The sequence below is a fragment of the Aethalodelphis obliquidens genome, unplaced genomic scaffold (genome assembly GCF_003676395.1).
Source record: "Aethalodelphis obliquidens isolate GAN/ISIS:26980383/991018 unplaced genomic scaffold, ASM367639v1 scaffold70, whole genome shotgun sequence".
In the NCBI taxonomy this organism is placed as follows: domain Eukaryota; kingdom Metazoa; phylum Chordata; class Mammalia; order Artiodactyla; family Delphinidae; genus Aethalodelphis; species Aethalodelphis obliquidens.
Window position 1 is genome coordinate 6,956,041 of NW_020838014.1, and position 144,179 is coordinate 7,100,219.

The 144,179-nt window shown below is 44.3% G+C and overlaps 1 protein-coding gene across 1 annotated transcript; it reads right to left on the reverse strand.

The window, feature by feature from the left end:
* Positions 1 to 3,052: 3,052 nt before the first annotated feature.
* Positions 3,053 to 104,444, reverse strand: TBX15 (T-box transcription factor 15). Its single transcript, XM_027091027.1, has 8 exons — positions 103,760 to 104,444; positions 45,544 to 45,757; positions 40,249 to 40,350; positions 38,524 to 38,695; positions 37,239 to 37,406; positions 28,339 to 28,403; positions 14,814 to 14,911; positions 3,053 to 5,565 (listed from the first exon to the last, which is right to left on the reverse strand). Exons 1-8 carry the CDS (start codon positions 103,962 to 103,964, stop codon positions 4,781 to 4,783), a joined length of 1,809 nt encoding a protein of 602 aa, XP_026946828.1. The 5' UTR covers positions 103,965 to 104,444; the 3' UTR covers positions 3,053 to 4,780.
* Positions 104,445 to 144,179: the final 39,735 nt, after the last annotated feature.

Here is a 144,179-nt window from a genome sequence, read left to right on the forward strand (position 1 = left end):
GCCCCTAAATGGCCCTGGTCCCAGAAAGTCAGCAGCAGGGCTTTAGTAAATAAGTATCAGTGCTACAAAGCCTTTGGAAAGACAAAAATGCCTGGCTTCAGCTAATGCAAAACTAGCAGAGCACGTCTTCTTGTCACAAGCTGGAGTAAGCAAATTCTAAGATAAGGTCTTCCTTTGCACTAACTCAAATGTCACCCACTTAGAGTAGCCCTCTTAGAAAACCCTGTCTAGATGAGCCTCATTCCCCAATCACTATCATCCTATTATTTTTAATTTCCTCAAAATGATGTTTGCAGTCTGAAATTATATTCTTCATTTGTTTGCTATGTCACTCACACCAGACCATGAGCTCTTTGAAAGCAGGAGCGAGTTTAATTGTTCATTTCTATGCCTTCATGTCAAGGGAGGGCAGTGACTGATAGGCATTAAATAAGTATTTATTGAATTGAATGAATGAAGCCGGTCACAGTCATGGCCCTCTCAGGAAATCAAATCTCCAGTTGACAATCATAAGCAGAAAAGCTTTGTGAAAATGTGTCTTTGTGACTGGTTTTCCTTGAGAGGACAACTCTCCTTTAGCTTATTGAATGCAAATTGGTACAGCAGAGCTTCTCTGAAATCCTAAGTACCTACCAATGAATCAAATATGTGTCATCAGACAAACAGCTCTGCCCTTCCATCTCAGCCCTCAAAACTTCCACTAATGATACAACATTTCATAGAAGAGGGTATTAGTCTGTAGGCTGCAAGAAGCTTCCGAATACCTCCAATTTTATTAAATTGCCAGGTTTCAATTGAGATGCTATCATTTTCCCTCCAGAACTTATTTATTGTATTGACTTTTAAAATGTTATTTCATTCTTAACCTGTCATTCCTAACTTCCATAAAAATTCTGAGCATCCTTCAAATCTCAGTCAAGTTCTACCTCCCCAGTGAAAACACTCCCAACTTCACCTTCCTACACTGAATAACTTCTTTGAATTTTCAGAGCGTTTTATATCATTTGCCTCACATGCGCATGACTGCCTAAAAAGTGAAGTCTTTTAAAGCCAAAACTATGACATGTATTTTTAAAAACCCCCTATTATGTGTAATGGATGCTGCCAAGCTAGTTTCTAAAGTAAATTTTCATTAATGTGTCACAGAACGCTATGTGAAGAACAATAAGTCTTTGATAATGTGGGTCCCATTAATTTGGACTGAATTCGGCCACGTAACCATTTTGCACTATCCTTGAAAAGTGGGTTTGGCCAACAAATTCAACAGTAAGAATGACTATGTATTAGGATTCATATTGGGGCCTTGAGGATCAAAGGGGAACAAGACAGCCTTTCCTCAAAAACATGAGCATCTTAACTCAAAGAAGAATAATCTTTCAATAGCCCTTCGTATGCGATCGTTGTGCCAATTGAAATAAAATTTCACCGTTTCATTAAAGATAATTGGGTAGAGTATATTCTTGACAATTCTTTATCCAGTTTGTGTTAAAATAAATATTTTTATTACTTTCTCAGTTGCAGGTAGAAATGTATGCTACAATTCAAACGTAACCAACTTAGATTGTTCTAATTCATCCAAATTATAGAAATTACCTATACTTAAAACTCTTAAATGATTATTGCTCTTTAATAGGAAATAATAAATAAAATAAGAAATTATTATTCTTACTGTTAAATGAAAATATGGAGGTTCTGTGTTGAGTTTGCTGCTCAACGTATCATGCTTATCTATTACCTAAAACCTCAAACACTGGTAGACCAGTGAACAATATTTGGTATGCTGCTAAGTCAGTAAGAATAACAATAAGCTTCATATGTAGTTGGTCTCGGTCTACCGTTATGAAGCGAAGTGTTGACTGCAAGTTGGTCTCGGTCTACCGTCATGAAGCGAAGTGTTGACTGCAAGGTTTTCAAATAGCAGTGTCGTTTTAAGTTTTGAGATGTCACCCAGAGAGTTTACAATCCATGAAGATACTCGATCAGCTACTGTCCCGGCTATTTTAGCAACAATCTGATGGCTAATGGAATTAACTGGCATGTCACTCTTTGAAGTTATTCATAAAACCAAAGCAATGACTAAAGTTTTTACTTTCCCAACCCAAGTATGGTGGTCCAGCAGCCTCACCCTCCCCAAATCAAGCCCTGGTGAAATGGGTCAGTGGGCTTCCAGTGTCACTGTCCACTGGGAAACAGTCTGAGGCAGGTGTGAGAGCAGGAGATTTTAAGTCCTGGCTCTGCTGCTTCCCAGCCACGTTTATGTATAGACAGGTCCCAGGTTTTATAACCCTAGTCTCCCATTTGCAAAACAATACGTCCTGCCTAACCACCGTGAAAATGCTTACAAATGGAATAGCCCTGGGCACTTTATTAGTCTCTTATATAAATCGTCATTTGATGCATGATAACTCAAAATCACTCCTCCTGCGCTGGGTGGCACATTCAGGGGGGAGAGTATATATTTATGATTAAACATCCTAATCTGAGGTCCTAACCCAGCCTCAGAGACACTTTTGCCCCAATTCCTTAGAATTCTTTCTTGATGGTCCGCGGGCGTCCTGAGACTGCTGCGGCTCCAGCAGAAAGGCATAATGTCAAATTACCAGCTCAATCACTTGCTACCTGAGGGCCTTGGTCCATTACTTTACCTTTTAAAGTTGGTTTCCAAATCTATAAAAAATAAAAATAATACCTACCGCAGAATTGTGGGAGGATTCACGTAAGACACATGGTATGATATCTGGCACTTAGCGACGATGAGGATTGCTATTAGACTCACAGGTTTTTGCAGCTAACATGAAAGTGGGTATCCCACTAGAGTCACACCTGGTTTCAAGTCCTAGTTCCCTCTCTGACTGGCTGTGTGGACCTGGATAATTCACTCAGTCCCTCTGGAGCTTAGTAACTAATCATAACATGAGGACGATAATATATACTTCATGTGTTCTGAATAAAGATCATGTTACATAGTAGAGATGAGAGTGCTGTGCTTATTGTAAAGCACAATGTAAAGGCATCGGCTGCTGCTTGCTTTTTCCATATGAACGAACACACAGAAAACAATTGCAAAGATTTTATTTAGCGGCTTTCTGTGCTTGGCACTTAGAAACAGAGTTCCGTGCATAAGGGCAAATTTTTATACACCTTTTCTTCATACATATTTTACATACCCTTTTTATTGCCCCCTTTTTTAATATTCATAATACTGGATTCCCCACTAGGCACATAAATACATTTATCTACAACACCTCAAAACCAAAACTCTTAATAATATCTGTATTCTTTTACTTGGTATTATTTGCATTTCCACACCACTTAAAAAGTTTAGCTTGTACCAAACTTCACTTGTTTTCTTATCATTAAAGGATTTGAAGGGGAAGGGAAAGATGAAGGGAAAAAATCCAAAACTTCAAAATTGCAATGAACTATTTGATTAAAAAAAAAATGGCGATCTAAGGGCAGGTCGAAGGATGTAGAAGACCCATCTGCAATTCTCTGGAACATGACAGGACTCCTCCTGCCACAGGGGTGATGGGCAGGTGATCCAGGTCAGGCGTCTGGACCTGGCATTCGGAAGGCCAGACCTCCATTTGTCACCTCTGTTCTTGGTATCATCTGTCGGGATTATAAAACCCTTCCTTCCTCACACTCCTTCTACTTCCTTTCCCCTGCCAGGCTGCATGCTCTGGAATCGGCACTTCCTGTGTGGCGCCCCTCTCTTCTGGATCACAATGGTCAGAACTGTGGCATGAAGATGCATTCCTTGCCCCGGTGCTTCTCACCAGTGCTCTGACCATGCAGTGTCCCAGAGAGGTTTACTCCTCAATGACTTCATGGTTCCTTCCATAACCTGTGGGGGAGAGGGGGAGAAACAAACCCAAACCACATTTCCTCGGTGAATTAAAACTCTCATCGTTGCTCTCACTTCATCATTCAGTCTTGCTCTCCACCTCTCTCTTGGTCTCTGTTCGTTCTTCTTTCTCTCTCTCTCTCTCTCTCTGTCATCTGCTCTTACTCCCCTTTTCACAGGCACCACTGGGAACATCAATGACTGCACACCAACTGAAGAGAGCCAATGTTCAAAAGCAATCTTTCTCGGGAAGCCCGGTCCAGTTGTAGTACTGATGTCTTTCCACCCTCACTGACCGGAAGGGGTTCCAGGATACACGGTTCATTCCAGAAACAGGGTAAGCTGCAGAGGAGCAACGCTGGCAGCTACTGCTGGCCCAGTCCATCTACTGTTGTACCTAGACACATTTTTGGTGAAAGCACCCATGCTGGGCTTCCCTCCACAGAGTTCACCCAGTTCTGAGTCCGTGTGCATGTATGTTTGTGTATGGATGAGTTTGTGTATGAATATATATGTATGTGTGTATGCATGCATGCACATATGATGTGTGTATGTATGTATGTATAGACCTGTATTCGTGTGTGGGTAATTTTCATGACTGCTACATGCTAGCATCTCCCTTAACATTATTATAAAATGATTATTCAGTTTCTTCAAAGGCCACTCTGGGGAGACGATGCTTTATAAAACTAAGATTTGGGAAGGCAAGAGAATGGCCACTGAGTTAGAGATGATTCCACCACAAGTATCCTTCAGTGGCTTAAATGTCTCTTGTTCTTGGGTATGTGCTTTCCTCCTCCAGTAAAAAAATAATAATAATAATAATACACAGTTCCTGTTTTTCAAAGGCGTTGGGCTCCCAAAGAGAAGGATCTGCCCATGGAGACTCTGGGGCCTTGGCTGCTGTAGGCTCGGTGGTGCTAGGACTGGCCACTAGACCATGTGAACGGACATCTGGGAGGAAGAGCCTGGGACGGCCCCATACTGCCGGCCATCACAGGTGTTAGTCGCCTGCTGATTATTGGCTGAGGGGCTAATCATGTGCATGCCATGCTCCATCCCCGTAGGCAGGTACTGCCTCTCTCCAAAGGCCCCATTGGAAGGAGAAGAACAGAGTAAAGTGCTTTGAGAGGTGCTCAGTTTTTCTGGGCTTGCAGCTAGCCTTGGGGAAGTGGGGAAATTGTATCCATATAGATTATAAGGGTTGTGGAGAGAGAAGGCATTGTAGGAGCTCTGCTGCATGTGGCTGCCCCCAAACATGTGTGGTGATGAGGAGCTGGACGCTGCATTGCCTGCCTGCATGACATACTGAAACTGGGAAGTGGGGAAGGACCCCAGCTGGCCACCGTAGGCATCCATCTTGCTGTTGCTAGGCAACGAGGAAGGAGTAGGTATTCCTGAGATCAGGGATGGAGTCCTCTGGGGCATGAAGGTTTCGGAGGGCTGAGGGGCTGAAGCAGTGCCACTCTGGAGCCTGTTGTAGCCACTGTCACTCAGCCCTGGGTAGCTCTGCAAGGCAGCCATGTTGCTTCGGGCACATGGTGGGTAATCAGAGAGGTTTAGGTTACACAGCTGGCTCTCTCGGCAGCCCACGTTGAAAGTGTTGGGGGCCAGATGAAATGTTGGAGGAGAACAGGATGGAGATAAAAGATGAGAAGAAGCTGAAGGGGATGGTGTCCCAGTGCTGGAGGTGGTTGGGGAAGTGCCTGTGCTGCCTCCTGAAAAATAAAACATAAAGACCGTTGAGACATGAGAATCACCTGAAGGGCTTGTTAAAACACAGATCGCTGATTCTACCCCAGAGTTTCGAATTCTGTAGGTCTGGGACAGGGCCCGAGAATCTGCAACAAGTTCTCAGATGATACTGAGGCTGCTGGTCCAAGGACCACTCTTTGGCTAGAGGATGTCCAGGTCCCTTTTATCTCCTAAAATACCTGAATTTGTATTTGAGAGAGTTGTTCTAATAACCTGGGGATATTAAAACTGGGTTGGTGGCCGATGCACCAACAGACAAAGGGCCAGTTTAACCCAGTCTACTTCAAATGTGTTCTCAGGTAACTTAAGAAGGTCAAAAATGACCTTCCCAAGCCTCCCCTTTACTGGGCTGGGGAGCAGCAGTGCTGCACCCACTTCCTGTCTCATCTACTGGAAGGTGAAGGCAGTGGTGAGTGTCAGGGTTACTGGACCTTTCATGTGAATTCCAGAATGGGCAGCTACTTTGTCTTCCATAGGGAATCTCCCATGATGGAATTTCTCTATCAGGGCAAGGTCGGGACTTTCCCAGAATCGTTGAGCGCTGTGATTCTCAAGGAGCATCTTATCCTTTGGGTCACCCACAACTCATGCAGGGGGTCCTAGAACATGAGCTGCTATACAAGGGGAAAGGAACTTTTAAGTAGAAGGGAGCAGGAATAAGGTTTTTAACAGTGAGAAAAAATGTGAATAAAATCATCAGGATTCCAGAAATATAGGGATACAAAGAAACCATCCACAGTGTACCAGGGAGGAAGGTCCAGGTGTGCAAGCTGAGAGGCAGATACCTCAAAGAGAAACCCAAAGCTAATTTTTAGCACAGGAAAAAAAAAAACAAAAAGCCTTAGCCTACCTCCACAGATATTGTAGCAGTTTTGGCTGTAGAAATACAAACTTAGCTCTTGGTAATGGTTTTTTTCAGAGTTAAAGTTTTCACAAAGCCCAACCAATATCATCTCTTGCTTGGTCAAAAGAATTTCCCCAATGAACTTCCAAGGTAGAACTGGATTTAGATCTAAACAGCTCCTGATTTCAGAATCATTTCAGGAAATTCTCCTTCTCTGTTTCTTGTTTATATCTTAAATTCCCTTAAGAGAAGTAAAAAGATTTTTATTCCACAAATTGAGATATGGCCAACATTGTAAATGCCGTTGGAGAAGTAAGCCAGCACTGACCATGGAAGGAAGGGCATCAAGCCTGATTCTAGGTTCTCTGGCCTCCAGCCAGCTCCTGACCACAGGCAAGGCGGGCTACGTCTTAAATCTCCTCATCTGTGAAACAAGGGCTCCAACTGATAGGATTCAGTTTCTGTCCTTCTCAGAGTTTATGTCTGAGGATTAATTTCCGCTAACGTGTGAATGGCCAGTAACAAGTACTTTCCGAGGAATCATTTAAGCACCAGGAAGTTCTTGAAGGGGAAAGCTAAGAAGGATGATGGAAAACACACTTCTTGTTTTTGTACCCCTGAACAGCCTAGCCTACGGGGACTTAACGCGAAGCTCAGGGGTTCATTTTCTGCCAGCGCGGGGCTCCTCTCTGAGGCGTCCTACACGTTTTCTCCCTCTTCCACCCTAAATGCCAGGCACGTCAGTGAAATAAGTGCTACGGCACAAATAGAGAAACTCAACTCCAGCTGTAAAGAGATTTGTGTTTTATGGGATGTGTATCTAGTCTCCTCTCTTTGAAAGTCCGTCCTTGCCCTCCCAGATCTGGTGTTTATGTGGTCCTGGAGGAGACCCCCTGTTCAGCACGCTGTACCGTCCCGTGATAGGTATGCTCCATCAGGCCCGAGCCCTAGCCCTGCAGCAGGAAGTGCAAGATGGAGCAGATGACTTTTTACAACCCTAAATGGTTTTCTCGGATGGCCCAAGATGGAACGAATGGTACTGATTTAAGGCCTCAATTGGTTTCACTAGAAAAAAATAAGACGGGAACTATTAACAAGTTACAGGGATTTCTGCTGAGCAGATGAGAGGCACATGTTAAAAAGTTTGTAGTCAGCTTGCTTTGGCTTTCAAATGACACTCACTGGAAATGAGACTTGGTAGCCTGCTGAGCTTCAGGGGGAGAGAGTGCCCATACGAGCTAGTGTTTGAAGAGGGAGAGCAAGCCTGCCCAGGAGAAGGTCACGTGGCTTCCATTCCCTTTGAAGAAGTGCTCTTGTGCACGTAAAATACTCAGTACAGATAACAGCCATTTTTCAAAGTCCACACAGAGAGAGAAACTATGGCACTCGTTTATGCAGAGAAGCAAACCGAGATACTGAGAAGTCTTTACTCTCTTACGATCTAACAGCTTGTCAGCTGTTAAACAAGATTGGGCGTGCCGGCCAAGTGCTAAATAAGCAGAAGGAGGCAGGCTGCCCTCCCTGTGCATTTCAACACAGCTGCGTAGAGGCCTCTCGTCCTAGAAGAGCCAGGGCCGAGCGGGAGGCCAGGCCACTCTGATACAGAGGGGTCAGAGCTGCCTCTCAAAGGAAAGCAGGCCTTCCTTTCCTGCGTGGCCTTCTCTTCTTTCCCTTATTCCCCTCTGTGCTCACTGGGTCCGGAAGGCTCTACGAGTCTGGATTTAAACTTCATTAAATGGATGAATGTGGACTACAGAGTCAGACAAGCCCAGTACTAATCCCAGCTGTCTTACTGATACGGAAGCTTAGCAAGTGAGCCTCTCCATTTAAATGGAATTTTGAATATTGACCTTGTAAGCATGTATTGAGAATCAGATGAAATAATACAGATTACAAAGTGCACACGGGCATAAAAATGTGTTTCCTTTTCTTTTCTCTTCTATCAGTGAAGAAGAAGTGAAGGAAGGGGAAAGGCATCTTAGGGCATTTGGGTCCTAATGGGGATGGCTGTGGGGTGTTGGCCTCTGTCCACGGAGATGAGCATCTCAGCCTCTCCACACTCTGGGCAGCATCATGTCACAGCCAACTGCCTGGATGTAACAGGCTACAGGAGCCTTCAGAACTGTGAATGATGGAGAACTGGACACCCACCGGGCCCATATCCCCAAGGCTAATCCAACACTGTTTCCTCTCCAAACTATCGGCCCCTGCCCCCTCACTCCCCACCTGGGATGGAAATCAGATGCCCCATGTCTCCACCTCTTCTCAGATCAGATCAAGCAAAGTGGAGTTGAACACAGACAGGTAGGTTGGTGTCTTCCCCACTATCCTCAGAGGTCTTAATCCACATCTGAGAGGTGACTAAAATGTAATGCTCTAAGTAGCTGAAAACCCTCTGGCCTCTCAGGACCCATCCTCCACCACCGCACTTCCCTGCATCCTATTTTACCCATGGCCCAAAGTGAGAAGGTAACCGAAATTCGTACTCAACATTAACTTGCTCCAATATCCAAAGCTAACAGTCAAAGTGACCAAAAGGAATACATGTTTAGCAGCGATTCCATACAAGGGCAATAACCTAGAATAGACTTGTGTACCATGAAGACAAATTAAATGTGACCATGAAAATCCTGAATACCAAACCTGCTGACTTTTGCATCTTTAGATTGATCACTTCCAGACTGTAACATGGAGGCTTTCACGTACAGTTCCCTTTTGGGTTTATTTTGTTGTGCTTTCCGCCCCCTCACCAAAAAAAAAAAAAAAATCGAAACACAGTGAAACACAACCCCATCTGGGCTAGCGAAGAGTAAATCTCCGTGTAATTGCTCGGTGTCACGAACCGCACTCTTCTGTCATAGAACTTGATGGCATCTGTCCCTGAGGAGTGCTGATTCACTGTGTGTCCTTGAGTAGCCTTCTTCAAGGCTTTCAAACAGGTAAGAGGTAAGACGTCAGCACCCTATGGACCGATCCCAGGGAATAAACCCAGAGGCCATAAAGTTTAATGATCAGAACCCAGTTCATCCCAACTAAGGAATTCCCCTTCGTTGAAATAAGTGCCCTTCTCAAAATGCAAATCTGAAACATTATAGTGCTAATGGGAATTGCGTGCTTTCAATCCTAGAGAGATTCCTAGTGCATCCTTCTCCGTAAAATTTAAAGATATGCATAGATCCAAACCTCTTCCCTTTAGAATAGCTTTTAATATATTCACCCGTTCTCATTTTTCACATGGGTTCTCTGGGTTCTGAGTCTCTCTGCTTTTTCAATGGCCCTATTTCACACCTATCACATTCCCTAGGTGGAATACCCCCCACTTTTTCACTTTCCATTAACTTGCTTGTTTTCTCTGCTACTTGTTTTACTGCCTTCCCTGCTGCGGTTTACATCTGTTGTTATTGTCATTTAGAACTAATCTGCCTCTCTCCTGGCAACAGTACCATTTTCCCACTGAGAGACACCCCCTTTCCCACTCTTACCCCTTCACCTGTACCTCCAGGGAAGGCACGTGACGCACGCCTGGACAATCTAAGCATCCCCACACCCTGCCACAGTAATTAATTCAATGGTATCCCAATTAGAGTCAGTGAGATTTTGCTGGAAATCTTGAGAGAGAGGCACATGACCCTTGCCGTCTGATTTAAGCCTAAAAAGATGCAGGTGCCAGGGATGCTGGTAGCTATGTCACCACCCTGGGGAGCCCGAGAATGAAGTCAGGTGAGAGATGATAATGGCTTGGAGTCGGGTGGTAGCAAGGGAGACTAGAGACGTGGGCAGAATCAAGAACCTGGTAAAGGTTGGATATGGTGGGTAAGGAGGGAGGCAACCGTCTAAGGTGATTAATGGATAGTGGCGTCCTTCCCCCAGGAGAGGGCGCCAAGTCTGTGAGGTAAATCATGGACTCCATTTTGGACGCGTTGAGCATAAGGGACTTCGGGCCCAAATAGAATATATAACCAATAACCATTTGCCTTAATAGACTGAATTGAGATACTCTCCCCTCCTTGTCAAGACCGCCTCACAGGCATTATTCCTTGTCTCAGGGATAAACGATATCAGCATAAGTTGGCTACCTTTGAAACATTATAATGATCACACAGTAGTTCAAAGACTCCATTCCCAATCTTTTCACTACTATGAATTTGCTCAGTATTTGCTATCTTTCACTGACCAACCTCTAATTAACACAAATCAAACTGATGAAAATCCCAACACCAACAGAGACCTTCAGGATCCTAATTTTTAACTGCCTGACAAACATTAAAAGACGCAAAGGTGTTGAAATCTAGTGACGTCTACCACCAGTTGAGAAGGGAGGCCTTCTGTAAATGGCAGGTCTCCTTCTATCCACAGATGGAGACGTGTGATCCGCTTTGGTGTTCTGGTCCAGGATGGCTCCTTTTCTCACAACAGTTGTCAGATCACTTGGAAATGCCACCCACAAAAACTCTCTCAGTTTTGGTTATGCAAATAGCTCCATTGTATGTGTGTATATATATATATCATCAGAACAACCTCACAGCAACATCAGGATATCATCAGAACAACAGGATTGAACTTGGCTCTTATTTCTTTTTACGTCTTCGTCTGTGTCACCTCACTCCACTTCTGCCAACATAACTTACTTGTTTAGCTCATTTTGTCCTGCCACAAGGAGTGTTCAGGAAAAAGCCATTCCTGAAATATAATTCCTATCTCCAGACTCTCCGACAGTATAAACTCCTTGCTGATTCTAAATGAAGATGTCTGAAAATAAAACCATACCCTTGACTTCATACAAATGAAATACGGACCTACTATTTAGAGTTCACAGTCAAGTTGCTGACACTAAGCCATCAATTGGATGAGTGAGCTAATTGTGTGTGTGTGTGTGTGTGTGTGTGTGTGTGTGTGTTAAGTAAAAAGGAAGAAGGTGTGGTGGAAAGGAAAGTGCCCAGTAAGGCAGGAGATCCACTTTGGAGTTCTCAACTTAGTTCTGTCACCACTTAACTGCAGACATGTTACTAGGCTGCTCTATGCCTCAGTTTACTTTTGTGTTAAAGGCAGAGGATAATGAATCCCACGCATTCTTCTCCATCAGAAGGATGCTTTATAGAGCATCCATTCAATATGTTTTTGAAAATAGAAGGATTTGGACTTTTTTAAAACCATGGCTAATTCACCTAAGCACATTCCTTGAAATTTTATCAACAGATGGGTCTCAATGAAAGAGAAATTACAATGACAGCAAGGGCAAGAGGGGAAAAGCACCCTGAACTTCACTCAAGCAGAATGGCTGATCCAGTGTCCAGTAGCAATAACAGCACAAAACTGTCCCAAGGCCACGTGTTTGACATCCAGATATTCATGTGCTTGAAGCAATGAGGTAATGTGGACACCTGGGTGGGTTGGTCACTTTGGATCTTCGGTTTCGTGGCAACACTGCCAATACTCTCTTCACCAAAAGGGAGTTACTACAAAATCAGTCTGCCACTGAAGCTTCCACTAGACGCTCACCACTCTTTACGTCTTCTAAGACACAAAACAGTTCGACACAGATGGCTGTGTCTCTTTTCTTCATTTTATGACTGATACTGTCCAGAGTTACTGGAACGCTCAGTTTTTAAAGGAAGAGGGAATGGGTATTGTTACTTTTACATCCTTTGCTAACGTCAAGAAACCAAGCCACATATTTTTTAATAATGAGAATCTGGATCAAGTTCAGTGTATAGTTCAAAAATGTATTCCAATTAAACTATTTAATAGAGTCTTGGCTTTTCCTCTAGCCCCATTTCACCACCATATGTATCCAATAATTCCACACTCCTTTCCCCCCATCAGCATAAAAAGGGACTCAGTGAATAAGAGTGACATTTTGGTCTGAAAGTTCAGTGTCTCTTAAACCATTGTTTCCCACATGTCAATAATAAGTCTTCAGATCAATAAATTTTCAATAGAAGCACCATGAAACCTGCTATGATGTACCCCTTAGCAACGCAGGCTCCCCTGCAGCTTCCCCAGGCATGCACCTGCCCAGTGGGTCCACATGCTGGTGAAATGCAGGTAACCATCCACAACTATCACTCCACATCTGTATCCATGCACATTTCAGGTGGCTGTGCTCCAAGATTTAATCAGATAGTGACCCTGCCTACCTGAGCCACAGTGCCACCAAGTGACCTCATTCATTGTTCATTAAGTACTTCCTGGGTTCCGGGCCCTGGAGTAGATTTTGGGGACACAGCAGTGAACACAATGTCGCCACCAATGCTTGCTCTCAGGAACTGGCAATATCCCTGCCCACCGTCTCGTACCAGCCTCTGTGATACAAACTCCTGCTTAGCTAGAGCTTGGAAAGCCAACACATCAAGCAAAGGCAGATGAGCAAGAAGCCACCTCAGAAATAAATAGGGTCAAGTAAGTGTCTTTGCATGACACGTTTTCATTTATAAAGCATGTTTATATATTAAATATATTAAATGCATTTACAAATGCATATATTGGGGCTTCCCTGGTGGCGCAGTGGTTGAGAGTCCGCCTGCCGATGCAGGGGACACGGGTTCGTGCCCCGGTCCGGGAGGATCCCACATGCCGCGGAGCAGCTGGGCCCGTGAGCCATGGCCGCTGAGCCTGCGCGTCCGGAGCCTGAGCTCCGCAGCGGGAGAGGCCACAACAGTGAGAGGCCCGCGTACCGCAAAAAAAAAAAAAATAATAATAAATGCATATATTAAATAAAGCATGTTATATATTAAATTTTTCACAAAAAAGAATTATCCCTCTTTGGGGTGAAGAAATGGACTCAAGAGTAGAAGTAACTCGCCAAGGGTATATAGAGGGTTAGTGGCCATCAAAGACGAAGGCCCAGATTTCCTGACTTCCATAAACCTCTGCCCTCTTAAGGGCCACGAGGGCATCAAAGCCACAGTGACACCCTGAATACATATGGACCCTGCTTCTATGACAGCATTATGAGGAGCAAGTCGCTTCATACGAAGGGCTTCCATTTCTCCTCCACTTATTAAAAAAAGAGATGGAAATTCTGGATCACTTGCCTCCCCGGATCCCTGTGAAGATGTATGGTCTAATCATGTTTTGAATAATTATTCATCAGAACAGCAATAGTTCCTGTCCCTGGTGCATTTTCTTCTCAGTTACATGAGGGGAATGAAGACAGTGATGATGTTGATGATGACAATGACAGTTAGCATGTACTGAGGGCTTACTGTGTTTTTAAATGCATTATCTCATTTAATCCTCACAAGAATTTTATTATATCCTCCCACTATACAGATGAGAAAACTAAATGTCAGAAAGGATGAGGGACTTGGCCAAGGTCACCAAGAGCCTAACCCAAGTTGCCTCACTCCAGAGCCGCTGCTTTTAATCACCATCTCCATCTTAAAACCTGAGGGAGTTCAGTAATTTAGGTTACAAAACCTAATTTAGTGTGCAAACTGCTAGAACCTCCCTGAGAAGGGAATATAATATAATGTGTTATCAAGTCCCAGAAGGGGCTCCTACATCACAAAGCCCCAAATTCAAAAACTAGGACCCTATTAATGGCAATCATTTGACAGAACAGAAGGAGCTCCATCTGTAATTTTGATCCCTGTCACTTTGGGGCAAGAGGAGGGTGGAGAGGAAAACTCACAAAGTGTCTGACATTTTGGGAAGCTTTCACTTGGGTACCCAGGTGCATGGGTGCTGTGCCTTGGGAGAGCCAGTGGTTAGACTGAGAAAAGGAGTTGAAATCCGCCCATGAGCCATCTGTACACACGGCCACAGGCTTCCCAACCTGAGCTGCAAGAGAAGGGAGATTAGAAACTGGATGAAAAGCACAGAGCGATGGAAGGAAAAAGTCCACTTCGCCCGTGCACTTGAGATGGGTGTGGCTCCACGTCAGCAAAAAAGGAGAGAGCACAAGTTACAAGATTCAGAGGGGCTTGCGGCAGCTCCCTCCCCACTGTCAGACCTGAGCGACTTATCCCCATTGTCGGGAGCTACGTTGTTTCTCATCTACAAACTAGAATAAGAAAACCGATGAGGCTGCCATGAGTAATAGATGAAATTATTATGAAGATCTCCAAATCCCAAGGGCTACATGAACGCTTAGTGATAGAAATAATCATTTCACCACCATTACGTAACCTTGCTTTTGGGAAGGGAGAGAGAATTTGGGGTGCCAGGTGAAACACTGCCTCTGAAACCTGCTTATTTGCACAAGTGGTGCTGCCTTGGTTATTTACGGAGCTACCTAGTTCTCTTCATTCCAGGAGAGTCGGCGTAACTCGTGGCTTGGCTTGGGGCCAGATGTGCTATATTCAGTTCGGCTCCCATTCCCTCCCCAGCGCTGCCTCTAAGCAGAGGCCTTGCCCAGGGCTTTACCTTGCTGCTTCTGCATGGTGGTGAAATCTTCAAAGGTGAGCGTGCGCACAGGGGGTCTCCAGAATGCGTAAGTCTCCATGATGGCTTCCAGTCCGGTTCTACACAGAGAAAAGCCAGCAAAGGAAGTTGTAAATAATCCCAAGAAATGCATGGACTTTTAAAAAAAAAATCCTTAAGTGGTTTGTCTGAGAAGCGGTATATGCATAGGCACTGAGAGATACCACCACCAGGGTAAATTAGTCTGGAAGAGCACAGGTACAGATGTCGCTGGATTGCAAGAAAAAGAAGAAATTAACCCAATTCAGATTATCTGCAAGCAAGTCAGAGCTATGATGGAATTTCACTTCAACCTTTCTTCAGAGAAGGTTTGGTCTGCTTGAAAAAAAATGTTAAGTGTGTCAAAGGTCAAGGTCACTGGTAGCATGAATAGAGTTGAGCAGAGAGTCGCACTGACCCTTTCTCTAGCACAGGATGATGTGATCATCATTACCACAACACATTGACACAGCCTGTCCCAGAGTCAACTCCACCACCGGGTATGTGGAGTCCATGAAACTGTCATATTGCTGCGCCTTGAAAGGCTTCTTAAATCCTCTTAAACAGAGACAAGCACCGTAATAGAAATAGGAGAGGTAAGCACTCAAATATACTTGAGTTTCTGCTGCAACAAGAAATACCTACCTGAGGGCACAAAGAGGGTTTGGACCCAGAAACTAGACCTCAAACAAAAAGACCAATACATTTCTGTAAATGTTTATCTGTATTTCGTAATATAATAACCAAACTGGTCTTTGAGAGTCATGTACTTGGGACTTTAGGAAACATCCCGTATTTTACCCATGTATTACTTTAAGGCTTCTGTTTCATTGACACTAGAAATCCCATTAATTCAACTATGTGCACACTGCCTACTTTATCCTTCAATAAATTCTCTCTATCATATATATGTATATATATATATGAGATGTTGACGAACAGTGTTTTAACATAATTATCCAGGCTATCTGGATTATCTTAGACATATTCTTGCTGATACTCGGTATCCTCAAAACAGAATATTGGCTGGTGCCTTGTTTGAAGCTTTGAACACAGCTTCTGATTATTGCCTCCTCTTTAAAACTAACTGCTTCACTTCTAGCTAAGTGGAAAGAGGGGAAGTTAGGGTGGAGGAAGGTAGGAGAAGGAGGGTGGAGAAGAGTAGGTGGCATAAGTCCTTTCATTGCAAAGTTGCTGGAAAGTAACATGGTGTCCCTTCCTGGAAAAGACAAGCTTTCCCTCTTGAGATGAAACTTATGCTGCCTGTTCTTCTCCCTAGGTAATATATTTCCAGCATTCTCCTCAGTCTGGCACAGCAAGAATACAGTGAGAAGCTTTACTTTAAGTGAGAACAAATAGCCCTTCCTTATAAATGACTATAAGGTCCCCTGAGGTTCTTCTGTGATGAGCTGCTGATACACTGATTGGCTCTTTGTGTTGGAAAATTTCCCCTCTGAACTGGCCTTACTTGCACAGTTAACTTTCTAAAGTCTCCCCTGGAATCTTGGAGGCTTTAAATACACCAATGTTGGCAAATTAAACTCTGTATTTTTAGAAGAGGTTGAGAGGAGAGGGTGTTGCATGGTGTTTATTAGCTGTTAATCTGTTAAAAGTAGGAATAGAAGACATTTCCACATAGTCACCCTGCATTAACGCTGAATGCAGTACATGAAACTACTTGTGGGAAGAAAGAGTCCAGGCAATTAGGGAGCTCAGAATAATAAGGGGATAGGCAGATAAAGCCATGCTGAGCCTTGATGGATATAAAAAATAGATAGGCCAGGCTTAGATCTTACTGCCCTGTTTTGGAATGTTGGGGGCTCACCAGAACATCTTAGGATTCCCTTTAATGGCACGGGAGGCTCACTGCAAATGGCAAGGTCTCTATTGTTCCACCTCCTATTCCATTCTTTCCAGCAACATGTACCAGTGATGAGGACAAAATATTAGCTCAAGGACAAAGAACAGTCCTTTCTCATTTCATAATAAAGTGATAGAAGACTGTGAGGTAGCTATAATACACCGATATACTTCCGATGTTATATTTATTAAGGGAATAAAAAATCAATGTTGATTTTATTTTCATAACAGGCAAAAAGACTATGGCAAAGGTATTAATAATTTTATTTAAGTAGTCAACGCTGTATAGGATAGCGACCGTTTATCCAAATCTAATGATACCATCTTAGATGGAGAGTTATCCAGCCTCTGTTTGAGTATTTCCCAAGGAAAATATTTTGTTTGGGGACAGATCTGTTAGAAAGTTTTCTTTGACCTTGTGCTGAAGTATCTGAGGTAACTATTTCCCTCTGGTTCCATTACCAATGGGTAAATGGTAAGAGTGCCAAACACTTTCCACATCCTCATCAGGAAGACCTTCCTTAACTGTTAAGAACACAATGTGTGACACACCACATATGGACACACCCATGGTCCATCCAGTCCAGGTGTCTTCACAAGAAGGGTCTTTTTGGTGACGAAGTTGGGTGAGGGAGATGACTACCAAAATCTAATGGCTAAGTCCACACATTCCTTACCACACTTTACCAATCTGTTGTGGATCTATCTCTCATAGATTCATCCTGGACCTTACTGAATCTATTTATATATTCAGGGTGGATCTCTTTTTTAGGAAATTAATCCTATTTGTTTACTATATGCCACATCTTATTTGTCCTCAAACTCCATTAAGCTTCCTTGGATAGATCTAATTGTTCAGTAGTACTAATTCTATTTATCAGGATTTGGTGGAGTGCCACAGCAAGACAAGTATTAGCTAATTCACTCTCCACCAGGTTTTCCACCTCCCAGTACTTAGCACAATGCCTATTACCTGACAAGGCTTCAATTGATAGGCATTAAATTAATAAATAAAGGAATTATTTGTATTACTATTTTTATTTATTTAATATTTATTACTATTTTTATTACTGAGTCACAATTTCCTGAACTTTAACCAGCAATCATTTTTTCTAAGCCTAAATCTTAGGAAAACAATTTGATATCAAATCAAGAATCTGAAGACAGAGAGAGTCCTCTAAAACTGGTGACTTGGGAATTGCTTCTACGTATAGCTGTTTGTGCCTTTCTTGACTCAGGTCCCAGAGAGGTTTCAGTTTTCCTTTGGTTTCTTCTTTTCTGGTCATGGAATTTCTGACCTTCAACAGAGTCTGAGTTCCCTAGCAGAGGACAGTCATTTATACTCTCATCTTCTCTTATAAGAATCCTTGCCAACCACCTGTTGACATCTTCAGCCACTTGGATGTCTATTCAAAGTTTATACTGAGCAACACGTTGTTTACTTATTCATCATCATTGTATCCCAGTTTTATAAAACTTTATCTCAAGGTTCTTAAAAGTGAATTCATTGTCTAACAGATTAAAAAAAAGTGGTGTTAGGTAACCACATGTCATTAACATATTCCACATGGTGGGCCTCTCCGGGTCTGCTGAACACCAGAGACCTGATGTCATCTCTTAAGTTTCCAATCAAAGATGATCAAATTGGCAAGTGTCCCCCTCTTGCTTACTTTTCCCTGTTTGCTCCAGTGACAACAGAGACCATATCCAAACCCCCTTTGTTAAGTCATTTGGCTGTAATCACCTCTCTGATTTCCAGGTCTCTTCTCTTTAGACTTTTCAGTCTGCTCACTGGCCAAACCAACAGAATGTACTGAAGAGGAGAGAGAAAAGGAAGGAGAGGAAGCAAGCCAAAGAGGTCTTTTGCAAATTGATGATGCCTCGAGATCAACTGATTTGGAAAAATAGCCAAAGTGCAAAGAAATATTCTTCCAACCTTCTCATTCAAAAAAAAAAAAAAAAAAAAGCTGGGACCATCCTTTTGAAGTTCAGCAAACATACGATAATTATAACAGTTACAACTACATTCATGAACCTGTTAGGTAACACACCAATGCATAGTTTCTGCTTTTTATTTCTCTTGAGATAGAAAATTATTTTTTATGTTTCTTTCATTTATTTTCTTTGTAATTCTGACATCTGACTCTCTTTGCTGGTGATACCGTTAACAACAGGAACCTACGCTAGGGATTGATAAGATCACTGGTTATCTCTCAATAGAAGACAGTCAAGGACTAAAGGAAGTCTACTGAGATGGGGTCTTGAAGTCACATAGGGGTTATCCAATCAGGAAAACAATTATGTGCTAGGTTCAAGAGATATAAAGGCAAAAAAGACACAGGGTGTTTACCCTTAAGGAGAATCCTGCTCAACAAAAAGATAACAACATGTAAATGACTAATTTCTGAACTGTGTGATAGATGCTACACTGGAGATGCGTAGACAATGCCATGAGGCACTGAGCAAGATGTACTGAATATACCTGGAAAACTCAAGGGGGATTCCATAAAAGGCCAGTTGTTTAAGGTTAATGCTACAGGGCACTCAGTAGTTTTCCACACAGACAAGAGGCAGAAAGAGCTTTCTTAGTAGAGTTAATAGTATATGCAAAGACGTGGAGGTATGGAAGAGAAGCCATGTTCTAGGAACTGAAAATAGTTCAGGGTGACTGGAGCTCCAGGTGTGAGATGGGGGCCGAGGGTGGGGGGAGGCAGGCGGACACCATGGGTATTTATTCCATGTGAGGCGCTTGGATTTTATCCCATGGGCGATACTATGCCCCTGAACTCCTATTCTTTCTCCTCCTGTTCCAACATTTGAAAAGACACAAAACCAGAATATACTGTTCTTTCAAATCTAATCACCATGTGTCAACTTTCTAATCCTTTTCCTTAGACTGTCGTTGGTCCACTGAGGTTAGGTCAAACCTTCCACACATCCCTCTCCTTCACTGGATCTGGAATTCGCTCCTATCTTTAGATTCCTCAGGGTTTTTATTGTCCAGAGATATTCTTAAAGACCTCCCAGTGGAGGTCTGCAAACTGGCAAAAGAGCCATCAATTCAAAACTTGGCTTTAGATGTACAATAAATATATATACCTGATGAACTGGATGTCACTATGTGCTTTACAATGGTTTGGACGAACACGTGTCCAATGGACAGATGACTGGAGTTGAGTTAAAATTGTTCCCTGCCCAGTGATTCCCAACTTGGGAACCCTGTCCCCACTTGGAGTCTGAATAGGTAGCGATGGTGGTCCATAAGGAGTTTTCGCTGCCTCAAGAAGTACGATAAAAATCCTTGATAACACAAAGCAGGCTGCCTAAAACATTAAGTTTCTTTGCATTTGACTGGCATGGTCTCACTTTAACTCAGTAATACTAAATCACACAAGGGGCAGATTAGCATAGTGGTTAAGAGCACAAGGTCAGGAGCCAGACTGCCTGGGTTCCAACTGCAACCCTGCCGCTTACTAGTGCAGTGTTGCCTAGTTGTATAACCCTTTCACGCCTAAAGTCTCCCTACCTGTAAAATGGGGATAATGATATTATCCCCTCCTAATTGTAACTTAATAAATACATATTGATTAAAGACAAAATATTTCAAAGCAAGAGAGAAAATACAATGAAAGCGTGAGGACCATTGGTCTAACTCAAGTAAAAGAAATCCCGCCATCTGCTCAGATTGTGATCTGTAACACGAGAAAACACTTTTCCTTCACTGGGATTCAAAGCTGTGTCAGCCCCCTGGCTCTGGATTGAATGTGGAAGGACCTCTACGTTACCTAATTTCATTTCTCATTCTCTCCTCTAAAAACAAAAAAACGTGTCCCTCAAGCCTCTTTAGGCCTCATTATCTTGCAGATATTTCAGATTCCAATATGTTAGCCATTAAACAGACGTCTATCTGTTAGATGACACCATCCCTGGGCAAGAGCCATAGATAATAAAACAACTGCCAACTTTCTCTGGCAAACCCACATGGCCAAGAGGACAATGGTGGAAAAGATTCATGACAGAGGAGGGAGAACAAATAACAAGGCAGAGAAAAATGTTAAATACTGGTTGAAAGACCGTAAGCCAGGGGACATGAAAAACAACTAATGCCTGGATGAATAGGAGGAGTCTGGCAGGATGCTGCTGCCGGAGTCCAGTATGGAGACAGCTACCTTGAACTGCAGATGCGGCAAGGCCTGCAGGGGAGTCCAGCACTGATTACTTCCATAGATCTGCCGAATAGCACCCATGCCAGGGATAACAAGAGTATACACAGTCTACAGGGGCTAGTGAGACTGCCAGGAATGAGCAGGATGAGATTGGCTGGAAAAATACAGCCAATGGCTCTAGGGAGAACAAATGAAAATAGAGAAATTGAAAGTGAGAGAGATAGTTGGAAAGTTGTGCTGGTTGAAGGAAAGCGAGTGGTCAGCTCCTTGGCTCTAAGCTTGCCTTCGGGAGTGACAGGGAAATGGAGGTGGACAAGGGCAAGCTATGCCTATCAGAGGAGTGAGACCTCATTCTCTGGATGTTGTCACTGGCTGGCTTTGCAAATTCTAAGAGCTAATACCTCACTGTACTCAGTTTTACCGTCAGGAAATGGGAAACGCTTTACCGATACCGATCAACTCAGAGGTAAAAATAGAAAACTTGGACCACAGATACTAAATGAAATCATTCTTACTATTATTTGTATACGTATGATTTGATGCCTAGAAATAAATTTACAAGGTTGAACTATATGAAACTGCTAATATCTTACTGTTTTTGACCTACAACTAAGGAAATTTTGTATGTTCAGCTTAATAGCTAGATAAGGGTGTAGACAAGATTTGAGACACTTAGTTATACTAGAGAAATCTACCAACAGATTGATACTAGAGACCCACCCTGTACCTTGACTCCCAGAGAAAAGCTGTTTCTTTTGGATCTAAGCAAGGATGATCTGGCCCTGGGGCTAATCTTTTTTCCTCTCCCCTCCTGTTAACTTTCAGCACTCTAATTCCTCATCTCACAGTCCTCTTTCTGTCTGCATACTTGTCTTTGTGGGGTGTTGTGAGGAGGGGCTGGACCTTGACAGGAGTTCCCATCGTGCCAAGGAGGTGGCTCTTCACTCTGTGAACATGGCCTTGGGACAGCAGCTGCTTAAGAGGAGGCATCACAAACAAATCTTTACTCCCAAATACTTTCCCCACAACCAGTAGAGAGTCCTTCCTTTGGGTTAAGTCTTAGCCTCGTTAAGCATCCTCTTCCAGCAAGTAAATACATCCATTCCTGTGAGGCACCGAATGGCTCCATTTTTAGGTCACCATCCCCCGACACATGTAAGGGACACTAGGCACTGGAAAGACTGTCACCAGCCACATTCCCAGCAAACAGCAGTGCTTGCTGGAAACACTCTGAGAATTAGCTCAGACTCAGTGCCTCCTACACTTCAAGCTGCAGGCCCTATTGTTTTTTTAGTGAGGGGCAACCTATTAAAACTACTTTCCCATGTAAACCAACCTCCCCATAATACAGGGCCTGCCACTGGCCCTTTCTGACAGTCCCTGCCTTGAGGAACTTGAGTGTCCTTGTTCAAGCCTCCAGGGGAGAACTCCACAGAGACAAAGACACCCTCCAAAAAAGCTGCAGCAACTCCCTGGACTACAGAAGGGCCACTCCAAGGCGGAAACTGTCATGCAGCCATAGCAGTGGCTCCTGGAGCACCAGGCCAGTAAGGAGCATCTGGAGGAAACCATGTCACCTGGGACAATCCCCCTTGCAGTTGTTTTAGATACTATGGAAGCTGGAAGTACAGGTAAATCCCAAGGTCAAGACAGGATGAAGGTTGCTGACAGAGGAGAACCCAGGGTCACAGAGTCCACGGCACCTCTAAAACAAGTTCATAGAACCTTCACTCCACTTGACAGGTCATAACTTTAATCCTCCCCTCTTTATGTCTGTGTTTGCTTCGGAGGAAGCCGCTGGGAATTATATAAAAGTTCCCAAGCTTACTCGGGCTTTCGGTAAAATCTTGGCAGCCACTGCCCACAGGGACAAAGTTTTCACTTTAGTTGTGGGCTGAGACCCACAGAGTCGTCTTTCCTTATGCTCCTCTGTCTATCCGCTTTCAAGTGCAAGGTCTCTGCAGTGGCAATTCTCCCTCTAGCTGAGCACAGTGGGCCCCCAGGCACGTGGACAGATAGACATCCCGAGGCTGCTTCTCAACCATGAGACTCAGTGCAGAGACGACTGCTTCTCTTCAGCCTCATGCCCTTCGTCTTCTCTTTGTAAAGAACTGAACCATTGGGGTGGCCATCACCAAAAATGTAATTTGACCTCTCAGTTTGCTACTGAGTGACCTTTCTCAACCAAACCTCACTCTGCTTGGGCTCATCCTCTGCGAGCCCTTCTTTCCTGAGGCTCATGCCTCTGGAACTTGCTGGGTGTCTTCCTTCTCCGGGGAGCCAGGCAGCACAGACATGCACCCACTGTGCAGAGCCAGCTCAGATGGCCCGAAGGGTGTGCATATCTAATCTACAGTTAAGCTAAATCAGTGTCTTCCAGCAGCAGTCCATCTCAGATTTGAATCAAAATTGCCCTTAATCTTTCAAACAAAGACTATTTATAGATTCACTCTTTCTTCCTTTCTCGGTTAGTATCTAAAACTAGCTCCCCACTCTTTCTCTACCTGACTCACCCTTAGTTGGGGTAAGGCTTTCTCACTCCCGAGGTCCTGGTTTTTAACTTCTCTGCCACTCGTCAACTCTGTTCAATGTTTTGTAACTAAATGAATGATTATTATTTTACTTTATATACCTGGCACTACAGGAAAAGAAATCTAAGAACAGGAAGCTGAAAAAGGTAGAGTTCTTTCTTCAAAGGTCTTCATTCTAGCAGGGGCCAGACAGAACCCAGGAACACAGACCACATGACAAAACTTATTGTCAGGCCGAGGGAATCTATTTTCCCCCAGGAACAAGAAGGTGTTACTGTCTCCTCCTTATAGGAGGAATCTCCCACAGGTAATGCTGGATATCGCACCATGGGGCTAGGCCTGTTAAAGGTAAATATATATTGACCCTTTCACCCAAAGCTATATTTGGGCCACATAATTTCTGAGAAGTCTAGAAGGAAGAACAATTTAGACATAAACAATTTCCCTCCCATTGCAGAGACAATGCCTGGAAGCAAAATCTGTCAGTGTTTCCACGCCAAAAGAACCATATGTCTACTACTCTTCTCCATAACATGAACATACACACACACACACACACACACACACACACACACACACACACTTTGGTGGAGACTTCTAATGAGGGACACAATTACATGGGAATGAAAAGTAACAGCTCCATAAGTAAAGGCTGAAGGGTGGTGACCTTCTCACACTGCAGCGTGAGAATGACATTTCTTAAAGAATCAGGAGGAACTATGATGGGCTCCGATGACGGTGATAATCACAGAGCTGACACAGTGAACTCACTAGGACTCCTGTTGGGGTTCTGCATGGCCCAATGGATATCATCCCTTGTCCTCATTTGAACTCAGAATAAATTTCCAAGAAAGACCTAGGAGACTGATGTAGTAGAGACCAAAATACCAGTTTTATTATTGATAAAAAGTGTCTGGAGACTATAACATAGGTGTGAAGGCTGAAGGAGTGAGCTAGAACTCCCTGAAATAAACTGACTTCCCAGAGCTGCAGGCCTCCTCTGCTGGGCTTACCACACAGTGGGAAGAGCCCAGATGGTACACTTTCTGCAGACAAGCGGGTCCTAAAGAGTTCCAGACTCAGCAGTCACATCAGTCACCTTGGTTCCCACTGAGGGGAAGGAGAAAGTGATGGGGCTAGAAGCCAGGAATACTTCTCATGGATATCTCTTTTCATTCAAATAAGAATGGGGACTAAGTGTCCTGGCCACAGCTGCCTCAAGTTCTTCTCGACACTCAGAGGGCACTGTTGTGAACCCAGCCAGCTTCTGATTGCCCTGCAGTGAGAGGCTTGCAGGATGAGAGAGACTCATGAGAGGCATTTCAAGAGAGTGCAGTGGGCGGCTGTGTCCTCCCCAGCTTTCCTCTCACACTCCCTTCTGGGGCCTCGGGATCGCACTGGCATGGATTGAGATCGACAAACCTGAACGTGTTTTGGTTTGAGGTTTGGCAATTTCTGTAACTCCAAAGTATTCCACAAATGTTTTGTGTTCTACAAAACCAAAAAATATTGGCCAAGCACTTTCCCCCCCTAATTTTTAAGCTCATGTGTTTTTCAAGGAAATGTAATCCGTATGTTTGGGGTACATTTCTATGCAACTCATCAAACCATGCTCGTCTGTACGAGTCATTTGATGTCTAAAATGCATGGGGAAAATCACAGATTGATGAGAAGCACTGTGTTAGCACAAGCAGGGCCAGCGACGGGGCACTGGTGGGCACTGCTGGGAAGGCGGTGAACTAACTGGATTCTGGTTTTGGCACAGGCCACCTCTTCCCAAAGATTTATAAATAATCCCCTATATCCTCAGCCATCAATTTTCGCATCTGCAAAATGGCATTAATAATTCTTGCCCTCATCCTTCAGGCAGCTAGTGAGAGTTAAAGTGTGATTATCAGGTAATTTTGAGCTTTTTAAAGAGAAAATATAAGGGCTTCGATACTTGTCCCAACAAGTTGATTTTAGTCTAGCTTCCCAGAGTGCTGGAGGATGAAATGGCTTCTACCTTCCCTAATTCATCCTTGTCCCTTCATGACACAGGTGACTTCAGTCTCCTCATATCACAGTTTCACCTGCTAGGGACGTTCAGCCTGACTTCCTGTCCTTGACTATGGAACCCTTTTTTGGGATATAGGAAGTAAATGACACAGTCATGGGGAAGAGTCTACACACACAGAGAATATAGGTTGATTTACGTGGAAAAGAGAAGGTTCTGGCTACTTGAGTAGGATCTTTAAGTGGATGAAGGGGGGTTAGAGAAAGAGCTCTATTCTCGATATCTGTTGAAGATAAAATAAGTCAAGTTTAAACTGTTAGCATGATAAAGCACAAAGTACACAGACTCTGACATCAGATGGACTTGGGTTTTCATCCCTTCTTCAATTTACTGTGTGACACTAGGAAAGCTGCTTAAACTCTCGGAGCCTGTTTCCTCATTTGTAAAATACAGGTTGCTTTAAAGATCAGAAAGAATGTAAGTAAAAGGTCTGGAACACAGTAAGTGTTCAATCACAAATAACTTCTATAATTACTGATATTACTTAAAACAGCCTGCAGATTTAATAGGACATAATGAAGAATTTCCATGCGATCAGAAATAAATAAATAAGGCACTGACATGGGCTAATGAAGATGCATAGTTTTGCTTTCCTGGAGTTCTTACAAAGAAGAGCAGCCCACCAGGCAGGACAGGCAAGTAACTGTCTGTCCTGAGCAGTAAGAGATTCACCAGCCTTAAGGCAGACACAGGCCAGGGCCAAATGATGTGTCAAGGTCCTTTCTAGCCCAGTGAGAGGACAGAAGAACCTTGGGACTTTAACTGAGCTGTCATCACAATTTCCTAACCAGAGACAAATGCTTCAAGACACAAGGTCTTAATCTCAAGATTAAAGCGTGGCTCCAATTCCCAGCGCAAGCTCTAATGCTGGTCAATACAGCCAGTCTATTCCAATTTTCTGTTCTAAGTCATGCCTCTGAAAAACAAGGAATCCAATGGGATGACAAAGCAAAGAAAAAAGAGACAAAAAGAAAGCAGTCTTTGGAGTGCCAAGAATAAAATAAACAAATACTAAATGCCACTGGAGATGCAGAAGGAAAGAAAAAGAAAGTAGTTGGGTAACTAAAGTCAGTAGGGTTGGTCTCTGGAGACAGATGGTGACGTCTAGAGTGGAAATTCTTAACTTTTGGTCACAGACATTTTTGAAAATTTGAAGAAAGCTGTAAACCTCTCCCCAGAAAAATGCACATGGCTCATCCACACACACGTTTCCTTTCAATATCTGGGAACTCACAGAACTCCTGAAATGCATGCGTGGACCCCAAGCTAAAGATCTTAAACACCCTAGAGGCTTCTTTATGAAAGGCCAGCTTCTATTTGAGCTCCTTATCACTAACAAGTTCCTCAATAAGCCCAGAAGGCAGAGCCCTGAAAAGGAGGCAACAGGAAATGGCTCACAGGCATGTTTTGTGACCTGGACATGGAATAGAAACTAATTGGGAGGAAGAGGACTGTCTATCTGAAATGGAAGGAATAAGTATTGGCTTCTTCATTGGCTAAATTTTGAAAACAAAGGCCTCTTATTTTAAACAAAGAGTCATTAACTGGAAAGCATTCAGCCTGGAGTCCATATGCCTGAGGCTATACAACTAACCAGTTGCTTGACCTAGAAAATATTACTCAATTTTGTCATCTTCAAACCAGAAGTTCAAGTGAATTTTACTTAATAGATGTGACCTTAAAAAATTCTGAGGAAAATGAAATTTTAAAGAAATCTAAGTGTATTTTAAATATGATAAAAGTTTCATAAAAAGTGCTTTCATAATTCATTTTGTAAAGAAAATGATCACTACACACATCTGATTTTTAGCATAAACTAGGTTCTAATATAATGTGCTACACAGTTCACGAGGTGATTCTAAATATAATATTAGATAGTTTATCTGAAAACTCTTGAAGAGAAAATAGCAAAGATAAATCCTGACAAACTGTGTCATTCAGATGTAAAAAAAAGGCCCCCATATTAGGAAAATGTCTGAACATTAAAGTAAATAGTTATTGCAAGGTCTACACACTTACAGGACACATGTGTCATATTTGCTGTTTCAGTATAGTTCATATAAAATGAAATTTTCTGATTGAATAATCTTCGATGTATCTGCATTCCCTGCCAATTTCAGCTCTCTCCTAACTCTCTGTGAATAACAGATTTTAATTTTATATATGAAGAAAGAGACAGGAAGGATTTAGACAGAAGCAGAGTTAACCAGAAAAATACCACAGTCCCTAAGGCTCTTTACAACAGGCACAAATAGTCCTACAAACGTCACCAATTCCTAAGAGTTCCACAGTATAACAACCTAATCATAACGATGATGCTGGGTCATCAAGAAAGAGTGTTCTATAAACTCTCTTTACTAAAGCAGAAAACATCTAGTAGAGTTTGGAAACATTTCCTAGGAGAAAAATGGTCAATTTTTAAACGAAGTTTTAGCTCTTACAGGGAATACTTTTCTGAAAAATTTTATTTGTCCACAATTCCTTTTTCCTGATAATGAAAAATAAAGGAGCTATTACTATAGTTGCTGTAGCCACCTATAGACACTTATCAGAAAAAGTTGCAATCTTTTAATGACAATAAATCACTGTCAAATTTGTTTTAAGTGACTAAATTACCAAGTAGGATGCAGGGAGAAAAACACCATGAGGGATTCAATCTGATGATTTACAGTGTGTTAACAAAGAATTTGGAGAGTTCAACCTTTGGGGGCAGCTTTTTGATTCTTGGATTCATTTCTCTTTACCTGCGGCAGCACAGTTGCCTAGCATGCAAACGTTCTCCAAAAAACCAGAGCCAGAAGCCACCAATGGGGCTTGGAGAAAAGAATGTCATATAGAAAAGAAAGGTCAGTGAGTCTCTTGCCCACTTTGCTCACCTGTTTCTTCCAGAATCTCTGAATCCTTTAGCAAAAGGGTTTCTGTCAATTTTTAATCTGGTGATCTGGAAACAAACAAAAAGAGCATGAATTGTATTTATATTAACTGACTTCTTTTTTGGTTGCTCCTAGAACGTTAGTAAAAATCACTCTGTTAACAACAGCTGTTGTTTTTATTTCGTTTCCTCTTAGTGTGAGATTTAGATTGAAGTTGATACAGGACTTGGTCCTGGCACACAGACGTCTGACCCATCGGACCCACATCTCCCTAAAAACCAAGGTTTTCCCAGTATGCGACTCTGTAAACTCTCTTCTGCTCACCATCCTTGCCCCAAAATGGTGATAAATCACTTGCCCAGACAAGCAAAGGTATCAAAACGGAAAATTGGACAGTGGTCAGATCCATAGTGCCTGACACACAGGAGACAGTTGAAACATGCTTGTTGAATGAATGAGTAAATGAATGAGTGAGCAAGTGAGTGAAGAACGAATGAATGGGTTCAGTCAATCCAATCAGTGCAATCAGGTCACCAGACAACATGCCTCAGCCTGAAAGAACCAAATAGTTGACTGCGTTTCCCATTTCACTTAAGTTGTGCCTTTCTTGCCGCTAGGGGTTGTTCATTTGATGACCTAAAATGGTCTTGTAAAAAACACAAAAAAGTAGCTGGACTTTTGTCAAGGTTGCATCCAAAGAAAAATCTACAAATGTGGGACGGGATGGGGCAGGACACAGTGCAACTCACCCAGTCTCCAAGTCCCACAAGCCAATCAGAAGAAACAAAGAAGCAGCTTCATAAGGCTAAGCAAATCCAGTGCAAACAGTTGTATGACCTGGGTTGGATGGGTCCTTAGTAGACATCTGGTTCGACCTCCACTCAGTGCAAGAGTCCCTCTCTATTGCATCCTATCTTAGTCCCCTCCCACTCTGCAACCGTATATATTACCCTCTCGCCTCCAGACTAGAATGGCCTGACCAACGAATTCCATCTGCGCTCTTGTGTTTCCGCCTTTAGCCTTTGTCATGGAAGGCATTTGGATACCTTCTGTCTGAACCTGATGTTAATGACTCGCTACATTCAAGCGATAGAGACTTAGAGGTGGGGGTTAAGGAGCTCAGGAAAGGAGGAAAGTCACTCTCAATAGAAGGTAATTCTGAAAAGAAGGGGATCTCATTTTCAAGACCCTCTTCCCATTTCTGATCACTGTAGAATTTATCACTAGGATGGCTGAAGTTGTTTCTTGTGTTGCAAATCTTTCCAAGTCCCTCTTCTGTCTCACTTCGTCAGAGTGGAATTTCCTAAAGCCACATTCTAAAGGTCTTTAAAACGCAATGTGAGATTCTGACAGACTCTGACTTGAAAGTACCAAAGTTTTTCTTTCCCCCTAAACGTCCTTTGCCTCTAGAGTGGCACACTAATAATGCAGTACTCATAATGAAGCAAAAGCAATTTTACATCTATTTTATAGACCAGAGCAGGAGCCTGAAGCGTTGGCTTTCTAAAGTCTGGCGTCTGCCCTGTGAATATTGTATTGAGTTTAAAGACTGTCACTGCTTTTCTGTTGTTGACTTAAAATCAGTTCTTTCTTCCTCCATAATCCCCAGCAATAAACCACACACCATATTTTCTTTTCAAGTTGGGGTTATAATGTTTTATTTTCTCCTTCGAGTTGGCTTATCCTGTCTGACTCATTTATGATAGGGGTTTCTGATATATGATTGTGCTGCTATGTTTTGGGGGCACAGACCCCTGTAAATATAACGACCTTCTATTTCACGGTCCTGGGAGAAATGGTTGAAAACCAGTTCCCCAGAGCTCCCTGTATCACGGGCCAAGGAGTCTGCATGGAGATTTAATAGACAAATGACACCAAATGTTAGGAAACACAACACCTCTCTACTTGTTTCAAAGCTTTTATTGTGGGATTTGGACCGCTTTATGAAGAGTGTGATCGTGCTACTCATTATTCATTTATTATCAAGTGCCTTTTGTGTGCAAAGCAATGTGACAGGTAGCACAGGTGACAGCGTGGCAGACAGTCAGTATACGGCTGTGTATCATCCCCCCCAAGAAATTTATAATTGAGGAGAAAAAAGAAGACATACATATTAATAACTACAATGTAAAACAGAAAGTGATAAGGCTTGCAATAAAGGTAAAGTGCCCCAAGAGCTTAGAGGAAGCAGTAATTGCTCCGAGCTGAAAGGCTCTGGGGTTCCACTTTAGTGGAAGCACGTGAGCCAAGCTGGGAAGGATGCATAGGATTTTCATGAAAACTGCAAAAAGGGGAGAAAGGAACAAGGGAAGCATTTCAGAAAAAAGGTCCTATGTAAGCCATAGAATTGAAGTGGGAAGGAATGAAGCATTTTTGAGAAACACTGAAGATTCCAATTTGACCAGAGCACAGGGTACAGGAAGAGAAGCAGTGAGAAAGAAAGCTGAGATGCTGGCCTGAGGCCACATCATGAAAAGCCTTTACTACCCTGCAGACATTTAGATACCTTATAGGTAGAAGAGAGCAATTCTAGCTATCCAAACCAAATTCTGATCCCAGTTAATACTTGTGCTGACAACTTTAGGTTGTATCTACAAATAGCAAGGGTAACAGTGAGAGTATTTTGGAGGAATAAATCAATGTATTCACAACCTCAATAATCCTTAGTTTCTAATAGTCCCATGGTTTCCATATCAAGAAACTCCTGGTAGACTCAGTATAGAAAGGGATGCAAATGACAGCTTGCTGTCCTACAGGAGACAAGGATGTTGCATAAGGTGAATTCTCATCAGGTAGAAAAAGAAGTAAAAATCCTCCCCTTCCACTCCAGTGGAACATGAGAAGAGAGGAGAGAGACAGAAGAGAAGCAATCAGTTAGACTTACATGTGCCTTAGCTTTCTACTCAAACCAAAATCCAAGGGCGGTGGGGGAGACTCAGAGGAACACGGGCAGGGTCACCTCCATACACACAAGGGGGTGGCTGCACCAGTATAAGTGCTGTAGGAAGAGGCCTGAGTTAGGATCCCCAAGCCTTCCATGGCCCTTCGGCAGTGGGTCAGGGACTCAGAGGTCCTCACATGCCATGACAGGGAAGGCAGGGCGACCCCGACACAGAGGTGCTACAGTCCAGACAGGAGTCAAACAGAGGCCCTGGATGAGAACTGAGGTGAGGCTGAGTCATTCAGGGAGGCCCAGGAGGTCCAACTGAAGCAAGAACACAAAAGCACAAGGTCAGCAGTCTCCTGCCAGTAAAACAAATCAACACAAGGAACCCCAGGACCAGCCCAGACCTGACCCCACCCAGCAGAGGCCAGTGAGGCCCAGAGAACAGCACAGGGGTCCACAAGCAACCACAGTGAGGGCTCAGAAACCTCACTGCCTCCACCCCTGCCCATGCACCGTACATCTAGAGGCCGTCTGGAGGAGGAGGCGAGGCCCATTTGAATAGTTAATTTTCAACCCTCCCCTCAATTATATTTATCAACTAGGCTCAAATATGGCGGTCGATCTCCACCTCGTCACCTTAGACCAGGTCAGTGTCGTATTTTGACTAAACTACTCTAAATACTCTTCAAACTGATCTCCCTTCTCCCACTCTTTTCCCTGTCCAATCTCTTCATTCAGCAACCAAAGCGATCTTGGTTAACGCACCATAGTTGGACGATGTCCTTCCTTCAGTGCCTACCACTGTGCTCAGAATTCAATCCAAACTCCTTGCCTGGCCTTGCGGGGCCAGCATGCCCTGACCCCTGCCTATCTCTCCATCCCCGCCCACCCTCCCCTGACTCTGGTCCCCAGGCTCCAGGCAACCTGAGCTGCTCTCAGTGCTGGCATGTGCCAAGCTCTTTTGCTGCTCAGATTCCTCACGTGCACTCTACCTCCAGACTGAAATGCTCTCTTCTGTACTCTTCATATAGCTGACTCCTCATTCTAAGTCTGAATCTAAATGTTATCTCCTGAGAGGCATCTTCCTTGACCCATCCCTCCAAAATAGGATATTTCTGCCACTCTCTTTAACTACACCCTCTTTAATTCCATCTTTACTCTTAACCCAGTTGGTAATTATACATTTATTTTGTTGTTTACGTATTTACTATGTGTCTCTCCCCCTAGACTACAACTAGGAACCCTGTCTATTTGATATACCATTTTATGAAACAGAACCGAATATGACATGCTATTCATGCTCAATGAATATTTGTTCAGTGAATGCATGGAGTGAGGGAGTAAATGAATGAATGAGGATGCGGGAAACAGAAATCACCAGTCCCAAAGCCATCACAAGCCTTAGAGGATACAAATCAAACAACTCCCCCAATCCCATTTGCTTTCACTGTAGGCATTACAGACAAAAGTCTTGAATATCTTTCCAGTCAGAACAAGGTCTATTAGTAACTTCCATCGTAGCTAAAGCTATGCCACAGCAGTCATGCTCAAACTTGGTCTGATGATAATGAGGCAACATGGAAAATACAGAGGCTGTGGAAGCATTTTTCTTCCCTGATTTTCTTTCCATAACCTTATACTGATGTGTATAGTCTGAGTTATTGAAGACTATGGGATATAAGGGGGTAATTACTGGCTTGCCACCATTCATTTCAATCATTTTCCCTCACTATTTTGCCTAGTAACATAGAGGCAGTTAATAAATGAGGTATACCTCACCGTGCACAGTGCAGACAGAAATAGCACAACCTACAAAGAAAATGAAACCTGAATATTCTCAGTATAATTTTACAGGACCAAGGCTCAAAGAGACTTCCCTTATTAACACTCTTATTTTTTTTTACCATATTGCTTGAAAAGCATTCCATCAGGATAAAAAAAAATTTTAAGCCAACATAAAAAAAAAATTCTGCACTGATTTGATTGGAAAGTTAGAGCAAAACTGGCTCAATAGTTCAGGATCTAATGAGTGGCTCAGAAATCCTATTGAATTTGCTTATACAACCCTGGCTGTGGTTTCAGACTTCCTATGTAGTTCATGTAGCCAATTCTCATCAAGAAATAAGACTGTATTACCTGAGGAGAACATGGCTGTGTCATTTTGAAATCTAGTTTCCTGTTTGGAAAAAAGAAAAACAAATCAAGGTTCAGCAGTCTTTTTCCCTTAGAAAAGACAAAGACTCTGCAATGGAAATTTCCTGCTAATTCCATGAGGACATATTGGCGTCCCCTTCTTCCAAGGAAAAGCATTAAGTGTAGGATCACCTTTATTCCCACTTCTACCACCTCGTTCTCCATGATGAGAGTCTGGGCATGGTGTACTTTCCTCTCTGCGATAAGCCTGCCAAGTTGGCACTCCAAGAGCAAATAATAGTAATAATAACTTCAGTATGCTAGTGGCCCTGGGAGTCTATGCATCAGTCAGCAAGGGTGAGAAGGAATGGGAAGGGGGGAAAGAAAAGCATAATCTATTTCATGAAAATAGAAACTCTTTCTTCACACTTCACTCCTACTTATATCCAAGGAAGCAGAACCACGGATACATAAGGAAACTGGTAGTAGAGGTATGCTGGCTAATTATTCAGTCATTTTCCAAGCATGTAGTCGGTACTATGCATAGACTATAAATATCTTAGAATTATGGAAATGGAAGGGTCCTTCCTCCTCATTAGTGGTTTGTGGGCTTCAAAATGTCATAGGCCAATTCTACTCCCCTCCCCTTCCAACATGTGAAGGATCAACAATGGCATTACAATTTTTTATTCTACCAGATAAAGAGAATTAACAGCTCTCTATTATCTCCTGCCATCATTATTCCATAAAATAAATGAGATTTTAGTAACAAACTGAAGCCCAGAAAGAGAAAATAGCTTGCTCAGAGTGACACAGGTAGCTAGTGGAGAATTTAGGACCAAAACCCAGGTCTCCAAATGCCTAACCCATTGCTATCTGTGGAACAGGACACTGCCTTTCCTTAGGAAGGCTAGGCAACAGTTCATTTCAGTTCCGTTCCCTCCATTGTCCTTCCTGACTTGTGCTCCTCCGAACAAGTCCCTGAGAGCAATGAGGATCTATCGCTGACTCTTCTCTCTTTCCTTTCTCATAGAGTTCCTAACCCTTCCCTTTAAAAAAAAAATGAAGTAAACAACTTTGCTTTAAAATATTATTTGTTCTCAATCTAGAAGGTTGAAGGAAATAAAAACACAGTAATCACTGAATATAGCTCACAAAAGAGAACAGTTTATGCTACCCAGCATCTTCATGACAAGTCTGAAAATTATTGTTAGGTAACAGATCTGACTTACAGGATGCAGACCTCAAGATTCCTGGGGGAGAGACCTGAGGTTAGTTTGCTTTATTAGAAGGCACTGTATCCTATTAAATCATATCTACGCAGCTAAAGGGAATGTTAAACAATCACACTTGATTTACCCAGGGACTGGAGGCTTGTTAAACAGGCAAAAGCTGTTATCTAGATTTTAAAATGGGCAGAATTGAGAATGACTCATCTATTTTGAATGTCAGCACATCATGAATTCACTAACGTGACATGAGAACAGAGAGATCAAGGTAGTTACCTATTGAATATAATACCTTCGAGAGCCCATGTAGCTCCTCCAATTCCCAAGAATCTACTTTCTTCTTAATGAGCAATTTATTCTTTAAAATTGCCTCTATTCCCCACTAGCCTTCATGCCTGTGCAGGTGCAGGTATTTAGCAATGTAGGCTGACTACTGACAATTTGATGCCAGGTTTGTGTCAGTTCCCTCGTCTAGTCCTTAAAATTCTATGAGGCCAGGACATTTTCAGACCAGGAAACACAAGTTGAAAGGGGTTAAGAAACTTGCTCAAGGTCACACAATTCACCAGCGAAAAGGTCAGAAACCAAACTAGATATGCCTACTACCAAGTCCCATGATCTTAGTCATGGCATCCTACCCCCACCAAACCACCACTGCCCCACTCAAGTCCAAATATAGACAAAATATTTATATGAATGGAATGTACTCAGGTGCAGGAACACTGTGAAATAATGCAGAGGAAGTGAAAGGGATTTCAGGTACCCATGTTTGGTCTTCACAGTGAGCTGTAGGTTTTTAGTTTTAGCTTGGGTTATACTGACCCTTCTTGGCCTCTAGAACCGATCTCAGTGAGGCAGTAGAATGGTCATTTATCAGTGTTCTAGTTTGCTCTACCAACTACATTCTAGAGTCATATTTATTGCCACATCTGTCTGTCTTCATGAGAAAGTAATGATAAAAATGGCGGCTGGGGTAGTCTTGGAAAAAATCAAAACAATTTTCCAAAGAACTTAGACTTATATTCCCCCTTTTCTGTAACACAGTTAATCCCAGAGTTCCAGTTGCTCAAAAGCCATGTCTATATTGCTGCTCTGTCTAGCATCAGAGCTTAAAACATCTTGATTATTAAAGTTTTCTGTAAGGACTCTCCACGGTCTCTGCAATTTTACTATCTGAAGAGTTCGAGAGAGCTTAATAATTTTAAAATAGCGTCCATGGCAAACTAAAGCTCTTCTTCTACTTTAGATCAAATGCGGCATCTAAAAGGAAAGTCCAAAGTTGGGAACACTTTACAGCTGCTGAGAAAGCCCAGCAACCGTAGAGCACTTAACATTTATTGGACTAAAGGGTTGTTGTATATCAAATTCCCCTGAAGGTAGAAAGCATCTAAGGAATTTTATCAGGACGTGCCATGAAAGATAGAAAAATTCTTTCTACTGTATACGAACTAAAGATTGTATCACTCACCTTCATCTGCCTGTTACATACTAAGCCCTTGATAAATATTTAGTAAATCAATGTTTTTCCTCATTGCTTTCTTTGTCAGAGCACAGTATCCATTATAAAAGGTATTAAGTACGATAGTATACGTCCATTTTGCTCCAAGCAGGCCCAAAATAAAAGTAAGAAGACTTTCAAACTAAATAAACAAGCAAAAACTCTGTTTTAGAAAAGAATTCACTGCAGGATCCTACGAATTAGACAATTTACCAAAATAGGAAATACAATCTAACTTACAAAAATGAGATTCACATACAACTTTCAGAGAACTGCATGAAGTGAGATCACTTGTGAATCCAACCAGTCACCCTCCTCAGAAAAAGAACATTGTTTAGAAATGCCCACAGTAATTCCAGACTTGGCCTCTCTCTTCCCCTCACCCACTCACTGTCTAAGTAGTGTCTCAATGTCAGAAAAAGCATCAGTTCTTCCACAAAAACTTCCCTCATTCCCCAAACCAAAACAGAAAAACAAACAAAAAACTGTGTCCACATCTCTGTTAAGTTATTCCACTGTATTATCATTATGTATTTATGTGTCTTTCACTCCACTAAAACTCTTCTTTTCTTAGGGAGAAATGCCTTAATCTGCTAAGCTTAGAATATCGTAAATTCTCAATAAACATTAATGGAATGAATGAATATATTACTAACATAAAAACATACACATCTTAGGGTGTGGCTGGCGAGCACATGGAGGCCAATTTAGTCTGAAAGTGTAAATGGAAGCAGTGGGTCTGACATAGAGTTTGAGAGGCTTGATGACTTTGATGTAGCCTGATGGACGGCTCCACGGAGAGGATAAGAGGGAAGGAATGAATCAAACCTCAGGAATTTCAAGTGATGAGGAACATTTGCCAGGATGTAGTAGAGATCATGAAACATGGGTACAAGTACAGAGAGACATGAAAATGACTTAGGAGGTTTGGTCCTCCTGGTCAAAGATCTTGCCTCTGATCTAAATCTAGACTCTGACAGCTGCTACTAGGCATTACCCCCTTGTCATCACCAGTGCCGCGTGTGCGCCGCCAGCCTGGTGTCTCTCATTCCAGCATTTCAGTGCCATGCAGAAGGACTAAGCACTTCTTACAAAAGGATGAGTAAACTCCTTTAAAAGCGGCTGCAGCAGGAGACTCTCCAAGGCAGCCTCTTACCTGCTGGTTCTGATAGGCTGTGACTGTGGTAAACACGGTCTCAGGAAAGTTGAATGTTTTCACTCCATCCCCAACAGGAACGGCTTTGGTGGGTGAAAGGTCGCTGCTGAAATCCTTGCGAATCACATGAACCCGAGGCTGGTATTTGTGCATAGAGTGAAGAATGATCTGAAATGAGAAGGGGAAACATTACTCCAGCGTTGTCTCTAAGGTCCCTACATCTTTTCCAGCTCTCATGCAAACAAAATTACAGGATAAAAGCGTTACAGGAAGAGCACAGTTTAGAGGTGGGATGTATGGGAAACTGGAAATCAGTGTACTTTCCCATGGCTGGAAGGACTAAGTGATCGGATAGCATCACATCACATGAAACCATGTAGCAAATATCCCAATCATAGGGGGCGAGTGCAATATGTTTGCTTTAATTGGATAAATACTGAATGAATTGGTTCCAGTACCAGCAGACATCACTCCACTAAAAGGTCTCAGAACCTCTGCCATGTGACAGTTGTTCCCTCCTGCTTCAAATTTTCAGCACGAGTTCATCTGTCTTTAAATTCTACAAGCTATTATTTGCACTTTGTTATTGATTTTACGGACATTCTCTCATGTCATGTCAGAGTTAAGGGTATATGCGTCTTCTCTCTTCCTTGGAAAATTATCATGTCCCTAAAGATAGGAGCCATGGTTTTAGCTTCTTTCATCTCCCCATATCATCCAGTATGGATCCCGGCATTCAGGGAAAATTCAGTATGTGTTTTACTGCCAAAAATAAATTAATAACATCAGTTGCACCAATTATACCTGGCAAGCCTTACAACCTATTCTTCTCTTATAAATTCATAAATTTCTTGACCAATCAGCCAGAACTGTCCCCCAACAGTTTCCCTGAGTTTACTGCCCTGTGAGTTATTCTATTAAATACTGTGATTTATTCACCATTTTAAAATGTGTCCTCTGTTTCTGTCGCTGAATTCTCCTGACTTGACTGTGAGTTCCTGGAGTACAAGAGTTCTGTCTGATAAACACAACCTGACTTACGGCAGATGTTTGCTAAATGTTAGATTTGTAATAAATGTAATTTCACAAAAGGAAAAAAAGACTTTTATGCTTACTTACTTAAAATGACTCAAAGATTCATTTGAGATTCTCAAAATCTCAAATGAATTTAAGAATCTCAAAAATATTCTTATTTTACATGTTTGAAAAAAGCCTGGGGCTAGTCATTTCTAGAGCAAAAAAGGGGGAAGAGGGAGGAAGAGGAAGATGGGATTATTTGACTCACATGTCCTTGATCATCCAATTCATTGTTGGTCAGCTTGAGTTTGTCGAAACTGACCACCTGTCTCATCCAAGTATCTCCAGAAGCTAGAGAATCAGGGTGTATATAAACTCTTGGGGGCACAGGGGAATCAGCATTGCCAGCCACCATCCACTTGGAGCTGTGATACACATATCTGAGACAGAGAGGGAGAGAGGAGAACTCAGACACAGATGCAGAGACGGAATAGAGGCCCAGGAAACAATTAGGGACAGGAGGGAGGAGACACAAAGAGATGAGAAGAATGGAGTAGGATGGATTAAACAGAGAATACAGAGGAGAAAGGGAGAAGGGTGGATAACCAGGGAATATGAAATAGAGATGGAAATGGAAAACAAGATGGGTGGGGGAGGGCAGGAAAGTGTTGTAGTTAATGATCAAAGCTGCAGCTCTCACAAGGAAAACATTCTCACAGTCCTTTTTCTTTCTTCTTCCTCTCCTTGCCTTGCACCCCTGTGTGCACACAGGCATCCTGAACCCACGTGTTTAGCTATGGAAAAGGTATTTTACTGCAACCTTTCACCTTTCAAATGCAAACCATATAATCCATTGGCCACTTGTTCAGGATTTGGTTCCTTATTAAAAACATCTTCCATATTGTCCTATAAAACACAGCCATGTGCAGAGACCCTCCAAGCCTCTCACTTGTTAACCATTTCCTAGCTAAGAGTCTGAATTTAGAAGCATTTCAATGAAAACCTAGTTTTGAACATCATCATCTTCCACATTATTTTCCCACAAAGTCACTGGAAATGAGACTAGGTTAATCAAAGTCTTCCCAATAAGTGGGAAGACTTAGCAGTGTTTCTGGGAATGGCTGCACTAAGGCAGAGACCTCCATTTTCATTGAAATGGAGGATGTTTTTAAAGAAAAGAGCATCTCCCCTCCTAAGTCCTACATCAAGACCACTTCTTTCTTAGCCAGCTCACCCTCTAAGATACAAGTAATGGTCTTCTCTATTCACCTCTCACCTCCAAATTCATGGGCTCAGGGCCAAGTTCTGAAATATCTCAAAAATGAGCCATGACTCACTGATTTGATTGAGAGCTCAGGAGATCAATTAAGCCACAACTCGTTTCAGACAAGAACTATGTGTAAGGCACATGGAGACTATGTTGGCTTTTAATGGCTTTGAAGGAAAGTTATTTAACAAACTTGTTCACAACCCATTTTAATGAACAAAAATTCCCCTTAACTAGATGTTCTTCTTGAGGTCTTACCCAATTCTCCCATTCTTCCCCTCCATCATCCACAGGATAATCCCTCAGATATATGATTGAAGGTACTGTACTAATCCACTTCTCCTCCCATTTTCCAAAATAAATCATCTCAACTCACTTAGTATTTCACAAACCAAATCATTCAATATGTTAATCACTTTCAGTGTTAAGTGAGTTCGTTTTAGACTTAAGATCCATTTGACTTTTGCTGCTCTGGCAGACCTTATCCCACTCTTTAGAGAGATGTAAGGAGGATTCCAAACCAAACCATTACTGGTCTAACTTCCTACCTCTAGTGACTACCTCCTGTCTGGTGTTCTGCCACAGGCCATTGGCATGTCCTCCATCCTTGTTCCTTATCCAGTACATTGTACGGTGCACTGTTAAAATGCTTCATCTAATGAGTTTATAGAACCATCCTGGGATACTGGTGATGCCCACAGTTCCACATCTCAGAGTCATCCTTACCTGTATCTTTTATTGTCCACAGGTACAATGTCCATTGCTATGTAGTACTGCTGGTGTGGATCCAGGCCAGTGATCTTCACTCTCATGGCAGGAAACATCCTCCTGTGGATGGGAATAATGTAGGAAGCTCAGCAGTCAGAGGGGGAGAAGTAGCAAGAGTAAAAGCTTGATGAGTCTCTTAATAGGAACGCTAAGCACACAAAGTCCCATATCCTCTAATTCTCAAAGTTGGCTGTTTTTTTTCACTTTGGAAATTATCACTGTCAAATATGCTGAGGATTTACATTGCTGAAATAGCACCTCTTCTTAACTTAAATTGAACTGTTTGATTATTCATACACTTAAAGACCTCATACCATAACTTGTTTTATAGTATTAGTTAATCTTTAACGTGAGATAGATGGATAGACGAGAGAGATACATAGATAGAATGTGTGTATATACATTTCCTATTAGACTATAACATTCTTAAATATACTTATACTCTTATACTTAATATACTTGAATAACTTATATTCTTCTTATTCCCCAAGTAGCTTGTCACAGTTGATTGTATTAATCATGAAATATTTTCTGATTGAGTCTATTTGAAAATGACCACTCTAAAAATAATATCTCAAGAAAAGAGGAAAAAAAGGAACGTGCTACCAGTTCCCAAATGAAGGACCACCAAAGTCTTTTTATTTTTATGCATAAAACTGTAGAAAAATTTCTGCAATTTCTCAGGCTGTCAACGTGTCTGTCAGAGGAAGGACACCGCAGAATAGGGAGCAAATACCAAATGAATTCTAGTGGCCTCTGGGCAATACCTTGTTTCTACCACAATGGCTTGTTAAACTTGCCAAAGCAAGCGAGTCCAGGATATGACACTTTACAACTACTCTCATAATTGAAGAGGAGAAGAGGGAGCAGCCCCACAGAGGTATTGAGTTTCAAGGAGACTAAAACAAAATTCACCATTCTTCTTTAACCGTAAGAAAGAAGAAAAACATCAGACTGTTTTGCATGTCGTGAATTTAGGAACCAGACATAAGAAGTGCTTGGTTCGAAAATTTGGATTGCCCTGAATGTGCTCTAGAGTACTTGTACACAAAATGCTGCATTAAGCTTAACCATCTGGGGCCAGTTAGTTGAGCTGGGCAGAGCACGGTGCTAATGAGGTCAAGGTCACAGGCTTGATTCACATATGGCCTAATTGGCTTTGCTCCATTTCACGGCCATAGACCATACCCTGACCCCAGACAGCCATCTTGCAAGTGTGCACTGGTTGTTTACATGACAGGCTTTCTGTGCTAGTCACACACTCTACTACTCAACAGAAACAACTCAAAAAGCAAATATCCTCTGGCAATAGGTTGGTGACATCATAATCATATTTGGGGGGAAAGCACAGAGGGACCACAGACCTTCAACAGGGATGATGGCTAATTCTTAAATATTTGCAAAGAATAATATATTACCAATTCTTTCCCACTTTATAACTTTTCAGAAGCTTCTATTGGTATATCATTGTAGATTTTCTTTCTCTACCCTCACAAGCTTAATTAGAAAGCCTTATATTTTATTTTATTTTAAATGTATTTATTTATTTATTTTTGGCTGCATTGGGTCTTTGTTGCTGGGCATGGGCTTTCTCTAGTTGGTGCGAGTGGGGGCTACGCCTCATTTGCGGTGCGCAAGCTTCTCATGGCAGTGTCTTCTCTTGCTGCAGTTGCAGAGCACGGGCTCTAGGGCATGCAGGCTTCAGTAGTTGCAGCACATGGGCTCAGTAGCTGTGGCTCGCCGGCTCCAGAGCACAGGCTCAGTAGTTGCGGCGCACGGGCTTAGTTGCTCTGCCGCATGTGGGATCTTCCTGGACCAGGGATTGAACCTGTGTCCCCTGCATTGGCAGGCGGATTCTTAACCACTGTGCCACCAGGGAAGTCCCAAAAGCCTTATATTTTAGTCTTATGGTTGGCTAATGAAATTTGATGGTGGGTTGCTCATAATGACTAAATCTAACATTCACTATAGGTGAGGCACTTTGACTCACATGAACTCTTTCCAAAAACTTAGGAACCTTGGTCTATACATGTATATATAGATCATTAATTCCCGACTTAATAACAATGATTTATGATTGCCCTGTATATATAAATATTTGGAGAGCATCTTGCCCGGGATGGAAAGTCCTCTCCCTTGTTATCTGAGATACGAAAATGTGGTTCCTCTCAGCCATGTAAAGAGGCTGCATTACATTGAAAGAGATAAATTTATTTTCTTGATGACTTTAAAAAAAGGGGTTAAGATGTTTTTAAAGTCAATACCTGTTTTGTCTGAAACACTTATATGACCTTCAGTAGAGAAGCTACCTGTCTCTTTTCAGAACTCAGGTTCTAAAATGAATGAGCTGTGTGGCTCTGGATAAGCCATTTAACCTCACCATCTATAAAACAGAGGAAAGGAACTAACTAATCCTTAAGGTGACCTTTTGCTTTAACATTCTCTGACAATTCTTAAAATCTGACCAAAGTTGCTCTTTCTTTTTGTCAGTGTTTTAGCACAGAATATCAGGTAATGTCATAACATCCTAGAGAAAAATTAACCTTTCATATTCATAAAATGAGATGTGTTTGGTTTTAATTTTATGCCTAAATTTAGGCCAATTCTTTTGACTTCCAAACCCGTTTATCCCTACAAACACCACTGTCCATGGTGCTGATCATGCAGGTTTTGTTGGTGCATTCAAAGATTGAGGGCTCTGTAGACTACAGTAGTTCTGAATCAACGGGATTATACTTTGGGATGTGAGAAGAAGTAGGTGGTGACTAAGATCTTCTGAGAGGGAAAAAGAACAGAGAGTCATACATAACTAACAGTAACTAAGAAAATGGAAATTGGGGCTTCCCTGGTGGCGCAGTGGTTGAGAGTCCGCCTGCCGATGCAGGGGACACGGGTTCGTGCCCCGGTCCGGGAAGATCCCACATGCCACGGAGCGGCTGGGCCCATGAGCCATGGCCGCTGAGCCTGCGCGTCCGGAGCCTGTGCTCCACAACGGAAGAGACCACAACAGTGAGAGGCCCACGTACCACAAAAAAAAAAAAAAAAAAAGAAAGAAAGAAAATGGAAATTGGAGTTAAAACTGAAAAAGACACTACATAGGAAGAAAAATGAAGTGAAAAGGAAAGAATCAACTTGGAGGATGGGGAGGGAATGAAAAAAATTCACAGAAGAGGAAGACTTCTTTGCATGTTTCTGAGTGGTTCTGGAATTACTTGAGCAGAGTTACTGGTAGCAACAGCAACGGCTGAGGCACTCCAATATGGAAGCAATGAATGTAGTTTCTAAACCTAAATAAAGGGATATGATTAAAGAACAAACTGTATGTCTGTGCTGGGAATCTCCGGATATATTCAGGTATCAACATGAATTTGTGAAGGCAGAGATATGGAAAAGTAAACATTGCAGAAAATCATGAAATGAGGTCACAGGAGAATTGTCAAGGAGGTGCTCAGGTAAACTGAATTCACTGAAGTGCAGGGAACAAGGGAATGATATCAGGAACAAAAGTGACTGAAATACACAGACATAATAGTAGTAAGTAAAGATCCAAAATAAAAACTGGAAAATCTTACAGACAAAAAAAGTCATATTTCCCCTCTCACCAAACCAATGCCCTTGCCAAAAACTAAGAAAAAGAGTAAACACTTTTTTCTTGAATTGCTGTTTCTTTCCAAGTCATATCTCAAAATGTAGACTCAAGATGTAGACTGAAACACAAGCAACAAAAAGAGATGGTTTTTGAAAGTGATTCTGGATAAACAACAAGGTCCTACTGTATAGCACAGGGAACTATACTCACTATCCTGTGATAAACCGTAATGAAAAAGAATATAAAAAATAATGTGTATATGTGTGTGTGTGTGTGTATAACTGAATTACTTTGCTGTACAGCAGAAATTAACACAACATTGTAAATCAACTATACTTCAATTTTAAAAACAAGAAATTCCGAAAAGTAATTTTGAAAGTAATTCTGCTTCAAAATTGCTCCTCCTAAGAAGCTTTTTAATGGTTTTATTCTCTAATAAAACTTAAAGAAGGAAGAGGGTTTACCGAGGAGGATGAAAATGAATAAGACTTCAGGTTCATTTTAAGCTCACCTTTTTGTGATATATTATTGTATTGAGAGGTTTCTCTATATGCATTCAAGTGAACTAGACCCAACCAAACTATGCTTTTACTTTAAACGTCTATGTGCATGAAGACAGCTTATGATCAATGAGGTGAGTCTTTTTGGTCTCTGTGATGTGAGACAGTGGGTTGACTTTGTAAATATGAAAGCACTATAATTATTTTAATTTCAGTGAACTATTCCTATATACTAATAAACTCAGTCCAAATTTATTTTGATTTAAATCATTTTCATTTTAAATCCAAGGGGCGAAAGCTATAACCATTTCTTAACAGTGCAGACTTACAAACAGTTGAGACAATTGTTTTGGAGCCAAACAGATTTGGGTAGAATTCTGGAGCTGCCCTTTACTACTTGTGTGGCCTTAGTCAAGTTAATTAACCTCTTCCAGCTTTTGCATCCTCATCCATATACGGAATTATCACATCCTACCTCATAGGATTCCTGTGAAGTTTAAATAATGAAATACATGTTGAATATCCAGCACAAAACAGATACCTAACCATGAAAAATTTAAAGATACCAATAAAGGAGTAGCTTAATTAACAGTGTTTATTTCAAGAGACGCTGTGTTTTTAAAACTTTTATCATCCTACATAAATCATTTTGCAAGAGTTTCCACCAGGTCCCATTAAAGTAATCACATTTCAAGCCAACTATAAAACACAATGGATCAATCCTCAGGGCTCCAAAAATGCACCAAGCCCAAATTTTACCAAAAACAAAATTCTTACAAAAATACCTGGCTGATTTAAATGCCTTAGAAGATGCAAGCTTTTTCTCTTGAAAACATTGGTTGGTGAAGTAACACTTACTTTGGAAATCTATTGTTTGACTGTTATGCACCATGGATCTCCAGTATTAGCTGGAATACATTTGCAGGCAGAAAATGTTTGTGAGGGTAGAGGCGATTTAGGTTTGAGTGGTCCTTGGAGGAAAATAGCAAAATCACAGTAAACACAAGAAAAGCACTTTATCAAGACATCCAGATGCTGAAAAGTGAGTGTGAGTTGCTTTGGCTGCACCAATGCACCACAAATAAGTGAAAAGAAAAATGTAACAGCTCCTACATTTGTTTTCCTGTTCTTCGAACGTGGCTCTGCAAAGGAACTTGTCCTTACCTGCCTGCTTTGGTGATGATCATCTCGGTTCCAATGTCATGGAACCTCTTCCAGAGGTCAGCACACTGCAGCTCCACCTGAATCTCCTCCATGGAAGACATGGCAGCAGGCACAGGGCCTGCAGCACCAGGGCCCAGGTCAGCGTGAGTGTCAAAGGAGCAGGAAGACCGCTCAGTGATCACCTCAGAGTCTGAACCAGTGCTCTGCTCGGAATCTGCAAAATAAACAGTCAAGACTTAGGTGAGAAACTGCTGAGCTCCCACCACACCCCTGGCCCTAAAAGATGGAGGCAGGGTAGGGAGCACGATGGGGTGGGGAGAGGGGTGAACAAAAGGAGACTTAAAGCTGGGAAGCTCCAGAGCACAGCACTCAGCGTATTTTATTATTTTTTCTTTATGGTTTGTTTTTGTGATTTATGACCTTCTTTCAGGTTTCGTGTTTCCAACATGACATCTGGCATTTTAGTAAGTTTTAGCAACAGCTGAAGAAAATTGGTCCACAATAGGCAACATAAAGAGTACTAATGTCACCATGTTGAAGGGAATGAAGCCAAACTGGAGCAACAAAATAGACAAATGCCAAATTTTAAAAATAATAATCATCACAGACTATAGCTGCAAATCTAGATTAGACCATTTAACTTGGGGTAAAAGATTCAATGCTAACAACAATGTGTTCTTTAATTCCATACCACTCAGCATCACTGTCCTTCAGTCAGTTATTTTTAAACACAGTGAGTTTTCCTCCATTTATATATCCTGGTCATCAAAAGTAATGAAAAGCTACTTGGGATCTTTAGAAACACTTTGTTGTATACTTGAGTAAATGGCTTTTCCTAAGTCTAATCAGGCCATTTTGGATGAAAAAAAAAAAAGTCTGTTGTGAGGCAAGGATGTAAGCATATGGAAAAAGTTACCCAAGAAGGTGGTTGAAACAAAGGGAATAAATGAGTTTAGGAGACATCTTGATTGGTTTCTGAAGTATGGGCAGAGGGGAGGGTTGATCCAAACAGGAAGGTAGGATTGAGAGCAACCAAATAAAAAGCTGGCATGCTGGGCCAGATGGTCCTTTCCTCTTTCGTCTTCTGTTCTCATGAAGAGGGGGCTGGTGGGGGGGGGGAGAGGCAGGGGGGATGTAGACCGATGGAGAAACCTAGAGTCAGATCTACTAGAGAATTTTCTGTAATTTTTCAGATTTTTTACTTTTAGAGGCCCTATGCCAAGAACTTTATCTCCTAATATTTTCCAAACTTGGATGAGTTAGTACAGTTTCCTTATGTCACACGATTTGCAAGCCAAGCCTAAGAACCTATTTCTCTAACTCACCCTTAACATCTAGGATTCCGATTGCTTCCCCCATAATTAAATACATACATAAAGAAAGGTTGAAAACAACGATGTCTTACTCTGACAACTGGCTTTTCAATGCTGTCAAAGGTCAGGACCTCTTGGGTACCAGTCCTTGACACTAGCAGGATGGAAGGAGGCTGGGACAGAAAGCCATATCATCTTGCTGCCATCCTCACTAACTGGAACAGGTTTCTAGGCCTGTGAACAACCCCTCTCATGACACCTTTAATTTTCTTTTCTTCTAGCCCTAGTGTGCTCCTCTCTCAAACCCGGGCAGCATCACTGCTGAAGACATTCAGTACACTGCAGAAGTGAACCAAGCTCCTAAATAACACGGAAGTCTCTGCCCCAAATCTTTAGTTTATCCACGATCACTGGTCCAGTCACCATCTTCATCAAAAACATTAAAAAGTTATATGACAAGATACTACATGTCTAAGCATATCATTTTATATCTTGGACTAAACTGGAGCTAATATTTGTCTCCTTCAAGTACAGAAAAGTGGAGCTGCTTTTCTAAGGTGAGAGCTGTTGAGTGACAATCAGGCTCTATCCCAGCCTGATGCTATCTGCTTTTCGGTAGCAGAGCCATGATATCCTCACACATTCTCCAAACACAGTAATCTGATCCCTTGAGACATGGATTCCCAAATCCCATTTTTTTTCTGCGATATGCCAAGAGCTCCTCACTTATCACTAAAATTGTGAATTTTTCAAGAACTTCTTGAAGCAAGATTTTTAAAAAATAGTCTTGTCCTACCTTTGGAAGCAAAGTGTTATGAAATCTCCTTACCATAAAGTGCTACGGTTATGAAACAGTTGTAAATAGGCAGGGCCCAGCAAAAATTCTGGACATATAATTTCTCCATTGTGTGTTTAGGAAGGGGGAAAGGAAAGATATCACTGCACTAAGTGATAATATTTTTAAGGTAGACAACTTGAGGTTAGGATTGGAATGGGAACTGTGGCTGGAGATTTAGGAAGAGACTGCTCTTAACTCTCTATGTCATCTGGAATAAAACAGGTATTCAGGGCTTCCCTGGTGGCGCTGTGGTTGAGAGTCCGCCTGCCTATTTTGCCGGGTTTGTGCCCCGGTCCGGGAAGATCCCACATGCCGCGGAGCGGCTGGGCCCGTGAGCCATGGCCGCTGAGCCTGCGCGTCCGGAGCCTGTGCTCCGCAGCGGGAGAGGCAACAACAGTGTGAGGCCTGCGTACCGCAAACAAACAAACAAACAAACAGGTACTCAAAATGTAACATTAAATGGATTGATGAATAAGCTTGGACAAGTCACTTAGCCACAATGGACCTATTTCTTCATAGTACAATTAAAAGGATTGAACTGAATACTCTTATAATCTCTTCCACCTCCAATGGCTTAAAGAATGTAAGACTCCTTCCTAATGCAATTTTCAGTGATAACCCAGGTGACCTCAATCAGAAGCTCAAAAATTTTTTTCTTCTACTTAAAAACTTTTATTTAGGAAAAAGTCCAAAATACATGTAAATAAGTCAAAAGAGAGAATCCTTTTCAAAGATCATTATACAAATTGCTTAATTGGGACTTTAGTTCTACGTAACTCAATGGCCAATCATGTGTAATATAGATTGTTAGCTGTTCATGTTTTTTTTTTAGGTAAAACACCAAAACCATGATTTGTGAAAGAAGAAATTGATAAGTTGGAGTTTAAAAAACTGTAGAAGCATCAAATTTAAAACCGTCTGGGAAAGACAAGTTAAATGAGAAAAAAGACTGAGAGCTCAAATTCACATTATCATAGGAGTTAAAGAATTGAGTTAGTATTCTGTTTACAGTTTCAATCAAACCCATCAATAAGCACCTATCAGCATGTGGCCCTATATGAGATACCATTCAGATAATTTGAAACAGAATCCAGACCTTGGGAAATTTCCCAGTTAGTGTTGATTAATTATGCATCTACTGAGTGCTTACTATGTGCCCGGCACTGTGCTGGATTCTGGGAAATATCAAAGCACACAATGGGGCTCCTCTTAAAGGTATTTACAGTACAAGTGGAAACTGGGAGCATTCACAAATAATCAGAAACCAAGACAAACACTACCATGCAGTTTTCCACACCATGACATACTTTCCTGTATGTCTCATAGGAATTCAGAAAACAGAGGGATCTGAGAGGGCTGGAACATTCCTGGGGAACCCATGGTTACTAATAAAGAAACGGACAAGATGTGGAGGCATAGGCAGTATTTTCCCATGAAGAGGATTTTCAGAGACAGTGATTTGTTTCCCTGGAAATACTCTGTGCTCCTCTACTCTCACTCCCTCACAAAATAGGGTCCAAGTGACTTTTATATACAGAATGCAGGCACCAGCCCTCATTCTCAGTCACATGAATGTATCATGTAATTTTCCATTCTTGATTGTTTCTTAACTTCCATAGGTTGGAAACAAAATTAGTATTATATTTTATATAGTTTGTTTTGAACCCCTAGAGTAATGAGGGTTACCTGTGATATAAATTACTCTACAATATCCTTCAAATAGTAATCTCAGAGTCCACGTCAACAGCCTAGGTAAAAATAAAGTTTAATTCTTTGTAAAATATATTTCTAAATCATAGTTATATAAAGTATTTCGGCTAACCAGATCAATTATTTCAGCTATTAATCAGAATGTATAATCAAGTTACCTAAGTCATAAATGTAAGAAATGCATACAGAGCGGGTGGGTTAGTTCAATCAGATCAGGTCATCCATTCAGAAATATAATCAGTCTTTTGAAGATCAGAAAACACCTCTGTGTTTTCAAGGTTTTTTCATTCTTGGCAATTTGTGACTTCCTGCCTTCAAAAAATAACCACTAGGAACTCATTTGAATGATCTGGAAAGATTTCTTGGCCATCAGACGTCTCTTGTGAGTAGTATTTTAACAAGGAACGTTTTAGTAAGTCAGAACATAAATGATAAAGTTATACATAACTAAGGAAGTTAAAGAAGAAAACTTTGGGAACCTGCGCTAAGCCAGTTACAAGTCACTGGAGAATATCATGTGACTGACTCATAGGGTCAAACTAACATATCTATTACCATCCAAAAAAAAAATCTCTAAGAAAGAGAATCTAACCATCCGTTCGTTGTGTCACTCATTTTCTATCTCTGACCTATTTCATATTGAGAAAATGGATATGGTTAACGCTAAGTTCCCAGAGAAAGTTGAGTTTAGCTTAGAGAGAATTTCAGTTCTCAACTCATACAAAATAGTAGCAATAATAAAATAGTTTCTTAATTTATATTTTACATATTATCTAATATATCCTTCCATTGGATGAGCTAGACATGGCCTATATTTTTATGTCCATTTTGTGGATGAGGAAACTGAGACTAAGAAAAATTGAAAACCACATGGCCCACAAAGTAGGTCTTCTGCCTCCTGAATCAACAATCAGGGCTCCCCAAGATCCTACTACATTCATCCCTGGCCAAAGCAGTCAGCAATTCTGTAAGACCCTTCAACTGTTTGGGCCATCCTTACAACTGAAATAGCTTAACATGTTTGATCTTGGCCAAGTCGCATAACTATTCTGGTCCCTATTTTCCTTGATCTTTATAGCACGGCACACGCACATTTAATTAGGGCCACTATAAAGTCTCTTTTAGGTTTAATGTTTAACGGATGGATTCGTAGTACAGCTTAAAGACCACCAAGTCTAACAGCAGGAACCCAACCACGATAAGCTGATTTGGTTGACATGTATAGAAAAAGCCTGAGTTATGTGTTCTCTGACTTCATTTCCACATTAGGGGACTTCCCTGGTGGTCCAGTGGGTAGGACTCCACGCTCCCAATGCAGGGGGCCTGGGTTCGATCCCTATTCAGGGAACTAGATCCCCCATGCATGCCTCACCTAAGAGTCCGCATGCTACAACTAAAAGATCCCACATGCCGCCACTAAAGGATCCCGCCTGCTGCAACTAAGACCCGGCACACCAAAATAAATAATTTTTTTTAAATTAGACGTTATTAGAACATATTTCACAGTCTGCCAGGTGATTTTCATCTCCACCTAACTAATAATTTTAAGGAATCATTTTTTACTACAGGTAACAAGGCACATTTACTTTTAGGGCTCTGCTACCCACCAAGAGTGGGGTCTTGGAAAGTCACCTCATTTCACCAAGCCTCAGTTTCCTTATCTTTAGTATTTCCTTATTTTACTATTAGGGTCAAGGAAAAGATACCTTCCTTCTCAAAAATTACATTTATATCTGTATGATGAAGACAGAATCTAAAGGTTCTGCTGATAACAATGTTAGTGACTTTGGACAGTGAGACGACTATAAGCTCACAACAACTATCCCAACCAAACAGTTAAGTGCTTACCTATTGAGCACTTACTGGCACTCTGCTAAGACCTTACATACATACCATCATTTAATAGAACAACTCTAAGAGTTATTATTATTATCTCCATTTCAAATATTATTTACAGCCAAATCCTAATTGCATCGGTTCTACCTCCTAAGGATTGCAGGCATATGAAATTATATTTAATGCCTTTTTTTTAAGAAGATGTTGGGGGTAGGAGTTTATTAATTAATTTATTTATCTTTGCTGTGTTGGGTCTTCGTTTCTGTGCCAGGGCTTTCTCCAGTTGCGGCGAGCGGGGGCCACTCTTCATCGTGGTGCGCGGGCCTCTCACTATCGCGGCCTCCCTTGTTGCGGAGCACAGGCTCCAGACGCGCAGGCTCAGCAGTTGTGGCTCACAGGCCCAGTTGCTCCGCGGCATGTGGGATCCTCCCAGACCAGGGCTCGAACCCATGTCCCCTGCATTAGCAGGCAGATTCTCAAGCACTGGGCCACCAGGGAAGCCCTTTAATTCCATTTTTATTCCACCAAACATTTCTGCTTTGTATAGACCAAGTTGTGTATTCATGTAGGAAGACAGACAAAACAGGTTCTTGCTCTGAAGGAGCTCACAATCTGGTAGGAAGGATACAGAAACTGTTAAAGAAGATGGACTGTGATAGGTGCTCCGGCAGATGTATAGGAGCAAAGCGCTACCAGGAGCTTTGAAGAGCAAACAAGCCAATGGACAAGAGGATCGAGAAGACGTCATGAGGTGACATTTGAGAGTGGGCTTGAAATCTATATGCGCTTTATATGAGTTTAATATGAGCAAGCAAAGAAACTATGGGGACAGAATCTCAGGTACTGGGAATAGCATAAGTAAGAACTTGTCATTCTTAGAAAATTACAAGCACACAGATATGGCCAGAGCTTAAAATACATAAGGGAAGAGGGGAGGGGAGATAAGAGATAAGTTGGAAAATCAGGTTCAACGCAATTATACAACAACTTATTTAACATTTAGTATGTGCCAATCACTTTTCTAGATTCTTGAGACATCATCAGGGAAAAAACAAAAATCCCTGGCCACGTGGAGTTTATATTTTAGGAGAAATGTGTGTGTCATAATATGGAGTTTAGACTTTATTTTCTTTATACCAAAGTTTTCTTTTAAATGTAGGTGATGATGGTTCGGTCTTCCCTTCTAGACTATGAATTCCATAAACTGAGTTTCATGCTTTGCCACATCTCCTGAACAAATGATACACGATAGCCTGGTTTCAATGTGGAAGATGGGTGGTAGAAGACTACTGCAGAGTCAGATAAGAGACGTTGAATTTTCTGAGATTAGATGCACAAGCCACTTCCATGAGACTGGACCTCAGCTGTCATATTTTACCCAAGGGAGAAGATAGCTTGAAACAATTAAAAGAGAAAGACCCAAACCAGATGATAATCAAACAATCGTTCTTGTTTTTGTTTCTGCCAATAACTGGGACATGACTACATTGAGTGATGCCCCCTAACTGATACTAGCAGGGCAACCACTCCTTGGCCTACTTCTTAAGTCCCAAAGTCTCTAAAACCAAGACCCACCCACAGTCATCTCAGGGCTCCCATTCACACCATAGGAGACATCAGAAGCTATAACCCAGGTAGCACTCTCTGTACCAGGCTCAAGTAAATTCTTATTCCCAGAGGACCTCTGCAGTGGAAATTGGTTCTGGGACATCAGATTTTATCAGATAGCTTAGCAAAATCTGGTGATGAAACTTTTCATAGAGTAATTCTAAATACAGCAGAAGCAGAGCATTTGGCACTGACCTGAGTACGCACTGAGCCCACATTTGATACCCAGTCCAGAGCTTCAAGGGAATGAACTATAACCCAGGTTGGATTAAACTAAAATTATGATGATAGCAAACACTCAAATGAGCCTGTTAGATGACTTTAGTAATGGAATGAAGTCTCTGAGCCCTCCATGCCCTCCAAGTTCTATTTGGGAAAAAGGGGGGTGGTAACCTGAAGCCTGCAATTCCCATGCCAATAATCCAATTAGGGAGACTGAGAGCACATATCCTTCAGCTGCCTAAAGCACTCTCCACCTGACAACCAGCACCTCTCTCACTGACATACAGACCACAGGCAAGGACCCAACGTCATCCCTGAGATCTAAGCCTTTTAAAGGGGCTTTGCAAAGAAGTGGCAGCAGTCATTTCTACATCTATTTCTTGTTGATCAAACCAAGGCTCAACGTCATTAAAGGTTCAGCCTCTAGTGCTCCAGGTTGCTTTGAAGGTGGAAGCAAACCAAAGAAGAGAAATAACAGGCACTACACTAAATAGTCTATATACATTTATATTTAAGCCTCATGCAATTTTCACAGAAAACCCTATGAAGTAGGCATTATTGCTGCCCCTTTATAAGGGAGAAAGCTGAGGTCTGGCAGATGAAAAAGCTTTTCTCACATTATATAACTAGGAGGTGTCAGAGTGGGATTTGACTTAGTCTGACACTAGAGGTGATGCTCTTTCCACCATCAACTGTTGCCCAGGTTTTAGAACTAGACCTGCACAGTTCTGTGCTTCCCACTCTGAACGTGGAAATGCAGAGCTCACGTTCAGGCTGCTCGGTCAGAAGATAGCTCTATGGAAACTAAAACATCATCAGTTATTTGGGGAAAACAGAAAATTCAAAGCCAGGTCAGATGGGAATTTACCTTTCGCAGTAGCAGAGCAGTTATGTTCAGGAATATTTTAGGTCTCTTCACTAACTTAACATTATTTAACAAGTAAGAACAAATGTAAAAGGCCCTCTTTTGTTGTATTTCACTTCCTGTTCCCAGCGCCCCCCACGTAAAAGATACAAATGTGACAGAGAGATCACTGAAGATCACTGTCAGCGTCAAATCACTCTTTTGCTTTAGCCTAGAGCATAAGAAAAATAATGTTAGAAAGTACTTGGAAGATGTCTGGACTTTGAGAAGTGTGTAATGACAGCATTGAGAGACAACAAAAGGCAGCTGAAGTAGTTCCTACTTGTACATAATTTGGTTTACACAGGCTTAAGTCAGAGTTCAGGGCACAGAAGTGTTTGATAGTATTAAATATATATCTGTACTTGAGGAGAAATCAACTGATAATTATATATATGAAAGCACTTTATAAACAGTAAAGTGCCAAATTAGCAGATAAGATTATATGCCAATGATCAAGGTAGTCGGGAAGGCCAAGAAAAAATAAGGACAAATATGGGTCCTGGATTTTCTAGAACAATCCTAATTTCAAATATTTTGTTTCATCCTCCCCATAAAATTAAAAGTTTTGAGACCAACTTTTGGTTCAGAAAACATTCTTGATGAAAGCACAGAAAATGCATAAATGGAATAGTCAAAAATTGGTCAGAAGCCACGTGGCAATATTCAAATCTCAATACCTCTTGCCCCAGAGGTCCTCCAAAAGTTGATCCTGATGGACTGGGTGGTCTTCAAGATTTACCAGGCAATTTTAGGCCAGTAGCTGTCAACACAAGCCCCTTCACAAGGCTCCTGGCATTTTTTCTGAGTGAATTGACACATTAGCTCATTCCTGAGCCAGTGCTTATTTGCTCTTTGCAACCACAGCTACTCCCAACCTCCCACCCCCACCCCCATCATCACAGCAGCTACTACCGTTAACACCGTCAGATGTTTGCCACAGTGGTCTTTTAATTTCCATGATGTGAAAAGGAGGCCTTCCCCCAAAGGCCCTGGAAGAACTTGCCTTATATCGTGTTAGGATATTCTCACTGAGCACCAATAAATAAATAAACCCATGCTAATATGCTAAAGGGGAAGAACTAAGCAGCCAGTTTCCAAGCAACAAGTGTAATTTAACTATGACTTCAGGAGACAGTGCCCTTGGAGGTGGCAATGTCAAACATGTAAGTAGGATAGACATTCGAGTACAGCCAGGAACATGCAATACCCTTCAAATTATGCTCAGGATACCACCAGCTACACTGAGTTTAAAATCTCCCCAACCACTTTGTTATAAAGCAGAAACTAACACACCATTGTAAAGCAATTACACTCCAATAAAAACGTTAAAAATAAATAAATAAAATAAAATCTCCCCTACCTATCAAGCCAAACATAAAGAACCATCTGTCTGATGAATAAAAGAGCTAAATGGCTGGCAAATATAACAACTTCTCCAGTAATTTTCTGAATTCATCCATTCAATCAATTATTTATTTTTTCAACAAATACTAGTTGATTATCTAGCCTGAGCCTGGCAATGTGTTAGGTAATGTGAGGGGCACAAAATTAAATAAGATACATTCCTACATCCTCAGGAACTTACAAAATCACTTAGGAGACAGGACAGGTTAATAAATAATCTAATAAAAGTAGAAGAGTCAAAATCCAGCATGGCATAGAGCGTGCTGAGGGACTGTAATTCAAAAGACCAAGTTCTAAAGTTCATCTCTTCTTTTTCCAACTGTCTAATCTCGAACAAGTCACTTAACCTCTTTGAGCCTTAGTTTTATCATTTGCAAAATGAGGATATCATTAGTACCTACTTTGTGAAATGTTTATGAATCACTAACAAAGTGTGTGTCTGTGTGTTTACGTAAATACTTTATCAGTAGTAAAAGGGATATATGAATGCTAATTTTCATGTATTATCTAAAAGGAGTATCAACAAAATGCTATGGGGGTTTAGAGGTGAGAAGAACTTCTTCCCGCCCGGTGGTCTTTTCTGGACCTAATGGAGAGATGTGTGCAAGATGAAAAGGAAGAGATGGGGAAGGAGGAGAAAGATCTTCCAGGAAAAGGGAATTTTATGGCAGAGGCACAGGAGTAAAGTCTACCAAGCAGGTCTAGAGAACAGCAAGTAATTGAGACCACATCTGTGTGATTCCTCTTGTATTCTCAGCACCTGGGACAGTGTCTGGCACCTATCATGCACTCAATAAAATGTTGGTTTTGTTGACTAAATGAATGAATGAATGAATAAAACGCTGTATGTTTAGCAAAGCAAGAGAAGAAACGTGGCCAGAGAAGAAGGCTGGAGCCACATCAAGAATCTTGAATGCTATTCTTCTGATCCTCTTCAGGAGACCACTATATCCCTAGTAATGGGGTGTTTTAATTGAACGCCATGTTCCCAACAAAATCCCAACAGGGTCACCTCTACACATAACCTAAGCTATTGGAATCCCACTAGCTTTTCCTTCCATGACCGTGAGTTGGCAAGGTCTAACCCGAAATCTTTCAGGGGCATCAAATGAATTCAGTGACTTTGGTCACTTCTGTGAGTAGCAGTCACAGTCTATCATCTAGAAAATTCTCAATATTAACTCTGCTTCACATGAACCTAAGAAGAAAAGGTGCCTGTGATCACAAGGGTAAAATGAGGAAAGGAGCAAGCCCTTCTACAAGTGCTGGAACTGGTGATGCTTGTGTGTGTGTGTGTGTGTGTGTGTGTGTGTGTGACCTGGCAGGGGATGGGGTGCAGAGATGCCTTCTCCTTCAGGAACAGGATGACTCCTGCACACAGAGCTTCTGCACCCTATAGACCCCCACATAGCAAGCGTCCCTGCTATCTGCAATGAAGTGGGGTTTCCAGAGGAGCTGCCAGGAGGGGGAAAGAGCACGGTCCTTCTTTAGAATCATACAGACCCAGCTTTATGACTTTGGGCAAGTGATTTAACCTGCCTGAGCCAATTTTCTCAATAAAACAGATATGCCCATGGCTCTCAGTAAAGCCCCGGGCACACAGTAGGAGTATATTAAATGTTAGTTCTGTCCATAATTTGGAAAGGGAGGTGGCCACAGGGTTGGATCTTTTCCCAATCACTTGCCAATCCACATTTGAGAGGGAGAAAGAAGGTTTGTGTTCTTTCAAAAGGAGAAAAGCAAATCCTAACAAAGAAAATTTTAAATGTAGAATGGGAAAATATCACATAATGAAGAAAATAATTCAGGGCCTGAAGCAAAATTATCAGAATTGAATATGTTAGAAGGAGAAATTGTGGAAAGGCAGAAGGAGGGAAAAGCAAAGGAGTAGTAAAAATGCCAGCTAAGAAAGCCTGTTTTTGTGTAGGTCTACTCCAGGTTCATGATGGCTGCCATACTAGTTGAGAAGGAAAATGACTAGAATCTGAAAGAAGAGAAACAGGTTAGACCACTGAGAAAAGATGTACGCTGGATCTTCAGTTAGGAAATGGGGCCCCGAGAGCAAATTCTAGCCTTCAACAGAGAAGCAGAGAGATCAACCTTGGCTGAAGAAGCAGTCCAAGGGCATTGCTCCACAAGAGGTGGGAAAGACAGAAAAGAGCTGGGGGGCTGCAGGGTCCCCTGACTCCAAATTGACAACCTTGTCAAGAGCTCTCACCCTCTGGCTCAGGCTAAGGAAAATATACATTGAGGAGACAGAAAAGATCTAGTGCCTAAGGGAGTCTCCCAAGAGCCTCAAGGTGAGACCTGAGAGTTGTGCATTATAACCTATTTGACAGCTGAGATTACTGAGACTTAGTCAAGGTAACACGCCCAGTGCCACTCACCCAGAAGCATCAGAGAGAAGAAAAGGATCCAGGTCCTTCTTACCCCAAAGCTTGAATTAACCACCATCCACTCCACCTTCAGAAACCCTAAAATAAAATGCTTTAACAACAGAAATGAATCTACTTTTGGGGCAGGGGGCAAGCATTAAGAGTTAAACAAACACTCTGGATTAATTGTATTCATAGCAGTGTCTGTGTACTTACAATACACCATCCCCTGCTTAAGATGCTTGCCAACCTCAGAAACTTACCCTCATATCCCAAGTCCCCAGACTCCTCCAGGAAAAGTCCACCTGCCAGGTGTCTCTCCTGCCTTCTTTTTTTCCTACAAAGCCCTCCCCGGAGGAGAGTGAGTTGTCAAAGGAGTCTCACCTGATGGGAATTTTGGTGATAGCCAAGAGAGTGGAGCAGGGTAAAACACAGCCTAACACTGTCTTCTATGTAAAAGTCGATTTGGGAATCCCGGAGTCAATATTCCTACCTCCATTCCTGACTCCTCGAACCGTCTTGACCAGGTCACTTAATTCCATTCATTCCTCAGCCAACACCTTGGCCATAGCATGCCTCTGTTTCTCCCCAGGCCTACCTACCTTGAACAGTCCCAATGACCTTTGAAGAAAGAGTGTCCTCCAAGTGTGCTAGCAATTCAGAAATGGACAGCTTCTAAAATAGCTGGTATGTTGTTGGGTGTTGGTTGCCTTCTGAAGGAGTGGTGGTGTCGCAGAGGCAGCAGGATTTCCTTGCCAAAGTTGCTCCCACCCTGCTCCCCGTGAGGCTCTGCACTGCCTCTCCCAATCCCAGCCCATGAAGAGTTCAAGCCCAGGGGCCGCAGCATTTAAGCACTGTCAGAGTTCCCACTCCAGTCCTCACAGTGGTGCCAGTTCAGCATCTGTCATGATGACCCAGCCTGAACCGTATTTAGAAGTTCTGGACATGGCACCATGTCCTGGCCCATCTCAGAGTGACAGGAGATTTCCTGAGCACCTGGGCCTGTGATTCAAGGGCTCCTCCTCCCAGGGAATGGGGGTCAGAAGGACTTTCCTAACGGTCTGTTTCCTCCTCGGGAGGGGACCCATCTGTTGGAGAGTCGATCTCCATCAATATTATTATACAATGTTATTTTTTAAAAAATACATACTTTTTATAAAGCCTGTAAGACATGGCAGAGGAAAAAGAGAAAAGCAGTCAGAAAATGGGTTTAGTGCTCTGTTCACGGACTACTCTTACAAAGATAAATTTCCCTGGAATTACATCCTGGGAGTGCTCAGAATCTAGCAGATACTGCCAGTGAATAGAAAGGGCTAGCCTAGGACTCGGCCTCTAGGGACAGTGCGTAATAATTCACATCATCTTCTTGACAGGCTCTATGCCAGTCCTGAAAGTAGCCTACTGGAGTCCAAAAAAATTTATAAGTGATCCCTGGTTAGCGGTTAACAAAATAAAATTTAATTTATTTACAGTTTAACATAATCTCCGCCAGGCAGGAAGACTGATAATTAAATAACACTAATCGGGTGGGCTTTGAGGGTTACTACACACAGAGTGGGTGTGGGTCCTCAACTCTGCTAGACCACAGGAGAGAGAAAGGCTTTTTCCCAATTGACCCTCAACTCTCTGCCCCAGTGTCCCTGACCAGAGTCCCATGGAGATACCCTGTCATTTAAAAGGCATCAGTGTTTGTGGCCTCTCCTCATTTCTGGGCAAGGACCCAACATTCAGAGAATGTGGTTTTAGGATCAGGGCATCTAATCCATTCAAGGATTATTTTTCCCCCCTACTGCTCAAATGGGTGTGTTAATCATCACCTCCCTTTGTTCTGTAATAAATTCAGCCCTGGCTAATTCCAAGCCTCTATGCATCACTAAAGTTTAAAGATGGCGTTTTGACAGGTCAGATATTTAGAATCAATAGACCACCAACCAGTCAAAAATCTTAAGTAGCTTTAAGAACATGTGGAAGTAATTTTTTCCAAGAATTCACAAGTTTGGAGGATGAGATCTTATTGATGGTGTGTGGGCTGTTGTAGATATTAAAGTATTACTTTATATACCATATTCTACGTGTAATCAAAATTGATTTACAGTGAAGGCAGATTTTCCTTATTATACCAAATATTACACATTATCAGATATAAATTACAATGGAATGCACGCTATATAGCATCTTTAAAAGAAACCAATAAAAGACTGAGATAAAATTATAAGTGAATGTGCAATGATCACACATGTAAAATACAAATGTCATAGGCTAGGGAATTTCATAGAAATCAGAATATTTTGTGTGACACTGGCTATAGACCTACATTTTAATTACAATCATCTCAATTGCATGCAGTGAATCTGTTTGTAAAGGAAAAATTATTTCATAAAGTGTTAATTTCTAATTTTTTTACTTTTTAAGAGAAATATTGATTTTAATTCAACATAAGGTAAGTTCTAGTCATCTGTCATCTTTCAGCCTAAAAATTAGCAAAATTGTTGAAACAAGGCACAATTTTCCCCGTACTTGCTACATGGCTCCAGTTATGAAATATATATATATATATATGAACATTTTAAAACAAAAATAGAAGTCTGAGGGTTTTTTTAAGTGTATAAAACTCCCACAAAACCTATCAGCACTGTTTCTTATTCTACAAAGTAGCACCAGTAAGAAGAGTAAAGGGTGTTAAAAACCGTTATGACAGCATTTCTGAAATTAGGGATACATGTCTAATTTTTTAAATGAAGAGGTTATTAACCTGAAGTCAATGGATGGGTTTTGGGGGTTTATAGGTGACCTAAAATTATAAGTTAAATTTGTAGAAGCTTTCATTTTTCTGGGAAGAGGATGTCTGGTATTCATGGAATTCTCAAAGGAATCTATGACTTTAAAAGGACAAGGACCACTGGTTTAATAGGATTCCTTCAAGTGGGAAAATTGTCTATGTTCCAAGCTCTCTTCTGCTGTAATGTAAAGCATTTCCCCTTAGCTGGATATTTCCAATGGGAGAAATATTCAAAAGAATATGACACGGAATACTAGTGGCGCATCCTAAGAGAAATATATTCTTTGTCTCCCTTACGAAGACAAAGCGGTTTCATTTTCTGGGACTGTTAAATGGTCATATGGGACCGCCCCAACTTTCTCTGTATGGGCCCTTATTTCCTATCTGTCTTTATTTTAGCCACATATACATGCATGTGTAATTTTTTTACTGTAATTCCTAACACATCATTTTGGGAAGTAGGGAGATTAGAAATTATCTTTAAGTGAACGAAAATGGGGCTTTTCCTTTAGCCTGGCTACTTCTATTCTTTCGTACTCTCTCAGTGTCCTTCTCCCCGCCCCTCAGAAAAACCTCAGTGGCGCAAGAATCCTGGGGTCCCCAGGCTGTTTCTCCTGCTGTGTGCCAAAGCCGAGCAAGCTTGCTGCTGTGGGACACACGGTCCAGTCCCCACACCAGGGGTGTGCTCTCAATCCATGGTCTCCAAACCTCAGAAGAAATCTTCCTCTCCCTCCACATCCCCCACCCCTGCCCTGTGTCCTCTAGGGCAGCACCTGCTTCTGGCCCTGGAGCCAAGAGGCAGCTCCTCAGGGAAAGCTGGACGAGGTGAGTAGCTGACGCTGTCCTCAGCAGGACTGCCAAGGCTTTCCTAAAGGCCACGGCAACCAAGCCTGCCTGCGAGAACATTTTGATGAGCTCAGTTTGTTTGCTACCGCGAACCTCCTTGCCCTCACTGTCTATTTTTACCATGTTGTGACGCTGAAGACTCTGCTGTCATTAAAGCGAATGATAAATAGAGTAAACTGTCCATTATCTATTGTTCTATGGTGAAAGAAACCCCGGATTCAGAATCAGAAGGCAGGAGCTTGAGTCCTGGTTCTGACCTTGACGTGGCCTTGAGGACGCCACTGAACCCTGCTGAGTCTCAGTTGAAGCGTCCGTGGAAAGTGGTTACGGAATCCTACGGCTTACCCAACTCCGTCAGTCCTCAGCAGGATAAAATAATGCAGATGAAAGCACTTTGTAAACTACAAAGTGACTTAGAAAAAGTGATCAGTACTACATTTAATCAATCAACTCATTCACAGAGATTTCTCCCTGTGCGTTAAACACATGCTAAATCCTCACTTATCTTATAGAGCCATTAAAGATAGGAAACAGACTCAGAAGCAGAGCAGTGACATGAGAAGACCTGGATTCCCTCCTCTCATCCGTCTACACCTCCCCCGTGTTGCGCCCTTAATGTACTCTTACTGAGCAACTACTGCCTTGTCTTTAAAATGTAGCTGATAATCCCTAGCTCCTGTGAGGCAAAGATGTAGACAAAATGACCTCCCAGCATCTCATTCCATGACCTATGACTCCGCTAGATGTGACCAAAGTCAAAGGGTGCCTAGTGGTAGAGCTGGAACGAGCACCCAGGTCTGCTGACCCATGGACCCCATCATATCCTTGCTGCCATGTCCTCTGAACCATAGCACCTGCTCATCTCCCAAGTGATGACTCTGCAATATGACAAGATCCCGAATTATCAACGAGAAATCACAGTACAGTTAGATGCTAAGTACATCTTACTATAGTCTGATCCCCTGTTAATCAAAGTATGTTGCATCTTTTCACCGATCAAGCAAAATAGCCCACCCTCTAGTGAGGCAAGCAGATTCCTTCTTTAAATGATCATTTATACTCCATTCCAGGAGATCAGCTCTATCACGTACCCCTTTATATGGAGGTCATGAGGCTGTAGGATAGTTACTATAGCCATACTGCTTTAATCATTACCAGTGACAGGAGGTTTTGTTCAATCCAATGGCGAAATGTCTTGTCCATAGGCCCATGGAATTCCCAGACCTGCATCAAAGCTGGCCTTCTGCTCCCTTCGTGTGAAATGAAGGCCAGTCCCAATGAAACCTCAGGTTTTCCATAAAGTTACTCAGCTTCTCCAGGGTCCATCATTCCTGTCTCTTTTCTCTCCAAGCCTCAGAGTAGCTCTTCTCTCAAAGCCTGCCTCACTTCTTTGCCCCACAGAGTCACTGTTGTGGCAGGACTCAACAATGTCTACAACCTTCTTTAAACTCTGCAAGGAAATGCTTAATGAAGGATCCTGTCTTGATTCTCATTTCTTTTTTCTTTTTTTTTCTTTTTTTTTTTTTGCGGTATGCGGGCCTCTCACTGTTGTGGCCTCTCCCGTTGCGGAGCACAGGCTCCAGACCCGCAGGCTCAGAGGCCATGGCTCACGGGCCCAGCCACTCCGCAACATGTGGGATCTTCCCGGACCGGGGCACGAACCCGTGTCCCCTGCATCGGCAGGCGGACTCTCAACCACTGCGCCACCAGGGAAGCCTGATTCTCATTTCTTAAAAGGACCTTGTTCAGAGGAACTGACTTCCTTCCCCTCCAGAAAGATCCTACTGTGGTTTGGGTTAGGATTGCACATCTGGATTCAGTTCGCACAAAACTGTTTATCTCTGGCGTTAGATGTTCCGCTAACTTAGTCTTTAGAAGAAAGAATATGACATGTTTCTTGTCAGCACCTAAACTAAACTACCTGTGAAAGACTTCCTTCTTGTCATTATTTACAATTTAATGATGAGCCAAGATGGTCCATGATAAAATACATCCCCTCAGACAAAGCGGACAAATGAGTTTTAACTAACCTATGTCAACTCTGGTCATTTGATGGGAGATCACAAAATTGAGGAGTATGAGGCCCAATCCAAGCTTAGAAGAAGAGATCGATTAGTGATGTCTGCCATGGGCACAGGAGTAGGGAATAGCAGCCCACATGTTACATATTCACTATCAAATTCTTTCCAAGGTTTCTACTGAAATGCTGCCATGCATGAATTGCAATGCTGTCCCTCTTATCTATTTTAAGGGAATAAAGGCTATTGTATCATTGTTCGTATTTTGTGTCATTCTTTCCAAGTGGACCAGGTTTTCCAGAGGCAGCAGATAGGCCACTAATCTTTCTCCTTTACCAACAAGGTCATCATGTTAGCAAACGTCCTCTGCTCTGACACAGTTTTGGTTTTAATGGCGAACTAATGTCTTCATCAGTATCTGTGCTATTTCACACTTCATTTCTGTCCCTAACTCTTGGATGCAAACCATCCAGTCCTGGTGATTTACTTTGCGAGAGTTTCTTTCAAGTTAGTTTCCTTCTCTAGGGATGCCACGCAAGCATTTTCAGGGCTCCAGCTGGGGAGCACCCAGCCTTGAAACATCAGCATGTGATCAAGTCATTCAAGAAAGCCAAAGGCCTTGGCAGGGATCTGACAGTGAGGCCCTTAGCTGAGGCCTTCGAGTCTGAGGGTAACAGAAGCAGCTGCTGGTTGTTCTGCTTCTCAGTCAGCACAGTGGCTCAAGGTGGTCCAGATCATCAGAACCAGAGAACTGTGAGCAGATGGAAAGAACACAGATGCTTTGAAATTGTGATCCACAATTCAAGCTGTTTCCAGAACTCTCAATGCGTTTCACAAAATCGCCAAACACTCTCAAGGTAAGAATGGTCTTAAACTTCTTTTCTATGTCCTATAGTTGCTGCAATCATCCAACCCAGGCTTCTCTAAAATAGTGCTAATTTCAGGTAGTTCATTCTGTGGTCCTTGAAATACATTTGCATTTAAAATGTAAAGATAGGAGATAATATCCTAATATCGTGCTTGAAAAACCATCCCTTAGCATAAGTACACAATAAATACTTTACCTTTGATTTAGTACATTCTGGCCACAAGGCACAGCTGGGAGGAGTGAATAGGGAGGGTGAAGAAAGAAGTGTCACGATTTCAAAAAGTCTGTAAAGGATGGCTCTTATGGAACAGAAACAGAAAGTATCCCTCTACGGTAAGAGTCACACAGCCCTGGGGGCTGTGCATACGTGGCTTGTGGAGAAGAGGTTTCTCTGCTGAGGTCTGAAGCTTCATCGGGGCAGGGCCATGTCTGACTTTTCTCTACAGGGAGGGAACACGAGGGGCTGAGGATGAAAGACCCAGGATGAAGCTGGCTAATGCAGAGCCAAGACCCAGTGGCATAAAGAGGACCTCTCTCTTCACGCATCCTTGGGGCAGAAGCCCTCATGATGTGGTCTCATTTGGGGCCCTAAAGATAGTTTAAATGAGGACCACTGAAGTACCTGTCAGTAGCAGCAGAAGTAAATATATAAGCACCTTCCCTCAGAGCACACTCCAAATAGAAGGCAGAGCTGAGGCCTTCCAGACAAGCCTGAGCTGCGTGACCTCTGATGTGGCTTTGCTGTTACTGTTTTGTTTTCGTAAATGAATATCCAATATTTATACCTTGATAACTGTGAGACTACCCCTCACCATTCTACCAAAGGTAAGCTTTAATCAGAGCACCCGACAGAGCTCAAACAGCATTACCAAGAAAAATAAGAAAAGACAGCTTCAGTTTCTCAAAGCTTGCTGGTATGAAAGCACAATGCGCTTCATGTTTCTCATTGGAGGAGCAGGTGGGTCAGTCTCAACATCAGCCTGTGACCTTGGTTCTTTGCCAGATGAGGCAGTGAAGACGGACAGGAAGGCTGCGCGTGTCGCTCTGAATAGGTGCCGCCGTTTATGACCCCAGAAAGCAGCACACATGAGCAATTTTGATATGCAACAAATTTAAACTTTTAAGAACAGATAGACTCATGAATTCAGATGTCATCCAGCTATATGCAGTAAGGGCAGATTACTCCAGAAAACAAATGACTAGAAGTAAATTTCGTCAGTAATGTCACAAAACATTGGAATAAATTTCCTTGACAGCAAAGGTTCTCCTTAACCAGAGACTAACAATGTCCAAGTTGCAGCTGTCAGAGGATAACAAAATAATGAAGAAAAAGTTCATCTCCCAACAGTAGGAGATACTGGCCCCACTTGGCTTGGTATCCTAAGTTCTTAGCAGAATCCCGCATTGAGTTCTGTGGAGTTCCACACACAGGCTACTGCTAATGTGAAATTCCCCAGAATAAGAAGCAGGACGTCTCTCTGCTAAGGAATAGGAGTAGCCTGTGTCCTCCTACTTCTCCCAGCTGGAGAAGGGCCACTGGAGGAGTTTTGGGGTAACTGTAACAACAGTCATTGGCCCTGAGCCTGGGGCAGCAGATCTGTGGAATCCCAGGCCCTGGTCCTCCCCTTCTGGCTGGCAGGGTCTCCAAATGGCTCTTGAGCTCTCCTTGGCAGTCATTACAGTTCACCTGCTGCAACCGCAGGTGCCATTTTCTGCTCGGCCTCATGGACGTTGTTGCAACACCCCATTGTCCCTGATCCCGTGTGCTGAAAACTGAAGGTCACCACTGACCTCAGCCAAAATTGCTTCCTGCTCCCACCCCTGCCAATCTGTACTACACACTCCAAAGGTCACCAGCCCGATGTCAGTGCCCCCTGTCCCAACATGGGCCTTGCTGCTTCTCCAGACTTACAGCCCCTACAAGGTCCTCTCTCTTCCCTGTGCCACCCCTGCTGCTGCAAGTGTGAGAAGGCCCTGTCCTCGCCAGTGTTAGAAATCTGAATGTGACTCTTCAGCAATGCATTCAGCTGGCAGGAACGTAGGGCTGGGGTGTAAGATGATACAAGTCTAAACAAGGAGTGCAATTTTTTTTAAGTGATATTACATGCTTAAAACCAACCATGCCTTCAAAACAAAACAAAAACAAAAACAAAAAACAAACAAAGGGGGTTTTCCTGGTGGCGCAGTTGTTGAGAGTCCCCCTGCCGATGCAGGGAACACAGGTTTGTGCTCCGGTCCGGGAAGATCCCACAAGCCGCGGAGTGGCTGGGCCTGTGAGCCATGGCCGCTGAGCCTGCACGTCCAGAGGCTGTGCTCCGCAATGGGAGAGGCCACAGCAGTGAGAGGCCCACGTACCGCAAAAAACAAAAACAAAAACAAAAACAAAAACAAAAACTAACCATGCCTTCACAGATTGAAACCAAAACTCAATTCTCAATTATTTTATGTGCAAGTTCCACTCTCACCCAGGGCTCTGAGAGGCAACAGTCTTAGGCTCACTGTTTTTAAAAGACCTTTTACAACCCTGGAGCCAACCATCAGTTCCAGGTGTTTAATCCCTCTGTCTCCTGGTAAGCCTGCCCTAACATAGGCTTAAACACCCACAAATGCCCAGGCTGGGCACCCACATGAAGTATGGCTGAATTTCGCAAGTAGACTAGCCCTAGGAAGCTCAGCAAATAGAATCACAGCTACACTTTGGCTCCCGGAAAGCTGACAAGGACTTTTTCCTTGGCTAAGAACCTGCACTAGAGCCCACAAAAGACAGAAATTGAGTACTTCTTTTACTTGAAATTCTGTCTCAGAAAACCAAGAGCAGGAAACCACCAGGAAAAGGCTGTTAGCACTTGAAGCAACGGTACATCTCATATTTAGATCTACCCTCAGCTCAGGCCTCTGAGCAGTATGAAATAGAGAAAGCAGCCACAAAAGAAGGCTGGAGAAAAGGGGGGCATTTCATTTAAAAAAAATATAGACCCAATACTGACATTTTTTCCATATTACAAAGGACTGGGTTCTGGCCTGTGGACAGCTGAGATAATACTCTTTAAAAGTGGATTTTATAAAAAAAATGAATTAAAGCCACTGATTCTAATTATAAAACACATTTTAAAATTCAGTTTCATTATTTCACAGTTCACACCAGAAGATTTCAGATGGGAATGGATGACACACGAGAAATGCCGAGTGCTTATAATATGTATGATGTTACACATGTGGGAATTATCTGAAACCAATGTCTTCCTAACTCAGCACTAATGTTTTACACACAGGGTTGTTTCAGTTTTCTTTTCCTCCCTCCCTTCCTCTCTCCCTCCCTCCCTTCCTCCCTTCCTTTTTAAGTTTACTGACCTTCACACTCAAGAAAGTCAACAATTCTCCTCTTTCCTAAATGAAAACTTTTAATGAATTTTGGTGAATACTTTCTTGCCCCATACAAAGGTAGACATTATTTCAGCAGATCTGAATTTATTCTAAATAAACACTCTAAAATTAACCGGGCCAAGCAGTTATCTTTATTTGCAGTGGGAGTGGACTTAACATGAATATTGTAAGCTGTCCATAGTGGCCCTTGCCTACCTTTCTAGGTTCTCATAACCAGGAAGACCAAATAAAGCCCGATGTCCTATTCCTCAAGAATTGTCCCATGACAGCCAGGTGATGGCTGGGAGGAATACTAATCCTCACATGGACGCTTGGAAAAGCATCAGTCTGATGAGCTACTTTCCAGTAGACTGTCAAAGCTTTTTTTTCTCCAACCAGCAATCAAATCAATCTGTAATTTGAAGACTAAATGTCACAAATTCTCAAAGTCAGATGAATTTTGGGGGACCAAGGAAAGCTAAGGAGTTCCCCTACTTGGCTTGCCAAAGCAAGGATCAAAGGAAGCTTGGAGTGGGTGCAATATCACAGCCCTGGAACGGAGGTCAGGTATTTGGCCTTTCCCCGGCTTCCAATGATATTGAATACAACAGATAAATTAAGATCAAGGCACACGGCAGTTCTAAAAGCACCAGCCTGTCCCCAGGAGATCCCAAGGGAGAGTCGTCATCTACCACAGGCCAGGTCTTTTCCTCACTTGGAAGAATGCCTGTTAACATGGGGATGGATTACATACAATAATGTGTAATCCAAAGCCCTACAACATGATCACAGAACGGGGCACACTCATCAAGAGCGTTCACTTGACCAAGGAAGAGATTCTAATGCAGCACAGGACACAACCAACAAAATTCACTCTGCTCCGACTCCTGATGAAGCATATGTGTGTGGAGAGGTGACTACCCGAAATAGCAAGGGAGCTCAAGTGCTTACAGGAAAATCTGACCCTTTAACTTAAGGCAAGCATAGCCTACCACCAAATCTCAAAGACAGGAAATATTTCTGGGCTTAATAACTCAAGCCGATATTCATTTCAAGTTGGGGGATTTCCTTAATCCAACTGTTGGTTTCCACAACTGATATACACAGACATCCTAGCTGGGAGCACTGCATGATTTAATAGGTTCTTACTCAGCACAGCCTTCAGGTTCCACCAGATCTACCCATACCAGTAAGACAGCAGAATCCTAAGCACCTCCTAGGTTGGAGGAATTACAGGATACCAAGCTTCAGGCTTCATCAGGCTCAAGAGTAAGGCCCAAGAAGGGAGTATGAAGAATGTACGCCATCTTTCCAGAAGCCATCTTCACAGGCAATGTAGAAGTCACCTACATTTTAGGGTTGCCAGGAAGGCCTCTCTTGCTCTAAGTTTGCCTGTAGCTCAATACCGGAGATCATCTAGGCCATGGTTTTATTTTTATTTAAAAGAAATTTTTCAGTATATAGGAGCCTCCTTCTTTTAAAAGGCCAGCTGCATTTTAAATAAGGAAGAATATGTTAAAATATATATATGTATGTATATAAAAATATATATATATACACATATATATATAGATATATGTGTGTGTGTGTGTGTATATATATATATATATATATATATACACACATATATTTTTTCCTTAGGAAAAGTGAGGTCTGGAACTGCTATGGTGATTTTGCTTCTGCAAGGGAAAATTTAGAGCCACTCCAGGGCCACAATGTTAAGCTAACACAGCAAAGGCTTTATATTTACAAGAGTCAACAAATTTCATCATTCTGTCTCCTATCACACATATCCCAAAGCAATCAGGGTTTTTCAGAAAACCAATCAATCAATGAATAATTCATGCAATGGGGGCACAGGCAATGGGGGATGCCAAAAAGTATAATGCAGGGCCCTGCCCCCAGAGCATTTACAGCCAGAGTGTAGACAGTATAGAAATATAAAATTGTTGGGTCAGAAAAAAAACCCTGTCATGCTTTTCTGCTAGGTAATATTCTTTCTGCGAGCGTCTGGAAACACAGCTCACAGAACAAGTTCACAGGAAGGAAGAGCTTCCTGCTCTAGGACAGTCATGGAGTGAAAAAAAGGCAGAGAATCACATAGGTCATGCTCTCCTGCTTCAACTCCATGATCCTGTTCTAGGCTCCAAGGAATGCTTGTGTATGGAAATTTAGTGAGCCCCGAGGCTTAGTGACAGCAGCCCACTCTTCCCCACGTATGTGCTATTGAGATTCATAACCCCTGTGTAAAAGGTCACCTATAAAAGATCTCATCTTTCCAGGCAAGGTAAATGTGCAGAGTCCATCCTAGGTCTGTAAAGACCTCCTATCCTGATGGCTGTGAGCTGTAGAATCTTGTCTGCCTTCTCCATCCTCATCCATAACCTCCTCACAGAATTGGTACAGACTTACTGTTGGTACCCGTATAACACAGTGATGATTTATATACCTTAATGCAGTACTGGTCATGGCTTAGTATATGCTCTTCTTGTCCACCCTTTAAGAATATAAACTTCTTGGGAGGAGGAACCATGTTTTATGCTCTACAGAATCTATAAGGACTAGCAAAGAACCAACCACCACTAGACAAAAGCATATTAGTTAACTGAGGGGGTTATTGCAGTTCTCAACAAATATTCAAATAAATCAATTACCTAAACAAAAATTATACATCAGTGCACCTGTGTGAATCACACCCAGGCTTGAAATGGTGAACCAAAGCAGATCCAAAGAAGACTAACTGATGACACCTTCTCAAAGGAAATACTGATGACGTCACATAAAGAATATGCTGCATAGCACAGTGAACACAACAAATAACATCAAGTTGACTTTCCACCTGGAATCAAAACTCCATCCTCAGTTAGAATAACCTCCTCAAAAATGAAAATAGTTAATGAACTAAAATTCAATCATATTATTCTAGGGCTTAGGCAGAAAACGTACAAGTCAAGCCCAGAACATCTTGTTTCATCAGAAAGTAAGAAAGTGCTCAAAGAATACTGGGAACATGTCAAAGCACACAGGAGCTAATTGGAAAGGACTTCCTCTGGCCAAGCCAGGAGTGATTGGAGTATCAAAGTGAATAATAATAACAGATTATAATCCATTAAATAAAATAGGAACTAAAGAGCCCAGAAGTTCATTTAAATCAAGTTAATTAATTAACCAACTAACTAATATAAAAGAAAAGCTCTTCCTTAGAGTAAAAGGTCAACTAATAAATATAGAAGGAATGATGGAGACAAAAACGTCATTATCAATAGACTTCCAGTTCCCATGCCAGCATGTAAGGAGCTTAGAAGTCATCACTCCACTTTAACCACAAGTAAAAACCTGAACAAACTGAAAAATCAACTACTCTTCTTAGATATGTCAGAGAAATGAGGTCACAAGGCAAGTCCCTCTCCCAAATCAAAGAGACAGAGAGGGGGATACTTAGAATCACAACTTACCATAGCAGAAACCCATGAGCACAAACCTCTGCAGAAACTGGTGCCAGGGTAGGAAAACCTAAACCGTAATTGACCAACTGCTGGAGGCAACTCCAGGGAGACCCAGTTATAGGGGGAATCCCACACTTTTGTGAGTTTTACCTCTAGGAGCTCTTTTTAGTGAATATCAGAGAAAAATACCTTCATACTTCCATCATGGAGAGGGAAAAGGGAACCATTTTGAAATACACCAGAGCATTCTCTTCTCAACAAGGCCTCCCCTAAGAAACTATTTGCCAGAGCATAACATACCTGGGGGAAGGAAATTACCCAACTTCAGCACCCCTCTATCCATCCTGTACCACTCAAGGGGAAGGAAGGAGGAAACTGAGAATCACTGGTGAAGTTTACAGTCCAGGACACAGGCTCACCTGTGCCCTAATTATAGAACTATAGAACACTTTCTCTCCCTTCCACACCTTACCACCACACCACTAAAAGCCTGTTTACTAACAGTTCCTTTCACACAGTACAACATGTCCAGATTTCAACCAAAAATTACAAGGCATACTAAAAGGCAAAAAATACAGATTGAAGAGACTGAACAGCAGCAGAATCAGGGTCAGATGGCAGGGATGTTGGAATTATCAGACCAGGAATTTAAAACAACTATGATTACTAATGGAATTTAAAACAACTACGATTAGCAATGGCTCTAATGGAAAAAGTAGACAACATGCAATAATAGATGGATAATGTAAGCAGAGAGATGGAAATTCTAAGAAAGAGTCAAAAAGAAATGCTACAGATTAAAAATACTATAACAAAAATGGAAAATGGTTGTAATGAGCTCATTGGTATACTGGAGAAGGGTGGGGAAAGAATCTCTGAGGTTGGAGATATAAAAATAGTAACTTCCAAAACTAAAAATTAAACAGAAAAAGACTGAAAAAAACCAGAACAGAATATCCAAGAACTCTGGGACAACTATAAAAGGTGTAACATACACATAATGAGAATACCAAAAAAAAAAAAAAAAAAAAAAAGGGTGATAGGAATGGAAGCAATATATGAAGCAATAATAACTCAGAATTTCCCCAAATTAATGTCAGACACCAAGCTACAGATCCAGGAAGCTGAGAAAACACCAAAGAAGATAAATAAAAGAACAAAACAAACAAAAAACTACCTGGGCACATCATATTCCAACTTCAGAAAATCAAAGATAAAGAAAAAAATCTTGAAAGAAGCCAGAGGGGAAAAAAACACATTACCTAAAGAGGAACAAAAATAAGAATTACGTCTGACCTTTTCTCAGAAACCATGCAAGAAAGTGGAGCGTGGAGTGAAATATTTAAAGAGTTGAGAGAAAAAAACAACCAACCCAGAAGTTTGAACCGTCCAAAATTCTCCTTCAAAAGTGAAGGAAAGATAAAGACTTTCTCAGGTAAAAGTTGAGGAAACTTACTGCCAGTAGACCTGCCTTGTAAGAAATGTTGAAAAAAGTTCTTCACAGAGAAGAAAAATGATACAGGTCAGAAACCCGAGTCTACATAAAGGAAGGAAGAGCATCAAAGAATAAGTGAAGGTAAAATAAAAACTTTTTTTTTCTTATTAGTTGATATAACAGAATAATGCTTATATATTTCTTTATGCTTATGTGTGTATATACATATTTACATGTATATGCTTATTTATGTATGCTTATGTGTATATACATATGTGCAAAAGCATATATATATATATGCAGACATACAAATAATATACTTATGTATAAGTGAAATGAATGGCAGCAATGATTCAAGAATGGGAGGGAATAACCTATATGGGAAAAGAATCTGAAAAAGAATATATATATTCATATATATATTCATATATATATTCATATATATATATATATATATATGAATCACTGTGCTGTACACCTGAAACTAACATGACATTGTAAATCAACAGTACTTCAATTAAAAAATGAAGAATGGAAGGGAAGAATTAGGAATATTTGGTTATTATAGGAAATTATAAGGGAATTCCCTGGTGGTCCAGTGGTTAGGAATCAGCACTTTCACTGCAGGGGCCCAGGTTCAATCCCTGGCTGGGGAACTAAGATCCCACATGCCACGCAGTGTGGTCAAATTTAAAAAAAAAAAAAAAAAAGAAAGAAATTATTACTCACACTACCCATGAAAATACACTTGGATTAGTTGTAAATGTATATTACAAACTCTAGAGCAACCACTAAAAGAAGTATTAAAAAAAAAGAATATAATTGATATCCTAAGAAAAGAGAGAAAGTGGAATCATATAAAATGCTCAATTAAAACCACAAAAGGCAGAAAAGTCAAAAGAAAGCAGAAGTAGCTATTAAGTTCAAACACAGCAGATTTCAGAGCAGGAAAATTATCAGCGATAAAGAGGGTAATTACATAATAATAAAGGGGTCAATACTCCAAGAAATCATAACACTATTTCATGTGCATGTGCCTAACAACAGAGCATCAAACGACATGAGACAAAAACTGACAGAACTACAAGGAGAAATAGGTGAATCTACTATTATGGTTGGAGACTTCAAATACCACTCTGTCAGAAACAGACAGACCCAGCAGGTAGAAAAATCAGTAAGGACATAGTTGAACTCAACGACACCATCAATCAACTTGATATAATTGACATCTATAGACTACTTCAGCTAACAACAGCAGAATACACATTTTTCTCAAGCTCACATGGAACAGTCACCAAGATAGACCGCATTCTGGGCCATAAAACACACCTTGATGAGTTTAAAAGAACAGAAATAATACAATGTCTGCTTTCAGACCACAGTGGAACTAAACTAGAAATCAATAACAGAATGATAGCTAGAAAATCCCATAATACTTGGAGATTAAGCAACACACTTATAAATAATGCATAGGTCAAAGAAGAAACATCAAGAGAAATTTTAAAATATTTTGAACGAAATAAAATGGAACAAAATCATCAATGTATGCTAAAACAAGTGGGTGAAAGTTTGATTAGGGACAAGATACATAGTCTCAAAATATCTCTTCATAAATTATTTATTGATTTCAAAGTAGAACAAACTAACTTTACAGTGGAGAGAAATGGTTGACACCATCTTAACCAAGTGATCAGAGTTAACCAAGATGGACTTATTGTGGTAATCATTTCACATTAAACGCATATATCAAATCATCAGATTGTACACCTTAAACTTATACAATGTTATACATTGATTATATCTTAATAATACTGGTCACAAAAAGACTGGGGGGAATGCAGTTAGGTGACATCTTCTTTAAAAAAAAGTTAACATCACTAAAATTGGGAGAAACCAATATCATGTGCTCTTGATATGGTGGTGTACTTAGGACACACTTCTGTGGTATTCCTGCCAAAAAAAATGTATAACCTGAATCTAAACATGAGGAAACATCAGACAAGCCCAAAATAGCTGGCCTATAAAATAACTGGCCTGTGCATTTCAAAAAATAACAAGGTCAAGAAAGATAGAGAAAGGTTGAGGAAACTGTGCTGCAGATTAAATGAGATTAAAGGAATTGGACAGTCAAATGCAATGCATGATCTTGGATTAGATCTTGAGCTGGCAAAAAAGAATATCTGTAATGAACATTAGGACAAATAACGAAAATTAAAAGACTTGATTATATAACAGATTGTATCAGTGAACGAGGTCTCCAATTTATTAACAAATGGTTCAGAAAACAATTATATAAATGTGTGTGTATGTATACACACACAGACAGAAGCAAATGAAACAAAGTATACAATTAGTGAAACTGAATAAAAAGTATACAGACAGAAGTTCCTTGCACAGTTCCTATAACTTTTCTGTAAATTTAATATTATATCAAAACAAAAAGTTTAAAAAATGCTTAATTTTAGGAAAATTTCAAAAATTTTTTGAAAAAAGTCACCATAATATCAGATAGCTGAAGAGACATTTGTAGTCTTTAAAATTAGCTTAAATCTGCTGACACACCAAAATTGCAGAAGTCACCACAAAAGTTTGCCTAACAAAGCTGAACATTCAGAATGGGTTCTCTGGTTCCTGCCTACCTCCATTTATAGGAGAAATGTAAAAATTAGACTTGATTATGGAATACTATATTTAATTAATTGCAGTGTTGGATGAAATGCAAAGTACTGTGAAACAGTGAAAATAATTAAATGTTGAAAATGCAACCATACACTTGACAATAATCAAGGAAGAAATAGGAAATGAAGAATTTGGTCAGCATTGGACAATCCAATGAGTGATCAGACCCTGACCCTTTGGCTCAGGGTGATGCCTTGGCCCAATGCCCCCACCCCAGAACCAAGAGTAGGGGTTTCCCTAAGGCAGGGCCAGGATTGAAAATTTTAAGGAAGCACCAAAAAATTCAGCTATCAAGATAAACGATATTTTAATGCAATTTTTTTATGGGGACCATTTTTAAAGTCTTTACTGAATTTGTTACAATATTGTAACAAATATCTTTTATGTTTTGGTTTTTTGGCCACAAGGCATACGGAATCTTAGCTCCCCAACCAGGGATTGAACCTGTACCCCCTGCATAGGAAGGCCAAGTCTTAACCACTGGAAAACCAGGGAATGAACAAAATATCAAAATATTAAATAGAGACAGTGGTATGAACTCAATGTTTGTGTCCCTGCCAAAATTCGTATGTTAAAGCTCTAACCCCAATGTGATGGTATTTGGAAACGAGGTCTTTGGGAGGTAATTAGGGTTACATGAGGTCATGAGAATGGGGCCCTCATAATGGGATTAGTGCCCTTATAAGAAGAGACACTAGACCACTCTCACTCTCTCTCTCTCTCTCTCTCTCTCTCTCTCTCTCTCTCTCTTCCACGTCAAAACACAGTGAGAAGGCAGTCATCTGTAAGCCAGGAAAAGAGCCCTCACCAGAAACCAACCCTGCTGGACCTTGATCTGGCACTTCTCAGCCTCCAGAACTGTGAGAAATAAATTTCTGTCATTTAAGCCAGCAGTCCCCAACCTTTTAGCACCAGGGACTGGTTTTGTGGAAGACAATTTTTCCATGGACGGGGCGGGGGTGGTGGAGTGGTGGTGGGAGTTCAGGTGGTAATGCGAGCGATGGGGAGCGGCAGATGAAGCTTTGCTCACTCGCCCGCCACTCACCTCCTGCTGTGGGGCCTGGTTCCTGACAGGCAGTGGACCAGTACTGGTCTGCAGCCTGGGGTTTGGGGACCCCTGATTTAACCACCCAGTCTGTGATATTTTGTTATAGCAGCCCAAGCAAACTAATGCAAATAAGATCAGTACTACCAACTTTTCCTTTTGCCTCAGGCTCCAATATCACTCTAATATTTTGATATTTAGTTCACTATAGATTTTTTTCACCTTAACTTTGATTTTTTAAATATTGCACTAAAGTATTATCTTGATTAGTGTAGTAAGCTTTTTCTCTCCCTAGTCCTAGCCCCCACGATAGGAAACACAGTCTAGGACTTAACTCTGCTCCCACAATATCCTCATATATCGCCACCAGCCCACCCTCCCACAGCAAAGTAGCCAAATACCCATGGTTCCAGCCCATATTTTACCAATATCTTGCCTTCTTAGGCAATGTTGAGGTGCTCATCAATTCCCTAACAACTCCACTTGGCCAGCCCTGCCTCTTCTGTTTTCCAATGACCTAGCTCCAAACAAGGAAAATATTAAACAGATGTCTCACCCTAGGAAAGGCAAAGACAGAGATTAGGACAGTCAGTGAGATGTCAAAGGATCAGTAGAAGACCATGTTTAGTGTTCCAGTATTATAAATACTATTTAACAGAGAATCAAACTCAGAGAAAAGAAGCGTTACCAATCGTCAAAGAGTATAACATCTTTCATTATGTGTATACATATAATGGGAAATTAAATGCAAGTTCTGGTAACTTTCCTTGAGGGAGAAGGTAGGAAGAAAGCAGAAAAGGGAGGTGGAATAGAGGAAGGAACGTCAACAATTAAGTGCCTAGAGAAAGGCGAATACCATATAATATCACTTACATGTGGAATCTAAAATATGACACAAATGAACATATCTATGAAACAGAAACAGACACAGGGACATAGAGAACAGACTGTGGTTGCCAAGGGGGTTTGGGGTGGGGGAGTGAAGTATTGGAAGTTTGTGATTAGCAGGTGCAAACTATTACATATTGGGTGGATAAACAATAAGGTCCTACTGTAGGCACAGGGAACTATATTCAATATCCTGTGATAAACTATAATGGAAAAGAATATGAAAAAGAATATATATATGTATAAATGAGTCACTCTGCTGTACAGCAGAAATTAACACAACATTGTAAATCAACTATACTTTAATAAAATAAAATTTAAAAACCATTAAGTGCCTGATCTGCACTAGGGTCTGTGCTAGGTGCTTCCCAATTACCTCACTGAATCCTCCCAATTCTGAATGCTGGGCTGTGAGGGATACACCCTGCCCCTATGCCAGAAAGCTTTCAGGCAAGTAAGAGTATGTATTTATAGACATCTGCGAAAGAGACCATCATCTCTCCCTGCTGGAAGGCAGAAAGCTGTGGTCTGCCAGGTGTGCAAGGCTTCTGTATCTGAATGTTAAATGTATGAGGTGTCTCGGGCTGGTGCCTGAGCCATGATGGTCCTGGTTATTGCCAGTACCTGACCTCTGTCAGCACTGCAGGAGCTCCAGTCTGTGGAGCATAGTCTGCCAAGCTGTGCTGAGCCCTCCCTGGAGTTACCGCTGCTACAGCACCTGTTTCATTACTATTATCTTTTACCCATCTCCCCAAATCACCTTAACACTCTGAGCAGTAGCAAAATATAGAGATTTGTTCTTCAGTGCCAGTCCTACTTCAGTCTCCTAATTCATTACTACCAAATAGAGAGCTACCCACAGACCAAATGAGAAAGAGATGAAATCTGACTTCCAAACCAGAGTACGCATAAATACCTGCCATAAATTCAACACATCCAAAAACACTCTGATGAAAACTTGAGTTAGGGGCTTCCCTGGTGGCGCAGTGGTTGAGAGTCCGCCTGCCGATGCAGGGGACACGAGTTCGTGCCCTGGTCCGGGAAGATCCCACATGCCGCAGAGCGGCTGGGCCCATGAGCCATGGCCGCTAAGCCTGTGCGTCCGGAGCCTGTGCTCCGCAACGGGAGAGGCCACAACAGTGAGAGGCCCGCGTACCACACACACACACACAAAAAAAAAAAACTTGAGTTAGGAGTCAATTTCTCCTCCTTGTTCAGACACCTGGAATATATTGCCTTTGGCTAAGCAGACAGGCATGTTTCCTATGGCTTCCCAGAGAGGAAGCCCTTGGGGAAGACCAGATTCTCTGCATCCCTCCTGCACACCAAGAAAAGACCCAGCAACTCAGAGACTGGCAAGACAACCATAGTCCTGTAGGCTAGCTGAAGAGACCCTGAAGCAAGTCAAAACTTGAAGAGACAAAGAAAAACCAAGAAGAAGGCAAAGCAAGGGAGAGGAATGTCTGGCAGGAGCTGGTGGGTTTGAATGAGGCAAGATGGGGACCCCTGAGCTATTTTTGCCTCTGCTTTTGGCGGCTTCTCCTGCTTGCTGTGTTTATGGGCCTGACGTGACTTTCCACCCAAGCACACTTGCTAGGCTTGCATTGGAAAACTTGCCACCTTCCACACAGCTCAGGTTTCATCTGATTCATACCAGCAAGCTCTAGTTTCAAAAGCCCGATGCGTGTTTTTGCAACTGGATGGAAACAGTGATGCAAATCAGACCCAGAGAACACCTGCAGCTCTTCACCACACTGGTAACTTCGTCCTTGCCACCAGCTCCCCCATCTTTGGGGTAACTGACTCGGTGGCCCGATTCAATGCCCAACCTTCTCAAGGCATTGTTGTCCACAGCTGCCAACTTCCCAGGACCCCAGAAGAAGGAGCCGGTCCCCCTAAGCACCAGAGTTTACACAACAAGGTAGGGTGACCAGGAGGCCAGATTGGAGGTTGAAAGGAAGGGCTGCTGGCCTACGTGCCAGGGCAGGAGGCACAGGGCTGTAATTTATAGGACATGACACAGCCTCCCAAGCAGACTAGTGTGTGAACCGGCAGAGTTTCCCTCAGGATCAGGCCTTCGTGTTCCAAAGCTGAGCCGGTGTGAGGAAGTAGGGACAAGGGGCCACTCTGACTCAGTCATACCAAATTTTAGCTACTCATTGCTTGGAAGGGAGGAGGGAAGGCAGAAACCAAGACCTGGTCAACACAGAAGTGGCTGAGGTGCAATTTCATCATCCTGGGCTTGGCCCAACCCATCCTCTTGGGGTGAGGGAGGAAAGATTTGTTACTGCTGCTGTCATGGACACTGGGCAGCCACAGCCAGAGACCCGCAGGAAGCAGTAGGAGGAGAGGCTGAGAACAGACGAAGGGGAGCGGCTGTGGTACTGGACTATGGGTTCAGCAGGAGAGGGGTGACCGCACAGGAACTGGGAATTCATGCAAGGTCTTCCTTCATCCAGGCCCTGCTTCTGGGAAACCTGGTGGGAACCAGGAAACTAAAAATTGCTTCCTGGCTCCTTCCCAACCCAGGCTAGGTCAGGCATCCCTGCTCGGTGCTCTGTACACAGCACATAGCCTGTCAGAGCGCTCATCACCCTGCATTACATTTGTCTGTTTACATATCTGTCTCTTGGGAGCAGGGACGGTATGTATCCATCTTTCTGCCTTCCAGCACCTAGTAGCCTATCTGCCTAGGTTAATGCTTGGTGAACGAGTGAATGAACTACTGCCGTGATTAAAGTGTGACTCGTTCCCTGTACTGAAACGGCGGGGGTGCTGCTGTGTTGCAGAGCCCTCTCTACGTGTCCAGGGCACTAGCTGGGATAAGGCAGCCGTCTCGGCCAGGGCAAAGGAGCATCACTTGGGGCTTTCTCGTCACTGTCACGTGACCTCACCTATCCTGACTAAATTCTGACCTCCCCATTCTTATCTCTCCCCATTCCACACTTTATCATCTCATTTCCTACTATCACACAGTTCTTCCTAAGGCATAGCCCTGATGACAAAACATCTGCTGACATTAACTGATCACTAACTATGGATGCCTTTATGTAATTCTTATAACAGCCCTAAACAGATAAGGAAATTGAAGTCAAGAGGAATTAAGCAAGCTTGACTTGAGCAGTCAAGTTTTCAGAGCCAGTAAGGGACAAAACTCACAGTTCAAACCCACCTGAAACTTATAACCGCTCTCCTCAAAATCTTGCAGGGGCTCTAAATAACTTACTCATTTATCCTTTTTGTCTAGATTTTAAAGTCCTTAGGGCAGAGACTATTCCTCACTCATCAACATGCTGTAAGTGTTCAATAAATAGTTGTTGAATTTAATTGAATGCACCATTTGTCTTAGGCCTCTTGTAAAAACAACCTGAAGAGCTTGTGCATGGGTCAAAGACGCAGAAGCACTGGGACTGAACAAGCAGCATGGATCATAACGGCTCACAGCCATTCTTTGGAGAAAGGTGGGAACAGTCATGTAGGAAGCATCCTCTGGGTCCCCCTCCAGGCTTTTGCAGTGGTTCCAACTCTTTCTACTACAGGAAGAGATAAACACCCTTCATGTATTTCCTCTCACCCCCAACTGCAAGGAAAACAGTAACACTAATTAGTTGTAACAGGGTGTTCATTTCACACAGTTCTCAGCAGGTTGCCCTGCTGTTCTTTGAAATGGTCTGGAAACAGCCTTGATTTTAAACATCTGAAGATAATTGAACCAAAGTTGCACCCAGAAACCCTGAGTGACAGGCCTTTTATTCTCTCCCTCACTAACAAGAAATGTTTGCTGCCGTTTCTTAATGACTCAACACCTTGAAAGCCTCCGGCACTGATGGCTTGCACCCCAGGATCCTAAAAGAATAAGTTAAAGTAACGATTGGTAATAAATGGAGGAGCAGGGACGCCTGAGCGATTAAACAAAACCCTATGCCTGTTTAAAGGGAAGAAGGAATTGCCCTACAGCCCCATAAACTTAAGGTCTGTACCTTGAAAAAATAGGGAAGTTGCGGGGAGAGCTGAAAAGAATTTATGACAAGATCAATTTGCAAACATTTTTCAAAGACAAGGATATTAGTTAGCAAATATGGAAACATTTTCTAATACATTGTTGGCAAGTGGGTGGGAAAATAGGCTGTCATGTCTTGTGGGTGGAAGTGTAAATTGCACAAACTTTTTTGGAACATCCATCAAAATTTTAAATGACATAACTTCAACTATACAACTCTACTTCTAGAATTTATTCTATAAATGCTATCACAAGAGTGCCCCAAAAGTAATCAAGGAGCTTTATTTATAGAAGCAAAAAACTGAAAACAACCTAAAGGTCCATTAAAATAGTTTGGATAAAAATTATGATAGATCCACACAATGGAATACTATGGGACTTTTAAAACAGTGGGAAGGGGGGGAACCTGTAAGTATGTCTATTTAACAATCTCCAGTAAAACAGTTTGAAACTAACTTTATAAAGTCCAAAGTACTGTGTGTATTATGCCACATTCTATGTTTTAATGTTAAAGGTTTGTATATATACACAATTAAATATGTACATACAATGATTCATAGACATCACACCTATATGATGCAAAACAAAGTAGTAACAGTGACTGATCCTGGAATGATAACCTAGGAGACTAGGGATGGGAGATTCATTTTCACTTTATGCTTTTCAGTGATTACTTTCTATCCTATCTGAATTTTTTTAATATGTGTACAAATTATTTGGGTTTTTTAAATTTGTAAGCAAAAGAGAAGAATAAGTAACAACTGTCACAGCCTATTAAGGAACAGAATCTTGCAGGACAAGTATGATCATCTAAGACACAGAGGTGGGCCTGGTACTTTAAGAGGAAAAGTACAAAACCTACCTTGTGATTTTGAGGCCTTGATTCAGTCTGTCAAGGAAAACCTACAAACGTACTTGCCAAGCAGACATTGATTGAACACGTATACAGGTAACCAGAGGCCCATCCCCAGAAGGAGGTACCTAATGATCACTGTCACTCAGCAGGAATTTAACAAATAGTACAGAGCAGGTGCTCCTGGGCCTACTGGGCAGCAGCTGAGGAAATGTACAGGTAGACATTCTGGGCCCAGAAACCCTGGCTCCTCAAGAAGAGTGAAGGAAACCGTCTACATCGCTACCACGTGCCTACAAGCCCAGCCCACGGACAGACCCCCGCAGAACCAGAGGAAAACCCACTGCACATTCAAAGGCCCTCAGACAGTAAAACAGTATTCTACCTGCCTCCAGCTCATCTTCCAACCCCCCACCCCATTTCCCAGGGTAAGGGAAGTGGGGGTACTGAGTCTGAGGGGAGGCTGTTAATGGGAAACCAACGGCTCCGTCCCAGGGCTCTGCTCATACCTGGCTGTGATCTTGGGCAATTTGTCTTCATTCGTTTCCTCACCTCCAAAATAAGATGACTAGTAGCTCCCTTTTGTGTGGTTTTGAGAGAATCAAATGAGATTATCATGATTTTCCTGCTCTGAGAAAACAAACTACCATACAACTATAAAATATTAGCAATATTACCCTGGTGATCGGTTGTGTGAGAAGCCAGCAACTTGACTGAATTGTCTAGCCATTTGGTTTAGTCAAAACAGTCAATCAGACAAACAAAACCCAAAGTTAAGATCAGTTCATTAATTGCCACGCAGATATATTATTTTATTATTATTATATCATTATGTATTAGTGCAAGGCAGGGGTGGTGTGAGGACTGGAGACACAGAGACAAAGACAGATTCCTGACGTACAGGAAAGGCCAGGTCTAGTCAGGGGATATGTGAACAAATAACTGTACTCCAATATTGTCACTACCCTATTCTGTTAGAGGTACAGGAGAGGTGCCACTGGAGAAAAACAAAAGGATTGCCCCTGTGATACTTACAGAATCAACCTCCAAATACTGACTCACCAAATACCAAGGTATACAGACCAGTAACAATTGCTCACCAAATTACACATTTATTTGTGAAGGAATCTGCAAGTGATTCGGAGTAATTTTTGGTATCAGAATGTTAACCAACATATTTGTTTAATATTGTTTGGATTTAGTCAAGCCTCTCATTGAATAATTTCAAAACTAAAGGACAAAAAAAAATGACCCCATAATTGGTAGCCATTTCAGATTTCACAGTGGTAGGAACACTGAGTAAAAATTAAAGAAATGACCTGTAAGTAGCAGCACTATTAGGCAATATTTCAATCAAGATAACTTCAAATAATATCTTTACCACCATCGCGCTCAGGGCTATGTTCTCCAGATGCCTGACAGACATAGCTGTATTCCATCAAAACAGCAGTTCACCCACCAATTCAGTGGATCCCGTCCATCAGTTAAGTGAAGGAGAGGGACAAGTAGAAGATAAAATAGACAAAGCAGTTGTTTAAAGTCATGTAGACAAAAGAAACGGTTAACCAAATGTTTCACTTTCCAACATGTGTTATATTCAACTGGATGTTTCATTCAGGTCTAAATATCATTCTAAGAGTTGCAACTGTTGGGCAGAGCTCCCTGAGTTAACCTGCATAAAATTAAATTTAATTCTAATTTAATTCACTTCCAGAATGGTATTCTGTTGCCAATGTTAAAACCCTGAAGGAGTCTCCTTTTCCATGACCTCTATAAAATAACAAGTCGTAGTTGCCACAACCAGAAAAACATCCTGAGCCTCATTTGCCTAGGGAGCCTGTAATCAGATCTTACTTACTGCCCCACGTTATTTCAAGAGCCACAAGTCATTCCTATTAAAACAAAAAGTAATTTTCTGTCCTTGCTACAGTAATGAATGTTCTCGGTTATGACATTTATTTGGGTGCCGGCAGAACTAGTACAATTGCTTTTAAAATACAGGGTCCAGAGCACTCATTTAAGATGTCAAACATGCACTAACCAGTCCCTTGTCTCCTAGGCATTACCAATGAAAAGATAGTGGCAGAGAACACTAGTTTCCATACCTGTTGCCCATCAAAATCATCTGAGGACTTTTCTAAAACACAGACTTCACCCCCTCATCCCCATCCAGATCTTCTGAAAGGAGTATTTGGATTGGGGCCCTAGAATCTATCCCAGTAAAGTACCCTTCAGGTACATTGGACAGTCAGCCCTAGTGCAGAACCTTGTTTAGTGTGTGGTGTCATGAAAAGAACCAAGTAGGCGGGCTTCCCTGGTGGCGCAGTGGTTGAGAGTCTGCCTGCCGATGCAGGGGACACGGGTTCGTGCCCCGGTCCGGGAGGATCCCACATGCCGTGGAGCGGCTGGGCCCGTGAGCCATGGCTGCGGAGCCTGTGCTCCGCAACGGGAGAGGCCACAACAGTGAGAGGCCCATGTACCGCAAAAAAAAAAAGAAAGAAATTCCCTGAAAAGAGACACTTTTATTTTCAGTTAGAAATACATTGGGGCTTCCCTGGTGGCACAGTGGTTAAGAATCTACCTCCCAGTGCAGGGGACGTGGGTTCGATCCCTGGTCAGGGAACTAGACCCCACATGCATGCCGCAACTAGGAGTTTGCATACCACAACTAAGGAGTCTGCCAGCTGCAACTAAGGAGCACACGTGCTGCAACTAAGGAGCCAGTGAGCCACAACTAAGGAGCTCGCCTGCCGCAACTAAGACTCAGCACAACCAAAAATAAATAAATAAAATTTTAAAAAATAAGAAAGCAGTACTGCATGTTTTTAAAAAAATCATGAAAAAAAACCAAAAAGAAATACACTGAATCTGTGAGCTTTGCAATGCAGAAGGTAAAATCCAAGTCATCAAGTATACAAAATGGCTCTATTTTCTTTTTTTTTTTTTGCGGTACGCGGGCCTCTCACTGCTGTGGCCTGTCCCGTTGCGGAGCACAGGCTCCGGACGCGCAGGCTCAGCGGCCATGGCTCACGGGCCCAGCCGCTCCACGGCATGTGGGATCCTCCCGGACCGGGGCACGAACCCGTGTCCCCTGCATCGGCAGGCAGACTCTCTCAACCACTGCACCACCAGGGAAGCCCTGGGTCTATTTTCAAGGCCAAACGAAAAGTACAGAATCTGTTACAGGAAGATATGACTTACTTTTAGCAAATTTGGAATATGAAAATCTGGCATTACCAAAGTGATAGGAATTTGTCTTCATTTTATCAATGGATTTTTTTTTTGCCTTCATAGCATTTCACTCTCCAAAAATAACAAACATTCTTTGCACATTGAAAAGCAAGTTTATCATCCAAAGATTCTATGTACACATTTGGTGAAAAGTGAGGTATAGCAGGACCTAGCAGTAAGTCCCACTGGGTAAAATTAAACATAAATTTATTTACAGAGACTATTCAGATATTAGAAAAGTTGGTGCTGATAATATTTTGCACTTCAGCATCTGAAGACCCCAGCTGTCCTTCAGAGACAGGATACTTCATGACCGACAACTAGATCTTGGTGAGCTGTCATGTGCACCCCTCCTAAGTTTGAGTTCCTGGATCACATTCTCTTTCTAAAGAGGATTCAGAATAAGCCTTAAGTTGGAATGGTGGACTCCCAAAAGACAGCAGGACATTCAACACGTCCTATAATCTGTTGGCTATTAACATTTAGGGACCCACAAGCTCATCTTGGAGTATCCTCACAATTCAGGATCAAAGATATTCAATGAGAGAAAGACAGACTCAGAGTCATCCTGCTGTTTACATATAAACTGTGGAGAAGCTCTCTTTTCCCACAACTTGGAGCTCAAGGCATCAACTCATCCCAGGTCTGTCAGCCTTCATGTAATTTTGTCTCCCTTCTGCTGTGTTTAGAATTGAGCGATGGCTTGAAAGCCACCAGTCCTGCGGAACCCACAGTGATACTGGGCTGGTCCCAGCAGTCAGCCACCATCGTGGGCATGGTAACCAAGAGCCCAAACAAAGACAAGCTTGAAGAGCCTTTTCCTCTAAAGTAAGTTCCAGCTACACACAGCAGTAAGGCAGAGCATAAAGAACGAAAGGAAATAGCAAAGTAAGGCTGTTTTTCTTCTTGACAATCTGAATCAGACCACAGATTTTATATGTAATTTGACAGGTGCCAAAAAGTACCTGGCACTTTGTATCTCAGTCCCTGACTCTTCTTTTATGACCGTGCTGGTTCTGAAAAGCATTCTCAGAGCTGCCACACATTCCTCAGCCCTCCATCTTCCTCAAAGATTACCTTGTGTTTCAGAGGGTTTTCTCTGTTTTCCTCCTGACAGCTCACCTTCTTTCCCATCATGGGGCTGAGCCCTGAGCTGGGACCTCCTGCCAGTTCACTCACATATTCCTACGGCTCATAGGAAGAAACAGCCAGAAGAATTTCTATCATTCTGCTTCAGCGTAACACAACTCTACTTTCTCAGGCAAACTTGTGCAATCTGTCTTTCATTTGGAGATATTTTTGTACTTCTGTTTGACACTGGGGATTTTCAGATTGCCTTTTATTCTCTTTCATTTTCTCCCTTGCTGGGCAGAAAACAGAGGCTGCCATGGACATAAGGCCTGAAACAAACAGGGTAAGATGAGGCAGAGTTATTCCCACAAACTGACTGTGCTTCCAAATGCTAGTGCCTGGTCAGGAGAGAGCTCTGAAATAGACTCCATGCAGACAGCATTCGGCAAATCCCAGCTACAAAAACTTCTTGTTAATGGGGCAATTAGAGATTCTTTCCTTCTTAAAATCCAGTGGTCTTATCTCCATTAGAGATAGAGACTTCAGAGTATAGAGATATCAACTCACACGTGCAAGATCACATCTAGAGGCAACTGGCAAACACCTCATGCTGGGCCTCCAGGACCATCTGGAAGCCAAATCATTTGTAAAGTGGCTGTAGTGGTTACCATACCCCTCACTAAAGTTGGACAACTACCGACTCAGTTTAGCAAATGTTCATGAAGAGTTAACAGGGATTCGAAGAGGAGAGAGTCACAGTGCTCTGCAGGGTTTTCCAGTCTTACAAAACAAATATGCCCTCCAAAAAGCTAACACTCAAGGCAAAATGTGTTAAGTGTCATAAGAAAGGTACAAAGGATTGACTTTTACAGGCTTCTACTTTGTCCCTTCTTCTGTGACCAATTTTAAAGCATAGAGAAGATCGATCAAAAGCACTGTGAGAGCGTACGTGTGTGCATGTGCACAGAGATGGCCACAGAACCAAGAGAGACAGCCAAAGTCACTGCCTCCTTGGCTACAGACATCAATTGCCCGAGAGTCTACAGGTTAATCCAGTCTAATAGGACAACAAGAGGATAACACGTGTATATGCTGCCAAGAAAAGAAAGAACTAAATTCAAATTACTCTCCTGCTGGCAATGCAAAGTCTGCAGGGATTCTATGAAGCCAGAGGCAGGGCAGGAACCTTGCTCATAAATGGTCTAATCAGATTAGTTAGTGAAGACCTCCCCTCAGAGGAGCTTTATGGTGATGATGGCCAGTGGGGAACCTCTGTATTCTTACCATCTTGGCTTCACATTTGATAGTTGCAGTTTACCTAGCTGAGACTCCCTTATTACTATAAAGTCACAGATGCACACTGGCACCATTTTGAGAGGAAATTACAGAGAGGCCCCTAAAAGGGAGTTCCCAAGTGGGAAGCAGCCACATAGCACAGAGAGATCAGCTCGGTGCTTTGTGACCATCTAGAGGGATGGGATAGGGAGGGTGGGAGGGAGATGCAAGAGGGAGGAGATATGGGGATATATGTATATGTATAGCTGATTCACTTTATTATAAAGCAGAAAGTAACATACCATTGTAAAGCAATTATACACCAATAAAGATGTTAAAAAAATAAAATAACATGAACACAGAACCCAAAAAAAAGAGGAGTTCCCTATAGCGGACTCCAAGTGAAGAAAATGTTGGTGACGTCTGAGAACTTTCTTCCCTATGGCAATATCCAAACTGGATTTGAGCTCTGCATGGATATATGTGGTTTTCTTCTGAGGTCATCCTATGTTTGAATGTGTACATCATGCCAATGAACGTTTATATCAAATTATTCTTTTTCATCTTGGAATAATTCTCTTATATTATTAGGTGCTTAAGATGAGTCTTGAAAGTAGGATAAACTTTCTTCAAAAGAAATTTTAGGGAAGGAGAAGAAGAAAAGTACTTGAGACAGGAAGAGCAGGAGCAACTGCATGGAGGACAATAAAAGTTAGCCTCTGGGGGCTTCCCTGGTGGCTCAGTGGTTGAGAGTCCGCCTGCCGATGCAGGGGACATGGTTTCATGCCCTGGTCTGGAAAGATCCCACATGCCGCGGAGCGGCTGGGCCCGTGAGCCATGGCCGCGGAGCCTGTGCTCCACAATGGGAGAGGCCACAACAGTGAGAGGCCCGCATACCGCAAAAAAAAAAAAAAAAAAAAAAAAGTTAGCCTCTGTCCAAAGGAAATGCAGTATCCCAAAAAGAGATCTGCACTCCATGTTTGTTGCAGTATTATTCACAACAGCTAAGATATAAACACACTGCGTGCACAGGGAACTATATTCAATATCCTGTGATAAACCATAATGGAAAAGAACATGAAAAAGAATGTACATATATGTATAATTAAATCACTTTGCTGTAGAGTAGAAATTAACACAACATTGTAAATCAACTATACTTCAATAAAATAAATTATAAAATAAAAAATAAAATAAAGTGACCATCCATGGGTGGATAAAGAAATGGATATATAAATATATATACATACATATATGTGTATATATATAAGTGTGTGTATGTGTGTGTGTGAATATTATTCAGCCAGGGGAAAGAAAGAAATCCTACCATTTGCCACAATGTGAACAGACCTTGCGGGCATTATGCTGAGAGAAATAAGTCAGAGAAAGACAAATACTGTATAATCTTACCTATATGTTGTATTTCTAAAAGTTGAACTCACAGGAACAGAGTAGAATGGTAGTTACTAGGGTGTGAGGTGGGGGAATTAAAGAGATGTTAGTCAAAGGGTACAAACTTGCAGTTAGAAGATAATTGAGTTCTGGAGATCTAAAGCACAGCACTGTGATTATAGTCAACCAACTGTACTATATACCTTCAAGTTGCTGAGACCACAAAAGGTGGTAATCATATTTCAGTATATTAATGTATCAAATCAACACACTGTATACCTTAAACTTACACAATATGTATGTCAATTTTTTTTTTTAAGTCAGCCTGTGTAAAGGGAATTGGACAAGCAGTAGAGATAAGCTAAGAAGGGTAGGTTGGGACAACCCTATCTGACACTCACCAAAAGGTTTCTCATAAGAACACTGAAGTGTTTCTGAGTTCCAAAATTTACCAAAAATATCATTATGAGCATGGTAATACGGAGCACTTTCCATGGGCCTGGCACTGTGTCAAGCACTTTGCATTTGTTATCTCACTTAATTCTCACAACAGCTCTGCAGCAGGTATTCTTACCCTCATTTTACACGGACGCACCGGAGGCACAGAAGTCAGTCACTTGCCCAAGGTCACACAGCCAGAACCATGCGCAGGGGTCTGGTCTCCCCGACCCGCCCTCCATGCTCTTCACTGTTGCGCAAGGCTGCCTCTTTGGCCTCCACCTGTTGTCTTAGTTTCCCACACCAGCCAGTTTCTTCTGCTTCTAGGATATGAAGGACTGTCTGCTTTCTTTAGAATTTCATACTCATTCCCCAACGGAGGCCATCCAAGGCAACACAGGGTTGGTACCCAGCTGGCAAGATGATGGACCAAAAATTATCCTCAAAATTTAGGAAAGATGCTGGATGAGAACGCCTCAAAATCTACCTATACACATGCCCCCAAATTGCCCTTGCGTTAAAGCCAGATCTGTCATTCTCAACACTCACCAGCGATGAGCCACGCAGCTGTGGAGGCCTAACAGACAGGCAGGAAAACAGGCAAAGAAAGAGAAGAATGTAGTAAAGCCCCAAAGAAAAAATGTTAACATCCGGAACAAACTCACCCACACAGGCTGGGGAACCGTTACACTGAGCTCTCCGTAACATCCCCCAGGCACCGTCCCGCCCAGCCCTCCCTACACACACGCGCGCACTCACACACGGATACACACACACTCTCCAGGGCTTGGTTTACTATTTGCTCACCCGCACAGCAGTCAGGTTGTCCTGTGTCTGTAGGAGGTGCCTTCTGCCGTACCTACCACCCAGTCAGGATATCACAGAGATGCCTTAAATCTCTGTGATGTCACAGTCTAATCTGGGTAACGCACAGTTGCAGCAGATGGGATCTAATGTTCCCAGGACTAATGCTGGTCATACAACCAGTGCTCTGAACACTAAAGGAACATTGAACTGGCCAAGGCCTGGCGGGTTTCATATCTTGCAGCAGTTCTAAATGGACAGATCTCATGGATGAGATCCAGTAAATCACCTAAGTCTGCAGCATTCATCTCATCCTCTGTCACACTCTACACTTCAAGAGTCTGGCTCCACATGGGTTCCTCGAGCAAGGAAAGGGGCCCAGAGATTCAAATGCTTCTGTTGCTGCAAGAACATATCAAATCCCATCAGTCGCTGCCTGCCCCGAGGGAGGTGGGCAATAGGAGAAAGTAAAGCTTTAAAACAGAGATTGACTTTACATCTTTCTCTTTTTAGCTTCTAAAAGCCATTTTCCTATCACTGTGTACAACAGACAAGAATATGATAGACCTTACAGTTAAACAGCAAAGAAATACAGTAATACTAAAGTCCACACACTGAAAGCGGGGGTCGAGGTGGGGGTAGCTTTTCTACAACTCCCTGTTGGAGGCATGAGACTTCCTAAGTGGGAAAGGTTACTCAGTAGAGGAGAGGGTGGGAAATGATGGAAAGACAGTGAACAGGTCCACCAAAAACTTGAAACCCATTGTTAATTTCCCTGAAACTCACTGCTGAGATCACAACCACTTAAAGTGGGTCAGAGGAGTAAAGGAGCTCAGAGTGTAAGTGTTTATCGGAATGCGAGATTTCTGCAAATCACTGATCCCATACGGAACTAGGCTGCTCTAATAGAGCTGTTACAAAATAAATGAATCAGAGCAGTCACTCAGAGGTTAAAGTTAAAGCCATGACTCTGAGAGTGAGTGTACTTGCTGTGGGTCCTCAAGGCAGTTTCCTAATCCTTAGGCATTAGAAAGAAGCCACTGTGGAAATCAGAATCTCCTCCTTTGTAAATTCAATCCACGGCAAAGGGATTTCAGCTGAGATTGCTGAGTTCGAAAAAATCAGCAGTACTTAGAAATGCACGAATTGCTCGTCACTGCAACTGATACGTTCCTAAGCCGTTCCATTTTGAATCAATTACCAGTGAGATGCCATCCATCCCGTTGTGAATGGAGAAGGGAATGGGTGAAACAGAGCAGTTAACGTTTCCCCTTTATTTCACTGCATGAGGGGATTTAGGATGAGGAGGCTTTAGGTCGAAATCAATATTTCAGACACTAAGATTTCTGTGCATTAAACTCAAAGAAAAGCAAGTCACATTGGGAAGGCTGCACTCGCCCCGTTCCAAAAACCAGGGTGTAGAAACTCCACCCTGTGATCACTGTCACAGCGGCTTCTACCAGCAGGTATGAAGAAGGCACCTTAGGGCTACAGGGACTAACAACCATAGGAAAGAAAGAGACCCAGAAACTATAAATGAGCTCTCTCTCATTTATGATTTAAGAATTGGTTTGGGGGGACAGCATGGAGAGCAAGCATAAATTTCCGTCTACGAAAGTTCAAAGTTCTCTCCATAGCACTGAAGGGTCATCCGCAGCGGGAAGCAGTACAGTCTAGTGGTTAAGACATTGACTGGAGCCCCATGGAGCTGGGTTTAAATTCTGGCCACACCAGCTAAAGTGAACTGGAGTTGTGTGTCTGTGGGCAAGTTATTTGAGTCTCAATATCCTCATGTGTAAATGGGGAAAATTACCTCCCTTGAAGGACTATTGGGTGCATACGATGAAAGAATGTACGACCATCAGCACAGTGCCTGGTACCCTCTAGCCATGAAAGCTCTTACGGTTAGCAGCTGTGGGGACACTGAGATAATATGATGCTTGTAAGATTGGAAGTATGGAAACATCTGATAAAATGTGGAGCAGAGAGTCTATTTTGAAGACTGAGACCTGCCTTCCAGCCAGGACAAAGCAGCTCCCTCCTCTGAATGGCCAGGCAGGACCTGAGTGCTACTGGTGAAGGGCCCTGGGCTCCTTGAAGGAGGGAGGGCTTGGGAGAGATCCTTTCTCTGTTCCTCTTCCCTGGGAATGCACCTTCTCCCTCTGTGGTGGAGAATCAATATAAACAAAGTCTGGGGTGTGACTATTTAAAAAAAAAAAAAAGTAAATGATCAAATCCAGCCTTCCGTTTTCTGGAAGGAAGAAAACGGTGCAAAACTGTGCAGCCAGATGTGAGTTCTAACAGAATGGCTGGAGCTTCTGCTGTTTCCCTGGAAAAAGACTTCCCAGTGTCTTCTTCCTGAACAGTCAGCTTGGTTATAGGTTTTCCTTTCATTTAGTCCCTTCCCCTCCACCTCCATTTCTTTGAACTCAACCAAGGGCACCTAAAACTCCTTCACTGCAGCCTCAGCTAATCGGTGCAACTGGCTCATTTTGCCCAGAATCCTGGGGGGTCCATCAGAATACAGGCTTTACAAACAAAGCCTTAGGAAAATGAATGTTCTTTATTTCCTATACGATAAAACCTGAATTTGGGGGGATTTCTAGGCTCCAAAAACTAACCAAAGAGAAACACGCTCATGTTATTCCACTTTCCTGCATCCAGAAAGGCCCCTCTGTCTGCTGCCAGAGTTCCTGAAGAGCCGGTAAAGCTGAGGCTCCGTAGCTCCACCCTCTGCCCACCCCCGCTTCCTACCGTACGCCAGGGGGCTGACCCCCACCCTTGGAAGCCCTCTCCCCCTCCCATCAGTGCTCACTCAGGTGCTGGCTTTTTGCCTCAGTGGGACCCTAAATAGCAATGGCTCTCAAAGTTTAATTTGATTTGATTAAGCCATGCCTGCTTCAAAGCCTGTACTCTGTTTCCAGCCACGTGCTATCCACCAAGTACGGATCCCACTCCAAGTCCCAAACATCCCATTTAAAGCAAAAAACTGGGGGAGAGGGGCGGTGGCTACAATAGATTACGATTTGCAACAATTTCTTATTTAAACTGGTCACTAAGGTAAGTAATCACTGTCAATTCAATTGATAGGAATAACAGGCACCGTGCTAAATCCTTTGTTCCTTCAACAAGCGCTATCTCATTTAATCCTCACAAACACCTGTTGATGAATACATTTATTATTACCAATGCAGAAACTGGGGTTGACAGAGATTAAGTAACTTGCCCAAGGTCATACAACTAGCAAGTGTTGGAAGTAGGGCTCAGACACAAGCTGTTTAACCCCAGAAACCTGAGTTTTTAACCATTCTACAATCCATTCATTGTAACAAATAGTAATGATAATAGGAGTAATTATCTCATTAGAGTGTTCTGGGAAATCATACATATATATACAATTGTTATATATTATTATTTGGAATATATATATAATTGTTACATGTTACATTTGGAATCTATGTATATATATAAAACTTAGCACAGTGGCTGGTACATAGTGTTCAATAAATTTGTTGTCATTGTTCTTGTGTTATCATTACCATTATACTTTTATCATTTACTAAGTACTTCCTCTGTGTCAGCCACTTGTGTCAGGCTCTAGAGATACAAAAGCAATGAAGACAACATCCCTGCCCCACAGCAGTTTATAGGGCAGTAGTGAGAGAGGAGGACCAGTAAAATACAAGCTCCATGATGACAGAGGTCTGCACAGGGGCTGGGGCTGCAGAGAACGGGGCATCAACTGAGGGTGGGGAACTGTCACTGGGCTTCGAAGCCCAGCTGTACCAGTCTGTAAGGAAATAAGGTCCCACAAGACAGAAACATGAGAAACCCTCTTAGGTGTGTCCTGGGCCCAGTTTTTTGTCTGACCCTGCCCTCAAGTTCAGCAGCTATGAATAGAGAGGTCTTGAACGCTAAGCTGTCTTCTGATCTATCTTGTTGACAAGCGTTTTGCCTGTTACTAAGTCATCCTTTTAGCATTCTCACAACTCTGCCAGATGAAGATCTCGGCTTAGCAGACTGGACATGGAAAATAGTTACTAGTGCTTTCCATTAGGCTCAAATAGAAATGAGGGGCAACTGATTTTGGGGGGATGGAGGCAGGTGGGAAGGGTGGTCCACCAATTCAGTTTACCAGTGATGAAGTTTTTCTCATTCTTCAAATCCATAGAGTTTTTCCAGCTATTTCTGAGAATGGCACAAAAAAATGTTCAAAGCATAAATAACTTATATTTCCTTTAAATTCACTAATGCCATAGAGCTCTTTTAGTAGGAGGGTCCTGGGCATTCACACAAACAATAGATTACATCAGACACAAAAGACTAGAAATCACTGATCCAGGACTTCTGAACATGTGATATTAATCTAAAAACTTTTCAAGAGCTTTATGGAAGCTCTTAATTCTAGCTGTAAAAATCTTTTTTTTTTTTTTGGCCTTGTGTTGCTATTACTGTTACTTTCTACAACTGCAGTAAAACTTCCCTCATTCAAACAAAGTAAGGGATGAGTCAAGTGATAGCCACAGTGCATCAGGAGAAAAAAAAATTTTTTTTTTACGATAACAAGATCACAGAATCTTACAGCTAATGGGCTTCAGGTGTTATTTAAGCCTCTCTTGCATCTCACAAGCCAGGAACTATGGCCTCATCAGTTACTATAAAACAACTTTAAAACATTTTTTTCAACATTTATATGTCCTCCATTAAAACAAATATCCCTGGTTCCAACATTAATGACAAAACTAGCACTAGCATCTAGGTCTAATTTAAGCGAGTATAGCCCTCTTCCTACTTTAATACATGGATATAATCTAGAATACGAGGGCCTGTGTTGAAAGCTCTGTAGCATAGTGAAGACTCATAGATATCCACATAAGCAATTAAGGCTTCCGAAACGTTTTACAATTCAGTATTCCTCTGCAAGCTTGCATATACGATTAATTTTCTAAGTCCTTTTTTTCCTATATAGCACATAGGTATATAGATATATATACACCTAGCCCCTCCCCAGCTTTGCTGCAAACAAATAAAGAAATCAAAGTATTAGACTTCTGAATTAAGGAAGATTTGTCACATTCAGGGAAAGCATTGCTGCGTTCACAATCATTTATTGGCCCAAGTGCTTGCCTCTCCCCACTGTGAAAAGCAAGTATTTATTTTTCAGAAGCAAAAACATAAGGCCTGAACCACCCAAGTCACCTAACCCCTAGGTTAAAATTCTGGGCCCTTGGGGCCTGGTGTGATTGATGCTTTGGGGCCAGGATGCCTCGAGGCGGGACTTCCCTCTCAGCTAACGCTGAGCTCTTGAAGGGAAGCCGTCTGGCCGGCTTCTTACAGAATATAGTCATTTCTCAATCTGCTTGGTAAAGATGGGTGGTTTCTTTGTTTTTTTTTAAGAAAAGAATTACTTCATTGTTTTAAATCTCCAAGAACAATGCAAAGAACAATTGCCTGCTGTCCCTTTGTCTCGGTGGGCAATGCCGGGTTTCTGGGAGGGGGACATCTCTGCGGTTATGAGCCCTACACCCTCGGGGATCATGTGTGTCTCGAACCGACAAAATGACCTTCCTTTTTAATGGACTGCCTGTGATATTGACTGACCCTAGAATTACCCATTTGGAAATGGTTAGAGATTAAAAATCCTACAAGCCGAGGGATTCTTGGTTTCTAATTGCTAATGTTTGAAGTGAGTTTGATTCCTCAAAAATTTGTTCAGTCTGATAAAAGCAAAAGCTCAAACTCCCCTCAGGGCGCGAAGTGTAAGATCCTTGGGTGCTGTCTGATTTGAGGTTGGTTTGGGGTTTTTTTCCCCTGATTTTTTTTGTGGGAGGGGGGACAGCAATCTTTCACCAAAGCCTTCCTAATTAGCCCCATAGTCCCCTCATTTCTCCAAGATGTAAACAGAGCTGAGAAAAGCACCCACCATCCCTCAGGATGCCGGCACTGGTTTCAAAGGCCCCGCGCTAACCCTGGACCCACGCACGCGGCCCTGCGGATCGGCCAGGCGGAGCCCCGAGCGCCGGAGCAGGAACGCGGGCCGCGCTCCCCGAGGCGCGGCTGCCGCTCCCGCCCGGCGAGGCGGCCGAGACCCGAGCGAGGGACGGAAAGCGGGCAGCCCCAGCCGCGGCCCAATTCGCCGACTCGTGAAGGTCACCCGAGCGGCCCTGGTTTCCCAGGGATGGTTTCACGAAAAGAGATGCAATCCCAATGCCTTCCTCGGTGAAACGTCATCTGAAAATTTTTTAAGGGGGTGAAAAAATGAGCTACCAACGTGTGTGTAGGAGATTGGAGGAAGGGACCAGGTCGGGGTGAGGGGAAGTGAGGAGGGAGGGGAAATACAGGGGGGCGAACTGCACTCCGAGCCCTTGTCTGGGGCTTTGACATCACGTTCTGGGCTGTGGGACAGTAAAGAAAGGCAGCGGGTGTTCGGGGTCAGAATTTCGGTTCACCCGGTGGAGAACTAGGCGTTAAAACTCTGAGGATCCGTCTAGGTGTGTAATGACCTCCAGTGATCCTTGTAAAGGGAACTCTACTGTTATCTGTAGCATTTTGGTTTTTAAACGAAGGCTATATTAGGAGATTAGTTCTGCAATCCACAATCAGGGGTTGGTGTTTTGTTTGCTGTAATCCTCTAAAGTGTGTGGCAATTTGGAAACAGCTAATTTGAACCTCAGCAACTATATTGTAGAAAATATAAGAGGACAAATAGGGACAAGATGTTGAATATATTTCCTATCTTCTTAAATTATTTCCCCCAAATCACACTGTTTCTCTCACTATTTCTATTAACCATTATTATTATCCAGATTCCTCTCAGTTGTTCCGTTAGCTCTCTTCATGGAAGAACATGAAATTACTCTTCAGAATACAAGGCAGCTTCTGTCCATCCAAAATGAAGATGGCATTATTCACAAAATTAAAAGCCAAATTTAGAAAAATTTCCACTCTCCTCGTTCTTTTAAATTGCATCTGCACAGTCTCATTTTCTGCTGTTTTCTCTTAGGCGTTAGTCAAAATCATCAATTTGAGAGTTAAATAAAAACACCAATAGCTAGAAGTTTCAGGTCTGGGTATACTCTTGAATTGTCAAGTGATACCTAGAGATGACAAAGTTTCTTGCCCCCCAGATTTTAGGTGTTCCCTATTTGTTAAACTGGCTCCACACACACACACACACACACAAAAGCAGTTTATTTTCTCTGCAACTTCATCTATGTCTCATTCAGAACTTAAAGCTCACACATAAATTTGTGTATAAAACACATACACTTGTGTAAATACTTTTTAAATATCCTGTATATACTTATGTATAACGGGCAGAACTAGACATTGGCTGATTTAAAAAGTACAGAATAAAAAGTAGTGATTACAAGGCCTATTTTCACCTCCGGTATCAAAAGCTCATCATCAGTTTGTAGTCAGCTAAAAACGTCCTGCCCTGCCTCAAAGTGAAGCCATTAATGGCAGGGAATAAACGTTGATTTGTCGTCACCAGTTGCTTTAATTCCCCACCTCTTCCCATTTCACCTCCGGTCCTCCCTACTGAGTCTCATTTTCCACCCTGACACTTAGAGTGAGGGCCTCACTTAAATTAACTAATAATTATCCTTGCCCAAAGAAGTGTAAACAGACCTTAATTTCAAAATTTGCTAATTGCTGTTCCCAGTACAGACCTCTGAGTATCCCTGTCATGCACATATAAAATTCAAAGCTCACTAGAAACCAGAAAAGGCAAAGCAAAAATAAACCATAGGGATGAGAGAAAGAAGGGGGAAAGATTCCATGTTCCACCAGCTCCCTACTTTCCGCTGTGGAAAAATATCCCAAAAGGTTAAAACTAGAAAACCACTTAAATATTCTCCCCATGCTTAACTACTTTATCTTTGGGGAGTAAGAAAGCAATAACCAGCTACACCCCTGGAATAATCATTGGACAGATTTCTGCATTTCCAAAAAGGAAAGTGAAATGCCAATCTGCTCTTTATCCCTGTGGAATTTGCACAGTTCAGCCTGGCTTTTTTTTTTTTTTTTAATCTACAGTCACCTAGAGAAGAAACTCCCAGATTTAAGAAGTAATCATTTTTCTCCCAGGTGTGAGAAATAAACTCCTACTAGAGTCCATAATAAGAATCTTAAAAAAAGTGCTCTCATCTTATTAATATTATAATTTTGGCAATAGAGAAAAGGATTGTCACAGACCTGGAATATTTCACTCCTTAATACTAGCAATGCCCTTGGAGAGGTTTAGACGAACAAAATAGTTGTCTTCTGAGCCAAAATGTATTTGTCCCTCCCTCTTTGTGGCCCAACATGAAGGATTAATGATGAGGGACTTGCTTCCATTAAACTCTCATCCACACAAGGAATTATACAAATAAACGGGGGAACACAAACCACCAATACCCAATCATTTTAGTACTGGCTCCCAGGTCAGGCATTTCCTACCATTCTTCACTTACTCCTCACGTGCCGAGTATATGAACTAAATATGTTAAACAAATTTTCTTTAATAATTAAAAGATGTTCATGATACCATTTGAAGTAATGGGGTGGAGGTGCACTGGAAAACGGCAGCGGGTATGCGTCAATATAATTTCAATCCGAGCCCCACCATAAGAAATTTAATTCCCCCTTCCCCCTGCATGAACGTCACCTCGTAAACTTTTCTTTCTGGAAGTTTTATCTATAAAATCAGGAAACCTAAAGTGGCTAGCTCTGAAACCAAATAAAGTATTCAATAAGAAAGAGCGTTGGGTGGGCCGTAGAAGACGCGAATTCAGAATCGCTGCGCACCGAGGCTGGAAGCTGATCTGTCCAGGAAAGCCTTCGCCGCCCTTTAGGCTTGTGCTCTTCGGAACGGTCTCCGAGGGGTAGGGGTGGCTGTGAAGCCAGCCGGGCAAAGGGGCAGCCCTGCACCGAGTAGCGAAGAAACGAGAGCAACCCGTCCCACCCGCGCGCACGCCTTCCACACGCTTCACGTGGGTTTCTGAACCCCCCGGGGGAGGTGGAGGGGCGTATGGGAGCGACCTGCAGAGGTGCAAACCACAGCCCACTCCATTTCTTCCAACACAGTCCAGACTCTGGGCACCAGTGTTTTCCGCATTCCCTGTCCTCCCCACTGCCCTCGAGCAGTTTGCTCCATCTATGGGACAGAATGGGTTGGAATTATCTCCTTTTTCCGAGTGGCTTCTATCGTGCCACCACTCCAGGACCGGAGCTTTATGCAGAATGTCTCCATAACCCTCCCCACCGCGCGGGGGACATTGTGGCGCGCTCTCCCAGCCCCGTACATCCAGAAGGCACTAATTTAGCCACTGTCGAAGCAGAGCGCGAAAAAGGCATTTGGCAGTCATGCCCCAGCAAACCACCATCCTTAACCGGCCTACAAGGCATTCAGATCTTGCCTACCCCTTCACTCCCTTTCAGAATCGTGACACAAGGTCACTGACCAAAGAGGCAGCCATCGCGGAAGGCCGTTTTGACCTGGCAACCGGGAGGTTTGGGCACGTTCATCAGGTCCTACACTTGGCTTATTCGCAGGGCGCAGACCCGGCACTTCGAGGCCTGCATCGGTGCCGGGACGCACGCACCGCCGAGGAGCCGGAGTTCTACCCGAGAAAGACCCTTGGCGTCTTGCCCAGAGCGCCGCATACCCATACACGGCGGTCCACGCCCCAGCCGGCGCCCTGGCTGGTGCTTGCCTCGCACAAGTACGTTCTCCCCACTGGCTTCAAACTCATCGCCTTTTCTCCATTACTTAAACATCAGTGAAGAGTCACTTCTTCCGTTTTGACCCTAACGTTCCCGTATTGGGGGGTTGGGAGTGGGTAGAGGGGTGATGTCAGGATTAAAATCTTGGAGTTCTACTCTGAGCAAACAAGCCGTAAACCGGCAGATTAATTCCTGTGACCGGTTGGTCTCGCTAACTCGAAGGAAGCAAGTGCCTGGGGCACTGCGAGGAATTTTCTTGTCTCATTTCACTAGGGGTTGCGCAGCCGGGTGCCTGGGAGAAGGCGAGCGCCTGACGTGTGTGCACGTGTGCGCGGAGTGCGTGACTCCCTCGCGTTATTGTGTGTGCCTGCTCTGTGTGCCCACCCGCGTGCGTCGCCACCTCCTTAGGCCGCCGAGCGCCTTGGCTGCGAAGCTCAGGCCCGCGGGCTCCGGAGGGGGAAAATCCCATCGCAGAAGGTTTAAATCATTTTTCTCCGCGGGGGATCGGGCCTCGGCCGCACTCGGCTGTGGGTTTGGGCGGGAAAGACCCAAACCCGAGCTGGGGAAGCCGGGTGGAGCCGGGGCTGCGGTCCGAGCGCAGATGGCGCCGCCGCGTGCCTGAAATATACTTCCAAGGCCGCAGCCGGAGCAGCTGTTCCCGGCGATCCTGGCTCGAAAGTTTCCTCCGTTGCTGCTGTGTGAGAGGCGGGGGCAAGCCGACCCGAGAGCCAGGCTTTTCAGAGACCGGTTTTGAGACCCTCCGCAGCCCGCAGAGGCTGAGTGCTGGCGGCTTCTCCAAAAGACTGGAGCGCTGGCCCGGGTGTAAAAATGACGGTACCTTACAGGCCCTTCTCAGGGCCTTCTCCAAGGCCCGGAGGGCCTCAGGGTTTTTTGGGCCCACCAGGCTCGGTGGAAATCTTTGAAATACATACTGTGTGTCCTCTGATGTGTAAGGGCCTACAGCGAGCAGGCCAGGCTGGTCCCCCCGCTTATGCAGGTTGGAGCCCCAGGCTGCGGGCGCTCGGCGCCAACTAAAGCCAGCTCTGTCCAGACGTCGAAAGGAAAACGGGCTGTGAAAAAGCAAAAAGCCACGTCTTTGAAAAAAACTTAAGCATTAAAATCGGACCCTTCGGTTGTCTGAGGATCCCGGAATTTTGAGGGAGGGCTGAAAACGATGGTACCAGTCAGGGAGGGTATGGTGAGAATGATAAATACGGCTGCTCTAAGGCGGGTGGCCTGTGTATGTGTGTGTTTGTTTAATCCTTCCCCAGCCCCTTGGCAATATTCTTCTTGTCGCTGTGGGTTTTTTTCTGTTCCTGACTTCTTTTCGGCCTAGGGCCGGCGAGCCACGCAGTGGGTCCAGCCCCCTCTTCTCCTAATCGGGAGAAGAAAGTTTAATGATAATTCTGAGGCCCAGCCGGCTAGAGACTCGGCCCTGGGCATAATGGAGTCGCCCGCACCCCCTTTCCCGCCTCCAACACCATGCACACACCATTAAATGTGGCTCTGCCTTTGTATTTGTTAGGGCGCTGTATTAAAGACAAAAAGAAAGGCCTATAGGGAACTCCAAGCCCTGGCGTGCCTTCTACTACCCAGCTCAAAGCCCAAAGCTCTGTCTGCTCCACTCTCCTGACTGCCAAGTCTCCACATCAGAGCACGCTTTTTCTGAAAGATATTTTTTCATCCTACATCCTGTTCGTCCTGTTCAAAAGAAAGTCTTGGCCACTACGGGAACTCCAACTTGGAGATCCCCTCGGCCCACAACGGGACGGCCCAGCTGCAGGCAGCCTGGCTCCGCAGAGGGCCCGCGAGTGCTTTTGACTTCCGGCTTCTTCCTCCTACCAGACCTTTGCCCCACAAACATATTTCGTTTTCTCTAACCCAAACGCCCATCTTTTTCTTTAAAAAAAAAAAAAATGACAAAGGTAATGGGAACTGGTCAACTGACCTCTCTATTATGTAAAGTTCTATGTTAGGTCCTCACCCCCTACCCCCATCCCGCGGGAGCCAGGAAAGAGCATTCTGGATGCCAGGTTCTCGTGTTCACATCCCTGGACTGGTCTCTCCTTGTCCCCAATCCTCGTTTTTTTCTCCCCATTATTTTCTGAGAAGGACGGCGGAAAGAAAACTGCCAGTTGAGTCTCATTATGATCCCACATGTTGGTCCTTTTGAACATAAGACCCTACACGGGCTCCCTACGACCTGTACCCCCCTCCCAGAGAAAAGTACCCGTGGACAGGACAGGGCGTCTGCCATACTCAGTTAGATAACTTCTGCCTTTTCCACCATCGGGAAAATAAAATAAACTACATCGCCAATCGTGAGTTGTCATAAGGCCTGAGAAAACTTCCACTAAACTGTGTGAAGGCCCAAACGAGATTCTGACAACAAATAAGTACGGTGAGGAAATAGGGTCTGGCCAGAGATGGGAAACACACATTAGCCATGCGTTCCTTTCTGGATTGCCCACACAGGGGTCCGCGTGGACAGGCACCCGCATCCAAATACAACGAAAGGCTTGAGCAGACGAAATAAATCTCCTTTTAATTTTCTTTTCATCGACTAATAAAAATAATTCCGCAGCACGAAACCCAAATACCGTAACCGGCCGCAAGAACACGGAGAATTCATCAAACTCTGTCTCTGCAGGTCACCCGCTAATCGCGTTATTATTAGCCTCAGGAGCATGGAAATTGAACTGTCACTGCCGAAAGAGAAAATGTAAGCGACAGCTGTCTCTCCTTGGGTCGGCCAGCTTTCCAGCCCCCAAGCTCCTGGGCCCCAAGCTGGGTCCCCAAGCTCCTGGGCCTGCGGCCAGCCCCATCCCTTTGCGGGCAGCCCTTCCCTTCCGACCTGCCGGCGCTCTGACCCAAATCTACTCTCCAGCCCTAGCTGGTCAGCAGGAGCACCTCCAGAAAAGTTTTAGAAATCCTGTACGGAAACTTTCTGAAGCGCTAAACCAAGCCGCTGCGAGCGTTGAGTGTGTGCGCGCTCGCGCTCGCGCGCGCGCGCGCGGGCAAAATTCTTCCGACAACAGCTGTTCCCCCTGTGTTTTGCACAGTTGAAATCTTGGCACTTAATACAAAACGTTGTTTTCCCCCCTTCCTAGGGTTCTGTTAAAGTACTGATGTAGACACCCGCCCGCTGTTTTACGTGTTGTGTGTATATAACGTGCATAGAAGGCGCACAGATCCGAGACACGTTGCTGCACTGATCCCCACAAATACGCAGAGATGTGGGCCCTGAAGAGTGGCCCAGGGCGCAGGGTAAGCGGGCTAAAATCCATTCCTCTTTCCACAAATGCCAACTAAGTAGAAATATAATTATGCTCCCTCGTCACGGGCATTAGGAGAAACACAACTTGAGTCCCAGAAAAGTTGGTGTGGAAAGGGAAAGGACCGAGGTTGAAGGCTAAATGGGACAAACTGGGCAATTCCCACAGGGGTGTCGGACCGAGAACTCCGTGCCAGTCCTCGGACCTCTCAGAAGTGAGTCCCAGCTCCTCTCCGCTCCCGCCACTGCCTTGCATCGGCGCCCCTCTTAACCCTAGGGGCCTGCAGCCCCAGCAGCTGCGGGCACCGTGAACACTGCATTCTGCTCCCAGAAGGAGAAGGGGATGCGAGCAAGAAGGCCTCTCGGCTTGAGGTTGGCGACGAAACTTCAAGGCTCAGGCCAGTTTCCCCAAATTGGTTTCGGCGAATTTGGGGAAAGCTCAAGGCATTTGCGCAAAGAAAAAGAAACCCGGGTTGGAGCAAGACGTCGTCACCGCCAGGGCCTTCCTCTTCGCCACTCTCCCCGCCCGCTGGCCGCCCGGCGTCCCTTCTCCGCCCGCCTCCCGTGTTCTGGCCCTACGCACTCACCCGGGTGAGGCTCCAGGCCGTGCGCGGCCGCGTCCTCCGTGTCTCCGAGTGGGCCCGCGGGGCTCAGCGCCTCCATGGACAGGTCCAGCCCCTTCTCCTCCCAGTCTCGCAGCTTCCGCTTTTTATTTGAGCCGATCAAGGCTTCAACGGAGAAGGCATGTGCTCGCGAGCTCAGGGCGACTGCAGATCTTCTCCTTTCACTCATCTTAGCCGCCCGCACCCCGGCCCCCGCTCGCCCCCGCTACAGAGGGAGCAGCCCGAGCCCTCACGCTCCGAGCGCCCGCCGGGCCGGGCCCGGGAGAGGCGGCGGCGAGGCGGCCGAGACTGAGGCGGCGGCTTTGCGGGTCCTCGGCACCCTCCCCTGCGCCCTCCGCCGCCGGCTCGGACCGACGTCCCTGGCTGCCCCAGCCCCTAGGAAAGAGCGCCCCGAGCGCTACCCGCTCGCTGCATGAGCGCCCGAGTCCTGCTTCCCACCCACCCGGGCAGGCGCTCACAGGCTGTGCAGACTGGACTTCATCTTTTTTTTATTCTCTCTCCCTCCTCCCTCTCCCTTTCTCTCCTCCCTCTCCCTCTTCCTCCCGTGGTCTTCCCGTCCTTCCTCTGATCCAAACTTCTGGGAAACCTTTTTTTCTAAATTCCTCCCTTCTCGAGGAGCTGGGGGCAGGCGGTGCGCTCCTGTCCGAGGGGCGAGGGAGAGGGAGGGGGGAGGAAGAGAAAGACTGAGGGGAAAAAAAAAAGCCCCCGACCAATGGCGAAGAGGGAACAGGAGAAACCCTGAGAGCGCCGGCCAATGAGAGGAGGGGAGAGACTGAGGCTCGGGCCAAGACTCCGCGCGGATTGTCCCCGGGATGTTCCTGGGCCGACTTTAACTCCTGGCTTCCCAGTCCCCCACGGTTCCTCGTGGGGCGGGGGGTTGGGGGGGGAAGGGAGGGGAGCTGAAAGTCGAGGTCTGATCTGTGCCGTTACAAACTCCTGCAAGTCCCACATCCATACCTTTTCCTCCCAAATCTGCTAGGTCTCACAGACGCTGCAAGCGCAGAGTCATTTAAATTACGGATCTGGAATTGGGAGGCTCTGACAAAAGGTCAACCTGTCCAAATACGCCAGAAAAAGATTCTGACAATCTCGCGCTTGCCCCCCAGATGCTATTAGATCTGCTAGTTCCGCCGGGGTTTCGCTACACAGGTTCTTATTTTCCTGTTGAACGATTTCTAAGCGACTCTGGTTAAGGCAAAACGAAAGAAACAACAAGAAAGCCTCGTTACTATCCGAGGTCTTGTAATTGAAAATACAAAAATCGCTTCGTCCTTCCAGCTCTACCTGGTAGAGAAGGAGACTAGGCGCCCTCAAAGCGAGAGGGCTGCGGTGGGACACCCGGCTTACCGCGCGCTCCTCAGGCGGATCCCGACTGGGCCCGCACGCAGCAAATGCTCTCCTGCTGTTCGGCGTGGATGCTAAGCCGGGCTTCGCCTGCTTGGGGAGCTTGCTCTGGAGAACCCGCCGAGAGGGGCTGGGAGAGGGCAGCCAGGAACTTTGACAGTGGAGAAGGAGCTTTTTCAAAATTCCCTTTAAATCCGATCACCTCGGGAGCCCGGCTCTCCCCGCCCCACTGATCCTCCCTCCACCCTTCAAAAAAAAAAAAAAAAATCTTTCAGGACAGTGTGGTCGTCAGGGATTTCTAAGGAACTTAAACCCCACACTTCTGGCCATTCTGATTCCCCACACCCGCTACCGGTTTCGGGCCGCTGGAGACCCCGAGCTTAGCCCAGCACAGAGCAAGTTCAGAGGGGCCAAGAAGTTGGTCCTGCCAAGCTGGAAAAAGGTCTCGGATTTCGCGGACGACGGGCCGAGCCACAGCCCTATCGCCCCAACGCCCTGGTCCAGACGCTTCTATCCCAGCGCGAAGAGGCAGGAAAGAGCCAGCTCCCAGATGCCAACGACAGACCGACAGGCCCCTGCAGACAAGCCTTGCCGACACCCAGGCTCTGAGCAGGGTCTAAACCCGAAAGCCTAGGGCAGAGGAGCACACGGTGTGTCACAGACCCCCCAAGAACGAACACCCATTGGTCCTTCCACCTTGGGGTGAGAAGGGAGGGCCTGTTGGACCTCTGAAAGGCCACATTCCCTGCCTGACCACCGAGAAATCCATCATAGTTCTTGCTATTACGGTTGGATGTGCTCTGGTGCTGGAGACAACTGCAGGGTGTCCTGAATGTACCTTGGGCCTCTTAGGAGGAGAGCAAGAAAGGCCAGTGTGGGAGCCCCCTCAGATGGGCCTCCAGCCTGGAGGAGAGGAAGCTATCCGCGCAGCAAATGCAGAAAGAATAACGAAAAGCCGCCGGATGAGTATGATTCAGCCAGGCTTGGCCTCCCAGGCCTTCCAGGAGCCTGAGTCTCAGGCTTGGGGGTCCCCCAGCAGCACCCCAAGAACCCTGGGATCCGGCACTGAGCTCTTCAGCCATTCCCACCGTGCTGCCGGGCAAAAGCCTGGGTGGCAAGGTGCAGGGTCTCCCACCTTAGTCACCACTCAGGGTTGCTTTCAGGCGACCTTGCTGAAAGTGATGGCGCATTCACCACTGCCAGGCTTCAGCAAAGGAGCTGGAGACAAGGCAGGTCAGGAAGGTGCAGTTACCTTCCCCCCTGGCTCAGACCTCTCTTTCGGCTCCCAATTCTGATATTACCACCCTTGGCCGGAGCCTGCCAGGACCAGGCCCGATGGAGTAACAATGGGGCAGGCCTCTATCCTTTCCCAGCATTTCCCTCCTCCCCCAGCACCTGTATGTCCCATCTCCCTCTGGTAGACTCTTGCCTTCCTTTCTCTCACAGACCTTCCTGGGTTTGAGAAGTAGATGCATCATAGGCCACACACCCTCCCTGAGGTCATGAAAGTTTCTCAGAAAGAAGACATTTTGGTTACCCACCACCTAGATGCAGGTCCTGAAGGCCTGCCTGATGTAAGTGTCACTACCCAGGTGTCCACGAGTCATACGTAGAAAAATCCTGAGCAGTGCCTTCAACATCCTGCATCTGCTCCTCACCCCAAAACCTATGCTCTGCACAGAGTTCTCAGAGGAGCTCCTACGCCCTTCCTTCAGGTTGCACGTAGGTTGCCGCCACCCCCATCCCACGTACACATACATCCTAGAATTGTGAGTTAGTCCATTAAAACAAACCAGATGATAACGAAGCCAGACTGGTTTAGAACAGTCATGAAAATAGGAGTTTTCCTCTAGGTAAATGGAGGGGCAGGGAAGTTTTCTTTCTGTCACTATAGGGATCAATTTAAGTTTTTCGGTGTGTGACCTTGTGCTGACAGAGAAGAAGGTCTGGAGAAAGATTCATCAGGATGGTTTAACGTCCGTGACTTAGATACATAATTTTATGCAACTGGAGAGAAGAAGAAAAAGAGGGTTCGGGGGATTAAATGTGATTATCTGGGAGTACGGTATGCATTTTCCTTCTCCTCATTGCATCAAGGGGCTTTCAAAATTTCCTCTCATTACCACAGTTTCTCTCTCCTTTAACCTTCAGGAATGAGAGTGGGGTCTCCAATGTCTGAGGCCAATTCCTGAGGCAATCCCCAGGTTTCCCCGCCGTAGGCTCCACCCTTGGGTCCTGGGTGGAATCTACAGGTGGTAAGTCCAGTTCAGGTCTATTTCAGGCTTGAAGATGACTGACAAGGACCAAGCTGGAAACCCTACTCTACACCCTGCAGGGCCCCCAAAAGGATGAAAAGGTTGTTAAGCACCTGAGATGTCAGAGCGGTGGGGGAGGGGGAAGGAGAACTCACTAACCCCCTCGATAAGGGAAGTGGATGTCCAGGCCTAGCCTTGACCAGAGGAAAGCCAAGAAGAGAAGGGCAGCATAGTGACTGCTCACCTAAAGCTGACTGTGTCCAGATAATTTGATTTTCCAAAGGAACATCAGAGTTCTGCAGGATAGGGACAAGAATCCTAGAAATGGAGCCCTGCATCCTCCACATAGCTGTCCTTTCCTCTTGTTTCTCCACACTAAATACCCCTAAATACCACCACGGCTAATGCCCCAATACCAAGGTGACCCGCCAGATGCTGTGACTTTGCAGTTTTGAGTAAGTAACTGAAAACAAAATTTAAAAAACAGGTGGTGGGGCTTCCCTGGTGGCGCAGTGGTTGAGAGTCCGCCTGCCGATGCAGGGGACACGGGTTCGTGCCCCGGTCCGGCAAGATCCCACATGCCGTGGAGCGGCTGGGCCCGTGAGCCATGGCCGCTGAGCCTGCGCGTCCGGAGCCTGTGCTCCGCAACGGGAGAGGCCACAGCAGTGAGAGGCCCGCGTACCGCAAAAATAACAAAACCAAAAACAGGTGGCCAGCAGGACCACCATGTTAGGCTGCCCTTACATGCCTAGGAGGACACCCTATAGAGGTGGGAAAATTACAATGAATTCGGCCTCTCAAGCGGGTTTGACACATTATAAGGCGGCGGTGGGGTGCGAGGAAATTATCAGGACTCCAAGGCAGGTGGAGCCTAGCGACCAGGTCCCATTCAGCTCTAAACTATGGGAGCTTAGGCAAATCGATGAATGGCCCCAAGCCTCAGTTTCCCTGTCCGCAGAGTGAAGGGGTCCTAAATACTTTACAGCTAAGCAAAGCAGGCAAGATAATCGGTGGGAGACTGGACAGACCTGAGGTTTTGTTATTGCTGTGATAGAATCTTCCGGGAACGTGAGGCCAATGGACCCACTTTTCACTTCTTTTCCTAAATTGGCGCCCAGTTATGGGGTGGCACAACTGGCCTGGAGCCCTCGTGTGAGCGTAGGCTGGGAATTGGTTACTGGAAGGGCCTGCCCGGTGCCGGTCCCGCGAACCAGCGCGGGCTCACTCCTGTGGGCCGCATCTCCAGTCTTTCGGCTGCGTCCAAGTTGCCGGGAGCTGTGGGTCCGTCGCGAGTCTTTGACTACTCAACCAACCCCTCTCACTTTTAAAAAAACAAAAGTCCGTGGGGGCGAAAGGGTCTTTAATGATGTGTTTTTGTTTGCGCGAAATAAAATCTTTTGTTTTTATTTTCAACCAGCAGCGTGCCCACCTCTCGGTCCTTCCAGATGTTTGCAATAAAATCGCAGGTTTTGCCTTTGGGACTGGAAATAAAATTTAACGGCCTTTACCCTGTAATTATTCTCTTAGCTCGCCCTTCATAAATTTATCTGCTTTATATCGGACTTGAGGTAGGGGGTGAGCGTAAAGGGAGAAAACCCCAATTTTATATTGGCGACTATAAAAAAGCGCCACCCGGTTTCCTCGCCTTCGGCGGCCGTGGTGTAGCCGGGAGAGCCTGGCCCGGCGGGCGGCAACATTGCGCTATTGTTCGCCGCCTTCCGTACGCGCCGGAGCCGGGCCCCTCCACAAAGGGGTCCTTGTGCGGCGGGGCCGAGCAGCCGCGCCCAGGAGGCGAGGAAATCGTGTTCCCCCAGGCCGGGCTCCTCTGTCCCCAGGGCGTCCCGTGCGAGCCGCAGCCGGCCCTCGGCCTTCGGTGTGCGCCCGCCGCGCCGAGCGCCGGCTTCGGCCCTGACAGACTTCGCAAGAAGCGAAACCCCGAGCCTGTGCTGAGCCCCCTGAGCGCGAGGGAGGAGCCAGCCTCTGTACCGAGGCCCTACTGAAGGCGGGCCTGGGGCTCCAGGGAAGGGGGCTTCCTGGAAGGCCCTCCAGCCTCTATCCTTCGCCTTGCTTGGTTTGGCCTGGAAGGTAGCGTTCCGCACCCTCAGGAGCTCAGGGTTGTTTGGCCACCCTAGGTAACCCAAACCAAAGAGGATTTTGAGGCCGCCAGCGAAATTTCTTGCACCCCGAAATAAACGCGGGCACATCAGTAACTGCTTCATACTTTTATAGGAATCTAGTAAATACAAGGTTCATGCATTACGTTGCGTGACAACACAAAGCCATGGTTACAGCTGTCTGGCAGCACACACATGCCCGTACACACAGTGTACAGCTACACGTGTGTAGCCACATGCCTTTCTAGAATCAAACATGCATGTAGGAACAACACGTGCTTGGGTACGCAGGTCACACACAGGCATACGGGGAAACATCTTACCCACACACTCAACTGACCCCAAAGGCTGCAAAAATCTACAAGCCTTTGGCCCTTGGGCAGTTCTTTCCACAGCAGTTCCCCACTCCACAGCTCCCCGGGGCTCTCCCTTGCCTCCTGAAGTTTAATTCAGGTGGCTGTTCCCCGACCCCCTCTTTTACATCTGCCCAGAGATACCTTCGTGGTCAAGGTCTCTCAGGCAAGGAAAGAAGTTGGAAAAATGAGGAGTACCCAGTGTCAACCCCTGAGAGAGCCACGGAACGCCTGGGTGAGACCAGGGCACTCTCCAAAGCCCAGGGGCCCCAGCAGGGACTGAGAGACGGCAGCAAGAAGCAGTGGGACCAAGCAGGAGCAATAGGGTTTAGTCTCGGTTGGTTTTAATTGTGCGCACTCCCTTACACCTTTCAGCCAGCCGGCCTCCAGCCAGCCTCCCCAAACCCGGGGAGCCAGACGCTTCCTAGGCAGAGCATTTTTCAGGGTTCTTTCCGACCTGCCGACTCCCAGGTCTGCCCCCTGACTGTGACTGCATCTCCCCCTTCCTGCTGAGTTTGCTGGTGCTTGGCTAAGCAAGGTTAAGAGTTCTCTTTGGTCTTTCCACTGAGAGGAAGGATGAGCTAAAGCTTGTGGGGGCGACGAGGCGAGAAGCGTCAGGCCCGACAGTCTATCACTGCCGGCAGGGACCCTGGAATCTAGAGAGGTTCCCTGGGATTCCTGGGTGGGGTGGGGTGGGGGAGCTGAGGTTGTCAATAGAGAGGCAGGGGAGAGGGGCGCCTGGAACACTGAAATGGGGCCGCCCATGAGGACCAGCAGCTAAAAGCAAACGATCTGAGGCATTAGGGGCTTGATGGGATGGCTTTTTTGCCAGAATTGTTTGGATTTCACGTTTTACTAATAAAAATCGGCCACCCAGGAGCAAAACGTCCTCGATAGAGCTATGTGAGCCGGCTGCGGGACCCTGAGCCATTACCCATAAAGGAGGAAAAGTAGATTTTTCAGCCTCCTTACAGATCAATTTCTCCCTCTCCACAAGGGGAGAACGAATTGTCCATCATACAAGGAAGAGTGGAAAACAGTGATCTGACTGCGAAGCTACAAGGAGGGGCTGGGGAATTAGATTCTCAGGTGTATGGAGGTCGGGGTAGCTGGGGTGGCCAGAGGGGTGCTTGCCTCTGTCCTCAGAGTGCAGGAGGAGGAGCTGGGGAAAGGCATTAGCTAGATCATGAGAGGCTTTTCCTTAGTTTTGGTCCATAAGTCATAGGCCACCTCACTGACCCTTCTTGGACAAAACCAAACCACTAGAAGAGAATCTGGAACTCCTAGGTTATATGCATTGAGTCCCTGGTGACCCCAAAGTGGGTACGGAGATTACCAATGAGGAAAACCCTATTGTTTGGACAAATGAGCCTTCAAAATTGTTTTTTATATATTTAAAAAACCCATTTGATATGCATATAGTATATGCCATATTATACATAGGGTATATATTATATGCATCATATTATATATAATACACCATATAATATAAAACCATATAATATATACATATATTATAAAACCAATTGTGTATATTGTTTTATAACTAAACAAACTATGTGCTTTTTAAAATAACTCAAAAGGTCTTTTGGAACAAAGACACACGTTGGGTGTCTGTAGAGAGCCAGACGTGGCCAGAGTTCCAGGGCCTGCCGCTGGGGAAGAGGTGGGGGGACGGGGGCAGTCCCACTGCTGGCTGCATTCAAACAACTGCAGGAGGCATTGCTTTCTGGCCCACAGCCGCCTACTCCAGAGAGCCAGGGGTGAGGAAAGTTGTCTATCCCTACCTAGGAAAAATATTCACTTAACCTCACATGCCTTCCAAGGACCTCACAGGACAGTCAACAAATTCAGGTAAATGAAAGCATTCTCAGGACAGAACAACCCATGAATCCACATTCTCCTAATTCTCAGTGGTGTCTGCAGCACCAGGGGCGCAGGAGGTTTGAGGTTTTTAAGGGGCAAAGGCCAGAGGCACCAGGGTGGGCTGGAACTGCACCACTGACACCTGCTCCCAGTACTGCTCTCCTTGGCTGCCTTCACTGGAAAAGAGAACTTTTGGCCCAGCTCAATAAAACAGCAGAAGGCAATACCATCCACAGACCCCTGCTCTCAGGAAAAACAGAGAGAAAAAATGAGAAGTGCTGCAGCCTTCCTCTCTTGCCACCATGTCTCATTCTGTACCTCCTCTCTTTCTGGTCTGCACCGCTTATGAAGAGCTAATATTTATTGACCCTTTCACTCTGTGCCAGGCCCTGTGCTAAGTGTTTAATATGCACTAAATCATTCTACCCATTTCAAGCTCTATGAACCAAGAATACTGTTATCAGTCCCATTTTACAGATCAGAAAACTGAGGTATGGAGGGGTTATATAACTTGGCAGGGGTTTCACAGCTTTTAGTGCAGGTAATCTAACTCTAGAGCTAGAATTCTTAATCTCTATACCCCCAAGCCTTTCTAGGTGCAAACACACATAAATACACCTTGTGCACCTATAGGTTCCCTCTTCCTGCGACTCGGAGGTGGGGGTGGGTTCAAGAAAGGGACTTTGATGGAATTGTCTTCTACTAGTCAAAAACAAAGTATATACTCTCATTTAAAATACAATTAGGAGGCTTTCCTGGCTAGAGAGCAGCATCCTTTCCAGCAAGCAGATAAAAGGGCAGGAGGGCCCCTGGTGCTGAGCAGAACCGGAAAGCTGTCGCCCCCAGCAGGGCTCAGTCAACTAAGGTCAGGTTAGGCTCCGGTGGCTCCACAGTACCAGCCTCAGCCGGCCTTTGCCGGGGCAGACTTGCCAGCCCTGGGCCAGCTCTCCCGGCGCCTCCCAAATCAGTCTGGGCTGCTTTACTAAAGTGTTGGTTTCCCTGGCTCCAACCCATTTTTGGTTCAAGTCCCCAACCACCTACTCCTTAATGGCTTCCTGCCTGCGCTGCCCCACTCCTCCTGCCCGCCTGCCCGCCCGCCCGAGTAGTCTCTAGACTGCCGATCCTCCACCCACTTCTGGGCTGGTAACTGAGCGATTAGGAGGCAACCTTGGAGCCCCCAACTCAGTTCCAAGCGTCTGTCTTTCTCCAGTGGAACCTGGTCCACGCCATCCATCGTGGACGGTAGCCAGTGCCATGCAGACGGGCTCTGCCCTCAGACTGGGAGCTTCTTGAGCACAGGGTGTGTTAATCCAGCGTGGGAACCATCTCCAGGGCTCCATGGTCACTAGAGAAATTCTGCTCCCCATGGCGGCCTGTCAAATGTCTCCAAACTGAATTTCCCTCCGTCCTGCCGTCTGCCATGCACACATTCACAGGGCTCGACTCCGAGGTGATCGAGGTCCTCCGTATATTGTAGTCGTTATTTCTAAGGCTCAGATCCAGATGAAATGCAGGTAAGGAACAGGTCCTGTGGCTTGAGCACTGAGTGGTATCAGTCATTTATTCCTCAGAATAACTGAGGACTCAGAAATCAGATTTGTCAGGGAAGCGGGGATAGAGAGGGAAAACTCCTAGGCTCTTGGGGCCACAACTCCGGAGTTCCCAAGAAAAACCTCAGTTTGGGAGAGAAAGCTTTTGGCTTAATTTGGCGAGAGAGGGGAGTACAGCAGAGGTCTTCGGTGCCCAAGGAGGGCCACCTGTGCTGGGCAGGAGACACCAACTCCCCATCAGAGTCCTCACATCAGAAGTGGTGCCCCGGAAGTCCCTTGTGACCTTTGAGCTCCCAGGTGGCTCAAACTGAGTTGGGTCATATTTTTCAGGGCCTGTGGCTTCAGCCACCTCCCCTCGTCCAGGCTGCAGGCCTAGGTCCTCCCTCCCACTCCCAGCATAAGGCTGGCCTGGGGAACTGGGGCTGCAGGTGCTAAGGGAGCTGCGGGGGAAGACAGTCCCTAGGAAGGCCCAGCCAGCCATTTCCTGCGGGACCCAGAGAGAGGGAAGTGGGAGAAACGCAAGAAGACCTTCCCTCCTCCTTCTCCCCTTTTCCCGATTTCAATTTCTCGGTGGAATGTTGGCGGCCTCTCTTCTTAGGCTATTTTTTTTCTCTCCCCCTGATGGCAAATCCAGTCTCGCTGGCGAACTTGCTCTGAGCAAACACTGCTTTAAAACTCCTGTGCAGGCAATGGAGCGCTGTGCCGGTTTCGTTGGTGTGCGTACAACGCAAGGCTTGAGCTCTCCCTGTTCTTTAACCTCCCTCCTGCCCTCACCAGTAATCTTTACCCACGTCCCACCCACCAGGGAGTTTCCCTCGATGCCACAGAAGCATTTTTCCACCCAACAAGCTGGCCTGGCCACTCTCCTACCTGCCTGGGAAAACTCCTAGCCGTCTTTCCATCTATTTTCCCTGAACTATTACATGATAACTGGAAGCTGATCTCGCATGTATCTTGTGGGGAAGACTGTGGGGAGAAAGGTGGGTGAGTGGGAGTGCTGGTCAAACAAGTGAGAGGAAAGGTGTGTACAAGGAGGACCCGGCAGGCCCCTCTCCTGAGTCCTCCAGACGGTTGGCTTCTGTCGTGCTCCCAGTTTCTCACGCCACCCCCCTGCAGGCTCTATCTGGGTGTAACAGTCCGGGTGGGCAGGCTGGCCATTGGCCTCCTTAGAGCCTGAAAAACATGGACTGGGGCTTTTAAGACAGAGAGGCTGGATAAAGTAAAAGCCAGAGAAACATGAGAGGGAAAGGAAGGATAGAAGGAAAAGATAAAACTTAAAGAAGAAAAAGAGAAAGGAAAGGGAAAATAACGAAAGGAAAGAAAAGGGGAAAGAAAAAGTGGGAAGAAAGAGGCTAGGACTGCTTCAGCTTCTGAAAACCTAGCCCCAATAGTGGTCTGGCCATAAAATCAGGGTCCTGCACCCTGACCCATCTTCACAAGGTAGGATTTGGGGTGAGTCAGGGCAGAGCATTAGGGAAGGGGCCTGGAAAATCAGTCTTTCCAGCAAGCACACCGTGCACTGCAGAGCCCTGATGGCCTAGGTTTTGAAGCCCTCAGGTAAGGGTTCTTAAACCAGACTCCTGCAGAGAACCTGGTGGCCTAGCAGGACCAGCTTGCAGATTGAAGGGCAGGGTGACCCCCCACACACACACCAAAACACACACACAGCCCTCTTCCTCAAGTACCGGATGGAGAGTCTCCCGGGACAAGAGAGAGGGAAGAGAAGAGATTTCAGGTAGAGTACAGAGAGCGCAGTGATGGGGAGACAGGGCTGAAGACCGCATGCAATCAGAGACCCCAAGCAGACACTAGAGCTTTGGGAATTTGGCCAGGTCTGCCCAGTCAGAGGAGGGAGGGCTCTCCAGATGCGTGTGAGGATGGGGGGACTCGGTGGGAAGCCCGCCGCGGCGTTTGATTGGCGCTTTCAGTAGTTGAATATTCTCCCGAATCTTAATCCAGTTTGAAGTTATTAGGCAAAATGCCGGGAAAGGTTGCGTTGTTTTATTTCAGTAAATCCCCACGGCGGGAAAGACCTATGGGAACGGATTGGTATTGGCCCTCCACCCACTGAGTCTGCAGCTGCCCCCACTCCCTCCTTTCCTGGCAGGGAAGAGGGTGGAGGGCAGCGGGCACCGAGTTCTCCCCTGGAAGGCAGGAGGTACTTTTTCCTCTGAGCTCCTCCTTCCCTCCCTCCCAATTCAAGTCACCTAAGTGGACCCTCCGTCTTAGCTTTTCCGACAGCACCTCCCCGCCCCCCCCCCCCCCCCCCCCCCCACTCGCAGCTTCTCTCTCAGCTTCTCTAGGTCGAAGACAAATAAAGCCCAGCTGCCCGCCTGGGGTGAGTCACAGGGACCGGTCCGCCGAGGAGGGGAAGAAGAAACTCTGGCGGAGAGGAATGCGCTGCAAAGCCGAGCGAACAGATGTGTGCCTGGCGCCTCGGGCCCAGCCCTGGCCCGGCCCAGAAAGACTCTCCTCAGCCCTGCGCCCGCGGAATTACATTATTTTCTCCCGGGTCCAATCATCTTTTTACAGGAAAAAAAATAAAGAAATATAAATTGCTGCTTTGCAAGATCAAAGCACCGCTTTCTGGTGCATCTGGCCGAGCGGGGAGCTGGGGGAGGGAGAGTGGCGCAGTCACAGATACCCAACTTCAAAGTGTTCTCAACAGCGAATTTCGACCAGTGTACTTGAGATTCTCTGCCCCTTCAACTTGAGGGGTGCCCAGCGGGGTATCGGGTAAGCTGGTCCTGGGCGCTTGGAGAAACCTCTCCTTGACCAGCTCCACACCCGCGCTAGAATCAGAGCCCTGAGGCTCCTGCCAAGACACTGACTCCGAACAGCACGTGGGGGTGTGATGAGCGGGAGGGCGAGGGTAGCTAATCACCGACAGGGCGTCGGGTCATCAAATATCCGAGTAAACCGCGGAGACACCACCAAATCGCCTTGTCCCTCCCCAGGTAGCTACCGGAGGCTCCTCGTCAGCCTCCTCTGCGCTCCGGCTGCAGGTCGCTTCTGCTCTGCCGGAAGGACTGGAGTGAACCAGGATAGGATTCGGATTATTCGGGGTACCCGGGTCAATCCCAGGCTCTCCGGGCAGAGAGGAGCGAGGATCTTGACTGTGGATTTGTTTCTTTGTGACAGGCCACCTGAGAGACTACGCAGGCCTGGTAGATTCGACTGGAGCTCCCTCGGGCCCTCAAGCGCTTTCCTTAAGCGAAGCGTGGGGCTGGCGCCCGCTTCGCGGGCAGCTCGGAAGTGTGGCCCAGGTGCCCGCGCCGCAAGGCGCGCGGGGTGCACCGCGGGTTCTCCGGGCTTGGGAGTTTGGGCGGCCGAAGAAGCTGAATCCAGGTGGGGCTGAGTCTCGGGGAGGGGCAGACCGTCTCTCAGCTTTTGCTGCACGGTTATTGCGCAGCCAAGCGGCAGAGGGTTTTTTTCTCGCGCGTCTGCGGGACCTAGTTCCCAAGCAAGAAGCGTAGGGGCACAACCACGTACCCAGTGGGCTCCCTGCGCCCTTTGGGGCGGGCCCTGGGGGCAGGCCGGAAGACTCGGCTTCTCCCAAACCGCCAAAGTCTTTCCTTTGCTGGAAAGACCAAGAGTGCAATATCACCTCGATTGCACTTGACTTCAATTGTTCCTGCACGGCCATTTCTGATGTTTCAAATTTCAGATTTTCGTGCCACGGCAGGAAGGGTTAAAACAGTCGAGAGCGCGCCTGCTCTCTCCAGCTCTGGGTTCCGTGTCTCCCCAGTCGCCCGAGGGACCGCATCTCAGAAAAGAGAACTGTCATCCCCCCCGGGTGGGTGGGCAACACAGTGTTATTCTCATTTCTCTCTGAGAAAACCAAGGTCCCTAAAACTTCGTTGACTTTTTCTAGGCTCCTGAGTGGCAAAGTTAGGACCCGTTACCAGGTCACATAAAAATTCTTGTTCTTCCCGCTCCCTTGGGGGTGATTCCACCCGCCTCGCACTCCCTTCTCCCGCCCGTCACTCGAGGTCATCGCCCCAGCGGCTTGAGCAGCTCTGCGCGGGCTTGTGCGCACCGCCCTGACCTCGCGCCGGGCATCTCACCTCAGCCAGGCAGGTGCAGAGGTGGCGGCGCGGCAGCCGTGGCTCGTCCGGCCGAAGGGCAGGAGTAGGCTGGCCGCCTCTTTCTGCTGCCCCGTGGCTAAGGGGGGCAGAGAAGGGCGGGGGACAGGGCTGGGGAAACCGCCGTCAGCGGGTCCCGGCCCCGCCTCCGGAACACAACGCCCAGGAAACCTCGGAACTTTCCACTGTCTAAAGAGCTTTACTAAACACATTGTCCCTATAATTGTGGGGCCACTCAGGAGAGTGGATAACTGAGAGGTTAAGGAGGAGAGCGGGCCTGGGCTGGCCCTGGAGGAGCCCAGCGCCCGGAGCCTGCCTGCTGGGCTGTGTGACACAAGCCCTCCACCACCTCGGGCCCCGCGAGGAGGGAAGCCCGCAGCACCTCAGTGCTTCCCCACGCTGCAGTCGGGGAGCTGAACACCTGGCGTCGAGGCCCGGGGAGTTCGGGGCATCCAGGCCTGGCCTCCTGGGCTCCGGGTGGGCAAGGGGCCGGAGTCAGGCGGCGACAGGCTTCTGGGAGAGCCAGGGCACTTGTTGCTTGCAAGACACGGTGCCCAATAGCCGATTTCGAGCGCCAGGCTTTCCAGATATTGAATTTGTAATCACTCCCACCCCGGAGGGTGGCGGGTGGTGAAGCTTCCCCTTCCTTTCCTGCAGAGAAGTTTCACTCTCCACCTTCAGAACACATGCTTTCCTATCTCTTCAAATCTCTAGTCCCACTTTTCCTGGCACACGCCTTCCCGCAGTGCACTACCCTTAACCCCACCCCACCTTTGGAGGTGGATTCCTAAGAGGGACTCTCCGAACGCAAATCTTCGATTCTTCTCACCACACCGGGGAAAACATCGTCAGCCTTCTCTCAGGAAACAGCCGCGTGCGGGCGCAGACCTGGCTCATTGGGCCGATGAGCCGTGAGCTAATCTTGCACAAGTCTCTAGATTACCAAGTCCACATTTCCCATTTGTAAAATTAGGATGATTGGGGCAGCTAAAAGAGTGTTACGGTTTCCCCGAGACGCGTCAGCTGTGGCGCCCATTCCCAGTACATCCGACACGCGTGCACGTCTACGTTTGAATCCCGCCGCCTGAGCCCGCTGAACACCAGCGCACAGACCCACACTTTCTTTCTGTCCCTCTAGCTACTTTTCCTGCTTGCCGGGCTGGTTTCTGCTGGGTGATTAACGACCCCAGATAGTGTAAGGAATTTGGCTTCTCAAGCTCAGCATTTTCAATTCCTTAATTTGTCCCTAGGTGACCGTTAGCGATCACGGCTGTAGATCACATGGGGGCAGGTCAGGTACAGTGAGCAGCTGATTCAACACTGTTGAGTTGGGGTTTGGTTTCGATTTTTAAAAGCGGTTCAGAAAGCAGCCCCTGGAGAACTTCAAGAAGGCGGCAGGCAGCAGGCTGCGGAGGTCCCTGACTAGCCTTTGGGTTGTCACCACTCTCATTCTTTATAAACTGTAAAGTGCCAGCAAAGAGCAAACTCCCCTTGGGCCTTAGTCTCTGATGTGGGTGGGGCAGACACGTGAGCAAAGGGGAGATCACCAGTGTCCTGCCCCATATCCAAGGCCTCACTGGGAGAACTGTGCTCTAGGTCAGGGCTGTTTCCGGAACCTACTCACCCCAGAGCTGCTCCAGATGCAACCTCAGTCTGACATTCAGGATAGAAACAAGTTAGACTCCCCTCCACTTCTATAGCGCCCCCTCTTCCTCCACTCCAGTGAGTCCAGATTGCTGTCATCTCATTTAGAGAAGGGATACTGTCGCTCCTGAGGGGCTGGGAGTGGGTCTGAAACATACCAGGTTGTCCGCAAGAGCTGCCACAGTGTCTCTGGCAGTTCGGCTTTAGAGAAGCTTTAAAAATACTCCTTTCCTACCCCTGTCCCCCACTCCTTCCTGAAGAAGCAGGCAGCTGCCCTGGGGGCAGAGCCTTTAGAAACAGCTCCCTTCAAGGACCTCCTGGACTCCCAAATGCTAGGGGCCGTGTGAGGAGAGAGGTGGGAGATGAGGAAGGGGAAAGGGAATGGGAAGAGTCTCTGTTCTTGTTTTCCTCGGCCTTTCAGGCTGGGGCAGACTATTTCTGTTCAGAGGGGTCAGAAATTAGCTCCTTGCCTCCCCCGTGGTGACTAGGGCACTGGTTGGCTGCTCCTTCCAGTCTGCTATCCCTCTGAAAGGGTCTGGGGGCAGTGGGAAGAAGAGGGTATCCGCACCCTCTAGGTGGTAGCAGGCTGCCACAGGGCAAGAGTGTGACCCACTGGACTCTCTTCTCCGAGGTACCAGGTTTGTAATATCTGAAGTCACACACCATTGTGATTAAATACATGTTTTTGTAAAACAAACCCAGAACATTAGACTAGCCTCAGCCAGATTGGGAACAGTGGCTTTCTTCTACCCTTCCTGGAACTGACAATCCTCTCCCAAATGAAGACCCCAAGCTTTCCTGAGAACTGCAGCCAGTCTGTGAAAATGCTGACTGAGCCTGGGGGGGTTAACAGGGACGACCGGTCTGTCTGCAGGCCTGTGAAACCCAAGCAGTATACCACCTAGAGAGGGTATAAAGGAACGTGGGTGTGTGCGGGGTGAAATCAGTCAAAGAACCTTTATAGAAACATGAGTGTGACCTGTAAGGGAAGTAAGGATGTGACCAAAGTAATGCATTTGATTTTACTGGTTGACTGACAGGCTTTGGTGGGGGGTCGGATAAGTTTACCAACTGGTTGCAGAGACCTGCGCCTCGGGCAGGGACGCGGGGAAGGGGACTGCTCAGGAGAACTGGACGGGAAAAGAGGCAAATACCAAAAAAAGTTATCCTACATTCTGGGATATGTGACACAATTCTTTGTCACATATGTATTACATACACATATACAAGCTCATTTAGTTTTAAAAAAAAAAACCTTAACTTGAAAATAATAATTAGTCACGAGTTCGTTCATTCACTCAGCAAAAATATCATTGAATGTCTACAGTGTGCAGGGCATTTTACTATGCTCTCCTTTGTAAAAATGAGTGTGTGTCTGAGTACAAATTCATCCAGCAAACTCTGAGCTGGCTTCATGGAAGGTTTCAGCTCAACAATCAGAGTGATGGGGCTCAGACTTCAGGACACACACACTTTGGGTCAATGCCAGAGGTGGTAACCAGTCTGCTGGCGCCCTCGGAGTTCACACTTTTCCTCCTGTGCAGTTGTGGAAGCGGGGGAGCTCCAACTTCCAGTCCTACTACCTTGGGGGGAAATGCTGAGAAGCAGAGTACGCTAAACACCTTTTAAATAATGCTTTCCATTCCTAAAGCCTGTTCTCCTTCTAGGAGCGAGCGAGGAGTGGTCTAAGGGGCTTGGGAATCACAAACCCTGCAACCAAAGAAATTCTTTTCGATGCATATGCCATTGAAAAGGAGAGACTGATTTAGGGTAATTTCCACAGGTGCACACTTCAATAGCACGCTCACACACCCAAACACATGTATACACAAATACACACATTACTATACAAGTTCCTTTACACAGCGTATAATCATACCTACAAAAAAAGCAAAATGGGAGAAGAGTGCCTTCAGTTTCCCTGCTTCCCAAATTCAGAAACTCTACAAGTAGGTTCAAAATATCACTTAGCTTTTTAACCATCTTTTCCATAAATTCTTATCACCTTATCTGCTTTATCGGTGCGTGACCAGCCCAGCAAACACTATCCTGAAAGGGCAGCAATAAATGGGCCAGTGGCTCGTGACTTCATGGCATAGTCGGTGAAAATCAGATCTACACTCCTTGGTATCAATGCTCAGACCCTCTGATATCTAACGGAGCTGGTGAATGAGGCTTAGCAGCCTTGGCGCAGGTTTCTGCTTGTACAAGCATATTCCAGGCTGTGACTTTGAATTCTATGATCCAAGCCAAGCGGAGAGATACCAGGGTACGGATTCTGTCTCCAAATGCCTTTTTTGGGGGGTGGGGGTCCAGCTGGGGAAGAGTGTGACAAAGGGGTGGAGAGGAAGGTAAGATGACCCCAAAATAGAAAAGCTGGCCACAAGCCGCAGTAGAAAATAATGCTGCTGGAGGGACTGGGGTCAAAGGCGGGGGTGGGAACCATACGCCGCCACGGGAACTCGTCCAGATCCTGCTGCGTTCAAGCACACGCCGCACCAACGGCCGAGGCGGGTACAATTCCCCCAACGCGAAGGTAGGGAGGTGAGGGTCCTGCGAACCGAGCTTTTCCTTTTACGGATTCAGAGGATAGTGTAAACTGCACACGACCTCCCTAAATGTCCATTCGCCTTAGCTGTGTCTAGTGAAGTAGACAACGGAGAAAAACATCCAGCCCCATCAAGCTGAAAACATTTTCACTTTCACCCTAAACAAGTGAAATAAACGGCTTTTCCTTTTCTGAACATCGCTCTTACTTTGCCATCTATATTTTGGAAATGCAGACTCGGAATTAAACGCGCACAATCACTTCCACTGCACCTGTACAGGTGAGACACGCGCACACCCCTGCGACGTCGGATCTCTAAATGACCGAGCCGGGCGGCTACCACCCAGAAGGAGTCCTGGCCACGAGCTTCCCCCCCGCCGCGGCCCGGGTTCAGGGGCAGTGGTGCGGGCCGCTTGGGAGAGGCAGCGAGGCTGCCTGCGGGCCCGGACTTCCACCGGCGCCGGAGCCAGGCGGGAAGAGTCCAGCCCCGGCCGCTCGGCGCAGGAAGCGGGCGGTGCCCTTAGCGGCTCTGCGCTTTCTCCCCGTCGCGGGGGCGAGTGCAGGCTTCTTCGACTCCGGCGTATCTGCGATATTCAGACGCAGGCCAGGCTGCTGCGCCTGCCTTTGTTCCAGGAGGGAAGCCGCAGCGCGGAGCTCGGGTGTGGCTGGGGGGGCGGGAAACAAAAAGAAAAAAGGGGAGGGGGGAGCGGCCAGGACCCTCTAGGAAACGTGCTCTGCAATCCACTGAGCCTGTCGGTCCCGCGGGCTACTTGTACCGGACGCTACCCCGGGTTTCACATGCGTAGGGACCTCGAGGAACTTGGATCCGGGCGCCCTGGCGCCCTGTGACCCCTCGGGAGGTTTCCTAGCGCCCCCCACCCAGCCTCGCCGCCCACCGATCCCCTCCCCCCGCCCCCAAACGAGCGGGCAGCGAGGGCGTGTACGGCAGTCCGCGAGGGGGCAAAAAGGCACCCCCGCCTTATTTCTAGGAGCTAGAGATGGGGAGGGCTGCAGCTCCTAATCTACCTTAACCCGGCATTGCCCTCTTCTCCGTCTTCAGCAGGAAAAAAGAAAATGCCGTTTGGAGCTTTCACACACCGCCCCCACCCCCCACCCCGATTTTGAAAAGAGACTGCCTCTCCCTCTTTCCCAACAAGGGTCTGCCCCGCAGGGCACAACTTCCGGAGAAATGGGCCCACGCGGTGAATTCCGTGGAGCCGGCGGGGGGGCCCCGACCGGCCAGTTGGCGCCGCGAGGCCCGGCATGGGGCCTGGGCCGGAGGAGGCCTCGGAGCGGGCTCGCGGTGAAAGCCGAGGCCCCAGCGCTCGCGGAGCCCATTTGCTCCGAGTTCCCGGCCTGACATTTTGTCCGTCAGGAAAAGTGACCCCTTCTTCTGCACGGTGGGCCCGCGGGGGAAGAAGGTAAAGCCTCGAGGAAGTCCTCGCTCATAAACCCCGAATCCCCGCCGCGGTTTTGTGGAGCGGGAGTCTGGCTTTGTTTCGGGCTCGGTGCTCTGGGCTTGTATTTCACACTCTCGCGGCCCGCACGGCCGACTGCGCTCGTGCTCAGCCGGTTCTCGGGCCGCCCCAGACGCTGCACAGAGAGCCAAGCCCCCCAGGCCCAGGCGCTGGCCCGTGGCTCCGCTTCCCTTTCACGGACTTTACCCTCTGGCGCAGGAAGGTCTTAGGGGCTCTTGATGCTAAGACATTAACCCCCTTGCGTTGCGCACAGCACGAAGGTTGCAGACAGTCTTGTGCCCCTACTGCGAAGGGTGCGGCCGGTGAGCCTGGATCTCGCCCCGCCGCCCGCGGCCCCCGGCCTGGCGCTGGCGGGAGGCGGGCGACCTGGGCCGGCTCTGCGTCCCGGGGGCCGGCTGCGGATGGCCAGGTTCGGGCCGAGAAACGCCCCCGGAGCGAACCGAGGAACGCACTCGCTTGTGAACCGGAACTTCCGACTTATGTGGCCGCAGCTCAACTTCAGGGCAGGCCTGGGGGCCGGAGCCGGTGTTTCCACGGTTGGAGTCCGCGAGCACCTCGCAGGGTCCGCGCCCCGCTCCTCCCTTGGCTAACAAGTCCCCGCGCAGTTGTGGGCTGGAGCCGGGGGTCTCGGAACCTGAGGGGCTAGCCCGGCGAGGAGGGGCGGGGGCGCAGGTGCGGGCTCCGGGGTGGGGGGGTCTCGGGAAACGCCCCGAATCGGGCCTTTCGCCCTCGCCGTCCGCGCTGAGGTCGTTAGCATCCCAGGACCCGCTGTCTGCGCCCCCGCCCCGCCGCGTCCTCAGCTTCTGAGGCCTTTCCATTTCAAGGAACCAAAGGAAAACTGTTGTGACTCTTCTGCACATTCTCGTGGAATCACCTCCTGTCTGAGGAGGGTGGAATGCTCAGTTCCTAAGCTGTCTCCCCCATTGCCCTTTTTTCTCACTCCTCAACCTCGGATAAAGAATCTGAGCACGTCGAGGGGAAAAATTAGTAAAATCCATACTGGAGTGAAACAGAGGAAATTTAAGTCACAAGACTGCCACCAGGTGATGGTTTTCAGCAACAGCATTTCTGGGCGACTTTAGGTCGCTTTATCTCTCTGCTGAGCCGATGTCATTTGTGGTAGAAAAGTTATTGAATCCAAACGTTTACGTTAATCCCCCAAGAAAAGGAGAAATGGCCCCGAGAAACCTCTTTCCCACAGACACTGAGAAATTGTTCAATTTGTCTTTCTAGCCTCACTACCATTAACATCTGATAACTGCACTTTCAAAATCGAACTCTCCCCTCCCCAAGGTGCAGCCCTGCTCCCAGCCACCCCCTTATTCTTCCCCCCACCCCTTCCTCGCTGTTTCCTCCTTCTGAAACAATAGCACGGGCTGCTGGAGTCAGTCTGATGATATAATCCTTAAGGCATTCACGGGCAGACCAAGGGCCAAGCTATCAAAGGGCTCAGCTTCTTCTTTTTTTAAAAGCTGTGTACTATTCAGGAAATTTGGTAATTATTTTTTTTCTCCATGTAGTGGTATTACCCTCTTCCTTTTGATATTAGATCCTCTATGGGCCCCTAGCTTCATGCTGTAGAGACAGGGGAAAGATGAAGGGGCTGAATTCTGCATCAGAATGTAATTTTCCTTTATGTCATCATTGCTGCTAAAGACCAGCTGAGGGCTTCCAAAAGAACAGGAACCCCCAGAGCAGGCGGAGAGTCCTCGTGTTTCTAGGAGCAGAAGAGAATGCCGATTTCATTTATTCCTTTACATCACAAACTTGGTTTATTTTTGTATTTCACTCAACCAAAATAATTTCAGTACTTTTATAGTAGGATTGAAAAGTCACCTCAGTGGGAGAGCCAAGTTCAGGACTTGGTCCACCAGAGACCTCCCGGCTCCACGTAATATCAAATGGCGAAAGCTCTCCCAGAGATCTCCATCTCAACGCTAAGACCCAGCTCCACTCAACGAGCAGCAAGCTACAGTGCTGGACACCCTATGCCAAACAACTAGCAAGACAGGAACACACCACCACCCATTAGCAGAGAGGCTGCCTAAAATCATAATAAGGTCACAGACACACCACCGGACATGGTCCTGCCCACCAGAAAGACAAGATCCAGCCTCATCCACCAGAACACAGGCACCAGTCCCCTCCACCAGGAAGCCTACACAACCCACTGAACCAACCTCACCCACTGGGGGCAGACACCAAAAACAACGGGAACTACGAACTTGCAGTCTGTGAAAAGGAGACCCCAAACACAGTAAGTTAAGCAAAATGAGAAGACAGAGAAACACACAGCAGATGAAGGCACAAGGTAAAAACCCACCAGATCAAACAAATGAAGAGGAAATAGGCAGTCTACCTGAAAAACAATTCAGAGTGATGATAGTAAAGCTGATCCAAAATCTTGGAAATAGAACAGAGAAAATACAGGAAACATTTAACAAGGACCTAGAAGAACTAAAGAGCACACAAACAATGATGAACAGCACAATAAATGAAATCAAAAATTCTCTAGAAGGAATCAATAGCAGAATAACTGAGGCAGAAGAAGAACGAGTAAGTGACCTGGAAGATAAAAGAGTGGAAATAACTACCACAGAGCAGGATAAAGAAAAAAGAATGAAAAGAATTGAGGACAGTCTAAGAGACCTCTGGGACAATATTAAATGCACCAATATTCAAATTATAGGGGTCCCAGAAGAAAGAGAAAAAGAAAGGGACTGAGAAAATATTTGAAGAGATTATAGTTGAAAACTTCCCTCATATGGGAAAGGAAATAGTCAAGTCCAGGAAGCTCAGAGAGTCCCATACAGGGGAAGCTCAGAGAGTCCCATACAGGATAAATCCAAGGAGAAACATGCCAAGACACATACTAATCAAACTATCAAAAATTAAATACAAAGAAAAAATATTAAAAGCAGCAAGGGAAAACAACAAATAACATACAAGGGAATCCCCATAAGGTTAAAAGGGGATCTTTCAGTGGAAACTCTGCAAGCCAGAAGGGAGCGGCAGGACATATTTAAAGTGATGAAAGGGAAAGACCTACAACCAAGGTTACTCTGCTGAGCAAGGATCTCATTCAGATTCGACAGAGAAATCTAAACCTTTACAGAGAAGCAAAAGCTAAGAGAATTCAGCACCACCAAACCAGCTTTACAACAAATGCTAAAGGAACTTCTCTAGGCAGGAAACACAGGAGAAGGAAAAGACCTACAATAACAAACCCAAAACAATTAAGAAAATGGTAATAGGAATATACATATCAATAACTACCTTAAATGTAAATGGATTAAGTGCTCCAACCAAAAGACATAGACTGACTGAATGGATACAAAAACAAGACCCATATATATGCTGTCTACAAGAGACCCATTTCAGACCTAGGGACACATACAGCCTGAAAGTGAGGGGGTGGAAATGGAAATCAAAAGAAAGTTGGAGTAGCAATTCTCATATCAGACAAAATAGACTTTAAAATAAAGACTATTACAAGAGACAAAGGACACTACATAATGATCAAGGGATCAATCCAAGAAGATATAACAATTGTAAATATTTATGAACCCAACATAGGAGCACCTCAGTACATAAGACACATGATGACAGCCATAAAAGGGGAAATCGACAGTAACAGAATCATAGTAGGGACTTTAACACCCCACTTTCACCAATGAACAGATCATCCAAACTGAAAAATAAGGAAACACAAGCTTTAAATGACACAATAGACCAGATAGATTTAATTGATATTTATAGGACATTCCATGCAAAAACAGCAGATTTAACTTTCTTCTCAAGTGCACATGGAACATTCTCCAGGATAGATCACATCTTGGGTCACAAATCAAGCCTTGGTAAATTTAAGAAAATCGAAATCATATCAAGTATCTTTTCTGACCACAATGCTATGAGACTGGATATCAATTACAGGAAAAAAAATCTGTAAAAAATACAAACACATGGAGGCTAAACAATACACTACCAAATAACCAAGAGATCACTGAAGAAATCAAAGAGGAAATTTAAAAATACCTAGAAACAAATGACAATGAAAACACGATGACCCAAAACCTATGGGATGCAGCACAAGCAGTTCTAAGAGGGAAGTTTATAGCAATACAATCCTACCTCAATAAACAAGAAACATCTCAAATAAACAACCTAAACTTATATCTAAAGCAATTAGAGAAAGAAGAACAAAACCCCCCAAAATTAGCAGAAGGAAAGAAATCATAAAGATCAGATCAGAAATAAATGAAAAAGAAATTAAGGAAACAATAGCAAAGATCAATACAACCAAAAGCTGGTTCTTTGAGAAGATAAACAAAATTGATAAACCATTAGCCAGACTGATCAAGAAATACAGGGAGAAGACTCAAATCAATAGAATTAGAAATGAAAAAGGAGAAGTAACAACTGACATGGCAGAAATACAAAGGATCATTAGATAGTACTACAAGCAACTATATGCCAAAAAATGGACACCCTGGAAGAAATGGACAAATTCTTAGAAAAGCACAACCTTCCAAGACTGAACCAGGAAGAAGTAGAAAATATAAACAGACCAATCACAAACACTGAAATTGAGACTGTGATTAAAAATCTTCCAACAAACAAAAGCCCAGGACCAGATGGCTTCACAGGAGAATTCTAACAAACATGTAGAGAAGAGCTAACATCTATACTCTCAAACTCTTCCAAAATATAGCAGAGGGAGGAACACTCCCAAACTCATTCTACAAGGCCACCATCACCCTGATACCAAAACCAGACAAAGATGTCACAAAGAAAGAGAACTACAGGCCAATATCACTGATGAACATAGATGTGAAAATCCTGAACAGAATACTAGCAAACAGAATCCAACAGCACATTAAAAGGATCATACACCATGATCAAGTGGGGTTTATCCCAGGAATGCAAGGATTCTTCAATATATGCAAATCAATCAACGTGATAAACCAAATTAAGAAACTGAAGGAGAAAAACCATATGATCGTCTCAATAGATGCAGAAAAAAGCTTTCAACAAAATTCAACACCCATTTATGATAAAAACCCTCCAGAAAGTAGGCATAGGGGGAACTTACCTCAACATAATAAAGGCCATATATGACAAACCCACAGCCAACATCGTTCTCAATGGTGAAAAACGGAAACCATTTCCTCTAAGATCAGGAACAAAACAGGATTGCCCACTCTCACCACTACTATTCAACATAGTTTTGGAAGTTTTAGCCACAGCAATCAGAGAAGAAAAGAAATAAAAGTAATCCAAATCAGAAAAGAAGAAGTAAAGCTGTCACTGTTTGCAGATGACATGATACTATACATAGAGAATCCTAAAGATGCTACCAGAAAACTACTAGAGCTAATCAATGAATTTGGTAAAGTAGCAGGATATAAAATTAATGCACAGAAATCTCTTGCATTCCTATACACTAATGATGAGAAATCTGAAAGAAAAGTTAAGAAAACACTCCCATTTACCACTGCAACAAAAACAACAAAATATCTAGGAATAAACCTACTTAAGGAGACAAAAGACTGTATGCAGAAAACTGTAATACACTAATGAAAGAAATTAAAGATGATACAAACAGATGGAGAGATATACCATGTTTTTGGATTGGAAGAATTAACGTTGTGAAAATGACTATACTACCCAAAGCAATCTACAGATTCAATGCAATCCCTATCAAACTACCACTGGCATTTTTCACAGAACTAGAACAAAAAATTTCACAATTTGTATGGAAACACAAAAGACCCCGAATAGCCAAAGCAATCTTGAGAAAGAAAAACAGAGCTGGAGGAATTGGGCTCCTGGACTTCAGACTATACTACAAAGCTACAGTAATCAAGACAGTATGGTAGTGGCACAAAACCAGAAATATAGATCAATGGAACAGGATAGAAAGCCCAGAGATAAACCCACACACATACGGTCACCTTATTTTTGATAAAGGAGGCAAGAATATACAATGGAGAGGGGCTTCCCTGGTGGCGCAGTGATTCAGAGTCTGCCTTCCGATGCAGGGGACATGGGTTCGTGCCCTGGTCTGGGAAGATCCCACATGCCCTGGAGCGGCTAGGCCCGTGAGCCATGGCCGCTGAGCCTGCGCATCCGGAGCCTGTGCTCCTCAGCGGGAGAGGCCACAACAGTGAAGGCCCGCATACTGCAAAAAAAAAAAAAAAAAAAAAAGAATATACAATGGAGAAAAGACAGCCTCTTCAATAAGTGGTGCTGGGAAAACTGGACAGCTACCTGTAAAGTAATGAAATTAGAACACTCCCTAACACCATACACAAAAATAAACTCAAAATGGATTAAAGGACTAAATGTAAGGCCAGGCACTATAAAACTCTTAGAGGAAAACATAGGCAGAACACTCTGACATAAATCACAGCAAGATCCTTTTTGACCCACCTCCTAGAGAAATGGAAATAAAAACAAATATAAACAAATGGGACCTAATCAAACTTCAAAGCTTTTGCACAGCAAAGGAAAACATAAACAAGATGAAAAGAAAACCCTCAGAATGGGAGAAAATATTTGCAAATGAAGCAACTGACAAAGGATTAATCTCCAAAATTTACAAGCAACTCAATGACAAAAAGACAAACAACCCAATCCAAAAATGGGCAGAAGACCTAAACAGACATTTCTCCAAGGAAGATATACAGATCGCCAACAAACACATGAAAGGATGCTCAACATCACTAATCATTAGAAAATGCAAATCAAAACTACAATGAGGTATCACCTCACATCAGTCAGAATGGCCATCATCAAAAAATCTATAAACAATAAATGCTGGAGAGGGTGTGGAGAAAAGGGAACCCTCTTGCACTGTTGGTGGGAATGTAAATTGATACAGCCACTATGGAGAACAGTATGGAGGTTCCTTAAAAAACTAAAAATAGAACTACCATACAACCCAGCAATCCCACTACTGGGCATATACCCTGAGAAAACCATGATTCAAAAAGAGTCATGTACCACAATGTTCATTGCAGCTCTATTTACAATAGCCAGGACATGCAAGCAACCTAAGTGTCCATCAACAGATGAATGGATAAAGAAGATGTAGCATAGATATACAATGGAATATTACTCAGCCATAAAAAATGAAATTGAGTTATTTGTAGTGAGGTGGATGGACCTAGAGTTTGTCATACAGAGTGAAGTCAGAAAGAGAAAAACAAATACCGTATGCTAACACATATATATGGAATCTAAAATAAAAAGGTTCTGAAGAAACTAGGGGCAGGACAGGAATAAAGACGCAGACGTAGAGAATAGACTTGAGGACATGGGTCAGGGTGGGGGGAGGGGAAGCTGGGATGAAGTGAGAGAGTGGCATGGACGTATATACACTACCAAACGTAAAACAGATAGCTAGTGGGAAGCAGTCGCATAGCACAGGGAGATCAGCTCTGTGCTTTGTGACCACCTAGAGGGGTGGGATAGGGAGGGTGGGAGGGAGACGCAAGAGTGAGGAGATATGGGGATATATGTATATGTATAGCTGATTCACTTTGTTAAAAAGCAGAAACTAACACACCATTGTAAAGCAATTATACTCCAATATAGATGTTAAAAAAAAAAAAAAGTTACCTCAGGAAGGGAAAGTGAAGATAATAACCAAGTTAAAAAAATCATTTGTTTAGAATGCATCACAATGAATCATGTTTTCTCAGGGGTGTTATTGATAGGTATTAAATCCGTAATATGTTATCATGTCTACCAAGGTTTTCCCTGTGCCCAGCATAGTGCCTTTCTCATAACAAGTGTCAATGAATATTTGTTGAATGAATGGACAAATGAAGAAGTATAAAGCAAAGGAGCACAAAAGGGATTGGATATTTAACTTCATTCAGTTAAAAACCCCTCTACGACACATTTCTTTTGTTTGTTTTAATAAATTTATTTATTTATTTTTGTTTGTTTTTGGCTGTGTTGGGTCTTCATTGCTGCACGTGGGCTTTCTCTAGTTGAGACGAATGGCGTCTACTCTTCGTTGTGGTGTGTGGGCTACTCATTGAGATGGCGTCTCTTGTTGCAGAGCACAGGCTCTAGCCATGCAGGCTTCAGTAGTTGTGGCACGCGGGCTCAGTAGTTGTGGTGCACAGGCTTAGTTGCTCCGTGGCATGTGGGATCTTCCCGGAGCAGGTTTCGAACCCATGTCCCCTGCATTGGCAGGCAGATTCCTAACCACTGCGCCACCAGGGAAGCCCTATGACACATTTTCTGAGTGAATGTGTCATATAAAGCAAAACTATTTTTGTTGGATTGTGAGGGACTGACCATGTTTAATGGATTTAAGTTTTATCTCACTGACTAAACTGTAACGTACAAGATCAGAAACTCAGTGCTAACACTTTCCTTATATACAATGTCTTTCATATTTCTGGGCACATTATGAATCATCTTAAAGTATGGTGAGGGGGAAGACTCAAGATGAAAAATGTTAAGAGAAATTTAATGTGCAGGCATCCCTTTGGGCAGTGCCAGGTAGAGGGACAATAGTGGTTCAGGGGTAGGGAAATTTCGGTTGAGACTGCTTCTTCAATCGGGCCATATATTATCTTGCCCAGATCCTCTCGAGAACCAATACCCTCTCCTCTGGTACCTTCCCACATTAGGCTATGAAAGCACAGAGAAGCGGATGTGTTGACCTGAGAATGACTCTTCCGTTTTACCTCCTACCTCACCCCCACCACCCATAGCTATTTTAGTTTCTCTGTTGTAAGCTCAGTAGGTTTGTGTGAGTACTAATGAAACCATCACAAAGTTTCCATCCACTTGGGCCCTAGTTAGTTTGGCCTATTCCAAGCACATCCATGATACCATTTCCTATAAATTCATGCTATTTGGCCAAAGGAAAGTGCCACCCTTAATATACTCTTAATATATTCTTAATATATTCTTACAGGAGGTTTTGTGTTTGGAAAAGGTATGCCAATCAACTGGATTTTCCCATAGGAGCCAAGGTATCACACAGGTTTATCTGCATGTGTAACACTATGTAAAAAAAAAAAAAAAAAGATATAAAACATACTTTCAAGGAGCTTTCTGTTTTTCACTTCTTTTTATGTTTTTCATTTAAAATTTCTCCATGGCAAGCATAGGCACTCAAGGTCAAGTTGTCCATCATTCTTTGTGGGTTTCCAAATAGAAAGACCTTCTGCTTTCTTGAGGAGCCATCTCATTATCACCCTGCACTTAGACATAAAGCACAGTACACAAGCATTTAAAATGCTGGCCTTCCTAACCATGAATAGTTCATCCTTTGATTCCTCACTGTGTTTCTGCTTTAGCATGTTCAAAATTCTCAAATATTTGAATTGAATGTTGGCTAGATTGGAGGCCAAACAGTGTTGAGTTCGATCCTAAATCTACCAAGTCAGAAGTATTTTCTGTCTCAGCCACAGGTCCTGCCTGTTATCTTATAATGGTGAATAGCAACTGTCACTAGGCAGGGCTCTTTCCTTGGATCAGTTAAAATTTTTCTAAAGGATTGAAAGCTGACTAGAAAGCAATGAGACTGATATATTCTTTTAAGTACCAGAATTTATTTATTCAAATTGGAGTTGTCCTTCAAAGAAGTACCCTGGGATTCTACCCTGTATTCAAATGATTGTTCAAAACATTTTTGGAATGCCTCTCTTGGAAATGTCTTTAGGGATAGCTTACCAGCCACATGAAAGATGGCATCATCACTTACTCCAATACTATTTTCCTCCTTGCTGGCTAAGATGAGTACAAAAGCTAGGAGCGTCAAGTGCAAAGCAGCATCTTTGCCTAGAGAGAGTGTGTCACTTCGATGGTGTCCTTGTGACATACACAGCAAGCAAAGTGGTGGCATAAAGCAACTGTGGGCCGGTCCCAACTACATCCAGTGGCTCTAGACCTCCAGAACAAAGCAGCTGCAGGAAATTAGCAGATTCCTACAGGGGTGCCTGGATATTCCAGACATTTCAAGGCTCCCTTTATTTGAGAGAGAGCTTGTTCCAGGACAGCATCCCTATTTTGAATGGTCTCAGAGGAATTGGACTAAGATGGTCTCAGAGGAATTGGACTAATTGACTGTCAGGCCCTTCACCTTACCAACCCCTCTAAACAAAAACAAGCAAAACAAAACAACAAAAACACAGCATTTAGACTAGGAATCAGACTAGTAGGGCCAAACAGCAGAATTACAGAAGTTTGCTGATGGCTTAAATGATAATGGATCATCTACAGGTTAAGAAATAACTGTCCAGTGGCCAACCACATGTTTCTGAATGTGCCCAGTATAATCTTCCAAAGCGTAGACTGAGGAAAAACTTCATGCTCACTATCCAGCCCAGGCCTCTTACCTAGGAGGTGCTGGAGTTACAGGAAATCTTGTGATACAGCCTATATGCAATATTGGCAGCTGGAGGTGGAATAAGTATCCCCTTTGCTTCTCATAGATACTTCAAGATCATTATCTCTCTGTCTTCCCCAACCCCCTGGTTTTGGAACTCATGTCATTAGCTTATAGCCTCCTAAGACCACTCTCCTTCATTTCTTAAAGATTTAATTCCTGGCTTACACTCACTGTTTCCATGCTACTCTGGGCATAGTCTTTGTGGTTGCACAGTGAAGTAAATGATCTTTGCAATATTGCAGTTTTGACCTTCTCTTATGCAGAGATAATATTTTCCTCCCTATATCAACAATCATTCCTCAGGCCATACCTCAAACTTTGTCAGTATCAAGAATTGCTTGCCCATAATCTTGAATTCAAGCTCAGACCAACATCTCCTGTCTTTCCAGTTCACTCCCTCAATTCTTTGACATCACCGGGACCTTCAATCAATTGATCTTGCCCTCTTTTCACCGTCTCCATATCCCTCACGCTCTCACTTTCACCTTTGCCCAATTTGGGTGCCATGGCTAATTGTTATATATACTTAGGTCCTTTGCCACTTTGCCCTATTTTTGCAATTACCTAGCAAAGCCCAGTTCTAGGTTAATTCCAAGTTTTCCTACACCCCACCTATACCCACACAGTGGAATGAGGCTGGAGCAAAACAATCAACTATGTTGGCTGCTCTCATGAATTCATGTTCCCTAGTCTCAAGAGAGCCCTTACATATGGCCTGGCAATTCTATTACGTTTCTCTGGTCCATTCCCTTTCCTTTTGACTATGTGACTATTTTACACCTCCCCCTTCTCTCTCCTCAAACCTCCAAGACGTCCTTCTTCATCCTAATTTTCTGTTGCAGACCTTGATTCCTTTTACACTAAGAAAATTGAAGCAATGAAGAGACTTTCTACTTGCTTTTCTACCACATGTAAAATCCACCTTCATGTGCATCCAGATATTCTTCCTTCTCTTCTCTGTTCTCCCATCTAATTCCAACCTGGTCTCATGTGCTCTGGATCCCATCCCTTCTCACTCAAGGACTTCAGTAATTGTTCTCACTCACTCCTGTATCATCAAATTTTGTTCTTCACTGGACCATTCTCAACAACATACACTCATGAAATTATTGCCCCCCACAATTAAAAAGTAACAAAATGCTCTCCTGAGTCCGTATCAATATCATACTGTTCCATTTCCCTTCCGTTACAGCATCACTGCTTGCAAGGGCTGTCAAGATCACCATCTCTCATTTCTCTTTTGCCATTTCCTCTTAAACCTATTCAACTTTGACCTCACCATCCACACAAACTGCTTTGATCAAGGTCACCAATGACCCCCAAATTGTTAAATCCAATGGTGTTTTTTCAGTCCTTACCTTACTTGACACAGATTAGTCCCTTTCCAGAAAACATCTCTTTCACTTGTCTTCCAAGGCAACACTCTCTCCTAGTTTTCCTTCTATCATATTGGTCTTTCTCGGTCCCATGGCTGCTTATTTTCTCATTTCCTTCTACCTTGAAACGGGGTCAGTCCTTTGACCTCCCCTTTTCTCTGTCCACACTTACTTGTTTAGAGATTTCATCAACACTCTTGGCTTTAAATGCTACCTGTATATTGAAGACTCCCAAATTAATATCTCTTGCCTGGACCTCTCCCTGACCTCTAGTTTTAAATATCTAACTGCCCACTAAACATCTCCACGTGTCTGAAACAAAATTCCTGAACCTTCCAAATTTGCTCCTCCTGCAGTCTGTCCCATCTCAGTAACCAGGGACTCCATCCTTCTAACTTCTTAGGTCGAAAATCTTGAAGTTACCCTTGACTTTTTTCTCTCTCTCAAATATCACAACCAATCTATCAGCAACTCCTGTTAGCTATACTTTCACAAATATCGCAAATTTGACCATGTCTTACAACTTCGATCACTATTACCCTACTCTAAGCCTTTCCTCTTATAGGGATGATTCAAATACCTTCCCAACTGGTCTCCCCACTTCCATCTCTGACCCCTATAGTCTGTTTCCTAACATAGTAGCCAACATGAAACTTTTAGAACTTAAACCTGCAATGGCTTCCCAATTCCATTGCCCTAAAGTAAAAGCCAAGATCCTTACAATGGCCTGTGAGGCCTTGACCGTGCTACAGTTCCGGACCTCATCTACCCCTATCCCCTATCAAGGAGCCACACAGGTCTCCTTACTATCCTTTAACACGTCAAGCAGGCTCCTGAATCAAGGCTTTTGGGTTTGATGTTCCCTCTGTCTGCACTGATTTTCCCCAGATGTTACATGGCTGTCTTCCTCACCTCATTCAGTTTTCCGCCTAAATTTAAGTCCAGCACAACCATCCTTTATAACCCTATTTAAAAGAAGTGTTCCATATTAGTTTCCTAGGGCTGTCATAACAAGATACCACAGACTGTTAAACAACAAAAATGAATTTTCTCATAGTGTGGAGGCTGGAAGTCCAAGATCAAGGTGTTGGTGGGTTTGGTTTCTTCTGAGGCCTCTCTCCTTGGCCTGCAGATGGACACCTTCCCCCTGCACAGTCCTCACATGGTCTTTTCTCTGTGTGTGAGCATCCCTGATTTTTTTTTTTTACATGTCCTAATCTCTTCTTCCTATAAAGACATCAGTCAGATTGGATTAGGACTCACTCTAACAGCCTCATTTTAACTTAATTACCTCTTTAAAGGCCCTATCTCCCAATAAAATCACATTCTTAGGTGCTGGGGGCTAGGGCTTCAACCTATGAATTTCAGGGGGTGGGGGAAAAGACACAATTCAATCCATAACACACTCCACCCCCACTTTCTTTATATTTCTACATAGCACTCATCACCTTATGACCTACCATTTACTTTCCTTGTTGGTTCATTGCCTGTCTCTCTCTGCTACAATGTCAATTCAGAGAGGGTAGGGATTTTTGTCAATTTTATTCACCACTGTATCCTCAGTGTCTAGGGCAGTGCATGGGACATAGCAAGTAAGGAAAAAATATTTGTTAAATTAGTTAATGAATTTACTTAGTTATCTGTCTCATGGAGCCATTGAACTTGGCAGCCCCTAAACTCTCTCTCTCTTCCCAGGGTTGTTTTCAAACAATAAGCATTTATTTAGCATCTACTCTATGCCCAGTACTGTGCTCCAAACTATGAGTAGTTTACAAGACAAAAACAATAATAAAAGATAAACCCAATATTTTTGCAATGGTATGCACTGAAAGGCACTTACAAACAAGTACATATAAGATAAAAATAATAGTAATTTATGGCACAAACTTCAAGTGCAGTAAATAGACTAGGGGGTGTCGAAGTACACAGGGAAAACTTATTTGTAAAATGGGGATAACAGTTCTTATGCTTGAGACAGGTTTGTGAAGATGAAATATGGTTATAGTTTATCAAACACTTCTTCATATGGTAAATTTGGAAAAGACTGAAAACTCACAAGAAAAAAGAGACTTCTAGAGTCACATAAACTCTCTCTTCTGGATGAAGAAGGAGTTAACCTGCCTGGTCTGGTGGGTTACAGGGGTCTGGTGGGTCTGGTCAGCCAATATAAGCAGATTACTGTGACGTAATTCTTGTAACATGAGTCCTTGCTGGGGTGCACCGGTGGGGCATGCTGGAGCCTCACAGAGGAGCCCCTCTCTAGCCTGCCCCATGCAGTTCAATACACTCTCTATAAAAATGCAGTAAAAAGCTCACTTGCCTTCACACCGCTGAATGCTTTTGACTCCAAATTATTTGAAATAGAAATCCTGACTGACAGTATTTAGGGGAAGAAGATGCATGAAATAGCCTTAAAGGGAAAAAGGAGGAAATGAAGGAAATAAAATGGCTGTATTTTACCAAACTGGATGGTCGTTGAAAGACGCTGCAAGATTTTGAAAACGTATCAGTCAGGGCTAACATAATTTCTAGCAGCAAAGGATGTTGTGTTCCTAATAGTGGGTGGGGAGATTAAACCCTTTCTTCTAAAGACTCAAATAACTTTGGGGAAGCTGGGCGCTAACTGCCACCTCTTCATTATCACAGAGTCTAGAGTTCCTGAGTCTCAAGACTGGCTAGTGTGGGGACGTGCTCACACTTCTTCAATATCAGTGCATTATCCCGAGTGTTTAGCTCCTGCACCAAAAACCTAAGATCAGTTTGCTGTGTATGGTGGTAATAATACTTTATTTAGCTTTTGGATTATCTACAGATTTATCTGGATTGTCCCCCTCCCTTTTTGTTTTTGGCTGCGTGGCTTGGTCTTGTGGGATCTTAGGCCCCCGACCAGAGATAGAACCCAGGCCCTCGGCAGTGAGAGCGCTGAGTCCTAACCACTGGCCTGCCAGGGAATTCCCACGGATTGTCCCTCATTAATAAGAATAATGTCAAACTGGCTTTCATCTGAAATCATAACAAATTCTTTTATGAACTACATCAATTGTCTCCCTTATCTCTTCCACCTTTATCACCCATCAGATCTGAAGTGTGTACGGGTTTTATACAAAACGCGCTAAGTACAGGATTCCTTACTCTCAGGCGCTCGCCTTTCCAGCCCACCACCGATACCACAATGGCCTCGTCTGGTCTAGTCTAGAGTTCTGGACATGGATGACAGGATGATAAGAGTGGTGACAGCAAACATGGTAGTTTTCTTTTATGACACTGACGTCTGAGACTTTCAGAAACAATTTAAACGTTCCTAACCTGTGCTTCATGTAATTTTATGACTTTCTCACTCATAAATTTAATCCACACTCAACTGTTTTTATTTCTAGGCCATATAACCCTCTATAGGGTAATAAGTAGTATGATTTTACTACCCACGGTGTAAAATAACTCCCTTTTCTTATGTCTCTCTTGCCTTCAGGAGATTCTCATTGCTTCTAATATTGATGACCAATTCTCTGTTTACTCTACAGAGTAACTTATCTACACTTATCTACAAGTGTAACTTCAGTTATTTTCCCTTTTAGGATTTGCATAGACCCAAATGACCTAAATGTTTAGGCTGTCTATAAATAATCACATATATAAAAAAATCATCTGAGTTAAATTATCTTGAGTTAATCTGATGAAAAAGGTGAGCAGACAGGAAACAGCAGAAAGTCAAGACAATAATTATGTTTTTATGGCTGACTGTCTACTTGCGCCCCTTTCACTCCAATGTAAACTCCTTGACTGAGGCCGGGTTTTACTCCTTTTTTATCCCCCCAGTACAGTGGTTCTCAAACATTAGTGTGCATCCAGGTCACCTGGAGGGCTTGTTATAACCGATTGCTGAGTCTCACCCCCAGAGTTTCTCATTCAGCAAACCTGGAATGGAGTCTGTGGACTATCTAACAAGTCCACATATTCAACAAGTTCCCAGGCGAGGATGACCCTGCTGGTCTAGGAGCCATACTTTGGAAACCACCGCCTCACCACAAAGAAGGCTCACACAAAATGCTGGTTGAACTGAAGTAATCCAGTCAGAGGAAGACATTAGACAAAAAGGCCAGTAAGAATTAGTGTATTAGTTGGGATAATAGCTAAGGCACTATTACAAAGAGATCTCAAGTTACAGTGGCTTAAATGTGATAAAAGTTTATTTCTCACATAACAGTCCTGAGGTAGGTGGGCAATCCAGGACAGAAAGGCAGTGCTGCTTGCCAAGTTCAGGGACCCCAGCTGGGGTTTGACCCTCCCCATGTTTCTCTTGTGGCTTTCATCAATGGGCCGTTCCAGGAAGTGGGAGGGGGAAGAAATTTCCTTTAAAAAAGATGTGACTTGGAAATTGTACATATCACTTTTGCCCACGTACCACTGGCTAGAACAAATTTATACCTTGCTGCAGGGTGGGCTGGGAAATGTAGTTTCTACATTTGAGACTATGTGCTCTACTAAAATTAAGGGTGAGAGTTCCATTCCAAAAGGGAAGAAGCAGAGGTTGGATACTGGGGCATAGTTAGCAGTCTCTGCCACAACTTTATGGCAAACCCACATATAAAGTGACAAAAATCTGAACCACAAATACAATAAGAGTTCTTTGTGTATCTGCACATATTGTTTTCTGGGAGGGGTGGTGGGACGGGGTGGGGTGGAGAAGCATTTATGCTTAATACAGCGGTTGTTACTTCGAAATTAAGATGAATCAAAAGGCAACAACTCTTCCATTTACCTTGACACGTCAATATGCCAGTACATCAAAGGGACACCAGAATGTTCTTTCCTCAAAGGGGGAATATGGAGGAACAGGTGGTTTGATGAATATGAAATTCTGGAAGGTGTGAGAACGGCACTGAAGTCATGATAGTGGCTGGTGCCGAAAGGAGAGTGGGGCTGAGAGTGGGTAGGAGTGATAACACAGTGGTAGTTATTGCAGAACGGTGGGAAGGAAATAAGAAGGAATACACAGATGCCCAGACACAATATGAACCGGCGGAGGTAGCTTATGTTGGCTGTCGTGGTGTGAGACATGAAGGGAGACTTGAAGAGGAATGAAACCTACACAGGCATCAGGGAAGATCTTGAAACAGCAGGGTGGGAGTTGTGAAGCACTGAGCTAGAAGAATGCCAAAGTTGAAAGGTGTCTTGTTTATTTGTTCCTCTAGAAAATAAGTAGAAACAATAGGTAAGAGAAGCAGCAGCAGTAGCTAGGTTGGGCGTCCATTTAGATATGGGGAGTGGGGAAGAGACACCCCAGAGCGAAAGCACATGCCCATTCTGCATGATGTGCACACGAATCACCAGGGCATCCTTTGTCTTCGTACTGAGCTTGCAGGGGTTTTAAAGATGACTAGAAAATAGTGAGTAGAAAAGGCAAGCATGGAAACAATGTAATATAATAATCATTGAGGAGACACCAAGCTCAGAAATTCCACTATTTGTTAATCTCAGGAGAGGAATCCATCAGAAAGCAATTTCTGGCCTTGAATTCCCATGAGTACTCACCTCCCCTTCTAGTGTAGGAATAACGCCTTTCTTGCTCACTGGCTGGCTGGTTCACGGTGGGAACACTTCTCTCCCCAGATCTGGCTCCCATGGTCATATCTGGACAAGCCACACAGTTTTTTAAAAAAAAAAATTATCACAGGAGCTCCTTTTTGTGGTGGAGGCTGCTGAGAACTCAAGCAACTCTCTGGACAAACTATGTTGCTGGTTTTTTTAATCATTCAACTATTTATTGAGCATTTATTTGTTGCCAATGTACTAGATAGACAAATAGCCATGCACAAAAACGACAAGGTCATTCTGATAGCCACAGGAATAAACAAACAGAAAGCATTCCAACAGTAGGGTCTAACTCAGAAGGTGGGGGTAGAGTGGAGAAATGAGGGCCTTCCTCTCTCTGGTCCTTGAACAGGCCTGGCTTCTTCTCAGATCAAGCACTCAAGGAAAGATTTCACCCTTATTCCTACTGATCCTCAAACTATGTGTTTGAACTAACCATTGCTGTCAGTGAGCTTCCCCGTGGGCCAGGCAAGTGCAGGGAGATGTGGTGGTAAATGCCAGGCACGCGTGTTTCTTCATCCTGCACTCACAGATAGGACATGGGATGTGGCTTTCTTCCCAGGAAGACTCTGTATCTGAACATCTTAACTGAAAAAGGGATTAAGGTGGATATGATGAGTAAGACAGTGACTAGGTAAAAGTAGATTACTTTATTATAGAGTCACATAAAGTCACGTCATCATCTGCTTTTCAGAAACACTTCTAGAAAATGATGACTGTCATCCTGTTTTACCGTGTGTATGTGGGTAGGAGTGGGGAAGGAACGTTTAAAAGAAACGAGTTCATTCCACAGAGCCAACATGGTTATACCCAATACTAAGGATTCTATTCGAGAGCCACTGAGTGCAACATTTAGAAGCTGTATTTCAAATAATTAAGAGTGAATGCCTGAGTTGATGTATTCCGGGGAGGTACAAGACCCAGAAGACTTTGGTTCCAGTTGCTACTCTACCTCTCACTGGCTTTCCATGTTCATCTCCACACAGGCAGGGAGGATTCTGAGGCTGGGGACTGTGTCTCATTTCTAATTCTTGGTATTTAGATGGTGCCTGCAGAACAGGCACTCCACAAAATGCTTGTCCATTGGATACATCGGGTGGATCCACATGGAACGACCAGCTTTGTTGGTAAAAAGGTACTAATCAAATACTGACAATTTCATATGGTTCAATCTAGTATTTCCATTCTCAATTTGTTCACATACTGTATGGATTTGCTTCGCCCTAAATGCAAATTTCATGTTTCTGTGTCCTAGGATAGGAGAAAGCCCTTTCTCCTATCCTATATCTGTCTTATTCCTTCCCTAAACATCTTGGTTAAGTGCTCATTCCTGTGCTCAACCAACATGTGCTAGCTAGTATCTCTTGTGTGTTCTCCTCTAAGTTATAGGCATATTGCATTTCCCCTGTGCTTTTCACAAAGCAGGCCCTACATAAACTTTTGTCATAATGCTGAATTACATATCTGAGGATAAGTCACTAATGCTCTGAGCCCCAGTTTCCTTCCTAGAGAAATAAGATAATCCCAGCCTAGCCAATATAACAGAACTGTTGAAAGTTAACATATGAGGGCTTAAATGATTAACGGTGAAGCCTCTAGCTTGTCTGTCTAGGGGGGGTGTTTGAAAATGTTACGTGCTAGCAATAGGCAATCTGTTTTCAGCTCAATTTTAGAGAGGAATTGACTCTTCCCAGCCAAAAATATTTCAAAAGTCCCCTCCAGCTGACAGAGTGAAAAGAGAATGTTGGTCACACAGGGAAAACACAGAGTCGATGAGAACAGACACAGTCATCATGTTAAAGAGGAGACCAAGCGCTATCCCATGGCACAGTCCCATTACCTAGTAACACAGGCACACAGTGCTGGACAGAGTGAACCGCAGGAAACAAAGCCTGGGAGAAAGCAGCCTAAAGACTGTGCTGTGTGCACGAAACAAGACCTTTGGGGGAATAATTATAAGAGCATTGAAGGAAGACAGAAGGCAGGGAGGGAGATGTGAGGGCTAAGACAATGGGACATGAAGGAGAGGAACAGAATCTAGACTAGTCAAGAAGGGGCACACCATTTCCTTGGGCACACTTATAGTTAAGAGATACCACTGGGTTCCTAACTAGGAGAAACTACAGACTAATAATAACGTGTGTCTTCAGGCAAGTTACTGAGTCTTTCTTTACTTTTTTGAAGAAATAGCACTAATAGTTTCTATCTTATGATATAAATAGTAAATGAGATATCACATATAAACACACAAAGTACCTGGCATATAGCAAGTATGTAATATGTGCTCTTATTATCTAAGAAACTATAGATACTAAATTTGGGAAACCATAAGGTCTGTCATTCTCAACTAATCCTTTTACTACCTTCATAAATTCTCCAGTTGAAGAATTCTCCAGGGAGGGCTTCCCTGGTGGCGCAGTGGTTGAGAGTCCGCCTGCTGATGCAGGGGACACGGGTTCGTGCCCCGGTCTGGGAAGATCCCGCAAGCCGCGGAGCGGCTGGGCCCGTGAGCCGTGGCCGCTGAGCCTGCGCGACCGGAGCCTGTGCTCCGCAATGGGAGAGGTCACAACAGTGAGAGGCCCGCGTACCGCAAAAAAAAAAAAAAAGAATTCTCCAGGGAGATTCCTCAACTCTATGTGCTTGACCTATTATAAGCAAAATCAATAAGCTGAATGCCTTAAAGCAGCAGTGTCCAAGAGACATTTGTGATGATTGAAATACTCTCATCTGTACTGTCCAATACGCTAGTCAATAGCTACTGAGGCCACTGGGCACTTGAAAGTGCTGCTGAGGAAATGAGTTTTTAATTTAGTTTGAATTAATTCAAATTTAAATGGGCATATACCATACTGGACGGTGCAGCTTCAGAGCATATTACCCCACATACAGCAGGAGACATTGTGCAGGAGCCACTGTGGCCTAGTGGGACTCTGGATCAGACGACCTGACTAGCTCTTAGAAGCTGAACTATCTTAGGCAAATTACTCACCACCCCCGCAGCTTTGGTTTCATCCTTAATAACATGAGATTGATAATAGTTTCACTTTATTGTGTTATGAGGACTAAATGAGAGAATATATATAAAAGCAGTGGTTCTTCAAATTTAGCATGCATTAGAATTACCTGGACGGCTGTTAAAATGGATTGCTGGGGTCATCTGCAAAGTTTTGCTTCAGCAGGTCTGGGGTAGAGCCAGAGAATCTGCATCCTTAATGAGTTCCCAGGTGATGCTCATGTTGCTGGTCTGGAGACCACACTTTGAAAAACACTGTTATAAGATATTGAGTAATGGTGCCTGAGACCTAGTGAGGACTCAGGTGTTAGTTATTGTTTTATGATGAGCATTTTTATGGTCTGCATCAAGAAGGTTTCTTACCAAAAAATCCATACTTCATTAGGACTCTCTAGCCCCTGTTCTGACATTATTTTGATAGATGTTTGTGAGGCACCTACAACGGGCAAGATACCTCCATTGTATTTTGAGTGACAGTCTGTCAAGGTGGGTTTGAAGTATGGTTTGTCAGTAGGTGGAGCTACAGAGCACCAAGTTACCTGAGCATTATTACCACCATCTAGGTGTTTTTCATTTCAACTCTCCACAAAACATACAGAAAAAAACAATTAAAATCACCTAGAGGGTAAGTCACGAGTTGGATTTCTCTCCAGTTTTTCATCTCGATAAGAAGATTGTGCTGAGTCCTGTAAATGGCAAGTGGAAGGGGTGTAAAAACAAATCTACGTTCTAGCCTTGGCTCTTTT

Excerpts from the sequence above, each read along its gene's own strand:
- TBX15 (XM_027091027.1), bottom strand. The coding sequence starts at position 103,964 with ATGAGTGAAAGGAGAAGATCTGCAGTCGCCCTGAGCTCGCGAGCACAT. Across the intron at positions 37,407-38,523 it reads AATTGGATGATCAAGGACAT|ATCATTCTTCACTCTATGCA; the intron begins GTGAGTCAAATA and ends TTCTCATTTCAG. Across the intron at positions 5,566-14,813 it reads CACCATGCAGAAGCAGCAAG|GAGGCAGCACAGGCACTTCC; the intron begins GTAAAGCCCTGG and ends TTTATTTTTCAG.